Here is a 144179-nt window from a genome sequence, read left to right on the forward strand (position 1 = left end):
TGAAACACAGAACCTAACAAAAGTATCTCAAAAGACTGAACCCAGACTTCAGTCGTCTGAACCCGATACTTCGATCATCTAGGCCTCTAACCTCGATCGTCTGACCCTGTGTCCAGGTTGATTTTTTGAAGTTCTAAGGAACTTCAATCGTCTAGGCTTTTAACCTCAGTCATCTGAATTTGCGGGAAAACTTAAAAATCTATTTATTAATAAGAGAACTTGCGAAATATTTCTTGATCCAACGGTTAGGATTGATTCTAAGAGTAAGACACCTATATATTAAACATCTAAACCCTAGTGTTGTATGACAAGAGAAACAAGAACAAAACTTTTGAAAGAGAAGTGAAGAGAGCAACGTTCTTGAAAGAGAATTGTGAAACTTGAGCACATTGCTATACGATTGCCTACACTCCAACTCATACTGATCTAGCTTGGGCAAATCAACTCAGAAAAACAAAGGGATTTCTTATACGCATCTTGATCTCTATTTGGTATTGAGGTTTGGTAAATCAATCTTCTCGTTAAGAATTATTCTCAGAGTTTTGTCATCTAAACCGATTTGCTGATTGATATTCACTTTTCAAAAGAGCTTGGTATTGCCAAATCCATTTTTGAATATTTGCTTAGAGGTTGATCTTGAGTGTGCATGTACTAAATCATCTTTGATAAGATTACCACTTGAGAAAAGCTTTTGTTATTAATTAGATATTTTTTTTTCAAGTGAGTTTTCATTTAAAGTTTTAATATTTTTTAATATTCTAACATCTACTTGCTTGAAAAGTCTAAATGTTATATACATACACTTGAGAGAAATATTATTGGGACAAAATGTGGTTTTCAAATCTTTGCAATCTTCAAAGTTTGTTTTTGTATTCAAAGATTCAACCTAAGTTCTCCTAAAGCATTGACTTATATAAATATTTTTGGGAGATTTGATAAACAGGAACATGAGTGAATCATACTCTTGCATATAACGATTATATTGTTACATACATTCTAAACTTCAAATTTCATCATATTATTGTGTATTAAGAATTTCAATTGTACTCACTAACTTTATTAAAAGCAACATTGAGTGTTTTGCAGATTATATTGTATTCACAACTCAGATTGTCAACTGAGTTTGAGGAGAGAGTTGTATCTCTTGCAAGCAGCGGTTTAGGAGGAAATTGTACCTCTTATAAGCAGCGGATGTAAGGGAAGCTCCGTCCCAATTTAAGGAGTAGGGATTATAGTGGAATCCTTGAGTGGGTTGCTTAAGGTAAAGACGTAAGCCGGATTGGCTGAACCTCCTAAAATCGCGTTTGCATTCTCTCTTCCCTTATCCTTTTATTTTCCGCATTACATTTAAATATCTTGTTTACATGTATATATGTTGAATAACCTCACACGAACTTGATAAGTAATTTGCTAAATTAAAAAAAGAGGGACTAAGAGGTAAATAAGTTTTAAAGAATTTTAAAAAACCCAATTCACCCCCCCCCCCTTTGGGATTATACCTAAATCAACACTTGGTATCAAAGCGGGTTTACATAGACTTAAATATTTTTGTAAAAATATCGCATGACACACATCGGTGTAACTCCATTCGGTGAGGGACACTCATCTACTAGACCACCAATTTTCTGTGGTGTAAATTACACCTATTGGAAACGTAGGATGAGCATATACCCGTTAAATGTAGATTGGAAGGTATGGAAAATAGTTACTAAGGGAAACCATGTTCCCATGAAAGTAATTGATAAGGTAAATGTATCTAAAACTAAAGATGAATATACTAAGGAAGATTGGAAATCAGTACAAATAAATGCTACTGCAATGAACTTACTTTTCTGTGCATTAGATGTAAATGAATTTAATAGGGTAATTGCATGTAACTCTACTAAAGAAATTTGGGAAAAATTAGAAGTTACATATGAAGGCACTAAGGAAGTCAAAGATAGTAGAATAATGTTCAGCAGTGAATATGAAACATTTAAAATGACTGCTAATGAATCTATACAATCCATGTACACTAGATTCACACACATCACAGATTCTTTAAATGTACTTGGAAAGACTTACCCTACTTATGAGTTGATCAGGAAAATACTCAGGGGATTACTTCCAGTTTGGGAAGCAAAAACTATAGCAATAGCAGAAGGGAGAAATATCAAGGAGATGTATGTTGACGAACTCATTGGATCGCTCATCACCTATGAGCTTGCAATAAATGAGAGGAAGAATGAACAAAGCAAAGCAAAGAAAGCCACAGCGCTTGAGGCATCATCTCACTACTCCAGTGAGGGAAGTGATTCAGAATCAGATGACGACATGACCTTGCTAACAAAAAAGTTCGAAAAGTTCTTAAAAAAAAAAATAAAAAGTTCAACAGGAAATTTCGAAACTCAAAATCAGAAAGAGGAGAGTCAAGCATGAAGAAAAAGAAGGAAGATCCACCAACATGCTACAACTGCAGAGAGATTGGACACATCAAGCCTGAGTATCCCAAACTACTAAAAGCCTCCAAGAAAAAGAAGAAGGGGCTAAAAGTCGGTTGGAATACGCATAGCACAAGCTATTCAGAATCTGAAACTAGTGATGATAAGATTTTCAATCTGTGTCTGATGGCACATGATGACCTTGAGGTACAATCATCATTCCCATCATATTCTTATTACTCTAGTGATTCTGAAAATAAGAATGAGATGCTTTCATATGATGAACTGAAACAAGAATACTTGTACTCTATTAAAAAGCTTGAGAAGAAAACAAAGAAAATTTCTAATTTGAAAAGTAAAGTCAAAGAACTTTCAAGTTTAGTTGAACGCCAAAATGAATCTCATGCATCTCTCATGAAAGACAAAGATTTGAAAATTGAGGAGTTAGAAAAAAATTTGGAAGACAAAGCTGAAGTTATTTGTAAATTTATTGAAGGACAAAATAATTTTGAGAAACTCCTAGGAGCTCAAAGAAATTCCCTAGAAAAGGAAGGTGTTGGTTTTAATGGGAAATAAAATCTAAAACACGGACATCTTTACATGGGATATTTTGTAAAAGAGTCAAAATCATATGTTCCAACTAAGGATTATCATAGAAATATTACATGTTTTAAATGTAAGAGGTTGGGTCACATAAAATTTGAATGTCCTTTCAAAAATAAAGATGTCAAAATTAAGAAAGTATGGAAGGTCAAAGGAAAATCTAGCACTAACCCCCATGGACCCAAGAAAAACTGGGTACCAAAGCTAGTTGTCTAATTGTGTCTTGCAGATTTGCTTAAGATCATCATCCTCAAAAGACAGATGGTATATGGATAGTGAATGTTCACGTCACATGACCGGGGATAAAGCGAAATTCACATCCATTACACCCAAGGATGAAGGATTTGTCACTTTTGGAGATAATGCTAAGGGAAGAATCACAAGTGTAGGTAAAGTTGGTAATGATTCATCACTAATTATAGATGATGTTTTACTAGTTGATGGTCTAAAGCACAATTTATTGAGTATAAGCCAACTGTGTGATAAAGGTTACAAAGTGTCTTTTGAACATGATAAGTGCATTGTAAAACACAAAACTGATAATAAGATATTGTTCACTGCTGATCGTCATGAAAACGTTTATACCACCAATTTTGATAACTTAACCTCACAAAGTGTGACATGCTTATCTGCTATGAATGAATTAGTTGGATTTGGCATAGGAGACTAGGACATGCAAACATGGACTTAATATCTAAACTAGTTAAAGGAGACTTAGTTAAGGAATTGCCTAAGACAAAATTCATCGAAGATAAAATTTGTGAGGCTTTCAATTAGGAAAACAAGCAAGAACAAGTTTTAAGAAGAAAAAAAAAAATCTCCACTACTAGGCCACTTCAAATGCTACACTTAGACTTGTTTAGTCCAAACCCAATTTAGAGTTTATGAGGAAAATTTTACACATTCGTCATAGTTGATGATTTTTCAAGATATACATAGGTACTATTCTTATGTCGCAAAGATGAAGCATGTGAACAATTCATAAACTGTGCAACAAAATCCAAAATGAAAAGGGATATACTATCACCAAAATTCAAAGTGATAGGGATAGAGAATTTAAAAATCAAGGCATGGAAGACTATTGCAATTCATTAGGAATAGCTCATAATTTTTCGGCCCCTAGAACACCACAACAGAATGGTGTAGTTGAAAGGAAAAATAGGTCTATACAAGAAATGGCCAAAACTATGCTTAACGAACATAAGTTACCTAAGTATTTATAGGTTGAGGTAGTGAATACTGCCTGCTATGTTCTAAATAGAGTTTTGAAATTTGAAAGGTTATTTATTTAGTAATTTATTTACTATGTTGTATTTGTAGATAATAAAAATTTTAAATATATATATAATTATTAAATTTAATATCTATATATAAACAACAATCACCCAAATACCATGGAGCATGTGCATTGTACGTGGCATAGTAATAGTAATAGCAATAAATAATAATAATAATAATAATAACAACAACAACAACAATAATAATAATAATAATTTTCATTGATATATTTTTCTTTTAACTTTAGACATGTTAAAATTGATCAGGTTGACAAAATCTAGTTTTTCTCTATCTCAATTTTTCTCTCCATCCCAATCTGCATGCAGGGGCCAATCTAAAAGGAGGACCGTCCCCACTACCCTTTCTCACAAATTTTCCCTTTTCCTTCATTCTTTTTTTCCAATTAAGCCAATAGAATTCCATAAACTTCCCCACTCCTTACTGGCCCCTTCCCTCCTTGGCCTACTAATTTTTTGCTTAGCTTAGAGACCCCCCTATTTTATTTTTTTTTCCCTTTACTTTTCAAATTTCAAATCAAAACATCTCTTGCAAGATTTTAACCCCTTATTATTATTATTATTATTATTATTATTATTATTATTATTATTTTCCTAGAGGGACCTTTTTTCTCGCCATTTAGTGTGCATTCTTTCTCTCTCTCTCTCTCCCTCTCTCTCTCTTTCTTACATATTAGCAAAAACAAGGTGGCTCGCCCCCGGGCATAAGCTCAGGTGGTAAGAACTTGCCCCAAAAGGCCACTTACAACGATGGATCTGGGGTTCGAATCCTGCTGCTTGTAGCGCACATCTGGATTTACCTCCTACGTGTTGGCTATGGCACGGCTGGCATAGGCGTGGGACTAGTCTTGTGCGTAAGCCCGGGAAACCCGGCGCATCCGAAAAAAAAAAAAAAAAAAAAAACACAAGGTGGCTCAACCACTGCATTTCCTAGCTACTTCCTTTTTTATTTTATTTTTTATATAATTTAATTTTTAGGGTAAAATCCAACAATATGCTTTGAATTTTTCAATAATGACACTTCAACCCCTGGATTTTTGAGAATTACCAGAAAGTCAATTGAGATTTAAATCTTTTGACAATATGAACCTTCCGCTAGTTAACTGTTTGTCAATCATTAAGTATATGTAAAAATAAATAAATGTTTACTCTTAATATGATAATATTTAAAATGATATTGACTTAAATAAATTAAATTAAAAAAGTTGGCCAATGTAATGTCTTGAAAACTAAATAAATGAATTGGAAACTTAACCTATTCTCGAATTGAATAATTTGCTCGTTCAATCGTTTTGGATCAATTAATTGTCATAAGTATGACAAAAAAATATTATTGTTATTTTATAATTTTTAAATATATATATATATATATATAAATGATAACGAATTAAATAAATTAAATTTAAAAATTGGTTAGTGTAATGTCTTGAAAACTAAATAAACGAATTAGAAATCTAATCGATTCTCGAATTGAACAATTTTCTGGCTAGTCACTTTGGATCAATCAATTAACATAAGCATGAGAAAATAATTTTATTATTATTTAAAAATTTAAAAATTACTGATAAATCATAAAAGTACCTAGTAACTATAGCATTACAAAATGCTTGTTAGATGTAATTTCATAAAAAAATTAATGACTAAACACTTCATAAAACAAATAAAACATATTTTAATATTTTTAAATTCAAGTAACCTATCAACCATAATGTTAAAAAAATATAAACTAATATTTCAAAATTCAAACTTCATAAATTAAAATTATAAAGTTGAATGTTAGTTGTTGTTTGTGTAAAATATGAGTGCTAAATAGATTAAAAAAAAACACCTAAATTTATAGTAACTGGTTAACCTTTGATCTAACCAACTCACCAATCTTTTTAAATTTTAACAAGTTGCTATCTTATTAAATATGGATTCAACTATACTCAAAAAACAAGTGACAATTAGACCAATCGGTTGATATGAGTCAATTTTTAAACTATATTTTAATTTTAAAGATATATTTTGTCATTTAATTTGTATGTAATTTGTATATAACAATTTTTGAAACAATAAAATATTTAAGTTTTTTTTTTGAATTATTAATTTTTTTTATTTTACATATATTTTTAATTTAAAAATAATAATAATTCAATTATGTTGTCATACTTATGTCAACTGGTTGATCCGAACCAATTGGATAGTTAACTTGAGAACTAGGTGTCCAATTTATTTATGAGTTCAGTTTCCAAAACATATTGTACTTAACTAAATAGTTTTTTTTTTAACTTTATTTATTGAGTTAATGTCATTTGTAAAGCTACCTAATCACAAGCAAATAAAAAATGACAAAATTATCATTTTATTCATTTTTCATATATATTTAACGATTGGCTAACGATCAATTAGCGGAAGGTTTATCTTGTCACAAAATTTAAATCTCAGGGGGGTTTTTTGATAGTTTTCAAAAACATAATGGGTGGAGTGTTATTTTCCAAAAACTCATGGAATTTTACTCTAATTTTTATTATTTGTCTTATTATGATAAAAATCTATAAATAAACTTGACAAAATATATAGAAAATATAAAAATTTCACTTTTCGTACATTTAGTTTTTTATTAGCAAGAATATTGTTATTGTTATTATCATTATAATCATTATTATCCTCATTATCATTATCATTGTTATTATTATAAACTTTTTATTAATACTGTCGATGACTATTTTGATCGAATGACCAAAAATCATAACAGAATAAACCTTGGTTTTCCCCTCCCTATTCATTTTTACCAATTTTAGGCACCTTTTACACTTTGTGGCCATTTTACCATTTTTGGGTTATTTTATAGTTATGCAAAGTGATTAAAAGTAATTTGGAGAGATTTTAGGCTTCTTCGCAAAAATCAAGAAACTCTTATTTTATAGGATTTTTTTTCCCCTTCTATTTGTAGCCTCTCTGAATTTTCTAAAATTTATGAGTATTTTTCTTAGGGCCTTAGCTGTGTTTTTATCATTATAGTAAACTAATTTAAAAAATATAAAATAAAAATAAAAAAATTGGCGCATGATTGCATGTGCTTATGTGTGAGCCTACATATATGATATTGTTGGCCTTATAAGGCTTAAGAATCTTATTTTGATGATAACAAATCAAGGGAACTTAATATATTTGGTTAAGTGGTGATGTTTTAGGATTCAAGAATAAAAGGTTCAAGATTTTAAGTGCTTGATAAAGTTCATTAAAAGCTTGGATTCAAAAATAGAAGATCTAATGAAGTTTAAAGTCTATTGAAGAATAAAGACAAGATAGACTCAAAGAATGGAAGCAAAAAGCATGAAAACTTAATGTTTTAGAAAGTTAGAATCTTAAGAAGTCTTATGTAAGTATTTCGCAAATCTCAATATAAATATTTGAAGCTCTTAGGAATCATTATGGACTTAGATACCTGTTTTTGAAAACCTCGGAAAATGTTTTAAAGATTCAGTTAAGTTTTCCAAGATTAAAAATTTAAAATCAAAGTTTTTGGAAATTTCTGAAAGTTGTAAAATCAAGCGACTGATGGTGTTTCATCAGTTGACTGACATTTTTATACTAAAAAATTTGAGCAAACAGAATAGAATCAGGCTACTAAACTCTCATGCTCAGGCGACTGACTCGGTATTGACTTTTGAAATATACTGAACTGTAAAAGCTCAGGCGACTGACACTACACTGACTTTCAAAATTTGTTATTCTATTAAAGATCAGACGATTGACCCCGATAGTCTTAGTCAACTGACCTTCATGTTTTTAAATTTTAAAACGGCGAGGAAAGTTTCCAAATTTGATTACTTAGCCCCCAAACTTTGTGAAAACTTGAGAAACACTCTAAGAAACTTGGGGAATAAGAAAATTAACTTTTTCTATTTATAAATACATGGTAAACCTAAAGATCAAACATACCTACAAGCAGCAATCAATCTAAATTCTTTCTACTCTTCAAAGCTTTCTTGCTCAAATATTTTCTGAAGTTTTACTATGTTTGTGCTGATATAACTCAAGGTTTTTGATCGTTCTCTGCTGAGATTTTCAAATCAAATCAGAACCCTGATGATAATAATCTGAGCTTCACTCTTTTATATTGATTATTGATTGAAATATATTGATTTTCAATTGTACTAATTTGCTTTTGTTGAGAGAGTTCTACTTGTACACAAAATTGTTTCTTGTTTTGTTGTTGTTTGACAATTCAGAGTTGTTGAATCGTTGACTAACGAGAAGGGGTATTCTTGTTAAAGAGAGATCTCCACCTGATACGGAGAGGTTGTAACTTGGTCTGTAAATAAATTGGAAAGGGAAATCCTCATAGCAGTTGCTTGGGGCAAGGACGTAGGCCGCTGGCTGAACCTTGTAAAAAATACGGTCTTCAGCTCTTCTCCCTACTTTCTTTAAATATCTGCAAACATACAACCTGCGTGAATGATTATTTAACACTTGCTAAATATTGAGAGTTGTTGAAGTTTCTTACTTTGATCCATATTTGAAATCAGCATACTATATTGATTCATTGATTAAAAAAAGTTCAGATTATAAAATTTTGAAGCTCACTGAATTACTGAATTTGTTTCATATTTAGAATGGAGAAACATATTGGTTATCATTATTTGGTTGTTAAGTGGTTTGACAAATTCAAAAGTAATCTTGCATATTGATTTTACTACATTGTTGAAATTAATCTTGCTCTATCAATTAAAAGAAAGTGATGTCTTGTAAAATCAAATCTTTGAAATTATTTATTCTATGATTTTATTCAAACTGATCTTTATCATCACTCATTCATTAAAGGATTGAACTTGGATTAGTTGTTGACTTAACTTAAAAAGATTGTTGGCTGTGCTTGTAAGGTTGCAAATCAATATCATTGTGATTGTGTGATTGTTGAATATTAATTCATTGGGTTACTTCTTAAATCAAGGAATTTGTAGAACAAAAGTTTTAAAGAAATTTTAATAAACCCAATTCACACCCCCCCCCCTCCCGCCTCCTCGTCTTAGGATTACACCTTACTTCTCATATACAATGACAAAGTTTCAAGAAAAGATACAAGTGTGTACAACCACTAGGAGGGTGACACCCACATACAGAAGCGTGCCCACACATGATTGTCAAAATAGTGTTGTTCCGTGTACAATTCAAAATAAATACAAAATGCTAATAGGACAAGTCAAAATGATGTCGTTTTGGCTTGTCATCTTTCCTTAATTACTTCCCTATGTGTGTTCAAGGTTAGGTTACCATTGATAAAGTTTGAAAATATTGACAGTAAAATTCTTATTACTCTTGTGAAGAATATTTCACACACCTATTACAAATGTTTGTATGGAAATATATACAAGAATATAAAATTTATTCTAGGAATGAAAGTTAAAAAATAAGTCTAATTGTTACAAAGTTTTAACTCATGATTCACCTAACTGTTACAAAGCTTTAACTCATGATTTGTGGCTATTATAACCAGATTTACAGCCTAATAATCAAGTTGTATGATCTTGTGCTTGATTTGAGGAGTCCTCCTTTATACATCCCCCACAAGATGGAGCTGCCATCGGCTAAGCCAATCTTGTTTTTTAGAGAATCTATGTGTTGTCGTGACAAGGGCTTTGTCAGTAAATCTGTGACCTGATCTTGAGTGTTGATGTGATGAATATTGAGAATGCCACGTTAAGCCATATCACGAACAAAATGTAGATCAATCTGAATATACTTCATTTGAGAATGCTGCACTGGATGAAAAATGAAGTGAGTTGCACCCAAATTATCACTTAACATTTTTGGTGAAGCTTTCATTGGTAAATCGAGTTCTTTGAATAGTGATAGAAACCACATAGTTTCTGAAGTTGCATTTGCATGGGATCTATATTCAGCTTCAATTGACGATTTTGCTACAACTCTTTGTTTTCTTGAACTCCTAGATATGGGGTTTGATCCAAGAAAGCTTATGTATGTGGAGATGGATGTATGATCATCAAGATTGCCCGCCCAATCAACATCAGAATATGTTGCAAGATCAAAACTGGAATTTTTTTTATGTGAATGTCATGAAATATTGTTTGCTTCAAGTAGCAGAGGAGTCTCTTTGCAGCTGCCCAATGAGCTACTGTGGGTTTGTGCATAAACTGTGAGAGTTTATTTACTGAAAAAAATGTCCTAACGGGTGAGAGGCAAATATTGGAGACCTCCAATAACACTTCAAAACTCAGTACTATCAAAAGATGTTATCCCATCAACCAACTTTAGAGTTGTGCTTGTGGACAGCAAAGTAGAAACTTCTTTAGCACCTGTCATGTTGGTTTTAGATAGGAGGTCCCAAATATATTTGTATTGTGAGAGGAAAAGATCGGATTTAGTAGAAATGACTTCCATTCCCAAGAAAAAATGAAGCTGGCCCATGTCCTTTAAAGAGAATCAAACTCCAAGTTGTTCAATGATATAAGACGCAAAATTCATGTCACCACCAATGACAACTAGATCATCAACATATACCAAGAAATTGCACAAAACAAAATTATGGTTATATATGAGCAAAGAGGAGTCTACTTTCGAATTTTGAAACCCAAGATTCACGATTGCCATTTTTAGTGCTGAGTACTAGGCTCGAGGAGCCTTTTTGAGGCCATAGATGGCCTTATTTAACTTGCAAACATGATTAGATTTCGAGGCATCTTTGAATCCCGGGGATTGGACCATATATATTGTTTCTGTAGCACCCCGACCCTCTAGGTGGGCTCGGAGTGCTACTAAACATGCATAACATACATATCTCTGATACTATGTATATACAACCCGCCCAAACAAGGGAAAAACAGGTGTTCTATACTAATCTGGATAAACATACACAATGGAAATACATACATCATCTAATGCTTACCAGAGTTTCTAATTGTTTCCCATATACATCCATACATAACTAAAAACATAATCTGCTATATATTACAATCCCCAAAAGAGACAAACACTGTCTAATATCTCACTAACTCTGACAAGGACTGCCTACTACCCAAACTCAGCCCGGCAGGACGCTAGGTTCAATCCCTCGGAGGACTTGAAACAACATTTATATGCTAGGGTGAGACACTTCTCAGTAAGATGAATAATATTATCATCAGTGTGTGGCTAGCATGGGATTTCATGTGTACATATATTGCTACAATTAAATACATATAATTGGTATTTTAAAATCTGTATTGCTCTATAATTTTGAAAATACATACTGCTCGCTCAATATAGCTTTTTCTATAGTAAATGTGCCCATATATGCCTAGAAGATACATCCTGGTCTGTAGGACTAGCGTCGTCATGCCATCACATACACGTGCGATATGCTTCCCCCCATGACGGGTTGTGCGACCTAGAGGCTGGACCTAGCAAATAGTTGGCCGATTAATGCTAATTCAAACATAAAGTAGTACGATGGAGTCTACTCAATCTGTACCCGAAGGCCTCCCAAAGTCTGAGTCATCTAGAATTACTCCATTGGATGGGGCCCCTAAATTTTTGCATCAGGGAGTACTTTACCCAGGCCACCAGTCGCCTTTCCCATCCACACTTTATCTAAGATGTGTGGTTGCATCCCCTACATACATATAGCTATGATACCGTGCTCTTACCATGAGATCATCATAATAGGGCTCTACTATCATATATGGAAATTTACATCATAATAAAACTGTAATCATAATTTATTACATAAACCGTATAGAACATAAGTTATACATAATTTTGTGAAAATATCTGTTGGATACTATCTCGGTCAAAAATCAGCATTTCATAAACTCAGCATTTAGCCGTCATATCTCATTTCTTGGCGTATAGCCATCACATCTCATATCTCGGCATATAGCTGCTACATTTCAATATTACACAAAACCTACTCACTTAATGCCAATTAAAAACTATACTCATGCCACACAAATTTTCATCTGGTAATTCATAATTAACTCATCTACTTGAGAACTTAAATACTTTTGCTAAAACTGGGGTATGAATATCTCCATGTTGTTATTTTACTAAATATAAATATATAGCTAAATACGAGAAAAATGGAGATAATCAACCCTACCGTCTTTGGTTGGTTTTGAAATAAGCTTATGGTTTGAAATAACAATTTCCCAACCAGTGAAAACGTCCAGAAAATCTAATACTATACTTTGAAAATATCATACTTAAATTTAAACAGTTAGTTTCGAAAATAAAGTCAGTTAACTGAACCCTAGGCCTAGAAACCCTAGAAAAGCTGTAATTATTTATCTAAAAACCGTTTTAACATTTCATTCCGTTAGAACTCATAAACATAGCTGACAAAATATAATCCCCTTACCTATTTCCTGAAAAATGACCCGAGATGCTCAAAAATCAAACCCTAACTTTTCCCCGAGATCAAGAATCCACTATGCTAGACTTGTAGATAGTCACTCCCTAATTTTCATGGTAACTTCTGATCGTCGAAATGACCAACGATCGGCGAAAGATCGAAAAGAGAGATAGATAGATAAATAGAGAGAGAGAGAGAGAGAGAGAGAGAGATATTTCCATTTCTTAATGAAGAAGCAATTGAAAATCTATATATAGACCCTTGACCCGGTCAGCTTCATCGATGAAATGACACCTTCGTCGATGAACCACAGAAGGCCGTTCGTCGATGAAAGAAGAGCTTCGTCGATGAACCCAAAGCCTGATATTTTCGGTCATTCTGGATCTCTTTGTCAACGATGTTTTGAATTTCGGCGACAAACCACATAAGGGCCTTTGTCGACGAGAACATGGACTTCGTTGACGAAGCCTACTGAAATCCCTTTTTTCCTTTTCTTATTTAATTTCATTATTTTCCTGGTTCGAGTCTCTACAATCTCCTTTCCTTATAAAAATTTCATCCTCGAAATTTGCTAACTGTTTTCTATCACATCATCTAAATCATCACTACTCTGACTCTAGGAAGAGCCGATGGCCACCCACATAGTCCCAAATGTATTACCTGCCCTCACTTATGATGAAGGAATACCGTAGTTACACATAATGTCTCTAGAGATTACAATATCCAAACACAACTCTCCCGAAGACCAAATATACTCTGAACCATAAACAAACTTACTCTAATTATAATACATACATACCACTCACTTACCATTCTGTCTACCTGTCTAGCTCTGAGCATCTCTGAATAACTTTGGGTACTTCTGACATATCTCTAACTCTAACTCCCACAAAGCCTCCTCTACCGCGTGATTACGCCAAAGTACCTTGACTAACAGAATCCTCTTCGTACGTAACTCCTGCTCTCTATGATCTAGGATCTGAACTGGTATCTCCTCATATGCTAATGTGTCCCTGAGCTCCAACTACTCGTAACCGATCACATGCAAAGGGACTGGAACATACCTCCTAAGCATGGACATGTGGAACACATCGTGAATCCTAGACAATGTAGGAGGTAATGTTATCCTGTATGCCACCGAAGTGACTCTCTCCAGAATTTTGAACGGCCCGACGTACCTAGGGCTCAACTTGCCCTTCCTACCAAACCTCATCACTTCTTTCATCGGAGCAATCCTAAAAAATACAACATCACCCACCTCAAACTCCAACTCCCATTGGCGTGTATCTGTGTAGCTCTTCTGCCTACTCTGAGCTACTTTAATCAATTTCCTAATGAGCTTGACTTTCTTAGAGGTCTGCTGGACCAGATCTGGCTCCAAAATCTGCCACTTACCAACCTTATCCCAATACAATGGAGATTGACACCTCCAACTATATAGTGCCTCATACGGTGCTATCCCGATGCTAGCCTGGTAACTGTTGTTGTAGGCAAACTCAACTAATGACAGATATTTGATCCAACTCCCACTGAAATTTAGTACACGCGCCCACAACATATCCTTTAGATTTGGATGGTCCTCTTTAACTGACCATCGGTCTGTGGGTGAAACACAATACTGAACGTAAGTTGAGATCCTAATGCTTCTTGAAGACTCTTCCAGAGCTGAGAAGTAAATCATGGATCTTTATCTAAAACAATAGACACCAGCACCTCGTGCAATCTAACAATCTCCTGAATATATAACTCTGTTAGCTTATCCATGGAATGGCTGATTTTAACCGAGATGAAATGGGCAGTCTTGATTAATTTATCAACCACTACCCAAATCACATTTTGTTCTTGAAGTGCTAATGGTAATCCCGTGACAAAATCCATGGAAATATGATTCCACTTCCATTTAGGAATAAGAAGTGATTGCAACGGTCCCGCTAGCCTCTGGCGCTCGGCCTTCACCTACTGACAAGTCAGGAACTGCTCTACGAAATGGGCGATCTCTCTTTTCATGTTGGACTACCAGAAAGATTCCTAAAAATCCTTGTACATCTTCGTACTCCCTGGATATACTATGTAGAGTGAACGATGTGCCTCCTCTAGAATGACTCGCTTGATCTTAACGTCATTCGGTATGCAGATCCTGGTATGAAATCTTAACACCCCATCATCGAAGATATTGAAATCCGACTTTAAACCATCCTGAATCCCTTTCATAACCTCTACCAGTTCTACATCTTCCTTCTGAACTGTTCTGATCCTCTTTTGTAAGGTCGGTTGCATAACCAGACTAGAAATGAACGTCTGATGATTTCCTTCCACAAACTCTACGCCTAACCTTTCTAGGTCCATGTTAATCTAATGTTGAACACCCACTGTTGAGATTGACACATCTACTGACTTCCAACTCAGAGCATCAGGTTACTACATTAGCTTTTCTTAGATGGTAACTAATGATATAGTCATAGTCCTTTATCAGCTCCAACCATCTCCTCTGCCTCATGTTCAGCTCCTTCTGGGTGAAAAATACTTAAGACTTTTATGATTGGTTCACCATACAAGTAGTGCCTCAAGATCTTCAATGCATACACTACCACTGCTAATTCCATATCATGAGTTAGGTAGTTCTTCTCGTACTCCTTGAGTTGACTAGAAGTATAAGAAATTACCTTTCCCTGTTGCATTAGAACACACCCCAGACCCTTCTTAGAGGTGTCACTGTAGACAACAAATCCACCATCCCCTGGTAGAATGGTCATAACCGGAGTAGTAACCAGCCACTGCTTCAGTTCCTGAAAAACTCTGCTCGCACTCATAAGTCCATTCAAAACTTTACATTCTTCCTCGTGAGTTATGTCAATGGATCTGATAGTCTGGGGAACCCTGTTACAAACCGTCGGTAGTATCCTGCAAGACCCAAAAAGCTCCTGACCTCCTAAACATTCTTTGGTCTCGTCCAGTCCACTACCGTTTCTATCTTACTCGAGTCCACTAACACCCCTTCCTTGGACACAACATGCCCCAAAAATGCCACGAGCTCTAACCAGAACTCACATGTCTTAAATTTCGCAAATAGCTTCTTCTCCCTGAGCACCCTAAGTACCAACCTCAAATGAACCGCATGCTCCTCAGGACTCCTCGAATAAACCAAGATGTCGTCATTGAAAAGAACCACAAATTGATCTAGATACTCGTGGAACACCCTGTTCATCAAGTCCATAAATGTTGTAGGAGCATTACTCAATCCAAAAGGCATAACCAAAAATTCATAGTGGCCATACCTAGTCTGAAATGCAATCTTTGGTATGTCCTTCGATTTCACCTTCAGCCGATGATACCTAGATTGTAGATCGATCTTAAAGAAGACCTGTGTGCCCTGTAGCTGGTCAAACAGATCAGCAATTCTGGGTAACAGGTATTTATTCTTCACTGTCACCTTGTTAATCTCTTTGTAATCGATGCACATCCTCATCGGCCCATCCGCTCCTTGGGAGGCCCAAAAACTGCCTCTCTCCTGTGGCAAACGATACTAGCATAACTGGCTGCTAGTCAGTCCGTCCCTAGAATGATATCGAAGTCATGCATATCAAACACAATTAAACTGACTAGTAATACTCTCTCCTGAATCTCTATTGGAAAATCCTGAATCACCCTACTACGTACAACTATTGACCCTGATAGTGTAGCCACTGCTAACTCACCATCTAATAGCTATGCCTCTGCCCATATAGTTTAACAAATCCTCGGGAAATAAAGGAATGCATTGCTCCTAAATCAAATAGTACCACAACTTTATTTGAAAGCATATAAATATTACCTGTCACCACTATCTCTTGCATTCTTTGCGTCACTAGGAGTTAGGGAATACACCCTCACATGGGTTGTACCCCTTTGATATCCGCCACGTGATGCCTCATAGCCTCCCTGATAGCCTCCCTGATATGGCTGCTATGGGGGTGCATTGCTCCCCGATGTGCCACACTCTCCCATAAGATGCCCTAGCTTACCACATCGGTAGCAAACACCTAAACCCATCATGCACTTCCCTGCATGCCGTTTGCCACAAGTAGGATAAGTAGAGGAAGATATGGTACCCTGAGATGTACCACCACTAGTCTCTTACCGTTGGCCTCCGCCACCACCATATTTCTTCCAAGTGCCTTGCCTTGCACCTGAATAAGAACTGGAAGGTGTCAACTTCTTCTTCAGATTCTGGACCTCTATGTCTTCCTGCAGGCTCTCCTATACCACAGTGGTTTTATCCACCAGAGTAGCAAAGTCCTGTATATATAATATCAATGTATGCTTTTGGATCTCCTTCTTTAGACCCCTCTCAAACTTCCAAACTTTCCTCGCTTCATCCGGTACCATAAACGGAGCAAAGTGTGATAACTCCATGAATCTGGTGGCGTATTGCTGCACCGTCAGCTGCCCCTGAGTCAGGATCATAAACTCCTCCATCTTCACATTCCTGATAGTGGTTGGAAAGTACCGCTCAAAGAACACCTCTCTGAAACGGCCCTATGTCATCGCCACCTATACTAGCCTCTGTTCCTCCAACATCCTCACTGATTCCCACCATCTCTCGCCTTCTCCAGTCAACTTAAATGTCTCATAGAGCACCTTATTCTCATCTGTGCAACGTAGAACAACAAAGATCTTCTCGATCTCCTGAATCCAATTCTCTGCTTGGATCGGGTCTGTATTCCCCGCAAAAGTAGGAGGCTTCAGTTGGGTGAACTGATCAATAGAACCTCCCAATTCTATCGTGGGACGATCCTACCCCTTAGAATTTCACATGACTTCCGCCATAAACTGCTGGGCGAAGTCACAAAGTACCACTGTAGTATCACTGTCAACCTCATGGCCAGCACCCTCACTGCTACTATCACCAGCATTCGCAGTATTATCCATGGACTCCATCTTGAAGAGACAAATAAGAAAATTATTTAGAATCTTGGTACCTTACATATCGGCTACTACTACAATACTATAAGAGTCATCTTTATAAACCAAAGTCCCTAATGACCACGTACTCTACCAACCTAATACACTCATTCTATCTCAAGTTCTGCCCCTCCACTCGAAAACAAAACCGTCAATGGATTGCCATGATTTTCTGAACCCGTTGACTGATCCAAAAAAACACAAAAGTCCGCCGATGGAATTTTTGCCTCCAAGTTTACGAAACAAAACCCAAAAGTCCTATCATACCCATTCTTATCCTTGTCTTGCTCTGACACCTAAACTTTGGTAAGACTCTATGACTTAGTCTACAAAACCTAGAAACCTAAGCTCTGACACCACCTGTAGAGCCCTGACCCTCTAGGTGGGCCCGGAGTGCTACTAAATATACATAACATATATCTCTCCGATACCATACATATACAACCCGCCCAAACAAGGAAAAAATGGGTGTTCTATACTAATCTGAATAAACACACACAGCAGAAATACATACATCATCTAATACTTACCAGAGTTTCTAACTGTTTCCCATATACATCCATACATAACTAAAAACATAATATGCTATATATTACAATCCCCAAAAGAGACAGACATTGTCTAATATCTCACCAACTCTGACAAGGACTGTCTACTATCCAAACTCAGCCCAGCAGGACGCTAGGCTCGATCCCTCGGAGGACTTGAAACAACATTTTTATGCTAGGGTGAGACACCTCTCAGTAAGACGTATTATACTATCATCAGTGTGTGGCTAGCATGAGATTTCATGTGTACATATACTGCTATAATTAAATACATTTAATTGGCATTTTAAAATTTGTATTGCTCTGTAATTCTGAAAAAACATACTACTGGCTCAATATAGCCCTTTCTACAGTAAATGTGCCTATATATGCCTAAAAGATACAGCCGAATTTGTAGGACTAGAGTTGTCACTTCATCACATACACGTGTGACATGCTTCCCCCCATGAACGGTTATGCGGCTTGGAGGCTAGACCTAGAAAATAGTCGGTCGACTAATGCTAAGTCAAACATAAAGTAGTACGATGGTGCCTACTCAATCTGTACCCGAAGGCCGCCTGAAGGTTGAGTCATCTGGAATTACTCCATCAGATGGGCCCCGGAATTTCTGCATCGGGGAGTACTTTACCCAGGCCACTAGTCGTCTTTCCCATCCACACTCTATTTGAGACGTGTGGTTGCACCCTTACATACGTATAGCTATGGTACTGTGCTTTTATCATGAGATCATCATAACATGGCTCTACTATCATATATGACAATTTACATCATAATAAAACTATAATTATAATTCATTTCATAAACTGTATATAACATAAGCTATACATAATTCTGTGAAAATATCTGTTGGATACTGCCTCGGTCAAAAATCAGCATTTCATAAACTCGGCATTTAGCTGTCATATCTCATCTCTTGGCGTATTGCCATCACATCTCATATCTCGACATAAGCTGCTACATTTCAATATTATACAAAACCTGGTCATTTAATGCCAATTAAAAACTATAATCATGCCACACAAATTTTCATTTGGTAATTCATAATTAACTCATCTACTTGAGAACGTAAATACTGCTTCTAAAACTGGGGTATGAATATCTCAAGGTTGTTATTTTACTAAATATAAATATATAGCTAAATACAGGGAAAATGGAGATAATCAACCCTACCGTCTTTAGTTAGTTTTAAAATAAGCTTATAGTTTGAAATAACAATTTCCCAACTGGTGAAAACATTCATAAAGTCCAATAGTATACTTTAAAAATATCATACTTAAATTTAAACGATTAGTTTTGAAAATAAAGTCGGTTAACCAAACCCTAAGTCCGAAAATCTTAGAAAAGCTGTAACTATTTATCTAAAAACCGTTTTAACATTTCATTCCATTCGAACTCATAAACATAGCTGACATAATATAATCCCCTTACCTATTTCCTGAAAAATTGTTAGCTTTACCGTGATCCCAAGAGGGGGGATGAATTGGTATTTTTAAAATTTAACCCCTAGGTAATCCACCTAACAGTAGTATGTTCATAACCCTATGGTCAATCTAGTATAAGTAATGTAAATATACCAGAAATCAAATAAAGCAATTTAATTAAACATACATGCACCAGAAAGCAGTATAGTAAGGGTAGGTAATCCACCTAACAGTAGTATGCTCACAATCCTATGGTCAATCTAGTGCAAGTAATGTAAATATACCAGAAATCAAATAAATCAATTTAATTAAATATACATGCACTAGAAAGCAGTATAGTAAGGGTGACACACAGAAATGTTATCAAGGTTCGGCCAATTGCCTACGTCCCCGCCTTGGCTAACAAGCACAATGATTACCACTATAACTTGCTCACTTAAACGGGTGGAGCGGCACCCATACAAACTAAGTCAGTTAGCACAGGGCTGACCTCAACCTTTACAACCAATCCTTAAAGGGCTAGATTACCACCCCCTCAGGTCACGCCTAGAAACACTTAGATTTATAATCAAATGGTACAATCAAAGTGCTTTCATGTAAAGCAGATAAGTACCCAGATGAGCTCAATCACATACACCATAATGTGATTTAATATGTAAGCTTAGTGTGGTCTTATATTTCAACTCTCTAATATATTTACTATTGGTGTAATGAGTGCGTGAGAGTGTCAACAAACAATATTTGTATCTCAAGATATTCAAGCAATCGTGTTCACACAAAGATGTCAAGCAAGCCTTAAAAATATCAATCAACAGGATATCTCAATCGCGTGAATATGTATATGCTTGGTTTACAAAAGATATGTAATCTTTGTATTGAGCAAATAAAATGTAAGTGAATAAATATTGCAACAAAGATCACTATCACAAATACAAATATCTTTTCAAAAAATATGTAGATCTAAATCACACAAGATATTTGAGAATGTTTTTGAAAACGTTCTTGTAACCCAAAAACAAATACAAACTTCATAAGTTATTACAACGAAAATGCAATCCTTAGAAGTTTAATGTAAGTCTTCTTAGGTGAGACTTATTAGCAAAGCCTCCTAAGAACACTTAGGTTTGGCTCTCGATAAAATCAAATCAATCAAACACGAATGAGAGAGCAAACCTATTCAAAACAAACACTCAATTAACTTACAGAAGATTCAAGGTATCGTAGAGAGCAAGTATGAGCGAATGAATATTGAAAATCGCGAGGTAGAAAGTTTTTGCTCGAGAGAAATTTACTTAATCGGATTTTCTAAATCAGTGCGTAATTTCCCTAAATGAAAAAGGTACATATATAGGCATTCCATAAATTATGCTCGCTAGGGACATGGTTGACATTTTTAGAAAAGATTAATGACATTTTTAGCAATTTTAAAATAGTTAACCACGGAAAAAAGGCAAGGCAACCCGAGAACACCGGTCGACTAGAAACATTTTCGATCGATCCAAGTTCATATGGTTCGATCGACCAGGCCAAAAATGAACTTCAGAGTCGGTCGACTGGGCTGGTATGTTTTGAGGCGATTTTTCAAAATCAGCGCGGTTCGGTCGACTAGGGCTAAAATGAACTATTGTCCAGATGCGATTTTCAATTTTCGCGAGGTTCGATCGACCAGGACTAGAATGAACTAGACTGGTCAGTCGACCAGATCGTTGGATCCCACATATGGGAATTTGGTCGACCAAGCTTGTGCAGTACAAAAGTGTCTTAGTCGACCAGGAAGTCGAACTGTTACTTCCAAGTGATTCGGTCGACCAGGGTCAAATGAGCTTTATGAGCTCGGTCAATTGGATTGTGGTCAACTTGTTGACCCAGATTGGATTCGGTCGACCAGGGGAAAAATGACTTGTATAGGTCGGTCGACCGAAAGTGCATAACTTGTGCATTTCGATCCTTTTTCAAGCATACAATCACCCAAATCAAATGATCAATCATATGTATGCATGAGTGAGTGTCTTAGGGTCATTTCTAGGTCCAATTTAAGTTATGTTTAAGTTCTGAGCTTACCTATTAAACCATGTATGTGGGGTGTGTGATTGTTACAAGTAAAAGTCCTAATTACTATTACAGACCAATTACATGACTGAATTATATATTACAACACAAAGTAATTGAGTCTTCAATCTTCACTTGTTCTATGTGCATCAAGATCTGATAGCTTAAGTTCCTGCACATAATCTCAAACACCCATTAGATATAGTGAGTATTTGTCATAATCAAAATCGGGTGTGACCTATAAGGTCAACAAAAACGACCTGAGACGCTCGAAAATCGAACCCTAGCTTTTCCCCGAGATAAAAAATCCACTCCGCTAAACTTGTATTCACTCCTTGATCCTCATGGTAACTTCCGATTGTATGAACGACTAACAATCGGTGAAAGATTGAAGATAGAGAGAGTATGGGTGCTGGTTAGAGAGAGAGAGAGAGAGAGAGAGAGAGATTTCCATTTTTAATGAAGAAGCAATTGAAAATCTATTTATAGACCCTTGACCCGGTTAGCTTCGTCAACGAAATGGTGCCTTCGTCGACGAGTTATAGAAAGTCGTTCATCGACGAAAGAAGGGCTTCATCGATGAACCCTAAGCCTGATATTTTCGGTCGTTCTGGATCTCTTCGTCGACGATGCTCTGAATTTTGGCGACAAACCATATAAGGGCCTTTGTCAATGAGAAAATGGACTTCGTCGATGAAGCCTATTGAAATCCCCTTTTCCTTTTCTTATTTAATTTCATTATTTTCCTAGTTCGAGTCTCTACAGTTTCAGTCAACTGTCCATGCAAAAATGCATTGTTGACATCAAGTTGTCTCAAAGGCCATCCCTACGTCACATAAACTGTCAAAACAGTTCTAATAGTAGCAAGTTTCACAATAGGGCTAAAGGTTTCCTTATAGTCCAACCGAGGACATTGATTATAACCTTTAGTGACAAGCCTAGCTTTAAAACGATCAATAGACCCTTCAACTTTGCGTTTTACATGGACTACCCATTTGCAATCCACTGGTTTACAATTATTTAGTGGGGGAACCAGTTCCCATGTACCATGGCGCATGAGTGCAGTGAGTTCTTCTGACATTGCTGTTCTCCAGTGTGTTTCACGGAATGCTTGGGCCACACAACTTGGTTCAATTGTATTTGGAATGGGATGTTTGGTTGTTGAATTCAGTTGCTTGGGTTTATGGATATTGTTCATCAACCAAGTGGTCCTTACAACATTCTCCCTCATGCTATTTGCAGTCCCTACCACTTTCTTTTGCGTTCGAAGCTCCCCTTTTTCCATGTAACTCTTCTGTCTAAGAATCTCATCCACCTTGCCATCTGTGAACTTCGACATCCTCCTAACATGGCTACCCAACCAAATCTCTCTCCTATTAACATTCATGAGAAAATCGTTGTTTTTTATTATTTTTTGAAGCTTGACTTATTAAACTTAGAAATAGAGGGGTTCTCAAAAGGGGGCTTGAACCATACTCTTGGCCATCTTTTGGCTACTCTCTCATCCAGTTGCTTTCATCTTTCTTGCACACCTTTTTCTTTGACTTTTAGAAATCCTAAAACCCAAAATCGACCCCTTTGTAAGTGGTTGTGTGTGTGTGTGTGCGTGCGCGCGGGGGCATGTGTCAATGCATATTTTTGACTCCTAATTTTTTCTAGAGATTATTTTTTAGGAAAATTTGGTAGTTTCTTATCAAATTGATAAAATTATTAGGCGAAGAAGGGTTTGAGAGAAACCAATTAAGAATCCCTTATCTCTCCAGACCCTCAATGAGGAATTCTTAGCTTAGATTTCATCCTTAGAATCTCTTCCTTAGTACTTTAGATAGTCAAGTGAAACTCCTACTCCATTTTAACTAAAATAGCAACCTCCGTATCCATATTATTGAGATAAGATTAACTAAGTAGATTTTGTGCCAACCTTTGCAATTTGAAGTTTATTATGAATATTGATAAAGTTCTTTATGGAAAGTCTTTAAAGTCTTCTAGCAAAAAATGAACATTGGGCTTCCAATAGGAATAGGAGGTCCAATTTTTATTTTTATGTAGTCTTGAAAAGAAAATAAATAAAATGTCTAGAAAATTAGGAATTTGAAGAAAATTTTAGTGTTTCAATGGGAATAATCGCAAAATTAGAAACTAGAGGGTAATGGTCTAAAACACAGAGAAAAAAAATCCATTATAAGATTTGGAAAGGTTCGATTGCAAGCTTGGGGAATTAAAAATCTATCTTATCTCCTTGAAATGAGTTGCACATTTATGTAACTTGATAAAAATAGGATCATTATAAGAGAAGTTTTCAAAACTTTAAAGGAAGTTCTTAAAATCGTTCATTCCTCTTAGGCTTGACACTAAAATGTCACAAATGCTTTTAGAAAAAAAAAAAATCCTTTACTATATTAAAATCCCTTATCACCAAAAAAAGGGAAATCCCTAATAATTTTTAAAATTTTGATTCACTCAAAAAGATTACTTTCTTGGATATAGTTAAAGTCACATATGAAGGAGACAAGTAGCATTAATTAAGTCACAAAACACCTTTAGACTATTCAATTGAGGATGGAGACAAAATATTATGTTAATTGTGAAAGTGTCAGTGATATGTTTTTGAGGTTGCTTCTTTAGTTGCTACTTGCTTTTCATTCATCAATTGTTTTTTCTTAACTAAGTGAAGCCAAGAAGCTAATCCACCACGTCAATCTTAATGCAAATTCAAGCACAAAAGTGACGTTTTTATTTTTAAATATCAGACTCCAAATAGAAAGGACTTTAACCAAGCTAGCCATATAGTTGAGATTGACTATGGTATAGTAAATTGAGGGAGTATTGAAGAATTTGGCCTAACTGTAGCCTTTGATGTCAAATTTGTCCTTTTCAGCTAACGGGTTATAATTTTCTACGCAAATTGAATCATTGCCTTTAAACCAAGGTCCATTCTCCAGTACCTAATCCTTATATGTAAGGTTTTCAAACTTGAAACATAAATGATCTATTTTTGAGAGAGAAAAACTTTCTATTGTCTTTTCTCCAAATCTTATCCACTAAGGTCACGTTTGTTTTGTAGAATACCTATTCTTAGGAATATATTAATTATAATAAATTAGTTATAAAAAAAATATCATTACCATAAAGTAAATTACAAAGTGAAACTTTTTAAGAGTGCATAACAAGAAGTAACTATTCTCAAATTTCATCATATTCCATTTTTATTACATGTTGGATGAAATAATAAATAATATAAGAAATAACTAGAACTTTTATTATATTTTATTCTACTTCAAAGAATATGTATTTGGTAAACCAAATGTAACTTAAATTCTTAATTTACATGTAGATTGGAGGTTTACTAAGGAAACATCTTATCCTTGCATCTTTTTACTTGTTCGATCCTATCATAAAAATATCATAAGATGGATTCACAATAATTCTTCTATTTGTTTTTATAGGTTGAAAAAAATTTGTAATGAAGAGTTAATATTCTAAGCATTTGAAGCAATCAATGTTGGGTCCTCGTCTTTTGAAGGAGTTTCAATTGATTCACCTTGGAACTTGCAAGTAAGACGCCTTGATATTGGATTTATTTTTGAACTAATGTCAAGGTGATTACAACTAATTTTAGCACAATTAATTTTCTTGGTAGGAGTTCCTTTGAGAATGTAGAAATAACTCATGAAAGGGAAAAAATGTTATGCAAAAAGTGAGGATAGATGAATATTGATAAATGATGTAAAAATAATCTTTGTCAATATAAATATTAGCACTAATTGTAGCAAAATTGGTAACTTGAGATAACTTTTTTTTTTTTTTATGAGCTTTTTTTTTTTTTTTTGAATATCGCCGGGTGTCCACGCCCGTCAACGTCCGTTTTACAGTCCGCACCGGTCGTGACTAATCCCACGCCCCGTGGAGATGGCCCCACATCACCATGAGGGGGGTATTTATGAGCTTTTAATGTTATGCTTGGTTGGTCAAATTTATATTGTTAGAAATAGAGTAATCATCATATAAAAATATGATAGTTTAATAAAAATATATTATTATCATAAATAAATTATTAGGTGGTCTTGGGTCTTCTCAACCCCAAAAGTTAGCTCACGAGGTGAGACTTTATCTTACACTTAATAACTGACCATCAAGCTCATTCCACAACCAATGTGGGATAATCCCAACAATCTCCACCTCACACATCGGGCTCCAAACCCCTCATTAATTGGACTCCAAATCGGCAGTACCACATGCCCGACATTTAAGAGAGAAACCATGGACTCTGATATCAGTGTTAGGTGGTCTTGGGCCTTCTCAATTCTAAAAGTTAGCTCATGGAGTGAGGTTTTCCTTCACATTTAATAACTGACCACCAAGCCCCTCTACAACCGATGTGGGATAATCCTAACATAAATGACAATGTGAAATTTTAGAACAGATGAACACTAATTGTTGTGAAAATTTTAACTTGAGATAATCTTTATTGTGAACTTTTAATGTTCCGTTAGGTTAGCCAAATTTATATTTTTAGGAATATTAATAATCACAACATAATGATGTGTAATTTAATAAGTAAAAAATTAGAATAGATAAGAAATAAGGATTTCCAAATTTTTATCGTGGGAATGACTATTCCGTTCTTATTGCATAATTAATGGAATAAAACAAATTTGTGCATGAGTGACTTCTTTACAAATTATACAATTTTCCTTGCGTGTTATTGTATTTCATCCTAGTCTAAGAATGACTATTTCGCAAATCAAATGTAACTTAAAGTAGTATTTGTGACTATGAGTTTCTAGACTTAAATTTGGATTTATGTTAATTTATAAAAAAATTAATATAATTTTGTACTATTTTTATATAAATTTATACAAATCCAAATCTAAAATCCTAACTTCATGCTCTTAAAGGTAAGGCTAAATACTAATAAATACAATGATCCTCTTTGTAAAATTGTGAAAATTACATTGATATGTTAAAATTTGATATCTAATTAAAAAAAAGTTTAAAATAAAAATTGATAAATTTGAATTTTTAGGTATATGAATTTAATACCCACTTTTAACTCTTGCCCTTGATTACAGTTTTTGTTCGTTCCTGCTCTATTTTAATTCCATTTTGCAAGCATTTTTTTAATTAAAAATGTCATCAAATTTAAAATTTAAAAATCCAAATTCTCTTTCTTTTATGTTTATAATGTACGATTTATAAAATTATTTATTTTAGGTACTTAAAGTTTGTTTAGAATTTTTTAAAATTAGAGAAAGAAAGGACAAATATCAATGAATTTGATTTTTTATTTTTGATTATCATAGGAAAAATAAAATAATAAATAAAAAAGTAATATACATCAATAATATTTAATTGTTAAAATTTTAATATTACATTATAATAAAATTTTATTTTTTAATAATATTTGATATAGAAAAAAAAATGGAACGGAGACGCAAGTTTGAGTTACTTACACAGGTTAGTTAAAATTATTACTTTCCAACTCTGTTGCTTCAAATGGAATATGTCCTAATTTCTCCTGACCTGCGTCTCCGAACTTTCCACAAACCACACTCATTGGTCGCTCTCTCCTCCGCCGCAGTCGCCGTCACCGCCATAGCCGCCGCTGCTCAACGAGATCGCCATGAGGCAGCGACTGGCATTGCTGTTGGCAGAGAGGGCGAAGACCGGAGGCTTAGGCATAGCTGCCGTGGCCTACGTGAGCGTGGACTACCTGAGACACTTGTCTCCGTCGTGGCATGCGAAGCTGCAGCCGGCGCTGTGGTCGGTGTTGGCCTTGCTGGCTGTGGCCCGGGTTCCCTTCTACAAGCACTGGCCTGCCGAGCTCCGATCCGCTATACCCTTCGTCGCCTCCGTTCTCTTCATGCTTGCAGCCCTCCTCTTTGAAGCTCTCTGCGTTCGCTTCGTCACCGCCGTCCTCGGCCTCGACTGGCACCGGTGAGTTTTGAATCGTGTCTCTTCTACTATCTTAGTTTGTGTGGGCTTTACCCTTATTGATTCTTGGGTGGCTGCTTTATTGTAACTTAGATGGTATTGAACTTGGAGTAGATTTTACGGTGCAATTTGTAGGGTAGTTGGGTGTGCTCTCATTTTTGTTAGTTGAGTGCATCTGGATTTGATAATATTGGTTGGCTATGCTGGGAATGCCCGATTTTGGTTGGTGTCCTAATGTTGAGTATGGAGCGTCCGAGGATAAGGCACCTGTTAATGATTGCTCAAACTAAACTGACACTCCACCAAAAGCTGGAGTGCTGTGTTTTAAGTTTTAGATGTGTTTTTTCTCCCTTTTTTCTTGTCCTACCCCCAAGGCTTCACATTTGGTTGCAGAACGGACACCAATTGAAAAGATCACTGGCAGCTTGAGTTTAGTATGGAGATGCTTTAATTTTCATAAAAATGTAAAAACTTGTGGAAAATGTATTTTTCCTTGGGCCAAGTGAAGAAGAGAAAGAGGTAGGTTGGTTATCTCTATGGTTATCGATAGAAGCTCAATTGCCTCTTTGGGGTTGCTCATTTGTTGTCATGATGGTCAGCAGTGGTCCTCATTGCACAGCTGCTTTACATTCTTCCATAAACAACCCATCCAACACAATCTCAGAGAAGGTCCCCATATTAATTTAATGGTTATTATGGAATCCATCTCCACCTAATCTCCACCTAATTTAAGTATTTTCCTTTGCTGCACACAGTGCAGTTAGTCTGAGGCACCAAATCTATGCTTCTAGGCCCGAACAAGTTCCCAACCTTGTTAAGTTTGGTTTCCTTTGACAAACACCTTAGTGTCATTCTTGAAGCTTCTATTTGGAGAAGATTCATCCTAATTGTTAAAGCTGCATATGCATTGTTGGTCCACAACCTAACAACTAAAGCTTTTAGGTAAAGTGGTAATCTAACATGATATCAGAGCACTAGTTACCAAGAGGTCCTGGGTTCTAGTCTTGTCTCCCGCCTTTATTTTGTGGTGTTATTTATCATTTGTTTATCTCTCCACGTGCTGTCAGGTTGTACGTGCAGGAGAGTGTTAAAACTTGATATTCATTGTTGATCTACAACCTAACAACTTAAGCTTTTAGGTAAAGTGGTAATCTAACACTAATATCATATTAACCTTCCTATATCTGTTGTATTACCTATTCCAAGAGCTAAATGCATCTTCCTAGCATGCATCATAATCCTCCCCAGCATGACTTCTTTATTTACTAGAAGTGGAAACTTCACTAGCCTCCCTTTTTGTGTCTTTTTGGATGTGCCAAAAGATAAATCAGACCTAGATCAAAGGAGGGCTAGTAAGCTAAGTGCTCCATGTTTGTTGGATCTTTGTATATTCTGACGTTTCTACTCATTGTGCAATTTATTTTGTATTCCACAAAGAAGGGAGTGGAATTCATTTTGTAATTTATAGTATTGGAATTGTTTGTTTTAGAAGAACATACAACAACAACAACAGACCTTAAGTCCCACTGGGTGGGGTCGACTACATGAATCATTTTCCTCCAATCACCCGATTTAGAGCATTTTCCTTTATTATATTAAGGGTTATTAATCTTTCCTTACTACCTCTTTCCAAGTTATTTTAGGCCTATCCCTACCACTTTCATGCCATAAACCATAACTCACTCCTCCTCATAGGTGCTCTACGAAGCTTGTGTTTCAAACGCACAAACCATCCAAGTCACCCCTCCCTTATCTTGATTTTAACTGGTGTTATGCCTAAATTATTGCGTATATGTTCATTTCTTACTTTATCTTTTAATGTTAAACCATTCATCCACCTTAACATACACATCTCAGTAACTTTCATTTTATGTTCATGTTGTTTCTTAGTTGCCCAACATTCTGAACCATAAAGCATAGCTGGCCTTATAGTCATTTTATAAAACTCTAATTTTAATTTTAAGGGTATTCTACGATCACGCAACACACCTGATGCACTCCTCCATTTTACCCAACTTGTCTTAATTCAATGTACTATGTCTTCTTCAATTTCCCCTTCACCTTGCATAATATATCTAAGATATCTAAATCTATTAGTGCTATTAATATCTTAATTATCTAGTTTAATCTTCTCTCTGTTGCTACTCGTTGCATTATTGAAATTACATTTCATATGTTTTTTCTTATTCCTACTTATCCTAAAACCTTTAGACTCGAATGTGATTTTCCAAAGTTTTAGCTTAGATTCCACTCCTTTCCTCCTATCATCAATCAACATGATATCATCCGCAAACAACATACACCAAGTGATCTCATTTTGGATATTCCTAGTAATTTCATCGATTACTAAAGTAAAACGATAAGGACTCAAAGAAGAACCTTGATGAACACCTATTGTGATAGGAAACTCTCTAGAATCTCCTCCTACAGTTCCAACGCCAGTTACTACTCTATCATATTCATACATATCTGTAATGACTTCCATATATCTACTACAAACTACCTTCCTTTCTAATACCCACCAAAGCACTTCCCTAGGTACACTTGTAAAGTTTTCTTTAGGTCAATAAAAACCATATGCAAGTCCTTTTTCTTTTCCCTGAACTTTTCCATTAAACTTTTTAAAAGATAAATAACTTCTATCGTTGATGCATAAAACCAAATCGATTTTCTAAAATCTTCGTTTCTAATATTATTCTTTACCCTATTCCATAATTTCATTGTATCACTCATAATCTTAATTCCACAATAGTTATTGCAGTTTTGAATATCCCCTTTGTTTTTATACAAATGTACTAATGTACTTTTCCTCCATTCTTTTGGAATTTTTTTAGTTTTTATAATATTATTGAATAGATTAGTTAGCCATATAATTCCTTTATTCCCTAAACATTTCCAAACTTCAATTAGTATTTTATCTGGTCCTATAGATTTCTGATTTCTCATCCTTTTTAATGCCATCTTAACTTCAAAGACTCTAATTTTGCGAATAGATGCCCTATTTTTAATCTTTTTCTTCATTTGTCTCTTCCAAGTTCAATTTTCATTTTGGTTTTCATTAAACTACTTATCAAAGTATCTCCACCCCCTCTCTTTTATGTCTTCTTCTTGACATTATCATTCCCATCCTTTATACATTTTATATCACCCAAATTTTTGCATGTTCTTTCTCTAGCTCTAGCTAGTCTATAAATGTCTTTTTCTCCTTTTATATCTAGTTTATTTTATAAAGTATTATAAGCTCTATGTTTAGCTTCATTGATAGTCTTTTTTGGATTTTTTCTCGCTTCTTTATATTTTTCAAGATTTTCTATATATCTACAGTTTTGCCTTATTTTACATTTTTTTGGACTTCTTGATCCCACCACCTTTATTTACTACCCAAGTATTTTCTTTTGGACTCATCTAAAACCTCTTTTGCTATCCTTATGATAGAATTTGCCATTTTATTTCAAACAGTATTTGCAACAACTTTATCCCCTACTATCCAATCATACTTTTTGTTCATTTTATCTTTGAATTTTACTATATTATCGTCCTTCTAGTTCCACCATCTAGTCCTTTTGTTTTGATTTATGCTTCTTCTTCTCTTCTGCTTTTTATTATGTATATCTAATACTAACACTCTATGTTGTGTAGCCAAACTTTCACTTGGAATAAATTTACAATCCTTACAAGATAAACAATCCTTGTTCTTAGTTAAGAAGAAATCTATTTGGCTTTTGCTCTACACACTCTTGAAAGTTATTAAGTGTTCTTCTCTTTTTATAAAGCAAGTATTCGATATAACAAAAATCGTAAGACATGGCAAAATCTAAGATTATATCACCGACCTCATTTTTATTTCCATATTCATGACCTCAATGTATCCTCTCATATCCTATATTATCCTTGCCAGTGTGACCATTCAAATTGACTCCTATGATGTCTTTTTAGACATTGGTATCCCTTGTAAAATATTGTCCATATCTTCCCAAAATTGTCTTTTCAGATTTTCTGCTAAGCCTATTTGGGGAGCATACGCACTAATGACGTTCACTATCTCCAAGCCTAAAACTATCATGATTTTAATGATTTTATCCCCTATTCTTTTAACATCTGCTACATTATCTTTTAGGTCTCTATTTACAATAATACCCACCCCGTTTTATGTGTCTCTTTGTCAGTGTACTAAAGTTTAAATCCTGATTTTTCAATTTCTCTAGCTTTCTCACCTACCCATTTCGTCTCTTGAAGGCAAATTAAGTTAACTTCCCTTCTAAACATTATTTCCACTATTTCCATACTTTTTTCTATAAGAGCTCCTTTATTCCAGGTTGCTTATCTTATTTTAATTTCTTGTGCTAATTTATTAACCTTCTCCCTTTTATACTAAACGAATCTATTCCCTTGATCTAGGTGAATTCGATAAGAATTCACGATAATAAGATCTGATAAAATTTTACATTGGCTGTTAGCTACCTAACACAACCCTACTCCTTTATCCGAGCTTGGAATTGGTTGTGTACAAAGAATTTGTGTTACATTGGTAAAGTACACGTTTGCATTTTTTTTTTTAGCAAACTTAATTCATATAGACAATTTTATTTTGATATAGACAATTTTTTAAGTCACAACCTACAACTAGTAGAACCACACACAATACAATAACAACAAAACCAAACCTTAGTCCCACTAAGTGGGGTCGGCTATATGAATCCTTTTTCGCCAATTTATGCGATCATGGACCATTTCTTTTGATAGATTCAAAGAGATTAAATCCTTACTCACTATCTCCTCCCAAGTTATTTTAGGTCTACCCCTACCCTTTCTATGCCACCCATAGTAACTAAGTCACTTTTCCTCATAGGTGCACTATAAGGCCTACATTGCAAGTGTCTATACCATCTGGTTGTCCCTCGCTTATCTTATCTTCTATAGGAGCTACACCTAACTTACCACGAATATGTTCATTCCTTAATTTATCTTTCAATGTTATACCACTCATCCATCTAAGCATTCTCATCTTGACAACTTTTACTTTTTGGATATTATGTTTTTTCGTCACCCAACATTCCGATCCATATAGCATAGCTGGTGTTATAGCTGTCTTATAAAACTTCCCTTTCAATTTTAAGGGTATTCTCGATCACATAGCACACTTGAAGCACTTCTCCATTTTACCCAACCTGCTTTAACTCTATGCATTACATCATCTTCAATTTCTCCTTCAGCTTGCATAATAGATCCAAGGTATCGAAATCTACAAGTGCTATTTATTTCTTTATCATCAAGTTTAACTGTGTCTCCAATATTCTTCCTATCATTACTAAAATTGCATTTCATATATTCTGTTTTATTTGTACTTATCCTAAAGCCTCTAGATTCCAAAGTTTCTCTCCATAATTCTAATTCAGCCTCTACTCCGTTCCTAGTTTCGTCAATTAATACAAAATCATTTGCAAACAACATACACCATGGAACCTCCTTTTGAATACTCTTAGTCAATTGGTCCATCACTAAAGCAAAAAGATAAGTACTCAAAGCAGATCCTTGATGTACACCTATGGTAATTGGAAATTCTCTAGTTTCTCCATCTATAGTCCTTACACTAGTCATTATTCCATCAAACATATCCTTAATGATATTGGTATACCTACAACATACACCATTTTTTTCTAAAACCCACCATAGAACTTCTCTAGGTATCCTATCACATGCTTTCTCAAGGTCAATAAATATCATATGCAAGTCCTTCTTCTTTTCCCTAAACTTTTCCATTAATCTTCTTAAAAGATAAATAACTTCTGTGGTAGATCTCCCAAGCATAAAACCAAATTGATTTTCTGAGTTCTTTGTTTCTAACCTTAATCTTTGTTCAACTACTCTTTCCCAGAGTTTCATCGTATGACTCATAAGTTTAATTCCACGATAGTTATTACAATTTTGAATATCTCCTTTATTTTTGTATATAGGTATTAAAGTGCTTTTCCTCCATTGATCTGGCATTTTCTTAGTTTTTACAATTGTATTAAATAAATTAGTTAACCATATAATTCTGTTATCACCCAAGCATTTCGAAACTTCAATTGAGATGTTATTTGGTCCCATAGCTTTCCCATTTTTCATCTTTTTCATCTTTTTTAGTGCAAACTTAACTTCATTAACTCTACTTTTGCGAATAAATCTTATATTTTTTCCTCATTTGACAATTCTAAGTTTAAACCTTCTATTTGGTTTTCATTAAACAACTTACTAAAGTAACTTCGCCATCTTTCTTTAATATCTTCGTCCTTAACCAAGGCAATATCATCCTCACTTTTTATACATTTTACATTTCCTAAGTCCTTGCTCTTCCTTTCTCTAGCTTTAGTAAGTTTAAATATATCTCTTTCCCCTTCTTTTGTACCTAATCTATCATACAAGCTATTAAATGATCTATATTTAGCTTCACTAACGACCCTTTTTGCATCTTTTCTTGCCTCCTTATATTTTTCAAAGTTATCTCTGTTTCTACATTTAAAGCATACAATTTTGGGTGTGAATCCAAGTTAGTCTAAAATCCATGCAGTAGTACGTTTTTTTTTTTTTTTTTTTAAATGTTATATTCCAAGACTTGCAAATGAAAACACAAAACACAAAACACAAAATACATATATTAAGCCTACAATTCCTAAACACAAAATCACTACAACTAACCACTATTGAGAAAAAAAACCTTATTAATAATAGTAATAAGAGAAGAAATAACAAGAGAGGAGAAGATCTCACCAGTGGTTGAAACTAAAAAAGATAAAAGACAAGTGCCTGAAAGACACCTTTTGTCGCAGGAAGATTGATGTTGCTAACGAGAATCAATTGAAGAATATTTAAGCAGGAGGGATTGCAAGAATTCTTCAATCAACCTCTATTGTTCGTGAATCTCTACTTTGGGAGGGAAGGGAGTAAAGATGAAGAAGACCAAGGAGTTTTCTAGGAAGAAGTAGAAAACGCAACTCCAAAGATTCAATCTTCAACGTCCTTTTGAATTCCTAGTTATCGATTTATTTGAGAAATTAGCTCTACACTATTAATCGGTGTCGGCTCTTATCGGATGGGAACCCAAATAACGAGGGCACAGAAGAAAGCAAAAAGGCATGTAATAAGAATTCCAGAGCAAGAAATGCGGCAAGAAATTAACAAGAAACAGAGAACTAGGAATTTGTTTTAGAAGAACATAAGAAAAGTGTATTAGCTAAAATGGGATACAGGGCAAAGAAACAGGATACAAAGCAAAGAAACACTGAACAATAAGACAGAAAAACTAACCAAATAAGCTAAATTTACTACCAGAGATATAGCTTTTAATATCCCCTTATAAGTCTAGACAAAATCTCCGCAATGCTGGCAGAACGATTCTTAAAAGTAATACAATTTCTGGCTCTCCAAAAATTCTAAGTGCAAGCAGTAAGCATAAGTTTAGATAAAACGGATTGAGGGTGTTAAAATCCCTAGTATTATTGTAAATAATTAATAAATTAAGAAAGTGGGTAAATGTGGGGGATTTGATATTATTTGGTTAGGAGATTATTTCCTTGTTTAGAATAGGGAATTGTATTATATAAAGATTGGGATGTGCATATGAAGAATCAATTCAATAGAATTCAAAAAACTTCCGCTTACATGGTATCAGAGCTAGGGTTTATCAACCTTAGCTAACTATGGCCAACGGCACCGTCAACAGCAGAGGGTCGACCTCATCTGCAAATATCGACGACGACTGAAAGGCCACTTCTGTTGGGGGTTCGAATGGACTTGACAACATATCCTTTCCACTCTTAGTGGAGAAATTAAACGGAAAAAATTTTCGTGAGTGGGCTCAATCCATAAAATTGGCGATTGAAGGAAAAGGGAGGCTAGGCTATCTTACTGGCGAACGGAGGAAACCCGACTCTACCAACGTGGTTGCCTTGCAAAAATGGAGGTCCGAAAACTCCATGGTCACCGCCTGGCTCATCAACTCGATGCAGCCGTCACTTGGGAAAATCTACCTATTCTTGCCGACGGCGAAGGATGTTTGGGACGCTGTTCGTGAGACGTATTCCGACGTCGAGAGTTACTCACAAATCTTCGAAATCAAGATCCGATTGTGGCAGATGAGGCAAGGGGAGAGAGGCGTTACTGAGTACTTCATGGATATGACCCATCTCTGGTTGGAACTCGACTTAAGCACCGACGAGGAGTGGGAGTGCTCCGGCGATAGCACACGATACCGAAGGAGGCTTGAGAACGAAAGGGTCTTCGAGTTTCTTGCTGGCCTGAATCGGGATCTGGATGACGTGAGGGGACGCATCCTTGGCCGACGACCTCTTCCCTTAACCCGAGAGGTATTCGCAGAAGTGAGGAGGGAGGAAAGCAGAAGGCGCGTAATGCTGAGGCCCCAAAATGACCTTGTCGGGTTGGACCTACCCGTATCTACCCCAAATCTAAATGGGCACACTAATGGGCCTGATGTCTCGGCCCTTGTATCAAAAGGCCCAAGGGGATCCAGCCAACGACCACAAAAAGGTAAATTATGGTGCAAACATTGCTGAAAAACATGTCATTCAAAAGATACTTGCTGGAAAATTCATGGAAGCCGAGACAATACCAAAAAAATCGTGGGTACCAGACTAGCATTGACAAGTCAATTGAAAAATTACAAGGAGAAAAAATCAATACCTCTTCAAGCAGTGCATTCAGTCCTGAATAGTTAGACCAGCTGTACAAAATGATTTCGTCAATTCAAACATCGGGTCAGTCTTTTGGTTCCCTGGCTCACCGTGGTAATTGTCTGACAGCTTTCAATATTACATCCTGTTACAAATCTCCATGGATAATTGACTCGGGCGCATCTGATCATATGACTGGTTCTTATCAATGTTTTTCATCCTACTCACCATATGTTGGGAATTTGAGAGTAAAAATTGTAGATGACTCTCTCTCACTAGTTGCTGGTAAAGGAAGTATTCGCATATCTGACTCGATTATTTTACAATCAGTCCTACATGTTTCCAAATTGTCTTGCAATCTGTTATCCATCAGTCAATTAACAAAAGACTTGAATTGTTTTGCTAAATTTGTTTCATCTCATTGTGTTTTTCAGGACCTATCATCGGGGAAGACGATTGGCACTGTTAAGGCGTATGAGGGACTCTACTACTTTGAGGAGGCAAGCTTGAGCGAACTATGTAATACTGCAATTTGTGATTTTGTATCTATTTCTAGAGATAGTGAACTTTTGTTATGGCATGCAAGAATGGGTCATCCCAATTTTCAATATTTAAAACGTTTGTTTCCGTCTATTTGTTCAAATAAAAAGTCTCCTGAGTTTCAATGTGAAGTGTGTAAGCTTGCCAAACACCGTCGTACTTCCTTCCCATCATCCATATACAAACCATCTCGCTCATTTACTATGATTCATAGTGATTTGTGGGGTCCCTCACATTCACTCAATCGCACCAATACAAAATGGTTCGTTATGTTTATTGATGACCATACTTGCCTTTGTTGGGTTTACTTGTTGAGAGACAAAACTGAAGTCCGCTCCATTTTCATCAATTTTTATTCCATGATTCATTCACAGTTCCAGACTACTATCCAAATTTTACGTACTGATAATGGTACGGAATACTTTAATACTATTCTGGGAATCTATCTTCAAGAAAATGGGATTGTTCATCAAAGTTCTTGTGTGGATACCCCTCAACAAAATGGGGTAGTTGAACGGAAAAATAGACATATACTTGAAGTAGCCCGGGCGTTAATGTTCACTACCAACATGAAAAACTATTTTTGGGGCGATGCCATCTTAACAGCCACACATCTCATTAATCGAATGCCGAGTCGAGTACTTTCCTTTGTCTTTCATCTTTAGAAATTCCAAGAACACTTTCCTACCTCTCGTCTTCCATCCAGTCTTCCGCTGAAAATCTTTGGTTGTACTATGTTTGTTCATGTTCATGCACACAACCGGGACAAATTGGATCCATGTGCCGTTAAATGTGTCTTCCTTGGTTATTCCCCTACTTAGAAAGGCTACAAATGCTATGATCCGGTCTCCAAAAGGCTGTTTGTTAGTCTTGACGTTACTTTCTTTGAAACCACTTCTTATTTCCCAAAGCCCTCTCTTCAGGGGGAGACATGAAGTGAAGATCGGTTCTTTGACTTCTTTACTATTCATTCTGCGTCATCTGAACCCGTACCACCTATTGAGCCTTCTGTTGCTTCATTCCCTGACCCATCTATCGAGCCTTCCATTGCATCAATTCCTGACCTGCCAAACACAATAGAACACTTAACCTCAGGGGGAGATACAGGAAAGCAAAACAACGCAGACATACTTGTTTACTCAAGAAAGTCGAACACAAAGAATAGGGAGAATCTCATACCTGAGGCACCAAGAACGTCGGAACCGGTGATGGCTCCAAATAACCATGAGTCAATGCCCAATCGTGATCTGGTAATTGAGCTTTCTTCTAATAATCCTGTACCTGATGATATCAATTTACCTATTGCAATGAGAAAACAAACCTAGTCGTGTACTCAATACGCCTGGTCTAAATGCATGTCTTATAAAAGCTTGTCTACAGGATATCGTGCTTTTGCCTCTAACCTTAACATGGTGAGAGTACCAAAGAACATTCAGGAAGCTCTAGAAATACCTAAATGGAGAGAGAGGCAGTCATGGAAGAAATGCGAGCTCTAGAAAAAAATGGAACTTGGTAGTTGATAAATTTGCCGAGAGGGAAGAAGCCAGTGGGCTGTAAATGGGTCTTCACAGTGAAATATAAATCTGATGGGACAGTTGAAAGATATAAAACCAGACTTGTTGCAAAAGGATTCACACAGACTTACGGCATTGACTATACAGAGACATTTGCACCAGTGGCAAACTTAAATATAGTACGGGTTCTCTTATCTTTGGCAGCCAATTTAGATTGGCCACTACAACAACTTGATATTAAAAATGCTTTTTTAAATGGCGAGTTAGAAGAAGAAGTATACATGACCATACCACTTGGATTCAGTGGGAAAGGAGAAGAAAACAGAGTTTGTAAACTCAAGAAGTCCTTGTATGGGCTCAAACAATCTCCCAGAGCATGGTTGACAGATTTGCAAAAGTAATAAAGAATCAAGGTTATCAATAGGGGCAATCAGATCATACCCTATTCTTCCAGTAGTCTAAAAGAGGTACGAAAACAATTCTAATAGTGTATGTTGATGACATAATCCTTACTAGTGATGATACAGTAGAGATGGAGAGATTGAAGAAAGTTCTGGCTACTGAATTTGAAGTTAAAGATTTGGGACAAATGCGGTATTTTTTGGGCATGGAAGTGGCAAGAACGAGAAAGGGAATTAATGTCTCTTAGCGAAAGTATGTTATTTATCTCCTAATTGAAACTGGCATGCTTGGATGCAAACCTAGCGAAACCCCGATTGAAGTGGTAAAGAGGGTTGAAGACTGGTGAATACCAGTTGAAAAGGAAAGGTATCAGAGGTTGGTTGGCAAGCTAATCTACCTATTACATACTAGACCAGATATTGCATTTGCAGTCAGTGTTGTAAGCCAACACATGCATTCACCAAAAGAGGCCCACTTAGATGCCATGTACAAGATCTTTCGATATCTCAAGGGATCCTTGGGAAGAGGACTCTTCTTTAAGAAATGTGAAAGTAAGGAAATAAAGATCTTTACAGATGCAGATTGGGCAGGATCAGTGGAAGATAGAAGATCCACCACAGGTTATTGCACATATGTCTGGGGAAATCTGGTAACTTGGAAAAGCAAAAAACAGAATGTGGTGGCTCGTAGTAGTCCTGAAGTTGAATTTAGGGCAGTTGCTCAAGGGATATGTGAAGGACTGTGGTTACGGAAACTCTTGGAAGAATTACAGGTCCCGATGAAATTTCCCGATGAAATTTCCTATCAAACTCTATTGTGACAATAAGGCAGCTATCAGCATCTCTCTCAATCCAGTTCAACATAACAGGACTAAACATGTGGAAGTGGACAGACACTTTATCAAAGAGAAAATCGAAGAAGGAATCATCTGTATGATTTATGCACCTACCAAGGAACAAACTGCAGATATTTTCACTAAAGGGTTGGGACGATAGAGCTTTGATGATCTCATTAGCAAGTTGGAGATGATTAATATTTATGATCCAACTTGAGGGGGAGTGTTAAAATCCCAAGTATTATTGTAAATAATTAATAAATTAGGAAATTGGGTAAATGTGGGGGATTTGATATTATTCGGTAAGGAGATTATTTCCTTGTTTAGAATAGGGAATTGTATTATATAAAGATTGGGATGTATACATGAAGAATCAATTCAATAGAATTCAAAAAACTTCCGCTTACAGAGGGCCAGGCTGTACAAACATTATATTATTGGAATTTGTTGTGTGGAAACATTTTAATTCATCCATACTACAGACTTTAAAAGTGCATGCACGGTTCATGATGTCTGAGAATATATATAATTTTTATGTTCATAAGCACAAATGCTTTTGAGGCTCTGGGGGGAAATTAAATATTGACACTATAACTGACATTTAATAATATTGAAGACTAGTAAAGGATGTTGATTAGTGGAGAAGTTACTTTCTTCTTCCTCCTTTAGTTGAATTTTAAAACATGGTTGGTACTTCAAACTGTCCATGGTTAAACCAACATCTGATGAATTTTTTACAGTTTTTTATTTTCATTTCTTTCATTTCATAGTAATGGGTATGTGAAGGAAACCTGTAAGCATGGTATGCTTGCTGAATAACTGCAAAAATGGTTGCTCAACAAAAACAGAAGAAAAGAAAGGAAAAAACAAACAAACAAACAAACAAACAAACAAACAAGACAAAACCTGCAAAATGGCAACATATTCAGATTTTAATTCTAAACAAACTCCAAAATATGTTGTTGGTGTCACAAGTTTATTAATGTTATTTTGTGGCTCAAACATATTGGTCTACTTATCTGCTTGTGCAGGTCGACCAATCCAAGACTGTTGACTGATAATAGTCTAGTTGGTTGACCGATCCGTGCCCTTGAAGAAAACTTTGCTTTTCAGTTTATTTTGGAACCATTTTATATGAGTTTTAATCTATAAAGTTATAAGTTTGTAATGAACATTGTAAAGGTTTGAATTTGACATAATTTATTGGCCATTGCTCCAAAATCTTAAAATACTTTTTTATTGTTATTTTAGTAGATTTTAAAGTTATTTTTCTAGTTTCTGGAGTGTTAGATCCTCTGATCCGATCTTACAGTTTAATCTGGATAACCTTCCAATGATTCAGTGGAGGATTTCAACTTTTTCCAACATCATCATATTTCATGATGGATCTATACCTATTGTGATGCGTGTATGTAGGCTTTGCAACCTCATAAATTCTATGTGGAGTTGGTTTTTATATATTCTGCTTCTCGATTTTGTACTTTCTGCTACTGTACTTTGTTAGATTCTTGCAGTTACTTGGTTATTTGTGTTGACCCTTTTGGTTCTCGATTGTTAGTTATGTAGTTGATCTTATTCAGATTGAGTGATGTGTCCAATGAAGAAATGAATGAATGGAAGGTCCAAGGCAATTTTTTCTAATATTTGTTCATGTCCATTTCAACTTCCAATTGAATCTCAATGACTTGATGTTTGCTGGTTGAATTAATTCGGATGATTTATGTGCACTTTGAACCAAACAGCAGCAATGTTAGTATGTAGAGAGCTTATGATAGCAATGCACAATAGCTATTTACTGTATAATTGTATATTCTTCTATGTAAGACTATATTTGGTTGGCTAAGTTGGGTTTGCTCCCAATCCTAATATTTGACAACCAGAGCATGCTTGAGAGGATAATAGTGGGAATAATAAAATATATTTGAGAGTGTTTGAGGTAATCTATTGCTAACTCTAATAAGTTGTAATGTAGGGAGTGATTGTGTAAGGTTATGTGTAAGAGAAGGCCAGGTAATCAAATAGAAGCTTCAAACACTCTGCAAAATGTTGTTGTGATGACAACAATTCATCACGGAAGAAGCCGAGATCACTAGCTAATACTAATGTAGACCAAAGCTCAGTGATCAGTGGCCTTAACTTCAACGATCCTGAGGTAGCGAAATCCCTTGTTTGGTAAGCTCTTCCACGCAAAATATTTTATAATGGGTAAAATCTGGTGATCATAACAGTTGCACTACGTGGTCCTGATGATGTAGATGTTTCAGTCCTCCTAAAAGGTGTTAATGCATTTCAAAAGAACACTAAATACTTAACCAAACAGGCCACTATCAAGTAGATGATTCCTACATCCTACTTACCTAAGCAATGGCACTATCAAATAGATGACTCCTACATCCACCCTCAGTTTGACAACTTCATGGGACAACCTTAGCTCCTCTAGCTAATCCACTTTTGAGTGGGAAAAATGACTCGATTGATCTCATGACTTTAGGGGACATGACAACAGTTCTGTTACAGTCCAAGGAGATCCTTATATCTTGAACCATGCTGTAATGTTTTAGCACCACCTTCTTGATGGAAATGGTCCCTACCATGCTTTCCCAACATGCTCATTTGAACCTCCCTCCCATTCCTTCAATTCCTATCCCCTACATTGTTGCTTGGACAATATTTTGAGAAGGATGCAGGAGAAGCTGGGTTGAGTTTCAATGTTCCTTATGCAACTTGGGTTGCTTCCAAGCCTTACCCCAAGGATTATGCTAGTGCCCATATTTAAGCTCTTTAATGGCAAAGCTGGAAATGCCAAGGAGCGATGAAATTTTGTAGTTGGATGCTGATCCTAAATTGAAGGAATCCTTAGAGTCCTTTATTGAGAATGTATACACTTGGTATGTCAACCTTGAGCTTAGGTTTGTGGAAACTTGGGGTTAGATTTGCGATCTTTTTTACAGGACGTTCTTCTCCACACAAGTGAAGGTGATTGTTAGATTTTAGTAGGAGCATTAGAAGTTTAGGGAGGATTCAATTGACAATGTTCAATGCTTCCATGAATGAGTGTTGGCATCCAAGACAAAATTGACAAGTGGGGGGTTATGAAGGCCTACATCCATGGGATGTTCATTGAATACTCTTCTTAAAAACATTGGTGGAGGTGATGATGTTTGGAGGAACCCCTTCCCTGTGATGATAATCGAGGGGCTAATGCTAATGCTTTGGTTGGAATTCCCATTGAAACTCCCAATAACAAGTTGGCCGTTGAAAATTATTAACTACCCTTTATACATAGAATATATAATGTGTGATTATCCTATTTAGTGCACCTTTATTGATAATGGTTTGTCTATAAATATCATGCATTTTTCCACCTTAAGGCAACATTTGTTCAAAAACATCATTTGACCAAGCAGCCACATAACAATCCAAGGGTTCAACAACTCCTCTTTTAAGATTGTGGTATGTATAAATGCTAAGGCTTGATATACAAAGTTAACCCACAAACTAATTGCTTAAGCTTTTAGGTTAAGTGGTTTTTGAATATGGTATGTAAGCCAAGTTGCTTGGAGGTCCTAAGTTCTAGTCTTGTTTCTCGCATTTATTGTTTGGTTGTTGAAAATTATCTTATTCCTTACAATTTGTGTTATTTATTGTTTGTTTACCTCTCCATGTCCTATTGGGCTGCACGTGTGGGGAGTGCTAAGGCTTGATATACATTGTTGACCCACAACTTTACAGCTTAAGCTTTTAGGTGAAGTGACATTCTAATAGTAAATGTTGTTTTTTGAATGGAGCTTATCAGATGCTCCTCTAGGTCTTATATAATTGAAGCTCCTAATGTCAACCATTTGCATATGGTAAGAAATGCTTGGAGTATTATACTTGGTTCCTTTTACTCTCCACGAGTAGGAAGGTGGAGTGGAAGGATGTGTTTATTCTTGCAGCAAAGGCTCCTTTCGAGCATTAGGAGCCTTACTTGGTCAGGTTGGTGTTCTTTATACATTTGAAAATGGGAGCTGCACTTCAAGTGACTAGATAATAGACATTTGGATGTCTTGCAAGCAATCACTCCATTAGGTTCATTGTGCTATGACACCTCTAACTTGTCTCTGTGGGAGACATGTGGTGAGTTGACCTCTACATGGGTGTCCCTCTCTTGATGAATTAAAAAAAAAAACTGTAGACAATAATCATGAAGCCACTCCACAAAATGATTTCTTTGGGCACATTGGGGTCATACTTGAACTAGTGTGGCAATCAAACTGGGGGTATAATTGACAAGACCTCTCATCATAGTACCTGCCGACATTATATGTTTCTATCATGGCAAGTAGGCATTGTGGCTGTGGGTAACTATAGGTGAAGATGTTTAAGTCTCAATCCTCCTAAATTTCTCAACTGTATGATATCAAAAATTTAAGGTTGAGTGGTTGACATAATCTCATACCTAGTGTTGATATCCTATTTTGTCTTGGGTTTGCCAAAATTAAAGTGACTTTTGATTAATAATGCAGATAATCTGCAAAGAAAATCCGAAGTGATTAATTAAAGATGCTTGGTTTGTTTGTCTAGGTTAGAGCAAAAGTGCACAAATATCAAGCCTAGGGCTCAATGCCTTGGTTCAAATGCTCTCAAATTGGATCATACACAACATGCACAAACTTGGAAACCCAAGCATAAGGGATTGCTAGTGCATACTTTGCCTATTTTAATTTTGGAAAGGGGTGCTAGGGTAGAATCCAAGCTTAAGGTCTATATAAAGGGAGGTTGAGGGGTTTTATGGCAGAAGGTTTTAGAATGAGAGATTGGGAGGAAAAGAGGCATACTTGGAAAGGAGGCACATGGTTTCCTTGCTGGTTTTAGGTGAGTCCAAAGGAAGATACTCGGGTAGTAAAGAAAGTTGGTGGTGGGATCAAGAAGTCTAAAAAACCGTTTAAGACAAAAAGAAATTGGTATAAAATATCGCAAAATTTTAGAAATATAGAAAATCTTGAAAAATATAAAGAAGTGAGAAAAAATGCAAAAAAGACTCTTAGTGAAGTTAAACATAAAGCTTATGATTCTTTATATGCTAAACTAGATACATAAGAAGGACATTTATAGACTTGCTAGAGCTAGAAAAAGAAAATGCAAAGATTTAGGTGATGTAAAATGTATAAAGGACGAGAATGATAATATCTTAATTAGAGAAGAAGACATAAAAAGAGAGGTGGCGAAGATACTTTAATAAGTTTTTTAATGAAAACCAAAATGAAAGATTGAACTTGGAATTGACAAACAAGGAGAAGGCTAAAAGTAGGAGATTTATTAGCGGGTGCTTTGTGCATTGGACTGCCTCCCCCCCCCCCCCCCCTATTTTTATTCAAAAAATTAGATTCCTTGAAGTTAAGATGGCATTAAAAAAGATGAAAAGTGGCGAAGAGAGGTGGCGAAGATACTTTAATAAGTTTTTTAATGAAAACCAAAATGAAAGATTGAACTTGGAATTGACAAACAAGGAGAAGGCTAAAAGTAGGAGATTTATTAGCGGGAGCTTTGTGCATTGGGCTGCCCCCCCCCCCCCCCTCTTATTTTTATTCAAAAAATTAGATTCCTTGAAGTTAAGATGACATTAAAAAAGATGAAAAGTGGGAAATTTGTAGGACCAGATAAAATACCAATTGAAGTTAGGAAATGTTTAGGGGATAAAGGAAATTTTTGGTTAACTAATTTGTTCAACACTATTATAAAAACCAAGAAACTGCCAAAAGAATGGAGGAAAAGTACGTTAGTAACTTTATATAGAAACAAAGGTGATATTCAAAATTGTAATAACTATCGTGAAATTAAGATTATGAATCATATGATGAAATTATGGGACAAGGTAATTGAACGTAGAATAAAACTAGAAATGAAGATTTTAGAAAATAAATTTGGTTTTTTGACTAGGAGATCAGTTTGATTCCGTCGTTTTGGTCTTAATCACTGGGTGCAATTCTCATTGTTGTTCTTGAAAGAAAAAAAACTCTCTCGGTTTCAGCAAGTTCTTTCTTGCTTTTCGTGGGCGTTGGCCTTCTCTGTGGTGTCCACTTTGGTGGTTTTGAGTTTTGTTGGGGGCTGTCAGAAATTTTTTTAGTTGCGCACTCTGTCCTTGGTTGTGAGCTACTCATCTCAGTGTTTTTCTTGTGTGGCTGGGCATCTTTGTGGCCGTCGATAGTTTCTGTGGTGGTCAGCAGCTTCGACTCCTCATGGTGTGATCGACAAAGGTACTGTGTTTCTTCCTCTGTTGTGTCGTTTTTCACATAGGGTAGGTATTTTGAGTTAGGCTTCCGTGTTTGATTTGGGTCTTCCATGTTTGATCTAGGCTTTTTATTTCTGCTGGGTTTTTGAAATTTGGTTGTGTCTGTGGACCTCATATTATTTGGATTTGGACCTAATTAGAGTTAGGCTTGCTGTTTATTTGGTTGACTGCTTGGGCTTATTTTTTCGTGCCTTTCATCATGTCTATTGAAAAGACTATTGTTCGATTTACTGAAAAGAATTTCCCTACGCGGGAATTCCAATTTAAAATGTTCTTGAAAGGGAACGAATTATCAAATAATATTGATAGTTCTGCTTAAGTTACCATTGATAAAAAGAAATTTGCACAATGGGAGGTCAAGGATGCTAAGATGATCTCTTGGCTGTTGGGTACGATTGAGCTTCACCTTGTGACCAATCTTTGCTGTTCTACAATGGCTCAGGCTATGTGGGATTATCTCCACCTTATTTACCACCAAGATCACAGTGCTCGGAAGTTCCAGTTGGAGTTGGAAATTAGTAATTACAATCAAGGTAATTTACCTATTGAACAATTTTATTTTGGTTTTATTAATATTTGGAGCGAATATTTTGCTATTGTTCATGCTAAGGTTCCCGCTACGTACGACACTCGCGGCTCTTCAAGCGGTTCATGCTGAGAGTTAGCGCGATCAGTTTTTTATGAAACTTCGACCTGAATTTGAGCCTATTTGAGCCAATTTATTGAACCGTAATCCTGTTCCTTTGGATATTTGTGTGGGAGATTTATTGCGTGAAGAACAACAGTTATCCACTCAGATGGGTATGACTTCTAAGAAGGTATTTTCTGAGGCTGTGAATGTAGCATGTGTAGCACAAGGGAGAGGGAGGAACAAGTTGTAGTGTTTTAGTTGCAAGGAGTTTGGTCATATTGCTCGCAACTGTCCTATGAAAGTTTGTAACTATTGCAAAAAAGAAGACAATATCATCAAAGACTGTCGAGTGCGGCCTCAAAATCGCCAATCACAAGGTTTTTAGACTGTTGTTCAGTCCTCTACTTCTTCTTTTGCACCGTCCACTATAAGCTCTGATTTGTCTGTTCTCACAGTAGCAATGGTCCAATAGATGATTGTGTCTGCTTTTACGGCCTTAGGCCTGCAAGGTACGACTACTAACTCAACTTCTTGGATTGTTGATTTGGGCGCTTCTAATCATATGGCTGGTTATATGACGGGTCTCCATGGTGTTTGTAAGTATAGAGGCACACAAAATATTCAGATTGCTGATGGTTGTACTCTTTCAATTACTGCTGTTGGTAATTTGGGCTCTTCATTTTGCGGTATTTTTATTTCTCTTGGATTGTCTACCAATTTGATTTCTGTTGGACAATTGGTAGATAATAACTGTGATGTTCATTTTTCTCGTGGTGGTTGTCTTGTGCAGGATCAGATGTCGGGGACGGTGATTGCGAAGGGGCCTAAAGTGGGACATTTATTTCCTTTATAGTTTTCTATTCCCAATGTTGTTTCTCTTGCTTGTATGGCTACTGCCAATAATAATGAAGTCTGGCATAAGAAATTGGGTCATCCTAATTTTGTTGTCCTGGCTCATCTTATGAAACATGGTTTTTTGGGCAATATAGATTCCTTTTCTTCTTCTCTTGTATCTTTTGATTGCGCTACTTGTCGTCTTGATAAAAGTAAAGTTTTACCTTTTCCTGGGCATGGTAGTCGTGCTTCTAATTGCTTTGAGATTGTGCATACTGATGTTTAGGGTGCGAGTCCTATTATTTCTTATGGTCAGTATCGTTATTTTGTGACGTTTATTGATGATTATAGTCGATTCACTTGGATATATTTTCTCTGCGCTAAAGCTGACGTGTTTTTTGTATTTGAAAAATTTGTTGCATTTGTTGAGACACAGTTCAATATTTGTATCAAAACTTTACGCTCCGGCTCAGGGGGGGAAGTACATGTCTCATTATTTTTAGACTTTTCTTCAGCAAACGGGGATAATTTTCCAGTGTTCGTGTCCAAATACCCCTCAACAAAATGGAGTTGTGGAGCGTAAGAATCGCCATCTTTTAGATGTTCGTACTTTGTTGATTGATTCTTCTATACCTCTAAGTTCTAGGTAGAAGCTTTATCTACTGCTGTCTATTTGATTAATTGTTTGCTTGCTACCACTCTAAATTATGATTTTCCCTATTTTCGATTATTTGGCATGTCTCTTGAGTATCAATCCTTTAATACTTTTGGGTGTGTTTGTTTTGTTCATCTACCACCTGTTGAGCGTCACAAGCTTGCTGCCCAGCCTGTCACGTGTGCCTTAATGGGATATAGTCCTACTCAGAAAGGATTTGTTTGTTATGATGCTCTTGCAAACAAATTTTGGATCTTCTGCAATGTGATTTTCTTCGAAAATCAATATTTTTTTTCAGTCTCAGGTTAATTCTGATACTCCTATTACTCTTCTTCTTGCTTTTGATGATGTGTCTTCTTCTATTGAGCGATTTAAACCACGTGTGGTGTGTCATCGACATCCTCCTCCTTTCAACGCCCCTTCTAGACACTGATCCGTCATCTGATTCTACGGTTCCTCGACGTTCCACCCGGGTTACACACCCACCGAATAGGTATTGTTTTCCTCATACCTCGCTTACTACCACTTTCGACACTGTTTTTGTTCCTGACTCATATACTCAGGCAGCCACCCAAGCATGTTGGGAGCAGGCCATGCAAGAAGAAATCCAAGCTCTTCAAGATAATCACACTTGGGATCTTGTGACTTGCCCCTCTAGTGTCAAACCTATTGGTTGTAAATGGGTGTACTCAGTCAAGTTTCGGTCTGATGGGTCATTGGACAAATATAAGACCCGTCTCGTGGCTCTTAGGAACCGGTAGGAATATGGTATTGATTATGAAGAGACCTTTGCACCTGTTGCCAAAATGACTATTGTGCGGACTATCTTGACACTTGTTGCGTCACTGGGGTGGTCTCTTCGGAAGATGGACGTGAAGAATGTTTTTCTACATGGGGATTTGAAGGAAGAAATCTATATGTCTCCACCTCCTAGCATATTTGCTACACCTTCCTTAGAGGTTTGTCGGCTATGCCGATCCTTGTATGGACTGAAATAGGCTCCGCGTGCATGGTTTGATAAATTTCGCTCTACCCTGCTCGCTTTTCATTTTACTCAGAGTCAATTTGATTCCTCTCTTTTTCTTCGCAAGACTTCTAGAGGAATTGTATTGCTTCTGGTATATGTTGATAACATTGTGATTATTGGCTTTGATACTGAGTTAATTAAGCAATTATAGTAGCATATAAAGGCCTTTTTTCACATGAAAGGTCTTGGTCCCCTGTAGTACTTTCTTGGCCTTTAGGTGCAGCTTGCTCCGACTGGTATGTTGTTACACCAGCACACATACATGCAGGAAGTGATTTCATTGGCTGGTCTCCAATTGGGTAACTCTATTCTTACTCCCTTGGAGGTAAATCTTAAGCTTCGTCAGGAGGAAGGTGAGCTTCTGTCAGATCCATCCTTGTATCGGCAGCTTGTTGGGAGTTTGAACTACTTAACAATTACTCTTCCTGATATTTCTTTTGCTGTGCAGCAAGTTAGTCAATTTATGCAAGCTCCCCGACATCTTCATTTAGCCGTTGTCTGTCGCATTATCTGATATCTAAAGGGCACTTGTACACGTGGGTTGTTCTTTCCTAAGGAATCTTCCTTACAGTTGGTGGGGTATAGTGATGCTGATTGGGCCGGATGTGCGGATAATTGTCGCTCTGTTACTGGCTAGTGCATGTTTTTAGGCATCACACTCATTTCTTGGAATAGTAAGAATCAAGACAGAGTTTCCAAGTCATCCACTGAGTCTGAGTATCGTGCTATGTCTTCTGCATGCTCTGAGATCACATGGCTTCGTGGGTTATTGGGTGAACTTGGTTTTTCTTAGCTTCATTCCACTCCTCTTCATGCTGATAATACCAGTGCTATTCAAATCGCCGCTAATCCTATCTTCCATGAGCGTGCGAAACATATCGAAGTCGATTGCTATTCCATACGTGAATCCTTTGACCAACAAGTGATTACTCTTCCTCACATTTCCATTGAACGTCAAATTGCAGATGTGTTCACTAAAGCTCTTACTCAGCACCGGCATCAATTCTTGGTTGAAAAATTGATGCTTTTGGTATATGCTGATGACATTGTGATTACTGGCTTTGATACTGAGTTAATTAATCAATTACAATAGCATCTCAAGGCCTCTTTTCACATGAAAGATCTTGGTCCCCTGCAGTACTTTTTGGCCTTGAGGTGCAGCTTACTCCAACTGGTATGTTGTTACAGCAACACAAATACATGCAGGAAGTGAATTCATTGGCTGGCCTCCAATCGGGTAACTCTGTTCTTACTCCCTTGTTGGTAAATCTTAAGCTTCGTTAGGAGGAAGGCGAGCTTCTATCAGATCCCTCCTTGTATCGGCAACTTGTTGGGAGTTTGTTGTCCTGATATTTCTTTTGCTGTGTAGCAAGTTAGTCAATTTATGCAGGCTCCCCAACATATTCATTTAGCCGCTGTCCGCCGCATTATCCGATATCTGAAGGGCACCTCTACACACAGGTTCTTCCTTACGTGGGGTATAGTGATGCTGATTGGGCCGGATGTGCAGATACTTGTCGCTTTGTTATTGGCTGGTGCATGTTCTTAGGCAATGCACTCATTTCTTGGAAGAGTAAGAAGCAAGACAAAGTTTTCAAGTCCTCCACTGAGTTTGAGTATCATGCTATGTCTTTCGCATGCTCTGAAATCACATGGCTTTGTGGGTTATTGGGTGAACTTGTTTTGTCTCTGCTTCATTCCACTCCTCTTCATGCTGATAATACCAGTGCTATTCAGATAACCGTTAATCCTATCTTCCATGAGCATACGAAACATAATGAAGTCGATTGCCATTCCATACGTGAATCCTTTGACAAACAAGTGATTACTCTTCCTCACATTTCCACTGAACGTCAAGCTGTAGACATATTCACAAAAGCTCTTTCTTAGCACTGGTATCAATTCTTGGTTGACAAATTGATGCTTCTTGATCTACCAGCATCAATTTAAGGGGGGATGTTGCGGAGATAATTTAGGATAATGTAAATACTTTAGTTGAAATATTTTAGTTTATATTTAGATTGTATATAGCAAAAAATTATGTTGTAAATAATGCTGAAAATCTGGTAGCATTTAGGTGCTGAAAATGTGCTGATAATCGGGCAACAACTATGTAAATATCGTCTATATATAATGAAAGCAAACCTGATGGAAAGGGCATTCAGACCAAAATTAATAGGTTTGTAGTAGATATATGAGGTTATTAAGGATATGTATGATAGAGTAGTAAATAACATTAGGACTGTAGAAGGGGAATCTAGAGATTTTTACATCACAATAGGTGTACAACAAGGTTCTACTTTGAGTCCTTGTTTTTTCACTTTAGTAATTGATGAATGTACTAGTAACATCCGAGATGAGATCCCTTGGTGTATGTTGTTTGCCGATGATATCGTGTTGATTGATGATAGTCGGAACAGAGTCGGATCTAAGGTAGAATTTTGGAGAGCCACATTAAAGTTTAAAAGGTTTAGCATAAAAAAAGAATAAGATAGAATATATGAAATGTAATTTAAGTAATGTATGGATTAACGATGGAGAGAAGAATAGACTTGATAACAACAACAACAACAACAACAAAACCAAGCCTTATTCCCACTAAGTGGGGTTGGCTATATGAATCCTTTTCTGCCAATTTATGCGATCATGGACCATTTCTTTTGATAGATTCAAGGATATTAAATCCTTACTCACTATCTCCTCCAAAGTTATTTTTGGTCTACCCCTACCCCTTCTACTGCCCCCCACAGTAACTAAGTCACTCTTCCTCACAGGTGCACTATAAGGCCTACGTTGCAAGTGTCCATACCATCTGAGTCGTCCCTCCTTTATCTTATCTTCTATAGGAGCTACACCTAACTTACCACAAATATGTTCATTCCTTAATTTATCTTTCAATGTTATACCACTCATCCATCTAAGCATCCCCATCTCGGCAATTTTTACTTTTTGAATATTATGTTTCTTCGTCGCCCAACATTCCGATCCATATAGCATAGCTGGTCTTATAGCTGTCTTATAAAACTTCCTTTTCAATTTTAAGGGTATTCTACGATCACATAGCACACTTGAAGCACTTCTCCATTTTACCCAACCTGCTTTAACTTTATGCATTACATCATCCTTAATTTCTCCTTCAGCTTGCATAATAAATCCAAAGTATCGAAATTTGCAAGTGCTATTTATTTCTTCATCATCAAGTTTAACTTTGTCTCCAATATTCCTCCTATCATTACTAAAATTACATTTCATATATTCTGTTTTATTTCTACTTATCTTAAAGCCTCTAGATTCCAAAGCTTCTCTCCATAATTCTAACTCAGCCTCTACTTCATCCCTAATTTCGTCAATTAATACAATATCATCTGCAAATAACATACACCATGGAACCTCCTTCTGAATACTCTTAGTCAATTGGTCCATCACTAAAGCAAAAAGATAAGGACTCAAAACAGATCCTTGATGTACATCTATGGTAATTGGAAATTCTCTAGTTTCTCCATCTATAGTCCTTACACTAGTCATTACTCCATCGTACTTATCCTTAATGACATCGGTATACCTACAACATACACCCTTTTTTTCTAAAACCCACCATAGAACTTCCCTAGGTATCCTATTATATGCTTTCTCAAGGTCAATAAATATCATATGCAAGTCCCTCTTCTTTTCCCTAAACTTTTCCATTAATCTTCTTAAAAGATAAATAGCTTCTGTGGTAGATCTCCCAGGCATAAAACCAAATTGATTTTCCGAGATCTTCGTTTCTAACCTTAATCTTTGTTCAACTACTCTTTCCCATAGTTTCATCGTATGACTCATAAGTTTAATTCCATGATAGTTATTACAATTTTGAATATCTCCTTTATTTTTGTATATAGGTATTAAAGTGCTTTTCCTCCATTCATCTGGCATTTTCTTAGTTTTTACAATTGTATTAAATAAATTAGTTAACCATATAATTCTGTTTTCACCCAAGCATTTCCAAACTTCAATTAAAATGTTATCTGGTCCCATAGCTTTCCCGTTTTTCATCTTTTTTAGTGCAAACTTAACTTCGTTAACTCTAATTTTGCGAATAAGTCTTATATTATTAGTCTTTTCCTCATTTGACAATTCTAAGTTTAAGCCTTCTATTTGGTTTTCGTTAAACAACTTACTAAAGTAACTTCGCCATCTTTCTTTAGTATCTTCGTCCTTAACCAAGACAATATCATCCTCACTTTTTATACATTTTACATTTCCTAAGACCTTGCTCTCCTTTCTCTAGCTTTAGCAAGTTTAAATATATCTCTTTCCCCTTCTTTTGTACCTAATCTATCATACAAACTATTAAATGATCTATATTTAGCTTCACTAACGGCCCTTTTTGCATCTTTTCTTGCCTCCTTATATTTTTCAAAGTTATCTCTGTTTCTACATTTTTGCCACGTTTTATACCAAATTCTTTTTGTCTTTATGATTTTTTGTACATCTTTATCCCACCACCAACTTTCTTTGCTAATCGAGAATCTTCCCCTTGATTCACCTAAAATCTCTTTTGCTATTTTTTAATAGAGCTAGCTAATCTATTCCAAAGAGTATTAGTATCTATCCCATCCTCTGAGGTCCAATCCCCATCTTTGATCATTTTATCTTTAAATTTTATTATATTTTCTCCTTTTAGGTTCCACCATCTAGTTCTCCTACACTGGTTTATTTTATCCTTTTTCTTCCATTTTTTAATGCATATATCTAACACTAAGACTCTATGTTGTGTGGTTAGGCTTTCACCTGGAATAACTTTACAATCCTTGCATGATAAACGATCTACCCTCCTAGTTAAAAAAAAATCTATTTGACTTCTATTTTGTCCACTTTTAAAGGTTATTAAGTGTTCTTCTCTTTTCTTAAAACAAGTATTCATTATACTAAAATCATATGACATAGCAAAGTCTAAGATCATCTCCCCAGACTCATTTTTGTCTCCATATCCATATCCTCTATGTATCCTCTCATAATTTTTATTATCTCTTCCAACGTGTCCATTCAGATCTCCTCCTATAAATATTTTCTCAGTCCCCAGTATGCCTTGTATAATACTATCCATATCTTCCTAAAATTGTCTCTTAAGATTTTCTGCTAAGCCAACTTGAGGAGCATAAGCACTAATGATATTTATTATCTCTTGTCCTAATACCATCTTAAATTTTATAATTCTATCCCTTACTCTAGTTATAACCACAACGCTATCTTTTAAGTTTTTGTCTATAATAATGCCTACTCCATTCTTATGTTTTTCTTTTCCAGTGGACCAAAGTTTAAATCTTGATTTATCGATTTCTCTAGCTCTCTCCCCCACCCACTTAGTTTCTTGAAGGCAAATTTTATTAATTCTTCGTCTAATCATTGTATTCACAATTTCCATGCTTTTACCCGTAAGTGTCCCTATATTCCAAGTTGCTAATCTAATCCTAGTTTCCTGAACTAATGTCTTTACCTGCCCACGTCTAGAATGATGCAGGAACCCTCGCATATTTGACACCGTACCCGGGCGCCGACACGGCGCGTCGCTTCGGGGCGACGACCTAGCCCACCCTCACCCACTTTTCGCTACACCCGGGTGGTTCAAGTGCAACGCGTCGCTCATAGGGAACGCCCCAGCAAATATTTGGTAAGAATTCATATCATAGTAATTTGACAAATTTTACGCTGGCTGTTAGCTACTTGACGCAACCCTCCTCCTTTACCCGGGCTTGGGACCGGCTGTGTGTAAAAAAATTAGGACATTAAGTGCATCACAGGCGGAGTTAGAAGATTAGACTTGATAATCAAGAGATTAGTAACACTAATAGATTTAGATATCTTGGATCTATTATGCAAGCTGAAGGAGAAATTGAAGAAGATGTAGTACATAGAATTAAAATAGGTTGGGTAAAATGGTGAAGTGCATCAGGTATGTTGTGTGGTCTTAGAATATCCTTAAAATGAAAAGTAAAGTTTTATAAGACGACTATAAGGCCAGCCATGCTTTATGGTTCAAAATGTTGGGTAATTGAAAAACATGTACAAAAAGTTAAAGTTGATGAAATGCATTGCGAATGTTAAGCTAGATAGGGGTTTAACATTAAAAGATAAAGTAAGAAACGAGCATATACCCAATAATTTAGGCATAGAACTGGTTGAAAATAAGACAAAGAGGGGCGGTTTAGATGGTTTGGACATTTGAAACGTAAGCCTAGTCGAGCACCTATGAGGAGTAGTGAGTTAGTTATTATTTTGCCTAAAATAACTTGGAATGAGATAGTGAGGAAAGATTAAATAGCCCTTAATCTAATAGAAGAAAATACTCTCGATCGGGTGAATTGGTGGAAAATGATTCATATGGCCGACCCCACCTAGTGGGAGAGAGAGAGAGAGAGAGTAGAAGCAGCTTGTGATTGGCACTGAAACACTGTCTGCAGCTTGATGCCAATAAATCCATTAAGCATTGTGGCGTGGGGAAAACATGCAGGGAGATGATGAGAAAATGCACATGCAGCAGGAAGTTGAGGTAGCTAAACGCCCAAATCTTTTGATGGGAAATAACCCAAATTGCTCTCAAATTATTATCCATGAACAGAGGAAAGGGGGTGTTTTGCAGGCCTCTTAGAAGCTGGGAGAGGAGCCAGTTATGGGAGGAGGACAATCCAGTGGCTGCAAGAACAGAGGCTGTGGCTGCAGTAATCTTCAGTTGCAGCCATGCGCACAGAGAGAGAGAAAATCCACTTACCATGGGACTTTCCAGTTGATTTTTTTTAGCTTATTTTTTTTTATTTAGGTATTTTCTTGTTTTGTTTTCTTAGTTTTTTCTATTCAATTCATCTTGGTTTAAAGACAAAAGTTCCTTTTAAAGTATTGTTATTATGACTATTGTTTTAATTATTGTTGTTGTAGTTACTATACTTATATCTATTCTCCAAAAAAAAAAATCCAAAAAAGTTAGAGAAAATACAGAAAACAAAAAAGGCTATTTGTTCATCTCTTTTGAGTCTTTTTTTAGTAGATTATTATTATTATTATCTATTGCTGTTATTTTTATTATTATTATTATTATTATTATTATTATTCTCAAAAATCCGAAAACATGAACAAATATTCAAATAAAATGGTTTTTTTAGTTAATTTTTCTTATTACTATTAGATGGTTATTATTATTATTATTATTATTATTATTATTATTATTATTATTATTATTATTCATGGTTTTAAATTGTGGCTGTGGGTAGCATAACGTAACGGTAATGGGTGTAATTGGAAGCGGGATTAGCGGATGTTACATAACGGGAAGCGGGTGTAACGGCTGTGAATTTTTTTCAAGTATGCGCAACCTTATGCATATTAGCATACTTGCATGTTTTAAGCTTTTAACCCTTCTTAGAAAGAGTTTTAGTATATTTTGAATCCTTTAGTTCGACTAAGTTATTTGGTAAGGGCAACAAGTTTACATTTGTTTTAAACCACCATTGATAGAAAAATTATGTGTGCGCGCGTATTTATACTTCTCATTGTTCTTATCTATGATAAATTCTTATGTGTGCTAAATGAATTAATAAAATAAAATACATTACACAGTTCATTGATCTATTAGACACATAAGACATACAAATAATACAAATCTAAAATAACTAAAAAAGAAGAAGGTTGAAGTTGAAAAATATAGAACATAAATATCAAATCACTGATATCATCAAAATAAATTTTTTTCCAAACAAGTTGGTATTTTCAAATTGTTAATTAATGCATCTCTTGTGAGTATTTTAAGAAATAGTAAATTTTGTATCTTTGTCATCCTCATTATAATCCTTTCCCCCTTTCGCCACATGGTATATTGGGAATGATTCATGAAAGAGAGGGAAAAAGTGAGAAGAAAAAGTAAAAAATAAAATAAATTTTTTGGCATAACAGTCCTGTAACAGTTATGTAACGGCCGTAGTCGCCTTTTCTTCCCACCAATTTTGCGGTGTGTAATGGTATTGGCTCACGTATTCATTTTTGGGAAGAAATATAGATGTTAATGCTGCTTTATTGTATTCTTTTCCTTGTCTTTGTTGTTTGAGTTTTGGTCATATGATGTTATTTCCCTCTTTTTGATATTTGAAGGTCTTTTTTTTTGGAACTTCCATTTCCGTAGAACTCTTAATTATTGAGAGGTGGAGGAATTGTCTTCCTTGTTGATGTTGTTGGGGACTTGCTTTCTGTCCTTTGGGGTGGATAGATGTTCTTGGTCTTTAGACTCTTGGGGGGCTTATTCTTGCAAAACTTTTTGTCACCACTTGTTAATGCTAATATTTCCTTCCCACTCCAGTGAATATTTTGAGAAACCACCACACATTAACGTGGGTGTAAATACAATATTTATAATTACAAAGAATAATTACAATTAAATGATACCATATATATAATGGAAACTAATATCCTAGAATGAATGAAATATCTACAATCATGGGGGTCAATGCAGCTATATTTGGGAAGCCTTGGTGGACCATGTGATCCTCAACACTCCCCCTCAAGTTGGAGTAGATAGTGATCAAACTCAACTTGCTCAGTAAATGGTTGAATTGTGTGGGTCCGAGTGCTTTTGTGAATAAATCTACAGGCTGCTGACTTGTGGGTATGTGAATAGTTTGAATAACTTGGTTTTGGATTTTCTCTCGTACAAGATGGCAATCAATCTCTATATGCTTTGTTCGCTCATGGAAAACCGGATTAGATGCGATTTGAATAGCTGTTTTATTATCACAATACAACTTGGTTGGTTGTGGGTGAGCTATCTAGAGATCTGTCAAAAGTTGCTTTTAAGCAAGTATTCTGCTTTAGCTGAGGACCATGAATTGTTGTTTGCTTCTTGGTTTTCCTAGAGATTGGTGATTTTCCTAGTTAAATACAATACCCAGTAACAGATCGCCGAGTATCTCTGCACCAAGCCCAATCTGCATCACAAAATGCATGTAATTGAATACCACTGGAAGCTGACAAAAGAATTCCTTGCCTAGATGACTGTTTGAGATAACGCAAAACCCGATGTGTTGCATCCAAGTGGGAAGTTCGAGGCTTATCCATGAATTGGCTCAATGTGTGCAATGCATATGCCAAATCTAGTCTAGTGATAGTCAAATATATCAGTTTCCCAGCCAGTCTTTGATATGAAGATGGATCTGAGATAAGTTCTCCATCCGTCTCACCAAGTGCCAAGTTTGGTTCCATTGGTAGATTACATGGTTTAGCCCCAAGGAAACTAGTCTCCTCAAGTATCTCCAATGCATATTTCCTTTGTGACAGCAAAATTCCAGTTTTGGAGCGAGCCACCTCTATTCCTAGAAAGTATTTCAAGGGACCAAAATCCTTTAGTTTGAAGCATTCTTCCAAGTATTTCTTAAGCCCATTGATCTGTTCCAAGTTGTTTCCTGCCAAAATAATATCGTCTACATAGACCAAGACGATGGTGAAACTTGTTTCGTGGGATCGGACGAACATAGTGTAATCTACTTTAGAATGCTTATAACCAACATTGATAAGTGTGAAAGATAATTTAGCATACCATTGCCTAGATCCTTGTTTGAGACCGCATAGAGACTTGTTAAGCTTGCAAATTCTGATCTTCCTCTTTCGTCCGAAACTAGGAGGAAGATGCATGTAGACGTCTTCATCGAGATCACCATGTAGAAAGACATTATTAACATCAAGCTGAAAGAGGTGCCAATTGTGGGCAGCAGCAAGAGCGAGGACAGTGCGAACAGTGACCATCTTGGCTACAAGGGCAAAAGTTTCAGTGTAATCAATAAATTCCTTTTGGTTGTACCCTTTGGCAAAGGCGAGCCTTGTAACATTCTACAGATCCATTAGGATTGTGTTTGATTTTGTACACCCATTTGCAGCCAATGGGTCGTTTGTGGGGTGGAAGAGGAGTCAAAGTCCAAGTGTGATTGGCTTCCAAGGCATCAATCTCAGCACGCATGGCAGCACGCCACCTAGGATCCTGCATGGCTTGCAAAAAAAACTGGGGTTCTTGTGCAATGGAGATAGCAGTGGTGAAAGCACGGTGTGTAGAAGAAAGGGAATCATAAGAAAGAAAATCATAAAGAGGATAAGGAGTACTTGAAGAACGGACCGCCGCCGAGTCAGATGATGGGATAGGACGAGAAGGGAGTGCTTGTTCAACATGGTAATCCCGTAGGTAGGCAGGTGGCTGAACTGTACATGTGGATCGCCGGTCAGGGACCATTGGAGCAAGAGAAGGGGAATGAATAGGAGGTGAGCCAGGAGGTGTCTGGGTAGGGTTTGCGGAGAGGAGATTTGGAGAGTCAAGAGGTTGCGGTAAGACATGAGAGGATGTTTCAAAAGGGTTGTGACTAAACGGAAATTGATCCTTATGAAAGATCACATCACGAGAGACAAAGGTTTTTGTGAGTGGCAAGATCATATAATGCATAACCCTTTTGTTCGTAGGGATATCCAATGAAGGCAGAACGAATGGCACGAGGGTCAAATTTTGAAGGGTAGTGGAAGTGAGTGGAGGCATAACAGAGGCACCCAAATACTCGAAGGTGGTGATATTTAGGCGGGGTGTTGTAGAGTTTTTCATAGGTAGATTTCCTGCCCAAAAGAGGAGTAGGGGTTCTGTTGATCAAATAAGTGGCAGTAAGAAGAGCATGACCCCAAAATTCTTTGGGCATGTCGGCCTGAAATAGAAGAGCTTGGGCAACATTTAAAAGATGACGATGTTTACGTTCCGCAACCCCATTTTGTTGAGGAGTGGAAACGCAACTAGTTTGATGCACAATGCCCTTTTTAGAGTAAAATGATGGAATGTTGAATTCAGAACCATTATCACTGCGCACAATTTTGATTGTATGGGTAAATTGATTTTCTATGAGTCGAATAAATGTTTGGAGAAGAGAATGAGTCTCTGACTTATGACGCATTAGATAGACCCAAGTACATCGAGTGTAATCATCAACAATGGTCAAGAAAAATTGTGCCCCGGTGAGTGATGGAACACTGTAACCCCCCCAAATGTCAACATGTATTAATTGAAAAGGTATAGTAGAAGAAATAGAACTTGATGGAAATTCAAGACGTGTTTGTTTAGCCAATGGGCAAATGGAACATGAATCTAAATTAGAACAAATGCCAAAAATATGTTGTGAAAGTAAAGACAAGACTTTATTGGATAAATGACCTAGTTGGCGATGCCATAGTAGGAATTTGATGTAGCCACCTGACAACGTGCAGGAGCTGGCTTGTGGAAGTAGTACAACCCATCCTTCTTAGTGCCCTATCCAATCATCCTCATCGAGCGTAGGTCCTGAATAAAACAAAGGTGTGCAGAGAAAACAATTAAGCAATTGAGATTTTGACATAACAGGCGAATAGAAATGAGGTTAAAATGAAAAGAAGGAACACAAAGAACATTTTCAAAATAAGGGAAGGAGAGAAAACGATGGATCCAATATGTGTTACCACAGCATGAGAACCATCAAGGAGTCGTACTATGTGACCAGAAATAGGAATAGAATAGGTTAAGTTAGTGGGAGAGTGCACCATGTGATCGGTGGCTCCACTGTCAAGAATCCAAAGACTTTCAGAAGAAGGATGGGAGAATATACTTGATAAAGACTCAGTAATACCTATATGGTTTGCCATAGGTGATGATTGGGAGTGGAGCAAGGCTAAAAGCTGTTGGCATTGATCCGGAGTAAAAGGAAGACTGCTATTGGACGGATTGTTGTTAGCAAAAGAGACCTAGTGTGCACGTGTCTTAGAACCCGAGCTAGTTTTACGGGATCCAGATGGGAACCCATGGATGAATTAGCAGCGATCCACAGTATGACCTTCTTTGTGATAGTGAGTACACTTTGGTTTGGGCTTGTGGAACGTCTTACCATCTTTTGGTGTGGGGAGAATACCTTTTGCTACTAATGCAACCACATCAATAGGTGAAGTAGTTTGGATGTTACGTTGACAATCTTCTTGAAGAATTAAACTGTAGATGCGGTTGATCGTGGGCAAAGGATCCATCAAGAGAATCTTGCTACGAATCGCACCATAGGAGTCATTAAGTCCCATAAGAAACTTCATGGTGCGCTGGTACTATTGGTATGAAGCAACATCTCCCTTAAAAGAGATTAAACTGAAGAGACGACAGCTCATCCCATAGCAATTTCAGCCTTGTAAAATAGGTGGCCACAAATGTATTTCCTTGAACAAGATTATGGATTTCTTGTTCAAGATGATACATCCTAGGACCATTAACTTGAGAAAAATGCTCCTTCAAATCTATCCAGATATCTTGAGCAAGATCACAAAAGAGAACACTAGCAGAAATTTTTTTTGAAAGGGAGTTGAGAAGCCATGCTTTTACCATGTTATTGCAACGATTCCATTGTTGATACTCAGCAGAAGATGTCTTGGAGGGCTTGGATATGGTACACCATCAATGAAGCCGACTTTGTTCTTGGTGTTGAGTGCAATGACCATGGATTGGCTCTATGTATTGTAATTGGTTTCAGTCAAGAGATTGGAAACCAGGACAATGCCAGGATTGTCAGAATTACTAAGATAAAAAACATGACTTGGATCATCAAAATTGTCGGTGCTTGCAGTATTGGTAGCCATGGAGACAAATAAAAAAGGTTTGATTTTATTTATTTATTTATTTATTTTTTGATTTTTTTTTTTTGTTTTATTATTATTATTATTATTATTTTTTGTTTTTTTGGTCTTGATCTCAATTTGGGAGGTGCTTCAATGCTATGTGAAAATTGGTGCACCCATGAGTGACCTTAGCATTTGTACAAGTAAAATATAAGGAGATTTGAGAACTGTAAAACTGGTGTAAATCTGAGAGAGCTGAGAGACGGGTGATGGCCGGAGAAGACAAGAGATGCCGGAGAGCTGAACTGAGATGAGGGCATCGAAGAATTGAGACAAGAACCGCGAACGCCAGAGAAGACGAACTAAGAGAATGGAGACGCAGACGAGCGCCGGAGAGTTTTGTTGTTGCTCTCGGGTCCCTCTGCAGAGAAGATCTGCTCTCGGATTGCGCGTGGGACGTGGGTCGGCGACGAATTATGGCACGAAGGTAGTGACGATGATCAAGGAGCCGACAAAGACGGCGATTCAGAAGAACAGGGTTGGTAACGGCGGGTGGTGACCGTCGGCAAGCAGGTAGGTGATGGCGACCATTGGGAATGAACGTGTAGAGTCGAACGTCGGAAGTTGATGATGAGAATTAGGGGCGACGGAGATGCAAGGGTGGTGTCCGTCGGGCTTGGTGTGAACAGAGCACAACGGGGAAATTTTTCTTGCGCTGGAGAAGGATAAATTTCGCTCTGATACCATGTGAATATTTTGAGAAACCACCACACATTAACGTGGGTGTAAATACTATATTTATAATTACAATTAAATGATACTGTATATATAATGGAAACTAATATCCTAGAATGAATGAAATATCTATAATCATGGGGGTCAATGCAAATATATTTGGAAACCTTGGTGGAATGAGCTGTGTGATCCTCAATGACTCCATGGAATTATTTGGAAGGCCGAAGTGCCCTCAAGGATCAAGGCTTTTATTTGGTCGGTTGAGTTGACACCAACAATCTGTTGAAGGAATAGGAGACCTTTAAAGGCACTTTCTCCCGGTACATGTTTTCTTCGTCTTGATAGTTTTGAAACAGTGTCTCATTGTTGTTTTGGCATTGTTCATTTGCTTGGAATATATGGAATAAGATTATTGATCTTTCATGTGAAAATTGGGCTTGTCCAAAGTTGGCGGAGGATTTGTAGGCCTCTTCTTTTGCTGGTTTTGGTATAAGGAAGGATGCTGATGCTTTGTGGATGTGTGCAATTTTCGTTCCGTGGGGTTTATGGATTGAACGAAATGCTTATATATCTATGGAAAAAAATCTAAAAGAATCTTTGTTATAGGAGAAGATTCATTATTTGGTCTTGATTTGGTGTGCTTATGCCATTTGTTTTAAAGGAGTTAGGGTTTTAGATATCCAATGGGAATAGTTAGCATCATTAGTCTGATTGTTAGAGTTTTGTTTTATTTTTATTTTCACTATTTTCTTTCTTTTGTTGTGGAGGATTTCTTTCTTCTGGCACATTCTTCTTTTTCTAAAAGAATCATCTTTTTTTGCTTTTTTAAAGAAAATTTTATGGTTGATTTCTAAGGTTCCAGGTTTTTTTTTTTTTTTGTTTCCACATATTAGGGTTTCAAATTGGCCAAAAATCACAAAAATAGAAAATTAAAAATCATCACTAGAACGCTTTCTTTTTTATATAAAAATGTTCTCTTTTTATTTGGAAAATTTTATTTTTTATTTTTTCGTTATTATTTAAGGAAATTGGATATTTTGAAAAAGTTTGATTGGGTTGTGTGTCTATTGCTTAATCTCCTTTGGCCTAGGCAATATTTGCACTCTGATCTTAGTTTCCTTATTCTAATATGCTATTGCACTTGCCTTTTTCCAAGTATGATCTCCTTTTGAATTCATGAGTTAAAGTTGACATTCCTATTTTGCAAGATGGATTTTTTTTCTTATTTTGGCATTTTGGGTTGCTCTTGTCAAATTGATAGGTCTTAATAATTTTAAATTTATCCTCTTATGATTATCTTATGTTTAATCTTGAAAACTACTCAAAAAAAAGTGAGCAATAGTGCCCTTTCGAGGTTCTTGAGGTGAGTGAATTCCCATGTACTGGACTAAGATACTAGATGGTCATTAGGTGGATCAATATTTAGGTGAAAGTTCATCTAAAAGTTTAAATGAAGGGATAAAAAAAGTCCAAACTTAATTCATGTTCAAAATATTCCGAAGTTATTAGGGTATTATTCATGGAACGGATGTGTTGGGGATGCTGATTCCTTCTCCTCGCATAATTATTCTTCTAAACTTAACTTTGGCTTGCAACCAATTAGAGGATTTTATAGATTAGACCTAGGTTTATCTTACATTGTCTTCAAAATGGTAATAATTAGGTCATGTAACCACACTGAGGGCAAACTAAGATTAATAACGAGTTCATAGAACCTTAAAAGATAAATCAAACTAGTGTTTTGGATTGCCATCCCTATTGATGCATCAAATCTCTAGTCCAATGACTACTTGGGCACCTAAATAAGGCACAAGAGAAGATCTAATGAGTCAAGAGAGCTATACGATAAAGTTCCTCCCCACATCTCGTACTAGAAAACTACTTTCTTGTCTTGCTATCAAGGTGATTGTAGAAGAGATAGATCCAATGGATGAAGGTTGCAAAACAACATAGACATTATATTGAGTGAACTTGATCTCACCCCATGCTATCATCAATGCATGTGTGCAAATACACCAATAGATTAGGATATTTTGCCATATGTTTGCATTGTTATGTGGCTCCATTTAGCAATTAGGAGTATCACATTCAACACCGTTGCTCATGGCAATGTTTTGTGATGTATTGCACCCAATCACCCCAATTGGTATATGTAGTAGTCCTCCGCACTCTGAAATTGATGATACTGACTATAACTTCACCCTTCTCTATTGCAAAGCAAAGTGCTGATTGTAGGTCAATTGATGCAGGGGGAGCATCAAGGTTCTGCAACCATGAAGAAATTAGGACAGAAGAAGAGAGGGAGGAGAAGGGAGGAGAGAGGAGATACGAGGGGGGAACTCACGTTCAATCAACAATTCAAATTCATCAATAACTGCTTACAACATAGCTTTCACACACTATTTATAAGAAAGCCTCTTTACATGAAATTACACAAACCCCTAAAGCTACATTACATTACAAATATACTCCTACTTTAGACAAATATTACGAACAACCCCCAAATAACTCAACTCTTCTTAATTATTTTCTAGCAAGGATCTTCCCAAGGTCTTACTTCTTGTCCTACATGAACTCTTCCCCAGTTAGAAAAAAATTGGCCTCGAATTTTGAAATGTTGGAGAATCAAAAAACAGAAGCAAACTTGGATTCTTTGAAAGCCAGCGCTTGAGTGATATACAAGAAACCACGATCCTTTGGCAGTATCATAGACTTGAATTGAGAGTTGGCATAAAAAAGCACACTGGGAATGACAAACTCAACAATTGGAATGTCTGAAGGACTTTGGATGTCTTCAAACTCATTCATTTCCTTCCTTGTGTTGTCTTCAAGCTGAGTAATTATGACTGGTTATTTCTCTTAGTTCATTGGTAGAGTGGACTTCAAAACAATTTTCTTCCCATTATAGTGAAAGACGTGTTCTCATGTCCTTGAGTCACACCTAAATCATCCAACCAAGAAGAACCAAGGAGTACATTGCCAATCTTCATTAGTAGGATATCACACCAAACATTAGCCAAATATTCACCCATTTGGATTGGAACCAAGTGTCTTTCATAAACATGTACAATAGAGTTATCAATCCAAGATATCACATAAGGCTATGGGTGAGGTTCTAGATGAAGCTGCATTTGAGTGATTTCATTTATGGAAACCACATTAATTGGGCATTTTCCATCAATGATGATTTTGCAAACCTTTTTTGCACACTTGAGAAAGGTGTGGAAAAGCTTGAAATTGTGCCCAAAGTATGATATATGATATTCCTTTCTCCAATAATTTGCCACCATATTGCTGGACCATATACACTGCAACTATGTATTACCAAAAGTTCTTAACACACTTTGTTAGCTTTACCGTGATCCCAAGAGGCGGGGAGGGGGGGGGGGGTGAATTGGTACTTTTAAAATTTATACCCTAGGTGAGTATCCTAGCAGCAGTATATTCACAACCCTATGGTCAGTCTAGTGCAAGTAAAGTAAATCAATTATAATATCTACTGGAAATTAAATTATGCAATTTAATTAACTACGCATGCACCAGAAAGCAGTAAGGAAAGTGACACGCAGAAATGTTATCGAGGTTCGGTCAATTGCCTACGTCCCCGCCTTGGCTAACAAGCACAAGGATTACCACTATAATTGCTCACTTAGACGGGTGGAGCGGCACCTAAACAAACCAGGTCAATTAGCACAGGGCTAACCTCAACTTTTATAACTAATCCTTACCGGACTGGATTACTGCCCCCTTAGGCCACGCTTGGAAACACTCAGTAATTTCACAACAATGAAATTGGCACAGTGATTATGCTTTCATGTAAAGCAGATATGTACCAAATACGCACAGTTACATACGCATCAATGATATGGATATAGTGTAAGTTCAGTGATGCAAATAGTTGTGCTATCAACTCTCAATATGGTATAATCAATAAGATGCTCAAGAGTGTTCAATACAAGCAATATCTTGGAATCTAAGTAAAGTACTTCAATAGCAAATCAATATTCCAAAGATATGAATCAGATAATCAAACTAGTTCAAAAGAATTTTCCTCAATGAAATAAGCACAATACTAGTTTGAAAATGTTTTGCTTGTTTAAAAGAAATCTTTGTACAACCAAAATCCAAGCTATTGGACACTTGCAATAATGATGCAAATATCCTAAGCTCACTTAGTTTATCCTAGCACAAGATTTATAATCAAAATTTGTGAAATAAACTGAAGCTAAAACTTCCCAAGAAAAATATTACAATCAACCAATCAAATGGAAGTTTCTAGCAATCCTAGCAATCACAAGCACTCTAAAACTGTTCTCACAATCTCAGAATATATCAAGGAAGTGAAGATTTGAGAGTATTTGGCCAAAAAATGTATTTTGAAAAGAGAAAATTTTGGCTAATGAAAATTGCTAATTATTGTCTAATCTTTGCAAATTAGCCTATATTTATAGGCAGGGGTAAAATTATAACCGTTTGTGACTTGTTGGGAATTATTAAAAAAGTTTCAATTAGTTAAAACACCATTAACCCAACTTAACCCAGTTTTACCGCGGTTAAAATAATTTTAACCTGCCGAGGTTCAGGTGGCTGAACTGGGGTTCAGTCGCCCTACCAGACTCAGCAATAAAAGTCATTTAAATCAATTCGGTCGCCCGGATTCAAATTTGGTGACCTGAATCAAAGTTAGTAGCATTGCTTCGTAACTTTGAGTGCCCAGTCATATATTCTGTGGCCCGAACTCGTGTGTTCGGTCGCCCGGGGTTTAATTTGAACTAAATAGTTCGGTCGCCCGAGTTGGTGGAATGTCCCTTTCGAAGGGTTCGGGCGCCCGTGAACAGTACGCGCAAAATGATTCGGTTGCCCGAGAGCACAAGTCAACTGTTGACTCTTCAACAGTTTGGACGCCCGAGGAGTTTTGAACTCCAGGGTTAGGTCACTCGTGCTCTCTCAATTTACCTAATAATGTTCAATTTAAGCACATATTTAACACTCCTATATATTATATGATATATGTGTGAGTGTTGGGACCTAGAGTCATGCTATGGTCTTATTGAGCTTACCATATATCTTTTATGCATGATGTGCAGGTAAGAAAATACAAACCATACCCTAGGTTACTATTACAGACCCATATTACAATCATTGAATTGACAATACAAATTAAAGTCTTCAAGGACTTCTAGTTGCTTCAAGTGTCATTCCTTCGTATGTTCATTTAAGTCTGCACAAATTGATAATCATCAAATACCTGAGTATTTGTCATTATCAAAACCGGGTGCGACCTATAAGGTCAACACACTTGCCCACAATTCTCAACCTAATCATGCAAATCCATAAACTTGACCCCTAATTTTCAAGAAATATCTTCAATTCACCTTAGATCTCGAGTGTCTTGCTGAAATGAAACAAATTCACTTACAAAAATCTCAAATTGCAGCAATAAAACCTGATTTCTGATGCAGGAGCAACTATATCTTGCTTCTCATAGCAAATTATTGCGCTACTTGCACAATTTCAAGTTAGTAACCAAAATATCTTTATGCAAATCAAAATGTCGGGAGAAAACAACAATTTCTCGTACCTGGAACCAATTTGTCCTGATTCTGGCAGCAGGGGAGGAGTCTGGCAGGAGCTCACTCGCAGTGGCTGGCGCGTGGGGCGCGAATTTCTGGCGGTGACTTTCTGGCAGTGATTTTTAGGGTGAAGGGAGATAAAGGAATGGGAAGTACAATGGTGTTGGTGGTGTGATGAGAAAAGCACAGGAGGATAGGGCTTTTGAAGAGCTGATGGCTGGATCTGTTTTGGCCAGTGCATGGGGTGTCTTCTGGAGGTTGGACGGCGATGAAAAATGAAGGGGAAGGGTTTCAGGGGTGGTGTTGCAGATGGTTGCTGGAAAGCAGTGTTTGAGATTTGGGGACAACTGGAGTTTCTGAGAAGTTCAGAAACTGCCTTTCTGTGGTTTTTTTTTATTTTTATTTTATTTTTTTAATACTGAAATTTCAGGACTGAAATTATGTGATGAGAGAGTAACAGAGAAAGAGAGATTAATGAAGAAGAAGAAGAAGAAGAAGAAGAAGAGGAGTGAGGGAGAATGGATGGACTGAAAGCTAGAGAACAAGAATAGAAGAAAGATAGGGAGTGAGAAGTTACAAAATGGAGAAGAAGAGAAGGAGAAGAAGCAGCAGTAGAAGGAGATAAAAGTTGCAGCAGATAGGGAGTGAGAAGTTACACAGAACAGAGGAGGAGAAGGAAAGAAGAAGAAGAGAAGGAGAAGCAGCAGCAGCAGAAGGAGATAGAAGTTGCAGAACAGTGGGGGGAGGAAGAAGAGAAGAAGAGGGAAAAGAAGAAGATTGAAAGGAAAATATGGAGGAATTGAGATGGAAGAAAGAGATCGTGGTTGGGCTCTAATACTAAATGATCCAGGGTGAGCGTCAATGTTCTGCAGCCATGAAGAAATTAGGAGAGAGGGAGGGGAAGGGAGGAGAGAGGAGATATGAGGGGGGAACTCACGTTCAATCAAAAATTCAAATTCATCAATAACTGCCTACAACCTGGCTTTCACACACTATTTATAAGAAAGCCTATTTATATGAAATTATACGTAAACCCCTAAAACTACTTTACATCACAAATATACTCCTACTTTAGACAAATATTACAAACAACCCCCAAATACACTTAATCATATACTTAATAATACTACACACACATAATAAACTACTAACTTAATCCCAAAATTCCTTAACCCAACTATTCTTAATTATTTTCCAGCAAGGATCTTCGCAAGGTCTTACTTCTTGTCCTACATCATCAACCTTGCACTTAAGTTGAATTTTGTGCAATTTTGACCCTGGCATTATCGTCCTATGCCCCCCCCCCCCCTCCCTCTTCTTCTTCATCTCTGTCTATAAGGAATCACTTTTAAATGTACAATCTCACCTTTTATCCTTATTTGGAGTGATCGAATAGACATGTTGTCAATCATTGCCTCATGTTTTCTCTCCTGAATAAGGAATCTCCTTGCATGGCAAGCCTCCTCTTGATGAAGAGGCAATCTCTTTTGGTTGGAATATTCATGGTCTCTCTCATATGAGGAATTAATCTCTTCCAGAGGTCTAACCTTCCACATTGTAGTATTCACATGTGTCGTGTGTGTATGGATGCCTCAAATCCTACAATAAAACCTACAAGAAATTATGGATTTAATCTCGATAGCTGCAACCAAAAAAAAAATTGATGTTGTTATAAGTATACAGTTTACCTAATTCATTCCCTAATTTTATTCTAACCATTCATATGTTTTTATAGGCTTTCGTTTGGTAAAAAAAACTTCCCTTGTTCTTTAAGTGAAATTTCCTTGTTCTTTTTCGAAGATTACTTCTCAATCTCTCTCTCTTCCCCCTTCTGTGTGTGTGTGTAAATATATATATATATATATATATATATCTTTATTTTTGGTTGTATTAGAGAAAAGACCCATTTCCTCCTATGCACAAAAAAAAATCCTCTTTTTTTTTTTCTTTTTCCTTTTGGAAAAACACTTCCAATGCTACCTATAGTCATTTGAAATGAATTTTAGTGGCTTACCTAGTAGAATGTTGAAGTTGAATAGACTTTTCATTCTTTGTTTTATTTTTTTGTTTTTGGTTTTTAACTCCCCCTCGCTCTGCCCTCCTTGGAGCGTCTTTGGGGTGTGAATGTGGGGAGACTTTTTTTTTTAAAAAGAGAATTTTTATCTCCTTTCTCACCCATTTTAATGTTGCTTTTGGTATGCAATCTTTGTCAAATTTTGGCATAACATTTTTAAATAAAATTTTTTCTTTAAAATTTTTGGTTGCATTCTCTTAAACCCCCTCTTACCCTTTACTGCAGTTGGTGAATTTGGTGCAAAAGAAGACTTTTATGTTTCCCCTAAAAGACTTTTGTGGCTAATTGTAAATGCTTGAAATTATTGTTTTCCCCACTATAAATGGAATTGTTTGTGGAAATGCATGGTAGGGTTACCAATCCTGGTCCTAGGATGTCTAGGAAAGTTTCGGATTGGTTGGCGCAAACCAGGGTTCATTAAGTGAATCTTGACTCCATTAGCCTTTTCCTAGTTGGCTTAAGCATCCATCTTGTGTTGTTTGCAATACGCCCTTTTTGGTCCCTCACCCAAGTCATGTGTTGCCACCTTCTCTTTCACATTGGTCGAACCTTGACATGGCACTCTCATTAGGAGATGACATATCACCCACACTTTTTTCCTGTAACTTACCACCAACCATGTTTAGTTGGGGTCTTTTTGGTGCTTAAGCACTTGAACTCTCTCAGGAATTTCTCCCAACCTTGAAGAAAGTTTCTAACCTACCTTCTCCATGCTTGACTTTCCTAGGGATTATTTAGTTGTTATCTTTGAGCCCTCTTTAGAACATCCGTTATTTGTGTACAATGTAGGCTCTCCTCACCTATAAAGAAACCCCTTCAAAAATTTTTTATTTCTTAAGATGAATTATTACTCCATTGAAAAAATTAGTAGAAGCTTAATGGAGACTTCTTTGCTTTAAAAAATGTGGAAAGGTCCAAAGTATATGGGCAATGGTAAGGAGTAAGATATGGAAACCATGCATTGTTAAGGGGATTTTGTTTGTCTATTGTGAATTTGGGATCAACAAATGTAGGATGTATGTCAAGCTCAATTAGATTGATATATATGGTTCAGACACTCTTACAATTAAACCATGTTCATATTATAAGGAAAGACTCCTCAAATCAAGCTCCTTTATAGGCTGAAAATATGTTTGTAATAAAAATAAAAAATTCTGTAATAGCTGGAACAATCACGTATAAATGTGCTGTAACTGTTAGGCTTAATTTTAGTTCTCTTTCCTAGAATAGAGTCTGTGTACTTGTATATATTTTGATACAATCAATTGAAAAAGTGAGTGGAAGATTTTTCATTGACAGCAATAAAAATCTGTGTTCATATCTCTCAAAATTCATCATGGTATCATGAGAGCCATCCGCCACCGAGCATTCGATCCCTTTCTCTGAAAATAACCATAACCTGATCACAGCTCCACCATCTCCAACAAACATTCCCCTTATTGATCTCAATATCACTGCTTAGATCAACAAAAAACTCACTCCTTCCACCTTCCCTCAATGGCGTGCCCAGTCCGAAGCACTCCTCATTGAATAACTATGTTACTAGAGATAAGCCTTGCCCTAACCCCAATGATCCCTCTACTTCCACTCACCAAAGAACACACTGGATAAGACAAGATAAACTTATCTTCAGTGTCATTTTGGTATCCACGACCACCACCATATACACACCTGCTCCCTATGACTCACCTGCACAACAGCCTACACGAACCCACTCCATGACCACTCAGTCAATGAATAACATCCATAAACCCAAACAGCTAAATTCCACAACCAAACATCCCATTCCCAGCACCATTGAACCAACTTGTGTGGGACAAGCTCTTCATGAACCACACTGAAGAACAACCATGTCAGAAGAACTCACTGCCCTTATGCGACATGGCACATGGGAAATGGTCCTTCCCCCAACTAATTGTCAACCTGTGGGTTGCAAATGGGTATTTCGGGTCAAGTGAAAATCTGATGGGTCTATAGATCGTTTTAAAGTGCAGCTAGTCGCAAAAGGTTACAATCAACATCCTGGGTTGGATTACCAAGAAACCTTTAGCCCCATTGTGAAGACTGCTACAATTCAAACTGTTCTAACAGTTGTTGTGATGCAGGGATGGCCCTTGAGACAACTTGATGTCAACAATGCTTTTTTGCATGGTCAGTTGATTGAAACTGTTTATATGGCCCAACCTCGGGGATTCAAAGATGCCTTGACACCTAATTATGTTTGTAGGTTAAATAAGGCAATTTATGGCCTAAAACAGGCTCCAAGAGCCTGGTACTTGGCACTGAAAATGGCAATCTTGAGTCTCGGGTTTCAGAATTTAAAGGCAAACTCATTCTTGTTTATATACCAACAAAACTTTGTTATGTGCTATTTATTGGTATATGTGGATGATTTGGTCATCACTGGCAGCGATCCGAAATTTTTTATCTCATATCATTAAACAACTTGGAATTCAATTCTCCTTAAAAGACATGGGTCAACTTCACTTTTTCTTGGGCATGGAAGTCATCCCAACAACATCAAGTCTCTTCCTGTCCCAACACAAATACATTTGGGACCTTCTTTCAAAAACAAATATGTTGGGTGCAAAGGAAGTATCTACCCCGCTGTCTACAAGCATGACTCTGAAGCTGGTTGGTGGAACCACTTCATTTGATAGCACAGAGTTTCAAAGTGTTATTGGAGGCCTTCAGTATTTATCTCTCACACGCCCAGACATTTGTTTCTCAGTCAATAAATTGTCACAATTTATGCATAAACCCACAGTAACTCACTGGGCAGCAGCAAAGTGACTTCTCTGGTACTTGAAACAAACCATTTTCCATGGCATCCACATTAAAAAACATTCCAGCTTTGATCTTATCACATACTTCGATGCTGATCGGGCTGACAATTTTGATGATCGTACATCCACATCAGCATACATAAGTTTCCTTGGATCTAATCCCATTTCATGGAGTTCAAAAAAGCAGAGAGCTGTAGCAAGATCATCAACCGAGGCTGAATATAGATCTCTTGTCAATGCTGCCTTCGAAAACAGTGTGGCTGCTATTATTATTCAAAGAACTTGGGCTACCAATAAAAGATACACCAACATTGTCATGTGATAATTTGGGTGCAACACATCTTAGTTTCAATCCTATTCAGCACTCTCAGATGAAGCACATTCAGATTGATCTACATTTTGTTAGTGATATGGTTAAAAAAAAAATTCTCAATGTTCAACATGTCAACACTCAAGATCAGCTAGCGGACTTATTGACCAAGCCATTATCACGACAATGCATGGACTCTCTCAAAATCAAGATTGGCTTAGCCGATGGCTACTCCATCTTGCGGGGGCGTATAAGGAAAGACTCCTCAAATCAAGCTCAAAATGTCCTGATTTATAGGCTGAAAATATGTTTGTAATAAAAATAAAAAATTCTGTAATAGCTGTAACAATCATGTATAAATGTGCTGTAACTGTTACGCTTAATTTTAGTTCTCTTTCCTAGAATAGAGTCTGCGTACTTGTATATATTTTGATACGATCAATTGAAAAAGTGCGTGGAAGATTTTTCATTGACAGCAATAAAAATCTGTCTTCATATCTCTCAAAATTTCATCACATATTGTGTCATGGCATGGAAACTCCTACAAAGAAATCATGTTGGGCAAAAGACACTCATCTCCCTTGAGGTTTGCCAAAAAGACAAGCACCTCCCTTGAAAATTTTAAAATCCGACAAACCTCCCCTCAAATTTGAATCTATGGACACTCATATCCCCTCGTATCAACTTTCTGTTAGTATTCAAACAGAAGTTAAAAAAAAAAAAGAATAAATTTTTTTTTCTAATTATGCCCTCAACCCTTAGGAGCTGCTAGCTTTCTACACGTGATTTTTTTTTTTCAATTATGCCCTCAACCATTAATCCACAGGTTGCTGTATTACTTTACATATTTTGTTCTAATCATAGGTAAAATTGTAGGAAATTTGATGGGAGCTGTAAATGTTGAAGCAATGAGAACCAAAAATTTATTATTTTTGTTCCAATTTTATTTTTTATTATCACAAATTCTTTGCTCTTGATTGGGTGAATTGGTGGAAAAGGATTCATGTAGCCAACCCCACCTCAACTAGTGGGACTAAAGTTTTTTTGTTGTTGTTGATATGGATGTAAAAAGAAGGCTGATTTTCATTTGATAGAGATGTCTCTTTTGTTTTGAATGTACACAACTTAAAATGGGGCTTAATAAGGGTAAAGAAAGGGGAAGAATTTTTTTTCAATGGCAAATGAACCATGCTGCAAAATGTTATCAAGGACAAAAAGGGAAAAATATTTTTAATGGCAAATTGTACCATGATGGTAGCATATAATTAAGGGAAAAGTAGGGGAAAATTATTTTTTAAGACATTATATAAATAAGAGCAAAAAAACAAAAAAACAATTTGAGACACATCATGTGTAGGAAGCTAACAGCTCCCAAGGGTTGAGGGCATAGATTCAAACTTGAGGGGAGTTCTGTAGGATTTTAAAAACCTCGGGGGAGTTCCTTGTCTTTTTGACAAACCTTAGGGGAGGTGTCTTTTGCCCAATTATGTTGTGTCTATGTTGGACCCCAAGAATCTTTGGACGCTTATTGTCAGTCTTCTTATGCGCTTTGGATGCAATGAAATATTTTGATATAACACTTTTCTCGTTTTATTTGTGGAAGACCATAGTTTTCGTGAAAATAATTGCTAAGAGAAGTTCTGTTTGAAATTTGTCATAACTGGGCTACAAGTGCAGCTAAGAAATGAGAATTTTATGATAGGACACGACAGAGGATGAAGCACATGACTTATATATAAACTTTTGGATATGTAGTGCTACATAAACGTTAAACACCAAATGTTTGTTTGACATTATATACTAAACTTTGGGAAGGCATATGTTTATTGGTTGCTGTTTTCCTGCTATCATGTATCCGGCATTTAGGATTTTTTTTGCCTTTTCAAGTCCCTGCTTTGGGTAGCTGTGTCTTTGTACATATCAAATATGGCATTGGAATTCTTTGACCTGATTGGAACAACTTAATTTTACACGCTCAATTTACTAAAAGCAGAAGTCAATTTGCAATTTCTAAATAACATTTTTCAGACTCTGTAGATAACAAATACCTCATTTGTATGAATTGTTATTGGGCATGAGACCATCTTTCATGCGAGTATGGGAGCCAGCCATGCAATTGTGGTTGCATATATCATTGTCATCACACAACCATTCATGCGAGAGGGATAGGGTATTGGGCACAAGGGCATCTATCATGTGTTGAGTATGCATTATAGAAGCCGGCTGAGCAACCATGATTGCATAAATCATTATCATCGTCACACAACCATGTGCACACACGAGAGAGATGACTTAACTGATTTTTTTAGGAGTATTATTCTCAAAGAAATGGCGAACTTCCATCATAATTCATACATAGACATTATAGGATGATAAATCCTCTATATTCTTGATTGTCTGCTTTAGTATCTTTTCTACAATTACCAGTTCACTTCTCTTAAAAATTTTCTACTGAAAATACCATAATCTTTGATTCTATTTTCAGCTTTGTATTGCAAATACATATTTGGTGATGAGATAAACAATTGGATGTTTAATATTTTGCAGTAATACACCTCCTCTCCCTGACACTGGCCAATGGTTGCTCCTGGCACTGAATGAGAAACTTCCTCCAGCAGTGGTTGAGATTTTGAGGGCCCGTATTATTGGACTACACCATTTTTTAATGTTGTTTATAATGTTGGCTTTCTCCGTCTTATTCAACTCTGTAAAAGCTCCTGGCCTTGGGCTGGGTGCTAGATACATGTTCACCATGGCAATTGGGCGGCTTCTTAGGGCCATTACCTTTGTATCTACAATCCTGCCATCAGCTCGGCCTTGGTGTGCTTCAGCTCGTTACGGAATACCTGGATATCCTCATCGTTGGGCTCAAAAGTATTATGTCCCATATGCTTCAGATGCTAATGCCATACGCCAGATAATACATCAAGATATTGCTTATGGTATGTATTTGCTGAATTACCTACTTGTCTCCTGGGGTCTTTATCTTGTTTTGCCCGACTGCATTTAAGCCCCTGAAGTTTCCTTATTTTCCTTTCTAATCCATTTCCTCCATTGTTAAGGCTATCCTAAAACTATTATCAGTTACCCATTGGCTGCTCTGACATTACTCTTCTATCTTACCCAGCTGATGTTGAGAAATATATTGGCGACTATCGTCCAGATTGGGGTCCAATGAGCTTCCTTGTTGATTTCTTGCGGCCTACTGCTTCTGAAGGATCTTCATGGTACAGTTTACTGAAGAGAGCTGGAGGTGGCTGCAATGACCTTTTATACAGTGGGCACATGCTTGTTGCTGTTCTCACTGCTATGGCTTGGACGGTACATCTCCTAAAAAATATTTGGAACTGCACTTTCGTATCATTAGCTGGCTATTGCATTGAGATTTAGACAGCAAGTTGCTGAGTATTATTGGCTTCTGCGTTTGAAAATGATCAATTGCAGGAAGCATATGGAGGTTTTAGCTCAGCTCTTATATGGCTCTTTGTAATGCACAGTGCCCAGAGGGAAATACGGGAACGCCATCATTACAGTGTTGACTGTGTTGTGGCCATTTACGTTGGCATTCTTCTTTGGAAGATGACAGGTAATTGCATCTGGCCGGCCCGGGATGCATCCAGAAGCATACGGCTCACTAAGCTTGAGAAGATTCAAAGTAAATTAGTCCAAGCTGCAAAAGACTCGGACATTGATGAAGTGAGGGATCTTTTGAAAGAGATTGAGTTTGGTCGTCAGGGGAGCCGTGATCCGAGCAGGGCAATGTGGGTGTTTGCTTGCCTGACCATTTTCAGTTCACTAACAATTGTTCTTCTCGCATTCACATGGACAAGTGATGGGTGATTTTCAGCCATGACAACTTGCCATGGTTTTTGAAAATGCAACTCTTTTAACTTTCAGTCCTTTGTTAGGAGAACCATTTGAGGCTTTGAGCTCATGGATCTGTTGTTACAATAGTGAACTAGTTGGAATGACCATATCCTTGTTCTTAATGTCATATCCTTGTTACTAAAAAGAGAATGGGTTATAGGCCAAGTCTCTTGTGTGAGACAAATATTTTGCTCTAAATATATGAGTCTTTAACACATTTGAAATTAAACGAAGAAATGGGTGAACCTGAATCGATCTCATTAAAGCAGGCAAATTTACCTTGCTACCAAATCCACTGTCTAATTCTTTGTAGGATAAGATGTGCAACTCGGTCATTTTGATCACCAATGTCAAGTCTTTGGGCAAAAAATCCTTCCCTCTACTGATAAGGGATGAGGAAGTGAAGCATTGCAGAAATAAAGCAAGTGTCTAGTAAGTTTACACATTTAAGATCAAGTAGTTACAAGAAGGGGTTTTTCTAGTTGTAATCTGCTTCTATTACCATCATATTTTATTTTATTTTTTAAAATTCGTTGGAGGGATAGTATGGACTGTACAAAAAGATACAGTCCATTTCTCATCCTTTTATCATTTCTTATGCTCTTTTAGATTTGAATTGAGGTTTTAAACGTCCTCAAGGACAATTATGATATGATTATCGTAAACAATTATTACGTGTCTTCTTCTTCTTCTTGTGTTTTTGTTTTTGCTTTTTCCTTCTTGTGTATTGGGAATCTAACTCTAACTCCCTACAACAAGACCATCTTAATAATTATTCCAATTTCCGATTAATTTATTACTTTTCTATTTGTTTGGGCTTTAAACATGGCTCAAATTACTAAGTATTTCGTAATAAATTCCAAAATTTAAAATGTTTGCTATTAGAATTATGACTTTGAATATTTAGAAATTATAAGAGAAATTTGTCTGTGTCGAGTACACATACTGAGCATATTACTGAATATTTAGAAATTATAAGAGAAATTTGTTTGTGTCGAGTAGGGGTGTGCATAATTCGGGAAACCCGAATTAACCGATTTAACCGATCGAAATTGGTCGGTTTGGTTCGGGTAAAAAAATGGGTTCGGTTGGTTCGGTTAAACTTCACCAAAATTCAGTGAATTGGTTTTCGGTTCGGTGAACAGGAAATATAAATTCGGTTAACCGATTAACCGATTTTTTTTTAACAACAATTTTTTAATATTTCAAATGATTCCAAAAGTCTAATTACAGCCATGATCAAAGAAAATAAAATCAAGACCAACACACTCAAATAGAAGCTGAAGCCTGGCCATAAATTAGCACACTCCTTACCAATTGGACCAATTATGGCAAAACCTTTCATTTCACCTTTAGGATTCACGATAACACCCGCATTATCTTCAAAGTACATGTAGACGCCATCCTTCCGGCGCCATGGCTTGCGCTGGAGAACAATAACTGCGGGCATGACCTTTTTGCAGAGATCAGGCTTCCCTTTCTTCACAGTAGTCATCACCATGTCCCCAACACACGCCAAAGGCAACCGATTCAATCGGCCATTGATCCCCTTCACCAAAATAATGTAGAGATTTTTAGCGCCAGTGTTGTCCGCACAGTTTACAGTCGCTACGACTGGCAGACCTAGCGACATTCTGAACTTGTTTCCAGCCGACCTTCCATTACCTCGCTTTGACATTGTGGCCTGCAGGCAAAACACAGACAACAAATTTGGGTTTTTGGGAATTTAAAATATAAATTAATATATGTTAAATAATTAAGTTTTTTCAAAATTTTGTTTTTAATAATTAGTTTTAAATAATTTCGGTTAAATTCGGTTAACTGAATTACCTGAACAGGTAATTCGGTTAGGCGAGGTTCGGTTAATACCCCTTATTCGGTCGGTTCGGTTAATGGAAATAATTAACCGAAATTTTTGGTTAATTCAGTTAATTAACCAAATTTCACCAAACCGACCGTTTGCTCACCCCTAGTGTCGAGTACACATACTGGGCATATTACTAGTATTGATTTGAAGGACTCCATCCACAAAAGTACATAAAAGCCATCAAACAAGTAAGGTGGTGATATGTGTGACATACATTGTAGTAACCTAAACAAATATACATATATATATATATATATAATAAAATAAATATAATAATAAATATCTTGGAGGAGACATTTTTAGATATTTTTTAGATATTTATATATAAATATTTTGAAAGAGATATTTTAGTTACTTAAGAATTAAGTTTTATATATATATATATATATATATATATATATATATATATATGTAACGACCTAAAGAATAATAATATTTAAATAATAAAGAAGGATGAAAATGGAAACAGTAACAGAAGGAGGCAGCCGACTTCGTCGACAAATGCAACATTGCATTTTGGAGGTGATAATTTCAAGAAATTTCCCAAGCCTCGTTGACGAACACAGGGGTTTCGTCGACGAGGGTTTTTCAGGATCTCGTCGACGAGGTCCCATCTCGTCGATGAGAAGATACCGAGAAAGGATTTTTGGAAGTCTGAAATTCGTTGACGAGGGTGCAGGTTCGTCGACGAACTTTCTGCACGACTCGTCGACGAGGTGACGTGGCTCGTTGACGAATCTCGTAGTATAATTAGTGCTTAAACTCAGTTTTTACGCAGGAATTTCAACGAAGACTCTCTCTCTCTCTCCTCTCTCTACGGTTTCTCTCCCATTTTTCTTTGATTTTAGCTCCGTTAGTTGTCGGATCGACAATTTGAAGCCACCACGACGCTCTTGGCGGAGTTCTCTTCAAGTCTGTTGAGGTGGATCGTCGGTGGGATCGAGTCGAATTTCTTTCCAGAATCAAGGTAAGGCCTTTTAGTCAATTTCCGGCCTTTAGGCAGTTGTAGGAAATGATGTAGGTAGAAAAATATTGATATTTTGTTATGACGAATGTTGTTTTTAGGGTGTCGAGTAGGAAGCCTCACGGGGGTAGGACTGGTATAAGATAAGGGCTTTAGATAGTCAGGTAAGGGAAATATGCTATGCTAGGCAAAATTAGTATGGTTTTCAGTATAGTATATATATTTTTACCAGATTATTATTCACAGCAGGAATTAATACAGTTTATCCATTTTGTATAATATGTTTTAAATTATTGCGTGGTTTGAGAATATAGATATAGTACAAAGACATGCTTTACAGTATTTATCAGAGCTATGTTTTACAGATTATATAAACAGTGAATATATTTTATAGTAATTACAGAATACCATGATTATACAGTTGATACAGATATAGTTTACAATACCATGACATACAGTTTTATAATTCATTTCAAAAATACAGTTGATATAGATACAATTTATCACATCGCCATGGCTTATACAGTTATTACAAAATCATGGTAAAACAGATAGTTGTATATAGAGATGTATTATATAGTATCAGACCCTGATGGATATTACAGATACAGTTTACAGAGCACGGTACTATAGCTATATACAGTATAGAGTGCAACTACCTATTCAGATAATACATGGTATAAAGGTCCATCGTATAGAGCCCACAAGTGGACAGGTTCCCCATCAGATATGGGTTGAGGAGGGCTGATCAGACCGATGGAGTATAGTAGTTTATCCTGGTCGGCTAGTCAGGATAGATCCTGCCTACGGGCCGCACAACCCTATCATGAGGGGTTAAATCATGACACACAATTATCCACAGGGAAGTTTTCAGTTATTATTATTATTATTATTATTATTATTATTATTATTATTATTATTATTATTATTATTATTATTATTATTATTATTATTATGTATATATAGATTTATAGAGACAGAGAATATACTTATGTACATTAGAATTATTTGAGTAGAAACCTAAAATACAGATATGTTAAACAACATGGAAAAGGTGATGGTTTGTATTACTTGTATTGTATTTACTAATACAGTTACACATGATTATATAGAAATAGATTTTTATAGTATTGTAACTCATTTGCCACACACTAGTAATAGCATATTTCGTTTTACTGAGCATTGGCTCATCCCATTACTTTAACATTTTCAGGTGATCCAGGTAGGCGAGCATATCAGGCTCGCAGATAGAGGGACCTCAGTATTGCCCTAACAGTAGAGTGAGTATTTTGGGAGTATTTTTGTATAGCTCTAGCCAGTTGAGGGTATTTCGGGAAACAGTCATATATGTATATTTTGGGAAACATTTTAGCACTCTGATATTGTATATAATCATATATGGTTATGTTTATTTGATTTCTGCTTCTCGCTGTTTATGTTGATGGTTGGGTTTAATCCAGTTTGGTATCAAAGCATTGTAAACTTTACAGTAATAAAAAAAGACCCCCAGTTAAATAGTAGGTCATTACACACACACACACACACACACACACACACACACACATATATATATATATATAGGCGAAGGATCGAAGAGAGAGAGAGAATGGGAGAGTTATATATATATATATATATATATATATTCGATCCTTCGCCATTTGTCGCTCGTTTCGACGATCGAAAGATACCACGAGGATCAGAGAACAAATATCTACAATCCTAGTAGATCAGATTTTTGATATGGAGAAAAAGTCAAGATTCGATTTTTCGAGCATTTTGATCTATTTTCAGGAAATAGGTAAGGAGATAAAGTTAAGTCAGTCTTTTTATGGAATTGAACCGTTTGAAATGTGTATGAAGTAAGTATATTCAGGTTTTTAGTTGAATTTTCTAAAACCAATCGTTCAAATGATCTGTTTTCAAATTTAGGATATATGTTATGGTATTTTCAATATAGACGAATGGTGGAAAGTTTAGTTTTGTGTTTAAAATTGTGTATGTTATGTTTCATGGTTGCCTACGGGCTATGTTCTGAAATACTGGAAACTATGTGGCAGGTGAACGATATGTATATACTATTTTATAACTGAAATGATGAATGTTTGTGAAATACTAGAATTGCTTGTGAAAATATAGGATGATGTTTACAGCGTGAGGGCCAGGTCCATGTTTATCGGCTGTGAGTCGGGTATGAAATGACGGCCGAGGGCCGGAAGTTAAATGTTGGGTTTTATACGAATTGACAACCGAGGATCAAAAGTTAAATGTCAGGTTTTATATGAATGAATATGAAATATTGTTTTATTACTTAAATTACACGATATGCTTTAGGAACCCTGATGGACCATTATGTCAGGAGCATAGTACCAGTTGCTAGGATTTATATATGTGACCATATGCGCCACCCTGTACTACAAGAGTGGTGTGGTGGTCTATGCTGATTAGCTTCGGTAGAGGGCGTACCATACCTGGAAGACCGGACTTCCAAGACACGGTAGGGTAATTGGGGCGCGCAAGTATGTTGCGGACGCCTATGTAGTCGGAGCTATGATGCGAATGAATATTGATTTTGTCTGGGTTGATCACCCCAAGCTTAGTCCAGCCTTTGGGCAGCACAACCCTGACCACGGGGGTTATACATGGCGTTAGTCCCAAGATGTGTCTTTTATGCATATCTGTATATTTATATAAATGATGTTATGAAATGAATGAAATATTTATGCTAGGAAAATGAAACGAGTATTTCCAACTGTATAAGTACGTATGATGTAAAGACAACGATTTTCGGTTATATGAAGGATGATGTTTCTTGTAAACACTAATGCATGCTGCCACACACTGATATTAACTTGGTCACCCTTACTGAGAAGTGTCTCACCCCAATATACAAATGATATTTTTAGGAAACTACAGGTATCGTGCATAGCAGGATCAGGGGGTGAAAGTTAGATTAATTACTTTTTTAGAGTGTCTGTAAGAACTTTGATGTATGTACGTTATGTTGTCAGGCTCAGGACTTGTATTGTGGTCATAGGGACCGAACTAGTTGTTCCTTTTTGGGTTGGTTTGTATTATGGATGTTTTGGGAACTTATATGTATAAAAGGACTTAGAACTCTGGTAATGTATGTTGGGGAATGTTTCAATACTTTCACTGCATTTATGTTTAATGATGATGGTATGAGGTACACAGACGTCACTAAAGTAGCACCTCGGGCCCACGAGGGGTTCAGGGCTTTATAGGTGGTATCAGAGCCTAGGTTTGCCAGGTTCTGTAGACTTTGTCAATGATAATTACCAGGGTATAGGTTTAGATAAGTTAAATATAAGAATGGATAAGTTAGGTCGGGTTTTAGTCTGGAAGCTTAAGGACAATAATCTTTCGACGGTCTTTCTATGCTTTTCCTAGAGTGACGATTTTAGGAAAATCATGGTAAATCCATTGATGGTTTTGGCTCTAAATGGAAGGACTGGGGCTCGGAAATTTTGGTTGGGAATGATAGGATGGAAAAGTATGTACGTTGTATCATTGTTATAATTAGGGACTGATACCTTGGTAGTTTTGCAGTAGAAATGTATAAGTGATTCCTTCAACTACAAACTTATATGTTTTAACTATTAGTCTCCATATTTGCATTAACCATGATAAATGTGAAATTTCTAAGTCGGTTTCTATCCTATCTTCAGGATGGATTCCAGGGGAAAGGGAGTTATGACTGAAGGGGACAATCATGTGGATACCTCTAGTGAGGATGATCTCGAGGCCTTGGCCATGCTGCGTAGTAAAGCACGGCAGGCTAAGAAAGAATCTTGGAGGAATTCTCGGGAATGGAGCCAGCTGGCGGCTGATAGAGGCTGCACGTTCTAGCAATTTTCTCATACACATCCATCAACATACTCGAGAGGGCCAAACCCAATTGCGGTGGAGGACTAGATTCAGGAGATGAAGGAATTGTTAGAGGTGCTAGAATGCACAAAGGAGCAGAAGGTCCATTTTGCCACCTTCAAACTGGTGGGGGAGGCAAAGAGGTGGTGGACATTGACTAGGCTGATAGAGGAGCAGCGTCCAGGGTACGTATCTGTTACCTAGAGTTGTTTCAAGGAGATCTTCTTTAGTAGATATTTCCCTATTGCCACTCGGAATATAAAGGTTGAGGAGTTCTTACGCCTAAATCAAGGATCCATGACTGTTTAGCAGTATGCGGCCCGATTTGTGGAGCTATCTCAATTCGCTCCACATATGGTCCCAGATGAGCCGAAGAAGGCTCGGATGTTTGAGAGAGGACTGAGATAGGCAATACACATGCAGGTGGTGGCGTTATTGGTCCAAAACTTTACTGAGATGGTGAATAGGGATATGGCTGTAAAGGCCAGTATTCAGGAAGGGGAGAGAGAGGCGAATCAGAAGAAGAGGCCCTTGTCTCATGGGTCTTATTCTAACTCTAGCCAGAGTACGTGGAAGTGGCCCAATATGCAATGCCCCGACCCCCTAAGTGGGCTCGGAGTGTTATTAATCCATTCATTTACCTGATAATCTATATTCTAATATCATTTATGCAGTGGAAAACATAACTATAATCTTCCAACAAATATAATATCAGAGTTTTCTAAAATCTATTTACACACCGTAATAAACCATGCTTCCTCCTGTATTTAACATATATACATATCCCCAAAAACATCCAGTATTTTTACAATCATTCATCTCTCTCTATAGACTTAAAACATAAAGACATAAAACATAAAGTGTTTACATCCCCAAAATATTATCAAAATGTACCCTTTCTCTTTACAAACCTCAAAAGGCTAAAACCCTCGAGCTCTCTAAGCCCAACCTTGAGGATGTCCTGAAAAAGAAATAATCATATTCGGGTGAGACACATCTCAATAAGGAAAGAAACAATATATTAAAACAGTGTGTGACCAACATGAGTTTATATATAACATATTATTTAACATTTGAAAATCGTTAACATAATTTCTGAAATCATTCTCTGATCCTAACCAAACACATGCAAAAGATTTAACCCACGAGATTAATCGAGGATAGGGGTGATTAACTACCCATACAAGTAGCACCCCTTTGCTCTGATACTTAGACAACCCAAAGATCACAAGTGAGGCATACCAGGGCACTTACCTTACTCAGTAAGCCCTCAAGTGTTAAATTGATCTCGTACTCACACCATTTAACAATAGCTTACTGGCAAAGGCCCTAAGGATAGGGAAATCTACCCGCCCATACAAGTAGGTTCCATATGCCCTAGTACGTTATGTAGCTACTGCCACATCTGAAGCTACTAGTGCACTCGCCTTCCTCAGCAAACCCTCAGGCGAAGAGCACACCCTGCCCAATCACATCATGTTTTACGTACATAGGTACTTCTAATATCATAATACTTTATTCTTTCCGTCATTATTCAATCATTCACATTTGCTCCTGTTCATAGTTTAAACATTGCATTGCATTTCACTTTATGTAATATTCAACATTTCATCGTTCACATTTGTCATTTCATTCCATTGTCATTTCGTTGCATAACATTTTCATTTCATTCTTTCGTACTACAACTGGTCTTTAGCCATCATCAGTTAGTCTACAGCTCCTTTTAGGTGTCATTACTACAATTCCTTTTAACTGTCATCAGTTAGTCTACGTAGAAACGTGCTAGATCTGCTAACATGACTATCTTTCAGTTGTCTTACATTTACATAGTTGCATTTAACATACACAGACAACATAGTCCATATCATGTTTTATTCACAATACTTTACTTACTTAACTTGCATCTCATACATTTAATAGATATTTGCACAGAATCTCATGCCACACAGTTTAGCGATAAAATTCATACATTGCCTGTAAAATAAGCCAACCAACATTTAACGTTTATATACCAAAAATACCTTTCATTTCTTACATAATTATCTGAAAATATTTTCCAATTTCATCAGTTCATTTTCGCATATACATATCTAATAAACAGCCCTAAACTCATAAAAACATAATTTAAATGGTTGGCATTTTAAACTTATACTGAAACATATGCACGTATATATAACACAATTCATTTTTCATTAAATTCATAAAAATTCTGGTTTAATATATATTTTTCCCCTTACCTAGTTTCTTGAACTACGCCAACAGGGACCTCGAAAAATACCTACGGCGTTCACGTGGACCCTGAAATTAAAAATTCTAGTTCTATTACATTAACCCTAAATAAAATAATATTTTAATATTTCCTAGGGTCATAAATTCAAAATAAATGGTTATACCCTCAAATATAACCAATTTGTCAAATTTCTCAAATCTCACTTTCGCTTTGGAGTGGGGACTAGAAAACCCCAATTGAAATACCCACGTCAAAATGATGACAATCGCGACTAGGACTACGTGGTGGTGTCCAATCGTCGATTTAACTGAAGATCTAAGAAGAAATTAGATTTAGAGGAAATATACATTTCCCCATGAGTGGTGCCTATGCTGCTCCCACGATAAATCTGCTCTAGTAGAAATGTCGGTGGCGAAGTTAGGAATCCAACGACACCTTCCGTTTTTCAATCTGCCGCAAATCCATCAAGAAAATGTGTGTGTGTGTGAGAGAGAGAGAGAGAGAGAGAGAGATGGAGACGGAGGCGAGCGTGGGGGACGACGGCGTAGCTCTCTGTTGAAATTGAGAATTCAGTGATGTGGTTCTCTCTATGGGAAGACCTTATTTTAGATGATGAACTACAAGCTTTGTTTCTATTAAGTTCTTTGCCAGATAGTTGGGAGACTCTTGTAGTATCTCGTAGCAACTCAGCCCCAAACAGTGTATTGACCGTGCTGTTTGTCAAAGATAGTTTGATTAATAAAGAGACCAGAAGGAAAGAAATGGGTACAGATAATACCTAGGTACTTGTTACAGAAGATAGGGGGAGAAGCCGATACAAAAATGAAAGGGGTAGAAGTAAAAGTAGAAGTAAGTTAAGGTCAAGATTTAAAAATCTTAAGTGTCATTATTGTGGTAAAAATGGTCATATTAAGAAGTATTGTTACAAGTGGAAGAAAGAAAATAAAAGTAATAGTGACAAGCAAGAAAAGAAGGATCCAGATAATAATGATCGTGTTGCCACTACTGTTGGAGATGATTTGGTTCTTACTTATGATGATAATGTAATTAGTGTTGCCTGTAATTAAATTAGTTGGGTGGTTGACAGTGGTGCCTCTTTTCACATGACATCAAGGAAGGATTTCTTCAGTTTATATACTTCTGGTGACTTTGGAGTTTTGAAGATGGGAAACGATGTTGTGGTACCTATAGTAGGCACTGGAACTATTTGCTTAAAGACCAACAATGGAATAGAATTGGTACTCAATGATGTCAGGCATTCTCCTAGTGTTCGTTTACATTTGATCTCTGCTGGAAGACTAGGTGATGATGGGTATTGTAACTTCTTTGGTAATGGACAATGGAGACTAACCAGAGCAAATTTAATTGTGGCCCAAGGTAAAATATTTTCTAATTTATATTTTATGAATGCTTCTATTTGCTTGAATTCTATGAATGTTGTTGATAACGATATCACATCAGAGTTATGGTACAAGTGACTCAGTCACATAAATGAGAAAGGACTCGATTGCTTGGCCAAGAAGAATTTGATGTCAGTCTTAAATGGTGCAAAACTAAAAATATTTGTTCACTGTTTGGCCAGGAAGTAGAAAAGAGTTTCATTTAAGAGTCATCCTCCTTCCAGAAAAATAGAGTTACTTGAGTTGATTCATTTAGATGTTTGTGGCCCAATGAAGGTAAGGACACTTCGTGGTGTACTTTACTTTGTTACTTTTATTGATGATCATTTAAGAAAGCTCTGGGTTTATGTTTTGAAATCCAAAGATCAGGTGCTTGATATGTTTAAAGATTTTCAGGCTTTAGTTGAGAGAGAAACAGGAAAGAAGATAAAATGTATCCGCACTGATAATGGTGGTGAGTATTGTGGTCCATTTGATGTGTACTATAGACAACAGGGCATCTGACATCAAAAGACACCTCCTAAGACTCCTCAGTTGAATGGTTTGGCAGAAAGGATGAACAGAACACTGGAAGAAAGAGTCAGATGTTTGCTTTTAGAAGCAAAACTACCAAGATCATTTTGGGGTAAGGAATTATATACTGTTGTTCATGTAATTAACTTGTCTCCTACTATTACATTGCAGACTGATGTCCCTGACATAATCTGGTATCGAATGGATGTTTCCTATGACCATCTACGTGTGTTTGGCTGCAAAGCCTTTGTTCATATGCCTAAAGATGAAAGGTCCAAGTTAGATGTCAAGGCAAGGCAGTGCATTTTTATTGGGTATGGTCAGGATGAGTTTGGCTATAGGTTTTATGATCCAGTGGGAAAAAAACTTGTGAGAAGTCGCGATGTAGTCTTCATGGAGGATCAAACCATTAAAGAGATTGACAAGACATAAAATTCTCAGTTTCGGGATAGTGATGACTTGGTTGACTTGGATCCGATTCCTTTTGAAAATTTTCCTAATACAATTGAGATTGGCAATCAGTATGATACAGAGGCAGATGTTTAGAATGATCATGTGTGGAAGATCACGAAATTGTTAATGAGGAAGGTACTTCGACTATTGAACTACTTACAACTTCACTCAGAAAGTCTACCAAAGACCGACAGCCCTCCATGAGATATCCTATAGATGATTATGTTCTTCTAACTGATGAGGGAGAACCAGAAGGTTATGAAGAAGCCATTGAAAGTGAGCAGAAGCAATAATGATTGAGTACAATGGAAGATGAAATGAAATATCTGCATGACAACCACACTTTTGAGCTGGTAAAATTACCTAAAGGTAAGAGAGCTTTGAAAAATCGGTGGGTCTATAGATTAAAACAGGAAGAGAATTCTTCACTCCCATGGTGCAAAGTTAGATTAGTTGTCAATGGCTTCAGTCATAAAAGGGGGATTGATTTTGGGGAGATTTTCTCACCAGTAGTGAAAATGTCATCCATCCTTGTTGTTTTGGGCTTGGCTGCTAGTCTTGATTTGGAGGTTGAGCAGATGGATGTGAAAACTGCTTTCCTTCATGGCGATCTCGAGGAAGAAATTTATATGAACCAGCTTGAGGGTTTTGTGGTGAAAGGTAAGGAGAATTATGTTTGTAGATTGAAGAAGAGCTTGTATGGCCTAAAACAAGCTCCTAGACAGTGGTATAAGAAGTTTGAGTCTTTCATGGTTCAACAAGGCTACAGGAAGACGACTTCAGACCATTGTGTATTTGTTCAAAAATTCTCTAATGATGATTTCATTATTTTGTTGCTTTATGTTGATGACATGCACATTATTGGTCACAATGCTTCTAGAATTGACAGGTTAAAGCACGTGTTGAGTAAGTCTTTTGCCATGAAAGACTTGAGACCAACGAAACAGATTCTTGGCATGAGAATCTCATGTGATAGAAGTTCTAAGAAGTTATAGCTATCTTAGGAAAAGTATATTGATAAGGTACTTCAACGGTTTCACATGGTAAGTACTCCTCTTGCTACACATTTCAAGTTAAGTAGTAAACAGTCTCCTTCTAATGATGAAGAAAAAAGAGACATAGAAAGTGTTCCATATGCATCTACAGTTGGTAGCTTAATGTATGTCATGGTTTGCACAATGCCGATTTAGTTCATGCAGTTGGTGTAGTTAGTAGATTTCTCTCTAATCGAGGTACAGAGCATTGGAATGTTGTGAAATGGATTATGAGGTATCTTTGTGGTACAGCTGATTTGAAACTCTGTTTTGGCTATGAAAAACATGTTCTAGTTAGCTATATAGATTCAAACATGGCTAGAGATTCAAACTCAAGGAAATCCACTTCAAGTTATTTGATTACCTTTGCAGAGGGAGCTGTGTCTTGGCAATCCAGGTTGTAGAAATGTGTTGCTTTGTCTACTATAGAAGTTGAGTTCATTGCAACTACTGAGGCATGTAAAGAGTTATTGTGGATAAAGAAATTGGTCTGTGAACTTGGATTCACTCAGAAGAGGTATGTGTGATTTTGTAATAACCGAAGTGCCATTCATATCAATAAGAATTCAACCTTTCATGGTAAATCAAAGCACATTGATGTGAGATATCATTGGGTTTGAGATGTTTTGGATTCTAAGTTGCTTGAACTTGAGAAGATCCACACTGAAAAGAATGTTGCTGATATGACGACAAAGGTGGTGCCTCATCCGAAGCTTGAGTTGTGTGCTGAGGCAGTCGGTATCCAAATTATTTGATCATCTTAATGAATGTCTCCTTCCTTTTATAGGCTAGAGGGGGAGATTTGTTGGGTCTAGTGATCGGTGCAAAACTACAAGTTCACTGTATCGTAGATTTATAATATAGTGATGTGAAGAGTATCGTCCTCAAGGATTGATGTCTTAATTTTACCAAGTACCGAATTGTACTAATCTTGATTTTATTTAGAAAAAAGAATGATTTAGAATGAGAAATTGAAATAAGGCTACTTTAAATAAACTATTCAAGAGAAAATAAAATTGTTTGCCATGTACCAAATTAATGAGGGTGAAAACTTCTAGGAAACTAATTTCACCTAGTTTCTCACTATGCTTTACTCATCTAACTAATTCGACTTCGTTTTCTCGATTTGTTAGCAAATCTCTAATTTTTTCAAAAGTCTCTTTCGATAGTCAATTAGAACCTATTCTGGTTTATTATTTAACATAAGAATATACAAATTAATAATGCAAGAATACAATAAGACCCTTGATTTTTTTTAACGCTACGTAAGTTCATATAATTCTTTCGATCTCTATATTCACCTACACTGAATTATCCTAGATCTATCCTATAATTCCCCTTTTGGTAGCAAATAACAAGACCAACATCATCTAATTAATTGTCAGTTAATTAAAAGCATTAAGCGCAAAATAACTCAGAAAAACATTAAAGAAAACTAGTTCATATTAGAATCAAAAAGCAAGCATAATTTAAATCTGGGTTACATCGTTTTCCTAGAATACAAAAATTAGTTCATGCCGAAAATTAAATCAAACATGAACTTTTTACCCATGCGTTCTTTTGTTTGGAGAGTAGAAGACAAAACAACACCCATAACACTGTCGTAGCGCCACAAACACTATGAGCACCGCTGTTGTTTGCTGCTTTCCGATTCCCGAAAAGATCTTAATTTTTCAGCGTACCACTAACCACCCTTGTTGTTTGTGTATTGTGTCTCTTCTACGGTTGCTACTTGTATCTTATTTTCAATCTTGCGCAACCCACCAAAAGAAACCTGCAAGAAATATTTCCCTAATGAAGCCAAAAGAAAGTTGCCCAAAATAAATTTTCCAGCCCCCCTCTCAGCCTCCTCTGTATGTCTCCCAAAAAAAATTATTATTCCAACCTCTCCCTTGTGTGGTGCAGCCTCCCCCTTGTGTGGTGCAGCCTTCCCTTTCAGCGCAGCTTCATGGCCTCTTGTGTGTCTTACCAAAACCCTCCATTTTCCTCCTATCCGTGCGCCCCTAAAAGAAAAAAAATTCCAAACCCTATTTTCTCCCTTCCTTTTGTGCCCACCTATGTTGACTTTTCAACCCCACAACCAAACGTACAATTGAAGCCCACCAAAGACCCAGCAAATTGCAAATTGAAAATTGAATATCAGCCCCTCTTACGTCCACTTGCATGGCCGAGTCACATCAAGACCCAGCCTAGTTCATTTTTTTTTATTTCTTTTCTTATTTTTTCTTTTTTTGTTTCCTAACACACAAGCCCGATTTTGACCTTCCTACAACCGGCAACTGTCATGCCCCGAACCCGTAAATGGGCCCCAGGGTATGATTTAGTAACCTAACATGTCCTTGTATTATACAACCATCCATGATACTACACAATATAAGGGTCCAACCCCATAGGGTTCACGTATACCCTATCCACAATCACATACACCATATACACAACGGAATAATTCAAACTATTACATCATAATATCATACCATCATACCATCATACCATACTAGAGTTTATACAAACCATAGTCTAATTCCCAAAATACATAACATACCATGGGTGTCTATATAACCCAAAATGACAACCCGGCCAAAGATCAGTACTTACACAAGTACTTCTACAAAGCTAACCAACAACCACGCTCCTGAAACGCTAGGATGCTATTGTCGGCTACTCGAAGGACCTAAAATATTTGTATGATAGGGGTGAGACACCTCTCAGTAAGGGAGAAATGGGTTATATCAGTGTGTGGATACATGAGTGTTATTTCAACAATAAAACATAAACATTTCACAATTCCACCATTTTCATAGTACAGTTCCAGTATACATCTCACAAAACACCTCGGTCTAATGTCGTCACACCCTTCAACCTAAGTCGACCGCACGACATGGCACCCCCTGTAACCTGGCATAATGTAAGCCCCCACAACATTGAACCCATGCAAACATGGCGCAAACTCACACCCTTCGGTGACCAACCGGAATCATAGGTGGTATTTCACACCCTCAGCCTCAAGCCAGATATCTGAGCCTACGGTAGTTAACCGACTCGGCCGCCTATGGTATTATTTCGGCACGCCTCATATCTCAGTCTTTAGGAGTTAACCAACACGCTTCGATTGTCCTAGGCCTTCGATTTTATTCCAACTCGGCATTTTCACAAAACCTGGAAAATTTTGGAACTCCTATTCCTATATCTCATTTCAATTATTCACAACCTACAGTAGTTAACCGGCAAGCTTTTCACAAAACACATCATTCAACATATCAGCTCATTCCACACTTATTTGGGTATACAAATAATCTTATAAGATTATTCAAAACTTCATCCGACTCTAGGAAAAGCCGGTGGCCACCCACATAGCAGCTCCATCCCAAATATATAACATACCCTCACTTACAGTAGAGGAATACCGTGGTTACATACACAGTGTCCCGACAACTTACAATATCACAAAACTCTCCTAGAGACTAACCACACTTCACTCTAAATAATAGATACATCACATACTTACCCAAACTGTTCCTGTAAACATCACTCCTCAGAATAGTTCTAGATATTTTTGACGTATTTCCGTTTCTAATTCCCAAGAAACTTCCTCAACCACGTAATTCTACCACAGCACTTTCACTAACGGTATCTCCTTGGTACGCAGCTTCTGAACTTTCTGGTCCAGAATCTAAACGAGTATCTCCTCATACACCAACACATCCCCAATCTCTAAAGATTTGTAACTAATCACATGTGACGGATCCGGCATGTACCTCCTCAACATAGATACGTGGAACACATCGTAGATCCTAGAGAGCACTGGAGGTAGTGCAATCCTGTAGGCTACTGGACCCACTCTCTTAAGTACCTCGAATGGTCCGATATACCTTAGGCTCAACTTGACCTTCTTTCCAAATCTCGTCACTCCTTTTATCAGAGTGATTCTCAGGAATATCTTATCCCCCACCTCGAATTCCAACTCACGATAGCGAACATCCATGTAACTCTTTTGCTGACTCTGAGCTAATTTAATTCAATCCCTGATCAACTTAACCTTCTCAAAAGCCTGCTGTACGAGTTTGGGACCCAATATCTACTATTCACTGACCTCATCCCAATACAGAGAAGACTAACACCTCCGACCATACAATGCCTCGAACGGTGCCATCCCAATACTAGCTTGGAAGCTATTGTTATAAGAAAACTCCACTAATGGTAGAAACTGAATCCAACTACCGCCAAAATCTAACACACAAGCTTGTAACATATCCTCCATGATCTGTATCGTTCTCTCTGATTTTCCATCAATCTGGGGGTGGAACGCTATACTGACAGTAATCTTCAACCCCAGTGCCTCTTGTAAGCTCTTCTAGAATCGAGAAGTGAATCTTGGGTCTCGATCTGAAATAATGGACACTGGTACCCCGTGCATTCTGACTATATCATGCACGTATAGGTCCACTAGCCTACTCAAAGAGTAGCTAACCTTCATCGGTACAAAGTGAGCAGATTTAGTTAACTTGTCAATGATTACCCAAATTGCATTCTGCTCGTGAACTACTAGTGGTAACTCGATGACAAAGTCCATGGATATATGCTCCCATTTCCACTCTAGGATGTTCAATGGTTGTAATGGCCCTGCCGACCTCTACTGTTCAGCCTTTACCTGCTAACACGTCAGACATTACTCCACAAACTGAGCAATCTCCCTTTTCATGCCACTCCACCAGAATGATTCGTATAAATCCTGATACATCTTCATGCTACCCGTATGTACCGTATACAAGGAACGATGTGCCTCTTCCAAGATTGTCCTCCTTATCACCTCATCATTTGGAACACACAGTCTAGTTCCAAACCTAAATACACCTCCCTCAGAGATGTTAAAATCCACAGCCAACCCCTGCTGCACCTTCTCTACAACCTCAACTAACTCTTTATCATTAGCCTGTGCAGCTTTATTCCTCTCTAATAATGTTGGCTTAATCACCAAGCTAGCAATGAGAGCTTGATAATTACCATCCACCAATTACACGCCAAGGATTTCTAAATCCCATTTGACATGTTCCACTTGTGCTTTTTCTATCTATTTTACATCCAGCAAAGTCTGCGTCTGAATAACTAATCATTTCAAATCCAGATTCCTTTGGATACCATAAACCTAGTTCAAATGTACCTAGGATATACCTAAGAATTCTTTTTACTGCTGTTTGATGTGATTCTTTTGGGGTTGACTGAAATCTTGCACACATACATACACTGAACATAATATCTAGTCTACTTGCTGTTAAATAGAGTAGGCTTCCTATCATTCCTCGATCATGCTTTGTATCAACTTGTTTCCCTTTTTCATCTCTGTCAAGACTAATTGAAGTACTCATAGAAGTTCCTATGAGTTTACTTTCTTCCATATTAAACTTTTTTAACATGTCTTTAATGTATTTAGTTTGATTTATAAAGATTCCATTTCTTGCTTGTTTGATTTGTAATCCAAGAAAGTAATTTAATTCTCCTATCATACTCATCTCAAACTCTTTTTGCATACATGTGGCAAATTCTTTACATAGATCTTTATTTGTAGCTCCAAATATAATATCATCCACGTATATTTGAACTAATAACAAATCTTTGTTTTTAGTTTTAATGAATAAAGTACTGTCTACTTTTCCTCTTGTAAATTCGTTTTTAAGTAAGAATTTACTTAATCTCTCATACCAAGCTCTTGGAGCTTGTTTCAAACCATAAAGAGCTTTTATCAATTTGAATACATGGTTTGGATGTTTAGAATTTTCAAACCCTAGGGATTGTTTGACATATACTTCTTCGTTTATATATCCATTAAGAAATGCACTCTTCACATCCATTTGATATAACTTAAAGTCCTTATAGGCTGCATAGGCTAAGAGCATTCTAATGGCTTCCATCCTTGCCACAGGTGCAAAAGTTTCATCATAGTCAATTCCTTCTTCTTAATTATATCCTTGTGCCACTAACCTAACTTTATTTCTTACAACAACTCCACTTTCATCTTTCTTATTTCTAAACACCCGTTTGGTTCCTACAATTGATTTATTTTTGGGTTTTGGTATTAGTTCCCATACTTGACTTCTTTCGAATTGATTTAATTCTTCTTGCATAGCTATGATCCAAGAGTCATCACTTAAGGCATATTCAATATTTTTGGGTTCTTGTTGAGATAAGAAAGCATAATGATTGCAAATATTTTTTAGTGTGGCTCTAGTAGTTATTCCTTTTGATGTTTCACCAAAAATTTGTTCTTTTGGGTGATTTTTGTCATATTTCCACTCTTTAGGAAGCTTCAGTTTTTCTGAAGGATTTTCATTTAATGCATCATTGTTCTTTTCTTCTTTTATTTCAAGAACATCTTTCTTTTGTGAAGTGACTTCTTTCTCATCATTCATATCTTTAATTGTATAATGATTTGATTCATCAAAAGTTATATGAATTGATTCCATAATTGTAGAAGTTCTTTTATTATAAATCCTATAAGCTTTACTATTTGTAGAATAACCTAAGAAAATACCTTCATCTGACTTTGCATCAAATTTTCCTAGGTCATCTTTAGTATTTAATATAAAACATTTGCAACCAAATACATGAAAGTAGGATATATTTGGTTTTCTATTTTTCCAAAGTTCATATGGTGTTTTATCTATTTTTGATCTTATTGAAACCCTGTTTACAACATAACATGCTGTATTTACAGCTTCTACCAAAAAATATTTAGGTAAACTATTTTCATTGAGCATTGTTCTTGCCATTTCTTGTAAAGTTCTATTTTTCCTCTCAACAACTCCATTTTGCTGTGGAGTTCTAGATGCTGAAAAATTGTGAGTTATTCCATGCTCATTACAAAATTTTTAAACTTCTTTATTTTTAAACTCTCTACCTTGGTCACTTCTAAAGCTTGTTACATTATAACCTTTCTCATTTTGTAGTTTCTTGCATAAGGTTATCAATTTATTACAAGCTTCATCTTTGTTTGCTAAAAATATTACCCAAGTAAATCTTGAAAAATCATTTACTATTACAAAAGCATATTATTTTCCACCTAAGCTTAAGGTTCTAGTTGGACAAAATAAGTCTAAGTGTAGAAGTTCTAGGGGTCTTTTGGTGGATATGAATTTTTCTTTTTAAAACTTGTTTTTACTTGTTTTCCCTTCTGACAAGCATCACATATTTTGTCTTTTACATACTTAATATTTGGTAATCCTTTTACAAGATTCTTCTTAGATAATTTAGATAGTAGGTCCATGCTAGCATGTCCTAGTTTCCTATGCCATAACCAACTTGCTTCATTCATGGCTGTAAAACAAGTTATGTTTTGATTTGTTATTTTCTCAAGATTTATACAGTAAACATTATTTATTTTATAAGCCATAAACAAGATTTCTTTATTTTTGGGATTCTGGATGACACATTTTTCTTTCATGAATATTACTTCGAACACTTTATCAATTAATTGACTGATACTTAATAGATTATGTTTTAGTCCTTCTACTAATAACACATTACCTATAGTAAGTAAAGGTTCCTTATCAATTTTACCTATACCAACAATTTTCCCTTTGGCATTGTCGCCGAAGGTGACGTATCCCCCATCCTTTTGTTTTAAAGTAGTGAACTTGGTCTTGTCACCGGTCATATGCCTTAAGCATCCGCTATCCAAGTACCATTTGTCTGTTGTCGTTGTTGTCCTAAGGCAAACCTATTAAGGGACACTAAGTGTTAGTTTTTGGAACCCAGATTCTTTTAACTTTTATTGTTTTACTGTTAGTTCCATTATTTGTCTTCCATTCTCCTTGAACTTTAACATATTTTCTCTTTAATGGACAATTAAACATTATATGACCTTTAGTCTTACACATATAGCAAGTAGTGTGTTCATGTTTGTTATTTGATGAAGTGCTAGCATAGAACATTGCTTCCTTATTAAAGTATCCCATGTATAGCTTTTTATTCTTTTTATTTGTTTTACCATTGTAGCCTATTCCTTCTTTGTTTCCATGAAGCCTTTGCTGTCCGATCATATTTTCAAAGTTCTCTTTACCTCTAGTAAAGTTATAGATAAACTTTTCCTTGTCCTCAACTATCTTTTTGAGTTTATTTATTTCTAAATCTTTCTTATTCAACCCATCTATATGAGTTTTATCTAATTCTTGTTTTATTTTGTCTTCCAGCTTCTTAATATAAATATTTCTTTTTTCTTCAATAACTTTGAATGATTCTAGTTGTTTTACCAGTTCTTGATTCCGATCCTTCAAAGTTTTATTTCTTTTAGACACTTTTATAAACCTTTTATGTAGTAAAAATAATTCAGTTTGTAATTCCTTATAAGGAGGCAAACTGTCACATGATTCATCACAAGACACATTTTGAGATTCCGTTGAAGAGTAATAAGAATTTACCTCTTCATTGTTTGCCATGAAGCATATATTTGCCATCTCTTGCTCACTTGATTCAGTTTCAATTTCGCTGGAGCTTGAATCATCCCAAGTAGCTTTCATTGCTTCCTTCTTTTTCTTCTTGTCTTTCTTGAGTAGTGGACACTCTGGTTTAATATGCCCTAACTTTTTGCAATGATAACAGATTGGTTCATTCTTACATTTATTTTCTTTCCTACTTGTATCTCCTTTTTCAATTTTCTTTTTATAAAATTTTCTAGGAAACCTTTTATTTCTTCTATAGAATTTTCCTAATCTTTTAGTAATGAATGCCAATTCATCTTGATCTAGGTCACTTGTCTCACTTTCTTCTTCACTGGAACTATGACTAGATGCTTTTAGAGCTATGGATTTTTTATGTTTTGATTCAGGATTCCTTTCTTTCAGTGCCATTTCATATGTAAGAAGTGAGCCTATAAGTTCATCCAAAGAAGTAGTCTTTAGATTTCTGCCTTCCGTGATGACTGTGGCTTTTGGTTCCCAAATAGGAGGTAGACCTCTTAGAATTTTCCTGATCATTTCGTATGTAGTATAGGTTTTTCCTAAGGCACTTAGAGAGTTTATTATGTGGGTAAATCTGGTATACATGCTTGATATTGTTTCTTCAGAATTCATTTTGAAAGTTTTGTATTCACTTGTTAGCATGTCTATCCTATTGTCTCTAACATTAACCGTTCCTTCATAAGTTACCTCTAGTTTATCCCAAATTTCCTTAGCAATTTTGCAGGCCATGACTCGATTAAACTCATTTGCATCAAGTGCACAATATAATGCGTTTATAGCACTTGCATTAATTTGAAGCATTTTATAATCTGAGTCAGTCATGTCTTTCTTTTCTTTTGGAATATGTTTTCCATCAACTAACTTAGAGGGAATAAGGATTCCATCCATGACAACCTCCCAAGCTTTCCAATCCATGTGTTGGAGATATATTTCCATTCTCTTTTTCCAAAAAGTGTAATTGTGTCCACAAAAGATTGGTGGACGAGTAGAGGATTGTCCTTCACCAAAAGGTGCTACTCCAATATTTGTCATTTGATCTTTTATAGATTCTTGTTAGGAATTTCTATAACTGGGCTCTGATACCAATTGAATGAGGAATAGCTTCCCAAGAGGGGGGTGAATTGGATTCTTTTTAATATTTTAATGATTTATTGACTTTTAATTTTAACAACCTAGAAAACAATATATATATATATATATATTGTTTTCTTATATATATATATATATATATATATATATGTATATAAATAATAACCACACTCAAGAATATAGAAATTTAAATTTACAAATCAATCAACGAAATCATGATAATTCAATCACTCAATTAAGATGTAAAAACTTTTGTTGATTTCCCTGTAAACTCTTAGCAAACACTTTACTTGATCAAGATTTCCGCAGATTAATCAACGTACTCCCTTCTTAGGTTTCCACAAATGATTAATCAAAACGTACTTTCTAAATATCAAGTACTTTTTGTTTCTTTCTTAATTTAGAAACTGCAACCTGCACATACAAATTATATAACAACAGCGAGTAAGAAATGTAAAGTAAATCAGAGAGAAAGAGACAAGAGTTTTTACGAGATTCGGCTTCAACACAGCCTACGTCCTCGCCTTTGGCAAAAACACCATAGGATTCCACTATATTAGTTCCGTTACCTGGTGGAACAATACCAACTTACATTACACTCCTTCAATTAGGCTAGAGCCCACCTCTCCAAATAATAACCCCTTATTTGGTTCAACGATTCAACAACTCAGAATCGTTTAAGAAAGATAACAAAGGAATATGTGTACAAAAGAGAACTCTCACAGTAGAGTGAATTAATACACCAATCAGCTCAGTTTATACCTCAAAGTAATTCAAATATGAGAAATTTCAAGCTCAATTACTTGGTATGGATTATCAAATAATTTTCCAAAGAAGATAAAAGATTTTGATCGTTGGAAAACTTTGCTTCAGATTGTAAATCAATTTCAGATCAGAGATTTTATCTCAAAAGAATTTTAGATCCTTTGAAAACAAAATTTTGAATACTTGAAGATTAGTTGATCTAAAACCTTTGAAAAACTTACTTTGATCTAAAATGTTTTGAATATCTCTAGATCAGAAAAGTTGTTGAAAAGCACTAGATCTGGAAACTTTAGAGGATTTCTCAATTTCAAAATTCTTTTAAATATTTCATCAAAGTTCTCTCTCTTGTCTGATTTCTCTTTGAGTTTAAGACAATTTATAGAGGCTTTAGAAATCATCCATTACTCCCAAAGATTTCTAAAATTCATTTTCAAATATTTTGAAATAAATGTATTCAAAAACGTGGTTCAAAAAATCTTTTTGTTAAGAAATTTATTGCAAACGTTCGAGTGGCAGTCGCCTGTCACAAAGCAATTTTCAAAACAGAATGCATGCAGTCGACTGTCAGAACCAAGGCAATCGCCTGTCTAGCTACTGACTTTTAAAAAGATTTCTATTTTAATTTGACAGTCGCCTGCCTCAATGTGGCAGTCGCCTGGCCTTCCAGTATTTAAAAAAATTCTTTTCTTAAACCCTTTCTTTTTATTGATTTGAAAAATTATTCTTTAGAGTATATGTTTAAAACATATTTTTAACTTTCTATGAGCTTCAAATTTCTTTATACTTGAGATTTACTTTGAAGTACTTACATTTGAGAATATCCTTAAAAGTATAATTTAGTTTTCGAACTTGTTCTTCCATCATCTTTGTAGTTGCATTCCTTCCTTTGAGTTTTTCTCAATATGACTTCATTCTTCATGCTCTTTGTAATCCATGAACTTTCTTATGCACTTGAACTCTGTTATTTTCCTGAAAACTTTTACTTAAAACATATTAAATATATCATTTGATTTGTTATCATCAAAATAAGAATTGTAAGCCTTATTAGGCCAACAGTGGTCTGTGAAGATCTCACACTGTTCATCGTACAAGTAGTGTCTCCAGATCTTCAGTGCATACACCACTTCCGCCAACTCCAGATCATGCATGGGGTAATTCTTCTCGTACTCCTTGAGTTGCCAAGAAGCATAAGCAATCACTTTCCCCTATTGCATCAACACACATCCCAAACCTTTCAGAGATGCGTTGCTGTAACTCACAAAACCACCGTCCCCAGATGCGATGGTTAAAATCGGAGCAGTGACCAGTTGGTGTTTCAACTCCCAAAAACTCTGCTCGCACTCTTCGATCCAACCAAATCTCACATATTTCCTTGTCAACCATGTCAGAGTTCCAGATAACTTAGAGAATCCCTCCACGATCCGCCGGTAGTACTTAGCTAGTTCAAGGAAACTCTGAACATCCTGCACGCTCTTTGGTTTCACCCAGTCAACCACTACTTCAATCTTACCTGGATCAACTGAGATTCCACCTCCCGACATGACATGGCCTAGAAATGCGATCTGTTTCAACTAGAATTCACATTTCTTTAGCTTAGCATACAACTTCCTTTCTCGCAGTACCTAAAGCACCAACCTCAGATGGTTCCCATGCTTTTCCGAACTCCTAGAATATACCAGAATATTGTCGATGAATACCACTAGGAACCAGTCCAGGTATTCATGGAAAACTATGTTCATTAGGTCCATAAATACTGTCGGGGCGTTAGTCAAAACAAATGGCATAACCAAAAACTTGTAGTGACCATATCTGGTTCAAAAAGCTGTCTTCGCAACATCCTCAGTCCTAATTTTCACCTACTGATACCCTGACCATAGATCGATCTTCAAAAAGACCTGTGTACAGCTGGTCAAACAGATCATCTATAGGTGGCAACAGGTATTGGTTCTTCACTGTGACCTTGTTGATCTCACAATAATCAATACACATTCTCATTGACCTATCCTTATTCTTCATGAACAATACTAGAGCTCCCTAGGGCAAAACACTAGGTCCGATAAAGCTTTTATCCAATAGTTCCTGTAGCTACTCCTTCAACTCTTTAAGTTCAACTGGAGCCATTCGGTATGGAGCTTTAGAAATCGGTGGCTTGCCTGACAATAATTCAATAGCGAACTCCACCTCACGATTATGAGGTAAACCGAGTAAGTCTTCCGGGAAAACATCCGAAAATTCGTTAACCACTCGAATATCTTCGAGCTTTAGATCATCCCGAGGTGGTTCCTTCACACAAGTTAGGTACCCCTGACAACCGTCCAAGAGTAACCTTCTTGCCTGCATTGCCAACAGAATCTGTTGCGTCAAATGCACACACGATCCTATGAACTCATACTCTGTTTCCCTAGGAGGTCTGAACACCACTACTTTCCTACGATAGTCAATCACAGCAAAACTGGAAGATAACCAATCCATCCCCAGTATAACATCAAAACCGAACATATCATACACTACCAGGTTCATCGGTAGCGGCCTTCCCTGAATTATCACTGAACAGTTCCCTAACATCTTCCTGTAAATCACTACACTCCTAGACGGTGTAGCCACAAACAACCCCTCATCCATCACTCGGGTTTCAACTCCACACAGTTTCACAAAATTTGAAAATATAAAGGAGTGGGTTGCTCCTAAATCGAATAAGAAAACAACTTTATTTGAAAGCAGTAACATGGTACCTGTCACCACGTTGCCAACATGCTCTACATCGACTGGAGTAAACGAGTACACTCTCACCTGAGCTGTGTTTCTCTAAAATTTTCCCTGAGGCACCTAATTATTTCCTTGGTTCTAACTCGGCGCAAGCATACCAATCATCTGCGTACGACAGTCTCAGGCTTTTTGACCCGATTTTCCACAGTTGTAGTAGTTACCCACAAATGGCTAGCATTCACCATCATGTCACTTATGGCACCTAGTACAACGCTCGTGAGATTGGTTCTCCTATGGACCCCACAGTGCCATACCCTGACGATTACCCAAATCGTAGTTCCTCTTCTTCCACTGTCCCTGTCGAGAACCAGTCTGTGAACCAGAAGGTACTGCCCTCCTCTTCTGTTCTTGTACCCCCCCTCATCCTCCAGGAGACCAGCCTCAACCACAGCGGCTTTATCCACTAGAACAAGAAACTCCAAAATCTACAGCATTCCCACCAGCCTACAGATGTCCTTCCTTGGGCCCTTCTCGAACCTCCGAGTCTTTTCATACTCGTTCAAGATCATACACAGTGCAAAGTGAGACAACTTGATGTATCTAGCTGCGTAACTCTGCACTGTCGGGGTCCCCTAAGTCAGACTCAAGAATTCGTCTGCCTTTGTGTCATGGATGGAAGCCGGGAAGTATCTCTCAAAGAATACCTCCTTAAAATGGCCCCACGTCATCCCTGATGAATACGTTCTCTGCTCCTTAAACATACTCATAGCCATCCACCGCCTCTCAGCTTCTCTAGCCAACTGAAATGTAGCATAGAGAACTTTCTGCTCATCGGTGCAATGCAGAACATTCAGTATCTTTTTTGTCTTCTGCACCTAGTTCTCTGCTACAATCCGGTTGGACCTTCCAGTAAACGTCAAAGGATGCATGCAGGTGAACTTCTAGATGGTGCAACCCACAGTCGTAGGTGGGCGCTCCTATCCCGAAACACTTGGCCCGATCTCCCGCATAATTTGCTTGGTCAATCCCCAAGGCACGGAAAGGGACCCTTCACTTGTAGTCCCTTCTGAGCTACTATCCCAGTTGCTATCCTTAGGCTCCATTTTGAAAATAGTATAGGAATAGATTAGCATTCCTATGTCATAGCACAATTAACACAATCATTGCAAGATAATCATGTTAGCTTCTAAACTCTCAGGTCCAGGTCTGCCCTACCGCACAAATATGAAACCATCAATGGTTTGCCGTGATTTTACTGAAATCGTCATTCCAGGAAAAACACAGAACACTGTTAATGAGTCCCTATCTAGCTACAAGACAACCCTCGGCCTACTTTACTCATTCTCCACATCCTATACTCTCGTATGTTCAAAAAATCACGCCTAACAAAGTCTACAAGACCTAACAACTTGGTGAGCTCTAATACCAAGTTGTCACTCCCCGAACCCGTGAATGGGCCCCAAGGTATGATTTAGTAACCTAACATATCCCTATATCATACAACCATCCATGATACTACACAATATAAGGGTTCAACCCCGTAAGGTTCACATATACCCTATCCACAATCACATACACCTACGCAGTGGAATAATTCAACCTATTACATCCTAATATCGTACCATCATACCATACCAGAGTCTATATAAACCATAGTCTAATTCCAAAAATACATAACATACCTCGGGTGTCTATATAACCAATATGACAACCCGGCCAAAGATCAGTACTTACACAAGTACTTCTACAAAGCTAACCAACAACCATGCTCCTGAAACGCTAGGGCGCTAGTGTTGACTACTCGAAGAACTTGAAAAAAATTTGTATGATAGGGGTGAGACACCTCTCAGTAAGGGAGAAACATGTTATATCAGTGTGTGGATACATGAGTGTAATTTCAACAGTAAAACATAAACATTTCACAATTCCAATATTTTCACAATACAGTTCCAGTATACATCTCACAAAACACCTCAATCTAGTGTCGTCGCACTCTTCGACCTAAGTCAGCCGCACGACACGGCGCCCCTGGTAACCTGGCATAGCATAAGCCCCCATAGCGTTGAACCCATGCAAACATGGTGCAAACACACATCCTTCAGTGACCAACCGGAATCATAGGTGGCATTTCATACCCTCGGCCTCAAGCCAAATATCTAAGCTTACAGTAGTTAACTAACTCGGCTACGTACGGTATTATTCTGGCACACCTCGTATCTCAACCTTCGGTAGTTAACCGGCACGCTTCAATTGTCCTAGGTTTTCACAAAACCTAGAACATTTTGGAACTTTCGTTCCTATATCTCATTTCAATTACTCACAGCCTATGGTAGTTAACCAGCACACTTTTCACAAAACACATCATTCAACATATTAGCTCACTCCATGCTTATTTGGGTATACAAATAATATTATAATAGATAATTCGAAAATACAGTTTAACATAATCAAAGGTACGGTCATATATATATATATATATATATATATATATATTATCATTTAACCAAATATACAATTTTCCAACATAAACAGAGACGATACCCCAAACCCCCAATTTTCCCAAAAACTGTAACCCAAAAATCCCATTATTTCACCCTATAGATTTTCCCAAATAAGTAGCCACAACATTCGTATAATCGTAAACCACAGTTTTACCAATTCAGATTACAAAATAACTGATATAAACAAAAACCCCTTACCTTATCCTGAAAACTGAAATACAAACTTAATCGGTCCAAAACAATGACACGGGATCCCCAAAACCTAAAAATCGAAGAACTACTTCAATATAATCCCAACCACTACAGATCTATAAAATCGAAAATGAAATCAAACTCTTACCTCGATTTTGGAACAAAACCCAAAAATCCTTGAAACGAAGATCCGATCTGCTATAAACATAGAGATTCTCCTCCTAATTCACGTGATAACATCGAATCATTGATTCGGGTAACAGACGACCTGAAACCTTAGAGAGAGAGAGAGAGAGAGAGAGAGAGAGAGCCTCCTTTGAATTCTAGAGAGAGAGAGAGAGAGAGACAGAGAGAGAATCTTTGATTTCTTAGCAACTAAGCAATGAATATGATATTTATACCTTGGTTGACCCAGCCAACCTTGTCAACGAATTGGAGCACTTGTCGACGAGCAAAAGAAGGGCGTTCGTCGATGACGGTGTGGCCTCGTCGATGAGCTTGAGATTTCATAATTCCCAAAATCTCTTGGTATTCAATCATCGATGAACCTATGAATTTCATCGCTAAGCTATAGAAGGGACTTCGTCGATAAGAGAAGGAGCCTCATCGACGAGCCCAGCTGTTTGCACCTTTTTAAATTCCTTCTATTTTCTTATTTATTTAATCCACATTTCTCGGGTCGGTTTCTTACAGTAACTGTTAGCTTTACCGTGATCCCAATAGGGGGGTGAATTGGTATTTTTAAAATTTAAGCCCTAGGTCAATCTCCTAACACCAGTATATTCACAACCCTATGGTCAATCTAGTGCAAGTAATGTAAATGTTTACCAGAAAGTAAATAAAGCAGTTTAATCAAACACACATACACCAGAAAGTAGTAAGGTAAGAGTGACACACAGAAATGTTATCGAGATTCGGCCAATTGCTTACGTCCCCGCCTTGGCTAACAAGCACAAGGATTACCACCATAACTTGCTCATTTAAATGGGTGGAGTGCCACCTAAACAAACCAGGTCAATTAGCACAGGGCTGACCTTAACCTTTACATACAATCCTTACTGGGCGGTAATCTTGGAATCACTCAGATTTTACAATCAAATGGTACAGAAATAGTGCTTTCAAGTAAAGCAGAAATATACCCAAATAAGCACAATCACACACACATCAATAGCATGAATATAGTGTAAGCTTAATGATGCAAGTTTTGTTCAATCAATACTCAACACAGTATAATCAGTATGATGCTCAACAGTATTCAATACAAGCAGTAACTTGGAATAAAAACAAGTATTTTAATTAGCACATCAATATTCCAAGTATTCAAATCAGATAATCAAACTAGTTCAAAAAGAGTTTTCCTCAATGAAAGATACTCAACACTAGTTTGAAAATAAGTGCTTGTTTGAGAAATCTTTGCACACCAAAAACCAAGCTATTGGATACTTGCAACAAATATGCAAATATCCTAAGCTTACTGGTTTATCCCCACACAAAATTTATAATGAGCAAGTCTATGGGATAAACTTAAACTAAAACTCCCCAAAAAAATATGGCAATCAATCACTCAAATGGGAGTTTCTTGCAAGCTATAGCAATCTAGAAATGTTCACACAATCTCAGAAAATATCAAATGAATGGAGATTTAAGAGTACTTGGCCAAAAAATGTATTTTCAATAGAGAGGATATTTTGGCTAATCTATTTGCTAATCTTACCCTGATCATGCAAATGGACTCATATTTATAGCCAGGGGTAAAAGTATAACCATTTGGGATATAATGGGAATAATTAAAAAAGTCCCAAAAGATTAAAATCCAATTAGCCCCACTTAACCTAGTTTTACCGCGGTTAAAATAATTATAACTAACTGGGGTTCGGGGGGTTGAACCTTAGTTCGGTCGCCCAACAAGACACATACTAAAAAGGTAGTCAATGAATTTCAGTCACCCGGATAGAGCTTTGGCAGCCTGAATCGAAGTCGGTAGCAAGGCTTCGTGACTTTGGGTGCTCGGTCTAACATTCGGTGGCCCAAACGCAAGTGTTCGGTCGCTCGGGGTTCATTTTGGACTAAAAGAATTGGTCACCCAAGTTGGTGAACAGTCCCTTTCAAGGGGTTCGGGCGCCCGGAGACGGTATGTGCATTTAAGGGTCGGTCGCCCAAGAGCCTAGTCAACATGTTGACTTGTCACCATTCGGGCGCCCGAGGAGTTTTGTACTCCAAGGGTTTGGTCAGTCGAGCTCTCACAAAATGCTTAGATTTTTTCAATTAGAGCACGATTTCAACACACTTATATATTATATGTTATGTGTGAGAGTGTTGGAGCCTAGGGTTTTGCTATGGTCTAATTGAGCTTACGATATATCCTATATGCATGATGTGCAGGTAAGAACCATACAAACCATAGCCTAGGTTACTATTACAGACCCATATTACAGACATTAAATTTACAATTACAAATTACAAGTCTTCAGGGTCTTCTTGCTTCTTCAAGTGTCCTTCCTTGGGATATTTATTTGAGCCTGCACAAACACTTGTCAATCATCAAATATCAGTATTTGTCATTATTAAAATCGGGTGCGACCTATAAGGTCAACATTCTCCCCCTTTTTTATGATGAAAAATACACCATGCAAAAAAAATGGGTATAGCCTTAAGAGGCTCCCCTTAACAATATGCATAATGTATTTAACCCAATTTTTTGCCCCCCTATGTGTCCCCCTTTTGGCAACAGCAAAAAGGGCCATAGGAAAAATTTTGAAAAATTTCGGCAGAGTGTCGTTTGTAAATCGGACTTTCCAAAAAAAGATCTTGTATAAATAGTAACCTGTTTGAGGTTATATAGCCTAACAGTTTATCCACAACTACTCAAACAGTTCGGTGTGGTCCAACAATCAAATACAAATGTTAATATCACCATGGAGTGGACAAAAGAGTTGTGCATCACAAGTAATAAGTAATATGCATTACTTTCAATATGATCATGCTATAGATATAAGATATGTGCACACAAGCAATAATCAGCATTCACAAAGTCTAAGGCAAGTAAACAAATCCACAATGATATTGGTTGCTAAGACTTGTTAAATTTCACTTGAGAGCTCCCCCTGAATTTATGCAAATTATGAGACATCTAAGAAGCCTCTCTACTGTGCGTTAGACCTAACTCACATCTAATTTGTATGAACCTATCCTCAGGAAGTGGTTTAGTGAATATATCCGCCCACTGTTCATTAGTGCATACAAACTCAAGAGCCACATCTCCTTTTTGCACGTGATCACTAAGGAAATGATGTCTAATCTCAATGTTTTTAGTTCTTGAATATGAGATAGGATTTTTAGAGATGTTGATTGCACTAATATTATCACATTTAATCGGTATTGTGTCATAGTGCAATCCAAAATCCACAAGTTTTTGTTTCATATAAAGAGTTTGGGCGCAACAACTTGCAATCGCAATATATTCTGCTTCGGCTGTGGATAAGGCAACTGAGCTTTGCTTCTTGGAGAACCAAGAAATAAGAGATTGTCCTAAATAATGACAAGTGCCGCTAGTGCTTTTTCTATCAACCTTACTACCGGTAAAGTCAGCATCAATGTAATTAACAATATCAAAGGTAGTATGCTTAGGGTACCACAAGCCTAACTCTATAGTCCCAACTAGATACCTAAGGATTCGTTTAACAGATTTTAGGTGAGATTCCTTTGGAGCAGCCTGAAACCTAGCACACATACACACACTAAACATAATATCAAGCCTACTAGCAGTGAGATATAAGAGACTCCCAATCATACCACGATACAATTTTACGTCAACAGGGATTCCTTGCTCATCTTTATCAAGCTTAATGGAAGAGTTCATGAATGTACCAAGAATTTTGCAATCTTCCATATTAAATTTCTTTAGCAAGTCCCTAATATATTTAGATTGGCATATGAAAGTTCCATGATTAGCTTGCTTAATTTGTAACCCTAAGAAGAAACTAAGTTCACCCATCATGCTCATTTCATATTCCTTTTGCATGCATTTGGAAAAGTCATTACACAACTCATCATTAGTCGCTCTAGATATCATCCACATGATTTTGAACAAGGAAGCATATCATCATTTTTGGATTTGATGAAGAGTGTAGTGTCAATCTTGCCACGACTAAACCCATTTTCTAATAGAAAACCACTAAGCCTCCCATACCAAGCTCTAGAAGCTTATTTCAATCCATACAAGGCCTTAAACAACCGGTAAACATGATCTGGATATTTATGACTTTCAAAACCGGGTGGTTGTTCTACATATACTTCTTCATTAATAAAACCATTTAGAAAAATGCTTTTAACATCCATTTGAAACAATTTAAAATTTTTAAAAACGGAAAAAGCAAGTAGCATACGAATGGCTTCTAACCTAGAAATAGGAGCATATGTTTCATCAAAGTCAATCCCTTCCTGCTGGTTATACCCTTGAGCAACTAGTCTAGCTTTATTCCTAGTTACTACCCCATTCTCATCTTTCTTATTTCTATACACCCATTTAGTTCCAATAATTGTGTGATCATTAGGCCTAAGAACTGGAGTCCACACTTTACTTCTTTCAAATTGGTTAAGTTCTTCTTGCATGGACATCACCCAAGACTCATCCTCTATTACTTCTTTAATATTTTTAGGTTCTTCTTGGGATAAGAAAGCGGAATAATTTACTAGATTTCTCAAGGGGGATCTTGTGGCTACACCACGGGATGGGTCACCTAAGATTTGATCAATGGGATGATTTCTAATGAATTTCCAATCTCTAGGCAACTCCTGATTTTCATTATCCTCGGATGATTCTTCATTTTGTTCTGGATTTTCACTTGCATTGTTTTCAATTGATATTTTATCTAAACATTTTCTAATATCAATATCATCTTCATCATCTTTCTTAGAAAATGGATTAGCTTCATCAAACACAACATGAATAGATTCAATGACAATAAATGTTCTTTTGTTTAAAACTCTATATGCTTTGCTATATAGTGCATAACTTAGGAAAATACCTTCATCAGATTTAGAGTCAAATTTCCCTAGATGGTCATTATCTCTAAGCACAAAGCATTTACAACCAAACACATGAAAATAGGAAATATTTGGCTTATGGTTGTTCCACAATTCATAAGGGGTTTAATTAATTGACGGTCTAATCAACACCTTATTCATAACATAACATGCAATATTAATGGCCTTGGCCTAGAAATATTTAGGTAAGTTATGTTCATTCAACATAGTTCTACCCATTTCTTGTAGTGACCTATTCTTTCTTTTTACCACACCGTTTTGTTAAGGTGTCCTAGGTGCATAGAAGTTGTGTGATATGCCCTCTAAGTCATAGTATTTTTCTATGTTCTCATTTTTAAATTTTGTGCCTCTATCACTTCTAATATGAGTTATTTTGTATCCCTTTTTCATTCTGAATTCTCCTACAAAACTTGGTAAATTGTTCACATGATTCATTTTTGTGTGTAAGAAATAATACTCATGTGAATCTAGAAAAGTCATCCATAATTACCAAAACATAAGATTTACCACCAAGACTTTACACAGAATTAGGTCCAAACAAATCTAAGTGAAGCATCTCTAGTGGCCTAGTAGTAGATATGAATTTCTTTTTCTTAAAACTAGATTTTGTTTGCTTACCCATTTGACATGTATCATCGATTTTATCTTTTACAAATGACATCTTAGGCAAGCCTTTTACTAGTTCTTTTCTAACAAGACATCTTAGGCAAGCCTTTTACTAGTTCTTTTCTAACAAGTTTTGACAATAAATCCATGCTTGCATGTCCTAAGCGCCTATGCCATAACCAACTAGCTTCATTTACAACAGAAAAACATGTCACTTGTTGTGAAGCTAAGTTATCAAGAGAAGTAGTATAAACATTTTCATGACGATCGGCAGTAAAAAGCACTTTGTGATCTGATTTGTTTTCTACTATGCATTTATCATTTTCAAAAGATATTTTATATCATATGTCACACAACTGACTTATGTTAAGTAGATTATGCTTCAGCCCATCAACCAAAAAAACATTATCAATAGTAAGAGATGAATCCTTACCAACCTTACCTACCCCGATGATGCATCCTTTGGCATTGTCGCCAAATGTCACATAGCCTCCATCCTTGGGAACAATTGATGTGAATTTTACCTTGTCACTGGTCATGTGCCGTGAGCACTCGCTATCCAAGTACCATCGGTCCTTGGAGGAGGACGATCTTAGGCATACCTGCAAAATAAGCTAAGTGACTGATGCTGGTCCATAAATTTTGTTGGGTCCACGAGGGTTAGTAGCAGGATCTCCCTTAACTACGCATACTTTCCTAATTTTAGCACGCTTATTCCTACGTGGACAATCAAATTGAATGTGACCAATTTTTTTACATTTAAAGCATCTTATTCTACACTTAGTATCTTTAGGAGGAATATGAGACTTTGACTCGCGTGTAAAATGTCCTAAGTAAAGATCAAGTCGTCTAACATTTTCAATGCCATTAAAACCAAGACCTTCTTTACTTAAGGAGTTTATTTAGGCACCAAGTAGTTTTTCAAAATTGTGTTTGCCCTCGGTGAATTTAAAAATGATTTTGGAGCTATCCTCCAATTTCCTCTCAAGCTTAACAGTGGTAACATCTTTTTCTTTTAAAATGGAAACATGAGAGGTTTTTGCAATATTAAATAATTTAAACCAATTTTCACATTTCTTTTTCAAATCATTATTTTCTTTAGTCTTTTTGCCTAACAATTTAGATACATGAATATATTCACTCTCTAAATGTAGGCATGTAATCAGAATCACAATCATCAGATAAATAAAATGAAGATAATGAGCTAGAAGATGATACCTCATCGTCGTGTGCCATCAAGCACAGATTGGCGACCTCCGAGTTGCTATGGTCTGAATCTGAGTCGCTGCTGCTAAGCTTATCCCATGATATTCCAGCCTTCATGGCTTTCTTCTTTTTCTTAGCCTCCTTTTTCAGTAATGGGCAATCTGGTTTGATATGCCCGACCTTGTTGCAGTTGTAGCACTTGGGAGCATTTGATTTCTATTTTCTTTTACTTGACTCTCCCTTTTCAGTTGTAGACTCCTTGTATTTTTATATGGCTTCCTGTTCTTCTTGAAAAATCTGCTAAATTTTCTAGTTAACATGATCATATCCTCTTCAATGTCAAATTCACTGCATTCACTAGATGTGTTCATGGAGGTTTTTAATGCAGTTACTTTATTAGCCCTATTATGCTCATTAAGTCTCTTATTTATGGTCAATTCATAAGTGATCAGGGAACTAATCAATTCATCTAGGGTCATAGCCTTAAGGTCTTTACCCTCAGCAATGGTCGTAGCCTTGGCTTCCCAAACATGAGGTAAGCCTCTAAGGATCTTCCTAATCATCTCATATGTAGGATAGGTCTTTCCTAATGCATGCTGGGAGTTTATGATGTGTGTGAATCTAGTGTACATGCTTTGAATGGACTCACCCACATTCATCCTAAAGGCCTCATACTCACTGGTCAACATGTCTATCCTACTATCTTTCACATCCCTAGTACCCTCATATGTGACTTCTAACTTATCTCATATTTCTTTAGCCGTAGAACTTGCCATAATTCTGTTAAATTCATTTACATCAAGACTACAGTACAAAATATTCATGGCAGTAGCATTTAAACTAACAGCTTTCATATCATCATCATTATATTCTTCTTCAGTTTTAGAAACCCTAGTTGTACCCTCAATTTTCATAGGGATATAATTTCCCATAGAGACAATCCTCCACACCTTCTAATCAGTATTTTGAAGAAAGATGTGCATCCTCTATTTCCAAAAGGTGTAATTAACACCACTGAAAATAGGAGGTCATGTGGAAGATGGTCCCTCAGGGAAAGGGGTCACGGAGCTATGAGCCATATGTGATCTTTTGCAAATTAACAACTAGTCTATGCTACGTGGCTCTAATACCAATTGTTAGCTTTATCGTGATCCCAAAAGGGGGGGGTGAATTAGTATTTTTAAAACTTAAGCCCTAGGTCAATCTCCTAACACCAGTATATCCACAACACTATAGTCAATCTAGTGCAAGTAATGTAAATATTTACCAGAAAGTAAATAAAGCAATTTAATCAAACACACATGCACCAGAAAGCAGTAAGGTAAGAGTGACACACAAAAATGTTATCAAGGTTCAGCCAATTGCCTATGTCCCCACCTTGGCTAACAAGCACAAGAATTACCACTATAACTTGCTCACTTAAACGGGTGGAGCGGCAGCTAAACAAACCAAGTCAATTAGTACAGGGCTAATCTCAACCTTTACATACAATCCTTACTGGGCTGGATTACCGCCCCCTCAAGCCATGCCTGGAATCATTCAGATTTTACAATCAAATGGTACAGAAATAGTGTTTTCAAGTAAAGCAGAAATGTATCCAAATACGCACAATCACACACACATCAATAGCATGGATATAGTGCAAGCTTAGTGATGCAAGTTTTGTTCAATCAATACTCAACACAGTATAATCAGTATGATGCTCAAGAGTATTCAACACAAGCAATAACTTGAAATAAAAACAAGTATTTCAATTAGCACATCAATATTCCAAGTATTCAAATCAGATAATCAAACTAGTTCAAAAAGAGTTTTTCTCAATGAAAGATGCTCAACACTAGTTTGAAAATAAGTGCTTGTTTGAGAAATTTTGCACACCAAAAATCAAGCTATTGGATACTTGCAACAAATATGCAAATATCCTAAGCTTACTTGGTTTATCCCCACACAAGATTTATAATGAGCAAATCTGTGGGATAGACCTAAACTAAAACTCCCCAAAAAAAATATAGCAATCAATCACTCAAATGGGAGTTTCTAGCAAGCTATAGCAATCTCAAGCTATCTAGAAATGTTCACACAATCTCAGAAAATATCAAACGAAGGGAAATTTGAGAGTATTTGGCCAAAAGCTGTATTTTCAATAGAGAGGATATTTTGGCTAATCTATTTGCTAATAATGGACTCATATTTATAGTCAGGGGTAAAAATATAACTATTTGGGATATAATGAGAATAATTAAAAAAGTCCCAAAAGATTAAAATTCAATTAGCCCTACTTAACCCAGTTTTACGGTGGTTAAAATAATTATAACTAGCTGGGGTTCGGGTGGCTGAACCTTAGTTCGGTCGCCCGACAAGACACACACTAAAAAGGTAGTCAATGAATTTCGGTCGCCTGGATAGAACTTCGGCAGCCCGAATCAAAGTCAGTAGCAAAGCTTCGTGACTTCGGGTGCCCGGTCTAACATTCGGTGGCCCAAACGCATGTGTTCAGTCACCCGGGGTTCATTTTGAACTAAAAGAATTGGTCACCCGAGTTGGTGAACAGTCCCTTTCAAGGGGTTCGGGTGCCCGGAGATGGTATGTGCAATTTAGGGTCGGTACCTCGAGAGCCTAATCAACATGTTGACTTGTCACCATTCGGGCGCCCAAGGAGTTTTGTACTCCAAGGGTTTGGTCGCCCAAGCTCTCACAAAATGCTTAGATTTGTTCAATTAGAGCATAATTTCAACACACTTATGTATTATATGTTATGTGTGTGAGTTTTGGAGCCTAGGGTCTTACTATGGTCTAATTGAGCTTACGATATATCTTATATGCATGATGTGCAGGTAAGATCCATACAAACCAGAGCCTAGGTTACTATTACAGACCCATATTATAGACATTAAATTTACAATTACAAATTACAAGTCTTTGGGGTCTTCTTGCTTCTTCAAGTGTCCTTCCTTGGGATATTTATTTGAACCTGCACAAATACTTGACAATCATCAAATATCAGTATTTGTCATTATCAAAACCGGGTGCAACCTATAAGGTCAACAGTAACTCTCCAAACTCAAAATATAAAAGTTTTTTAGAATTTACTCGGCTTTCCACATCATTTTGAATTATCTCGATCAAAGCTCAGATGAGAAAGTTACGTCGAGATTATGAAGTAATATCAAAATAGTCCATAAAATAACGTATGGTAACTTCACATCCAATTTCGACCTTGATATAGTTAGTATTTCTCAAAACTCAAAACATAAAAGTTGTATAGGGTTCTCTTAGCTTTTTATATCATTTTGAATTATCCAAATCAAAGGTCAGATGAGAGAGTTATGCATAAATTACAAAGTAGTATCGAAAATGGCCTCTCTTTGCATGCACGGCTCGGCTTCTGAAAATTAACCTTTAAATGTTCATGAAAATCTGGGATGCTCACGGTCTTGATTTGGACTCCACCTCATGTACATGACACCTCTTCATGCTCATGACCCGCGTACTTTCTAATTTCAAATTTTATGTCCAAAAATTATCTTGCAATAATCAAACACGAGTGTCCATAAATGTTCGGCAACAAATAGGGTAATTATATTAAAATTATCGGGTGAGCTCAATGATTAAAATATTAGACAAAATTGTGCATTTAATTAAAATTATGATATTTAATGCATGAATTTAAATACATAATTACGCAACTTTGGCGCATAATCACACCCCCCCCTAAAACTAACGTTTTGCTAGTTCCTAGAAAATATCGTGAATGCAATTCAAGGCGATACCCACAATTTTCAATTTCAATGAATATTAAACGAGTGCACATGCATCACAACCATACCATTTCACATACAAGAATGTCACCAGATTACACACAAACTCATTCATACATAATTCACGCAACTCCGAAGTAAGTTATTCATGCAGGTTTCATCATTATACGGCCATTAAGAACAGTATACTCACATAAAATTAACGAGCAATCACAATTCAGAATTAATATAGCCATATAAATTCGAGTATAAAGAGGTGAAGTCTCAAGGCATGTATAATTTGTATGACTCGTTACACCTAGGATATCCATAGATCCCTACAGAACGGTCATTTTGACTCATCCTAACTGGTATACCCTAAAAAACACTCAAAAATGATGGTTTCACTCGTCGTATGTGAGGAGGAGTGTCATGATCAAACATCCCTTGTACTGCAATGAACAAACGCTAAGTGTACAAAGTGGACTAGTTTGAAAAGGATCCAGCCTATCTATGAGATGTCGGGTCCTTCACCCTAGCATCTTCTCACCTATTCGTCACATCCAACCAAGACCACCCTAGATCAACTTATTCACAAACCATGCTTGAACACATCTGAGGCATTAGGCTATTGAAGAGTCTTCATATGTGGAGAACATGTGTCATGTCCCTGCCTTTTGTTGTAGTTGTGTTGAGCAGGCATTAATCTTTCACCTCTTATGGGGTATTTCTATTTCTCCTTTTCTTTCTTCTGCTCATTTTTCAATTTCTTACTTTTCATGGTCAATTAGGACAATCATAATACTTCTTTTATTGTTTTCATACAACCCATGTGCATTAAGATCGAACAAGAGTCCATGAAATAAGTGTATTTCTAGGGGTGGCTCAGCCTTCACATCTTGAGTAAGCTACAAGACCTAGGTTTCTATCTCCCCACTAGATGTCACCTCTAGGCTAGTAAGTCAAAAACCAAGACTAGTGTACAAAGAATATCCAGAAAAAATAGGAAAAGTTGAGTTTCATGAACTCTGAGTTGACGTCAAAAATTCAAAAGAATGATAAATGGCTCAATAGAACCTCACAAGGTGTCACAGTCGCCACAGGCGCTCTCTTAGTGTTCACAAAGGACCCTAAGTGCCACAAGTCACGTGAACGTGTATTATTTTAGCTCAAGATCTACCATGTAGATACAAGAGTTTATATAGCCAGATTAACACAAATGAACTACCAATCAATCTTTAATGAGTTACAATTCTTAGTTTAGCCATATAAAGAGAAACTGCACATAAATTACCTAAGTGTGTACTCTTAGGTTATATGCAAGTATGTGAAGTGCATAAGTAGTGTCACTCATGGCCTAATCATCCATATTCACACATTATTATTTATTTTTTCCAATATTATTCAAAGATGAGAAAGATTGAAGAAAAAAAAAAAGAAACTTCCCTAGCTTATTGGTGAATCCGTCGAGGAATTAAATTTTCAGCTCTATACTCGTGTCAAATAAACCTGCATCAAAAATCTAAATTATTCAAAAGTGAATAGATAAATAAACAAAGTAATAAAGATAAAATAAATAAACAAAATAAAAACTCTTTGGGTTGCCTCCCATAAGCACTTGTTTTAACATCTCCAGCCAGACTTTTCAATCTTCATCAACCAGGATCTCCAAGAGGAATAGATGCACAGTTCCTCTCCATTTTTTCCCCATAGTAGTGCTTCAATCTCTGACCATTAACTCTGAATATATTCCCTGTCGTTTCCTTCAAGTCTATTGCTCCAAAAAGGAAAACTTTGTCAATTGTATAAGGACATGTCCATCTTGACCTCAACTTACTTAGGAAGAGTTTTAATCTTGAGTTGAAGTGTAGAACCTGTTGTCCTACAGCAAACTCATGCCTAAGAATATGTTTGTCATGCCACTTCTTCATCTGCTCTTTGTAAATTTTTATATTTTCATACGCATCACCTGAGAACGCATAACGAAGATGCTCAAGGAATTGCTTCAACTCTGGAGATATAGGTTGCTACATCTTTTCTTTACAGATTACAGAACCCATCTTTGCTACCATAGGTTCTAGCCTTTCCACACAATGTTGTGTTGTAATATGCTGCATGGATCATTCCTGGTGATCAGTTGGTACATCTTTTTGAAAGGGTTTTTCTACACCTTGTTGAATGACATCTTGGTAGATGTTGAACATGACCTCTTCCTTGTCCACTCTCAATGTTAAGTCACCCTTTTGAACATCAATTAGAGCCCTTCCAATGGCCAAGAATGGTCAGCCAAGAATTAGTGGAACTTTTTGGTCTTCCTCCATATCTAACACCAAAAAATCAGCAGGAAAAATGAATTTTTCCACCTTTACCAATAGGTCTTCTATGATTCCACGTGGATACTTGATGGATCGGTCTGCTAGTTGCCAAGAAATGGTTGTTTGTTTCATTTTTCCAAGTCCCAATTTCTTGCAAACAGAAAGTGGCATAATATTAATGCTAGCACCAAGATCACATAAAACTTTATCAAAAAAATGAATTTCCAATAGTGCAAGGCAAAGTAAAACTCCCTGGATCTTTTAATTTTAGAGGCAATTTCTTTTGAAGAATAGCACCGCACTCCTCGGTAAGCTTCACTGTTTCGAACTCCTCCAACCTTCTTATCTTTGAGATGACGTCCTTCAGGAATTTGACATAGTTTGGCATTTGTTCCAAGGCATCTGCAAAAGGAATGTTTATGTGTATTTTCTTAAAAATATCCAAAAACTTGGAAAATTGCTTATCTAATATTTGCTTTTGAAAACGTTGAGGATAAAGAAATGGAGTAAAGAGAATAGGAGGATTTTCAAGAGATAAAATTTTTGGTTGCGTGTCATTCTCTCCTAGTGTATCATCCACAATCTCCTCTTCTTCCCCTTTATTCTTACTTCGACCATTATTTGCAGTTGTAGGTGTGGACATGGTTTCCTTTGCTGGTGACTTCTCAATTTCTCTTCCACTCCTAAGTGTGATGGCCTTGCATTGTTCCTTTGGGTTCACCTCTGTGTTGCGAGGAAAAGTTCCTCTTTGTTGGGAATTTATGGTCATGGCCAATTGCCCAATTTTCATTTCAAGATTCTTCATGGTTGCTCCTATGTTGTTACAATGAGTCTCAATATTATCCAGTTGTGCATCTATCTTTTTAAATCTTGCTTTTGTCTCCTCAACAAAAGATATCATGGCATCCTCAAGTGACATCTTCTTCTCACTTTTTTGACTATCAAGTCTTGGAGGAGGTTGCAGCACATTCCTTGCATTTTCATAAGACAAATTCTCATGATTTCGAAGCCCTGGATGGTAATATTGTGGCAAAGGATCACCACAATAATTGTAGTTCCGATTGTTGATGTATTGAACTTGTTCTTGACTCGCTCCATTGCTTGGATCTGTCCTATTAGTAGCTGCCACATATTCTGCACTTTGTGGTATCCTCTGGGTCATCAAAGCTAAAATCTGATGAGATAGAGAAGCAACTTGAGCAGAAAGTGCAGCAAATGGCTCCAATTCATGAATCCTAGCAACTTTCTTAGCCATAGTTCTTTCAGTTGGCCATTGATAGTTATTTGAGGTCATTTCTTACAAAAGAGCAGTAGCACCCTCAGGTGTCTTTGACATCAATGTTCCCCCAAACGCAACATCAACTAAAGTCCGAGTTTGCCCATTTAACCCATTATAGAACATCTAAATCTGCAACCAATCTAGCAATCCATGTTGTGGGCAGTGTCGAATCAAATCTTTATACCTTTCCCATGCTTCATAGAGTGATTCAAAATCATATTGCTTGAATTGAACAATCTCACTCCTAAGTTGAGCTACTTTTATAAGTGAAAAGAATTTATCTAGAAATTTTTCTGCCATGTCCTGCCAACTAGTGATACTCCTCGATTGTAGAGACTGCAACCAACCTTTTGCTTTGTCCCTCAAAGAAAAAGGGAACAGTCTCAGTCTAATGGTGTCTTCAGTAACACCATTGATCTTTACAATGTCACAAATCTCCAAAAATATCCCCAAATGGATATTGGGATCATCAAGTGGTGATCCACTGAATTGGGCCTACTGCATCATACTGATTAATGCGGGTTTGAGCTCAAAATTGTTGGCATTAATGGGCTAGCGTTTGACACCCAAATAGTTTTCATTCATAACTAGTCATACGTAATCCTTCAAGGTGCATGGCTGCGCATTATCTTGTCTGTTCTCCATGGCTAGTACCCTCTCTTTCCTTAGTTCTTTAAGTGTTCTTTCAATCTCCGGATAAAAAGGAATAATGGCACGGGTTCTAGCACGGCGCATCCAACGTCAAAAACACACCTAAAATAAGGAAGATGATAAAATAAAATAAAATAAGAAATAAAATAATAAAAAATATAAAAATAAAATTCTAAATTAAAACCAAGATTACTTTGTATCGATATTGGCAAAAATAATAAAAACTCAATCCCTAGCAACGAATGCCAAAAACTTGATCAGTGCAAAACTGCAAGTGCACAGTATCGTAGTTTTATAATATAGTGATGTGAAGAGTATCGTCCTCAGGGATTAATGTCTTAATTTTACCAAGTACCAAAATTGTACTAATCTTGATTTTAATTAAAAAAAATTAATGATTTTAGAATGTGAAATTGAAATAAGGCTTAAATAAACTATTCAAGGGAAAATAAAATTGGTTGCCACGTACCAAATTAATGAGGGTGAAAACTTCCAGGAAATCAATTTCACCTAGTTTATCACTATGCTTTACTCATCTAATTAATTTGACTTCGTTTTTTCTGTTTGTTAGCAAATCTCTAATTTTTCCAAAAGTCTCTTTCAATAGTCAATCAGAACCTATTCTTATTTATTATTTAACATAAGAATATGCAAATTAATAACACAAGAATGCAATAAAATCCTCGATTTTTTTTTATCGCTACGTAAGTTCATATAAATCTCTCGATCTCTATATTCACCTACGCTAAATTATCCTAGATCTATCCTATAATTCCGCTTTTCGGTAGCAACTCACAAGACCAACATCTTCTAATTAATGGCCAGTTAATTAAAAACATTAAGCGCAGAATAACTCAGACAAACATTAAAGAAAACTACTTCAGATTAGCATCGAAGAGTGAGCATAATTTAAAACTAGGCTACATCGTTTTTCTAAAATACAAAAATTATTTTATACCAAAAATTAAATCAAGCATAAACATTTTCACCATGCATTCTGTGAATTACGGTGTAATCCCAAGAGGGGGTTGAATTGGGTATTTTAAAAATTAAGTCCTTTACATACTAATTTTTAAAACAATCAATTACAAAGTTCCAAACTACTAATTACTACCTCAATTAAATATTTAAATTAATCAACCCAATGAGTAATTTTATGTGTGTTTTATCAAGCATGCAATATTACCATATTATTCAATCATTCACAAATTTATCAACACATACACAATATGATTACATGGAAATTAAATAGAGGTAAGGGTAAGAGAGATGCAAACTCGATTTTACGAGGTTCGGCCTACCCCAGCCTACATCCTCACCTTGAATAACCCACTCAAGGATTCCACTAAATAATCCGCTCCTTTAACTGGGACGGAGCTTCCCTTACAAGAGGCATAGCTTCCTCCTCAATTCCGATTCACAACCCAAACCATGTATACCAAATGGAATAACAATTTCTGCAAAATAACTCAAATGCTTCTACACAAAGCTAGTGAATACACGATAAATCCTAACACATAATCATATGATAAATGCTTGAAGCTCAATGTGTATGTACCAATATGATTTTTATGTTAAGAATTAGATGCTTCACAAATCTACCCTTTAATCAATATCTCCCAAAAAAATAATTTTCACAAATAAATACTATGGAGAACTTAGGGTTTGATTTTCGAATTCTTTAAGCAAGAATATGAAACAAGATCCTTTTAAAATAAACTCGAATAATAAGTGGATCTATGTTCTTGCTATCAAATATTTTGCAAGATCAAATCTTTGAATAAAAATATGACTTTAAATATTCCAAAGACTTAAACTCTATATTTAAAGGATATTCCTCAAGAATATGTATTTAGACGCTCTGAGAATTTTCCAAACAAATAGTTTTTGCAATAACTAAATATCAAATCTTTAAATAGTAAGCATAACCTTGAATATCACAAATATTCAACCTTTTAGCAAAAATCCTTTCTCAAATAAAACTTATCAAGTAATAACCCATGGATTTTGCTTGTCAATAAAAATCATAGATATATGAGCAAGAATGATAGAGAATTTTATATATATATATATATATATTGATGCCAAAAACAATCACTAGTCTATCAAACCTCAATCACCAAGGATCTCTTGCAAGATGTGTAGATTGAAAAGTTGAGTTGATTTTTCCCAAAGAGTATGGATGCAGTTGAGTATTGGAAAAGTTTTTGGGTGGAAGCTCACTTGGTACAAGATCACCATATTAGTCTCTCTAACATGTGTCTCCTTGTGTCTCTAGGGTTTAGGACGTGTTTAAATAATTTTCTCACTCTCAAATTTAATCCTGGGCATCGGACCATGAAAAAATAAGGGTTTTACGTCCATGTCCATGCTAAAACGTAAGTCAGCGCCCCAACATTCGTCGACAAGTGGGTAAGTTTGTCAACGAGTGTATAACACTCGTTCATCTACGAGGCTATGAGTTCGTCAACGAGAGCCTTGTCTGAAATTTTAGTGCTCTCGGTATTTTCTCGTCAACAAGATAATGTGTTCATCGTCGAGTGGCCTCATATGTTCGTCAACGAAACCAAGGGTTCGTCAATAAGGCCTCTAATAATCTGCCTCAAAAATTCATATCAATTTAGAAGTATTTCAAATAAATATTTCGTGGGATGCATGAGTCCTAAGGTCAGTCTAAGATGTAATTGAGCTTCAAAATATATCATATGACATGTAAATACATCAAATATAGATACCAATTCCCATTAAAGTCTTCAACTAGAAGCTTGTTCCTTCATCCTTCTTCGCTTTTAGTTCCATGGGTTGTGCCAGGTGTATATGCTTCACTTCTCGTGGCTTCCATGACTCATTCACCTTTCATGCATGCTAAATAATATTCCTATTCACAATCTCAATGCACAGATCAAATAACAAGTGATTTGTCATTATCAAAATAGGATTAGACTCATAAAGTCAACAATCTCTCCTTTTTTTATGATGACAAATATACGAGCAAAAAATAGAATATGGGTTATGCCTAACAAGACTCCCCCTCAATTAATGCACAATATAAAGTTTAACAATATGAAGTAAGCTTACACACAATATAGAATAGGCACCAATATTTTTGCAACTATATTCGTCTCCCCCTTTTTGCAAATTTATACGTATGATAAACTATTTTTGCACACACATGTCTCCCCCTTTTCACATCAACAAAAAGGTATGCATAGAAACATTCTGACGTACTTATGTCTCAATAAAAAAAATCAATTTCTCCCCCTATGCAATGTAATTTACTTCTCCCTCTACCGATTTAATTCAATAGAGCACATACAATATTTCAATTGACACCAGCATGAAAAGTAAGTTAGTCCATTAAAGTTCAAAGTTTGATACCAAATGTGTAATGTTGTGCCAAAACAAATGAAAGTGTAGAACCACTAGCCATTTTAATGTAAGTAGCTTCCCCTTAATTATGTATTCTAATGTAATTCTAGACAACTTCAGGATTATGCATAAGTCCTAATTCACGTCTAATTTAGATAAACCTATCATCCATAAGTGGTTTCGTGAATATGTTTGCCCCTTATTCATTTGTACATATAAAGTCAAGTGTCACATCTCCTTTTTGCACATGATCACGAAGAAAGTGATGTCTAATTTCTATGTGTTTAGTTCGTGAGTGTGATATAGGATTCTTTGAGATGTTTATTGCACTTGTATTGTCACATCTTATAGGAATTGTGTCATAACTTAATCCAAAATCCATAAGTTGTTACTTCATGTATAACATTTGAGCACAACAACTTCCAACCGCTATGTATTCAGCCTCAGTTGTGGATAATGCAACTGAATTTTGCTTCTTTGAGAACCAAGAGACTAAAGAATTTCCTAAGAAATGACATGTGCCGCTTGTGCTTTTTCTATCCACTTTACTTCCGACAAAATTAGCATCCGAATAACTTACAATCTCAAAGGAGGTATACTTGGGATACCATAATCCAAGTTCAATGGTTCCTATCAGGTATCTAAGTATTCGTTTAATAGCTAGTAGATGGGACTCTTTAGGTGCAACTTGAAATCTTGCACATAAGCATACGCTAAACATTATATCAGGCCTGCTGATAGTTAGATATAGTAAGTTACCGATCATTCCACGATATAGCTTTACATCTACCGGTATACCTTGTTCGTCTTTGTCTAATTTCAACGAGGAGCTCATAGGTGTCCCTAGTATTTTTCCATCTTCCATGTTAAACCTTTTGAGTAGATCTTTAATGTACTTTGATTGATTTATGAAAATTCCATCTTTTGCTTGTTTTATCTAAAGTCTTAGAAAGAAATTTAGTTCACCCATCATGCTCATCTCAAATTCCCTCTATATAGTACTTGCAAACTCATTGCACAAGTCTTCACTTGTTGTTCCAAAACTGATATCATCTATGTATACTTGGACTAGGAGCATATTCTCATTTTTAGTTTTTATGAAGAGTGTTGTGTCAATCTTCCCTCTAGTAAATCCATTTTCTAGTAGAAAATCGCTTAACTTTTCATACCAAATTCTAGGAGCTTGCTTCAAACCATACAAGGCTTTTGTTAGTCTATAAACATAATTTGGATACTTATGGTTTTCAAAACCTGGGGGTTGTTCTACATAAACCTCTTCACTTATGTAGCCATTTAAAAATGCGCTTTTGACATCCATTTGATATAACTTGAAATCCTTAAAAGCAGCATAGGCTAAGAGCATTCGAATGGCTTCCATTCTAGCTACAGGTGCAAAGGTTTCCTCAAAATCAATTCCTTCTTCTTGATTATATCCTTGGGCTACTAGTCTTACCTTATTTCTAACCACTATCCCATGTTTATCTTTCTTGTTCTTAAATATCCATTTTGTTCCTATAATTGACTTATCCTCAGGTCTAGGAACTAATGTCCAGACTTTATTTCTCTCAAACTAGTTTAAGGTCCAGACTTTATTTCTCTCAAACTAGTTTAACTCTTCTTGCATGGACATCACCCAAGATTCATTCTCTATTGCATCACTCACATTCTTAGGTTCTTCTTGAGATAGGAATGCAAAATGACTAACCTTATTTCTAAGTGAGGATCGAGTGGTTACTCCACGCGATGGTTCGCTTATGATTTGATCTATGGAGTGATTCTTTATGTACTTCCATTCTTTATGTGGTTCATTAACCTCATTTTCAACTTGATTATCGTCAGAAGATGTTTCTTTAATTTTATTTCTCTTATCTACATTATCTTCAATGGATAATTTTTCAATTGCATTATTTATCTCAATTTCATCCTCATCAATCTTTTTGGAGAACGGATTTGACTCATCGAATACTACATGGATAGATTCTGAAACAGTTAAAATTCGCTTACTATATATCTTGTAGGCTTTACTATCTAAGGCATATCCTAAAAAAATGCCTTCATCTAATTTCACGTTAAACTTTCCTAAATGTTCATTGTCTCTAAGTACAAAACATTTGTAGCCAAAGACATGAAAATACGATATATTTGGTCTCTGGCCATTCCAAAATTCATATGGAGTTTATTTAAGGATGGTCTAATTAAAACTCTATTTAGAACATAGAAGACGGTATTAATTACCTAAGTCCAGAAGTACTTGGTACTTTATGTTCGTTAAGCATAATTCTGGTCATTTCTTGGATAGACCTATTCTTTCTTTCAACTACACCATTCTGTTGTGGTGTTCTAGGAGTCGAAAAATAATGAGCTTGTAACGCCCCAAACTCTTGAACCCGGGTCCGGCGCGTTATACCTCAAAAAAATCTCTGATAATCCATAATCCATAATATATGCAGCGGAAAACATAACCATAATCTCCATATAACATAATACCAGAGTTTACTAATTCTAACTACCAACCATAATAAATTAATCATCCACCAGTATTCAAATATATGCATGTCTCCAAACCATTATTCACTAATACCAGTAGGTTTCACAACCATCCATATCTTATAAAACTTAAAATATAAATCATAAAACATAAAATATTCATATCGAAATTAACATAAAAATATACCATTTTTTTCATATCTTCCAAAAAATGTTATAAAATCTCGAGTTCTCAAAGCTCGATTGTGATGACCCAAAAATATATATATATATATGATTAAAGTATAATAATAATAAAATAATAAAAATAGTCATTAAGTTAATATCAATACGGAAGTGTTTTTCTGTAGGATCCTTGATTCCATGTTTGATGCCTAAGAAAGACCTTGTCTTAGCGAGTGCTCAGAGACCATTGCGGCTCAGTCGCTCCCTGGAGGTCGGCCTGGTCAAAATGGAATTTCATAGGATAAACAGGATAGACACTGTTTGTACACGTAAATAAGTATATATACATAAAATAGTGTTTTGACAGACATAATTTGTAGAAATACATAATAAGATGATAATAATATAGGTATCATATGTGGGGCCCACAAGACTATGTGGGGTCCACATGAGTCCCGGAGCCACAAGACACTATTTATATACGTAAATAAGTACATAAAATAATGTTTTAACTGATATAATTTGAAGAAATATATAATAAAATAATAATAATATAGGTATCCTATGCGGGGCCCACATGAGTCCCGAAGCCGTATGGAGGTTTACACGAGTCTCAAAGTTATGTAGGATGCATAAAATCGTATAAGAGTTATTCGAATTACGTAGGATTCATTCGGGTCTCGAAGTTGTGTGGGGCCCACAAGACCATGTGGGGCCCACATGAGTTTTCAAAATTTAAATTTAATTCTTGTTCAAAAATAAATAATAAAATAAATAAATACTTAAAATAGTTTATAAGTAATAACAATGATAATAATAATGACAATAATGATTAAGAAAAATAATAAAATAATAAAATAATAAATTAACTAATTGATTAATTAATTAGGTAAGTAGTTAATTAAAAATTTATTTAATGGGAATGGTGGCAAGCACTCTCACATGGCCTCCATCCCCATCCCATACTCAACCCATACCTTGCCCATCCCTTGCCCATTCTTTAATTTTAAAAAATTATAATTTCATCCATCTCCCCACACTTTTATAAATTCTATTTCTTCCCCAAAATTTTCCTATAAATAGGGAGCTCTCAACCTTCATTTTTCACAACAATTTTCTAAGGAAGAGAAGGATTAGTGAGTGAAGGAATTTGTGGTGGAGTGAGAATTTTGAGTAAGTTCTCACTCACCCACTCTTTCCGATCTCATATCTTAAAGATAGTTATTGTGTTCGTAGCACACGGTAAAAGAAGAAGGTAAGTAAATTTTGATTATGTTAGTTTCTTTTTATTTTAAATTCATACCCGAGTTTATTTGGTACGTAAATTTTAATTATGTTACTTAGTTCCACAAAATTTCCATAAGTTTATTTTTACGCATATTTAATTATACCAGTTCTATCTTTAATATACTTGCATCTATTTTTGGGTTAAGAAATGTTCCAATCCCCTCGGGTAAATTTTTAGCATTTCTTTCTATTCAAAAATAAAATTATATATATTTTTAACACAAAAATTGTGTGGCATGAGTTTATTTTTACGTTACATTTTTTTTGTGAATATGAGTAAAGATGAGATTTTCACGATATTATTTTAAATTGCATAAATTATAATAAGATGATTTTCAAACCCCTTATGGCAACGAAAGTTCAAAGTTACAGATGCTCGGTACCGCAGCTTAAAGTTTATACGGATCAGAGTGCACCCACACTGTTTACAGAGTGGTTATTTATGTTAGTGGATTTCTCCTGAGTGCACACCTGGTTTAAGTCCAGGACTTAATAAGGAAAATCTCACTTAAAGTTTACGTACGTTGATTTAGTTTGGTCGGCCAGCCAGCTAAGTCCAGTCTTCGGACCGCACAACCCAGTCATGGGGGTAAACATGACTTACGGCAAACAGGCCTAAGGGTGGTTTTTACAATATATGTTTATACATATTTAATTACGTGTACAAAGTTACTGATGATTTGAAGGAAAAGTGTAAGTTTACGCGAAAATGATCATTTTGGTGCTTAAATGACGATCTAAGGAAAACGTACAAGGAAAAGTATATGTATTAAATATTTTTACAGTTTTAAAGTTAAAAGTTTAATTTAACAGTTATAGTATATGATTATAAAAATTTACTGTTAAAATTGATGAAAAAGTTTTATGCAGGAATTTTTAAATTTATGTTTATTCTAAAAGCAGTTTTGAAGTTATAGTATTAAATATTGTTTTACGAAATTCTTTAAAAGCTCATTTTGGCCACACACTAATAATAATCTTATTTACTTACTGAGCGTCGTCTCACCCCAATCATATTTTATTTCAGATAACTCTGAAGGACATGTCGGAAATCAGGCTTAGCAAGCATGCGGGTGGGGATTAGAAAAATAAAGATTAATTAGAAACATTAGTATGATTTCAGATATTTACGTTTGTGTAATTTTCTTCTTTTGAAATAAGTGATTGTAACATGAATAATTAGCGCTCTGGTTTAATAAAAATTGAGTTTATTTTGCTTCCGCTGTAAATCAGAAGTAAAAAGTTAATATCCCAGGCCCCTCGGGGTCGGGGTGTTACATCGATCCTGAGAAATCCTGAAAAAGATGAATTCATATTCGGGTGAGACACATCTCAGTAAGGGAAGAAACCATATATTAAAACAGTGTGTGACCAACATGAGTTTATATATGACATATTATTTAACATTTGAAAATCGTTAACATAATTTTTGAAATCATTTCCTGAACCTAATCAATCACATGCAAATGTTTAACCCACGAGATTACCCGAGGATAGGGGTGATTACCCGCCCATACAAGAAGCACCCCTCTGCTTTGATACCTAGACAACCCAAAGGTCGCAATTAAAGCGTACCAAGGCACTTACCTTACTCAGTAAGCCCTCAAGTGATAAATTAATCTCGTACTCACACATTCAACAATAGTTTACCGGCAAAGGCCCTAAGGATAGGGAATTCTACCCACCCATACAAGTAGGTTCCCTCTGCCCTAGCGCATTATGCAGCTACTACCACATCTGAAGCTACTAGTGCACTCGCCTTACTCAGCAAGCCCTCAGGTGAAAGATACGCCTCGCCCAATCGTAACATGTTCTACGTACATACATACTTCTAATATCATAATACATCATTTTTTCTATCATTATTTAATCATACACATCTGTTCATATTCATGGCTTAACATTGCATTGTATTTCACTTTAAGTGACTCTTTCCCATTTTACATTGTTCACATTTCACATTTCATTTCCATTTCATTCATTTTCATTTCATTTCATTTCATACCCAGCATCTTTGAGCTGTTTTATCCAGCATTTTTCAACTGTCATACATTTACCCAGCCACTTTCAGCTGTGACACATTTACCTAGCCACTTTTAGCTGTTTCACATTTACCTAACCACTTTTAGCTGTTTCACATTTACCCAGCCACTTTTAGCTATTTTACCCAGCATATTTCAACTGTTTACCCAGCATTTTTCAGCTGTTTACATGGTAGCATTAACACACACAGGCAACATTGTCCATGTCATATTTTATTTTTATTACTTTACTTACTTAGTCTGCATCTCGTACATTTAACATATATTTGCACAGATTCTCATGCCACACAATTTAACAGTAAAATTCATACACTGCCTATAAAATAAGTCAATCAATATTTAATGTTTATATACTAAAAATACCTTTCATTTCTTACTTAATTATCCTAAAAATATTTCTCACTTTCATCAATTCATTTTCGCATATACATATCTAATAAACAGCCCTAAGCTCGAAAAAAATATAATTTAAATAGTTGGCATTTTACCCATACTAAAACATATATACGTACATATAACACAATTTATTTTTCCATTAAATTCATAAAAATTCTGATTTAATATATATTTTTCCCCTTACCTGGTTTCTTGAATTACGCCAATAGGGACTCCGAAAAATACCTGCGGTGCTCACCCGGACCCTGAAATTATATTCCTAGTTCCAATAAATTATTCATGAATAAAATATTAATTTAATACTTCCTAGGGCCATAATTCCTAAATAAATAATAATATCCTTAAATTTAGTCAAATTGCCAAATTTCCCAACTCCCACTCTCGCTTTGGAGTAGGGCTTAGAAAACCCCAATTGAATAATTACTTACGTCAGAATGACGACGACGACGACTAGGACCCTGTGGTGATGTGCGTTCTTCCATTTAACAGCAAATTTAACCAGAAATTGAGACATTGGGGAAAAATTACCTTTCCCTAGGAGCAGTGCTTAAGTCGTTCCCATGACAAATCTGCTTTAGTAGAAATGTCGGCAACGGAACCAGGATTCTAACGGCACCTTCCGTTTCCCAATCCATCGTAAACTCGCTGAATAATTGAGAGAAGGAGAGAAACGGAGACGGAGGAGTGGCTGCACGTACTGAACGCAGGAAAGTTTGCAGGGGGGCGTGCTTGACATCTTCTTTTTCTTCTTCCTTCTTCTTTCTTCTTTCACTTTACATATATATATATATATATATATATATATATATATATATATATATATATTATTTTAACTTATACTTATCATATATATATATTATAATAACTTACTTATAGATATCATTTTAATTATTATTTTTTTTTTAAAATCCAATGTAAAATATTTAATTTAATAACTAATTATTTAATTATTTAATTTATCTTAATTTAATTTAATTTCTTTAATTTAAAATTTTCTTTTCTTTTCCCACGCCATTCCTTTTATTTATTTATTTGTTGTTTTATTTATATTTTTTTCTAAATTATTTTAATCCTTTTAAATTTTCGGGTCTTTACAGAGCTATTCCTAATGAATTGCAGTAGTCTTCCATGCCTTGATTTTTAAATTCTCTACCCCTATCACTTCGAATTTTTGTGATAGTATATCCCTTTTCATTTTGGATTTTCTTGCACAGGTTTATTAATTATTCACACACTTCCTTTTGTGACCTATGAATAATACCCATGTATATCTTGAATAATCATCAACTATAACGAATGCGTATGATTTCCTCCTAAACTTTGAATTGGGTTTGGACCAAATAGATCTAAGTGTAGCAATTGGAGTGGCCTTGAAGTGGAAATTACTTTCTTCTTCTTAAAACTAGATCTAGCTTGTTTTCCTAGTTGACAAGCATCACAGATTTTATCTTTGACGAATTTTGTCTTAGGCAATCCCTTAACTAAGTCTCTCTTAACTAGTTTAGATATTAAGTCCATGTTTACGTGTCCTAATCTCCTATGCTAAATCCAGCTAATTTCATTCATAGCAGAGAAGCATGTCACACTTTGTGTGGTTAAGTTATCAAAGCTGGTGGTGTATACGTTTTCATGACGCTCAGCAGTGAATAGTATCTTATCATCAGTTTTGTGTTCAACAATACACTTGTCATGTTCAAAAGGCACTTTGTAACCTTTATCACATAGTTGGCTTATGCTCAATAAGTTATGCTTTAAACCATCAACCAATAAAACATCATCTATAATTAGTGATGAATCATTGCCAACTTTACCTACACCTGTGATCTTTCCCTTAGCATTGTCTCCAAAAGTGAAAAATCCTCCGTCCTTGGGTGTGATGGATGTGAACTTAGCTTTATCCCCTGTCATGTGACATGAACATCTGTTGTCCATATACCATCTGTATTTTGAGGAGGATTCTTAAGCATATCTGCAAGACATAATCAGATAACTACTTTTGGTACCCAGATTTTCTTGGGTCCATGAGGGTTAGCACTTGATTCTCCTTTGACTTTCTAGACCTTTTAAATTTTGACATCATTGTTTTTAAAAGGACATTCAAACTTAATGTGACCCAACCTCTTACATTTAAAACATGTAACATTTTTATATAAGTCTTTAGTTGAAACATAAGCTATTGACTCTCTTACGAAATATCTCATGTAAATATGTCTCTGTTTTGTGTTATCCTTTCCATTATAACCAAGACCTCCCTTTTCTAGGGAGTTTCTTTAAATTCCAAGGAGTTTTTAAAAATTAGTTTGTCCTTCTGTAAACTTACCAATAATCTTAGATTTATCTTTCAAAGTCTTTTCTAACTCTTCAATTTTCAATAACTTGTCTTTTATGAGGGATGCATGAGACTCATTTTTGACTTTCTACTAACCTTGAAAGTTCTTTGACTTTACTTTTCAAATCATAAATTTACTTAGTTTTCTTCTCAAGCATTTTAATAGTGTACAAATATTCTTGTTTCAATTCATCATATGAAAGCATGTCATTCTCATTTTCAAAATCACTAGAATAATAAGAAGATGATGAGAATGATGATTGTACCTCAAGGTCATTATGTGTCCTTAGACACAGATTTGCCATCTTGTCATCACTAGATTCAGATTCTAAACAACTTGTGTTGTGTGTATCCCAATCAACTTTTAGCGCCTTCTTCTTTTTTTTGGAGGCTTTCATTAGTTTAGGACACTCAGGCTTGATGTGTCCAACCTCTCTGCAATTGTAGCAAGTTGGTGGATCTTCCTTATTTTTCTTCATGCTTGACTCTCCTCTTTCTGATTTTGAGTTCCGAAATTTTCTGTTGAACTTCTTATTCTTCTTCAAAAACTTCCCGAACTTCTTTGTTAGCAAGGTCATGTCATCTTCTATATCAGAATCACTTCCTTCACTAGAATTGTTTGACGATGCCTTAAGTGCGGTAATTTTCTTTGCCTTATTCTGCTCACTTTTCCTCTCATTTATGGCTAGCTCATAGGTGATGAGCGATCCAATTAGTTCATCCACAGACATCTCCTTTAGATTTCTTCCTTCTACTATTACAGTAGCTTTAACTTCCCACACTGGAGGTAGTCCACTAAGGATTTTCCTGATCAACTCATAAGTAGGGTAAGATTTTCCATGTGCATTTAAAGAGTTCGTGATATGTGTGAATCTAGTGTACATGGATTGAATAGATTCATCAGCAGTCATTTTAAATGCCTCATATTCGCTAGTGAGCATGTCTATCCTACTGTCTTTCACTTCCTTAGTATTTTCATATGTGACCTCTAATTTTTTCCAAATTTCTTTAGCAAAATTACAGGTCATCACCTTATTAAATTCATTTACATCTAATACACAGAAAAGCAAGTTCATTACAATAGCATTTATTTGTATAGATTTCCAGTCTTCTTCTGTATACTCATCTTCAGTTTTAGGTACATTTACCTTATCAATTACTTTCATAGGAACATGATTTCCCTTAGTAACTATTTTCCATACCTTCTCATCTACATTTAACAGATATATGCTCATCCTACGTTTCCAATAGGTGTAATTTACACCACAAAAAATTGGAGGTCTAGTGGACGAGTGTCCCTCGCCGAATGGAGTTACACCGATGTGTGTCATGTGATCATTTTATAAAACTAACGATTAAGCCTATGTAAACTCACTCTGATACCAAATGTGAATTACGGTGTAATCCCAAGAAGGGGGGTGAATTGGAAATTTTAAAAATTAAATCCTTTACGTAGTAATTTTTAAAACAATCAATTACAAAGTTCCAAACTACTAATTACTACCTCAATTAAATATTTAAATTAATCAACCCAATGAGTAATTTTATGTGTGTCTTTATCAAGCATGCAATATTACCCAATTATTCAATCATTCACAAATTTATCAACACATACACAATATGATTACATGGAAATTAAATAGAGGTAAGGGTAAGAGAGATGCAAACTCGATTTTACGAGGTTCGGCCTACCCCAACCTACGTCCTCGCCTTGAATAACCCACTCAAGGATTCCACTAAATAATCTACTCCTTTAACTGGGACAGAGCTTCCCTTGCAACCTGCTGCTTACAAGAGGCATAGCTTCCTCCTTAATTCCGATTCACAACCTGAACCATGTATACAAAATGGAATAACAATTTCTGCAAAATAACTCAAATGCTTCTACACAAAGCTAGTGAGTACACGATAAATCCTAACACATAATCATATGATAAATGCTTGAAGCTCAATGTGTATGTACCAATATGATCTTTATGTTAATAATTAGACGCTTCACAAATCTACCCTTTAATCAATATCTCCCAAAAAAATAATTTTCACAAATAAATACTTTGGAGAACTTAGGGTTTGATTTTCAAATGCTTTAAGCAAGAATATAAAACAAGATCCTTTTAAAATAAACTTGAATAATAAGTGGATCTACATTCTTGCTATCAAATTTTTGCAAGATCAAATCTTTAAATAAAAATATGACTTTAATTTTCCAAAGACTTAAACTCTATATTTAAAGGACATTCCTCAAGAATATGTATTTAGACGCTCTGAGAATTTTCCAAACAAATAGTTTTCGCAATAACCAAATATCAAATCTTTAAATAGAAGTATAACCTTAAATATCACAAATATTCAACCTTTTAGCAAAAATCCTTTCTCAAATAAAACTTATCAAGTAATAACCCACGGATTTTGCTTGTCAATAAAAATCATATATATATGAGCAAGAAAGATAGAGAATTATATATATATTGATGCCACAAACAATCACTAGTCTATCAAACCTCAATCAACAAGGATCTCTTACAAAATGTGTAGATTGAAAAGCTGAGTTGATTTGCCCAAAGAGTATGAACGCAATAGAGTATTGGCAAAGTTTTTGAGTGGAGGCTCACTTGGTACAAGATCACCAGATTAGTCTCTCTAACATGTGTCTCCTTGTGTCTCTAGGGTTTAGGATGTGTTTAAATAATGTTCTCACTCTCATATTTAATCCTGGTCGTCGAATCATGAAAAAATAAGGGTTTTACGTCCGTGTCCGCACTAAAACATAAGTCAACGCCCCGACATTCGTCGACGAGTGGGTAAGTTCGTCGGCAAGTGTATAACACTCATTTGTCGACGATGCTATGAGTTTGTCGACAAGAGCCCTGTTTGAAATTTTAATGCTCTCGTTATTTCCTCGCCAACGAGACAATGTGTTCGTCACCGAGTGGACTCATATGTTCATCGACGAAACCAAGGTCGTTGACGAGGTCTCTAATAATCTGCCTTAAAAATTCATATCAACTTAGAACTATTTCAAATAAATATTTCACAAGATGCATGAGTCCTAAGGTCAGTCTAAGATGTAATTGAGCTTCAAAATATATCATGTGACATGTAAATACATCAAATCTAGATACCAATTCCCATTAAAGTCTTCAACTAGAAGCTTGTTCCTTCATCCTTCTTCGCTTTTAGTTCCATGGGCTATGCCAGGTGTATATGCTTTACTTCTCGTGGCTTCCATGACTCATTCACCTTTCATGCATGCTAAAGAATATTCCTATTCACAATCTCAATGCACAGAACAAATATTAAGTGATTTGTCATTATTAAAATAGGATTAGACTCATAGAGTCAACACATTCTTTTATTTGGAGAGTAGAAGACAAAACAACACCCACAGCAACGCCATAGCACACCGTGAAAACCACTAGCACTACCGTTGTTCGCCACTTTTCAGTTCCCGAAAAGATCTTAATTTTTCAGCGTACCGCCAACCACCCTTGTTGTTTGTGTGTTGTGTCTCTTCTACGGCTGCTGCTCATATCTTCTTTTCAATCCTATGCAGCCCACTTCATTTTTTTTTATTTCTTTTCTTGTTTCTTCTTTTTTCCTTTTTTTTTATTTCCTAGCACACAAGCCCAATTTTGACCTTCCTACAGCCCATAACTCTCCAAACTCAAAACACGAAAGTTGTATAGAATTTCCTCAGAATTCCATAACATTTTGAATTATCTCGATTGGATCTCAGACGAGAAAGTTATGCATAGATTACGAAGTAATTTTGAAATAGTCCATAAAACAGCGTATGGTAACTTCACGTCCGATTTCAACCTTGATGCAGCTAGTATTTCTCAAAACGCAAAACATGAAAGTTGTAGAGGGTTCTCTTATCTTTTTATATCATTTTTAATCATCTAAATTAGAGGTTGGATGAGAGAGTTACGCATAAATTACAAAGTAGTGTCGAAAATGGCCTCTCTTTGCGTGCATGGCTCGACTTCCGAAAATTAACCTTTAAATGTTCATGAAAATCCCAGATGCTCATGGTCTTGATTTGGACTCCGCCTCACGTACACAACACCTCTTCATGCTCACGACCCGCGTACATTCTAATTTCAAATTTAATGTCCAAAAATTATCCTGCAATAATCAAACACAAGTGTCCATAAATGTTCGGTAACAAATAGGGCAATTATCTTAAAATTATCGGGTGAGCTCAATGATTAAAATATTAGACAAAATTGTACATTTAATTAAAATTATGATCTTTAATGCATGAATTTAAATGCATAATTACGCAACTTTGGAGCGTAATCATTTAGCCCACATAAGAAAAAAAAAATGGAAGCCCATGTGGGTTGAAGCCCATTAGGGCAAAATTAAAAATGGCAATGTGTGTGAGGCGTCGCAGCAGACACAGAAAAAAAAAAAAAATTTGAGTGTTGCAAAGTGTGTGAAATAGTATGTGTAACAGTGTGTGAGGCATTGTGCGGTCTTCATCAATTTGACAATCGGAAAGTCTTTTGTGATCCGATTTTGTTGAAATTTGGAGAGCACGTTCAGGGTTTGTCGACCTTCGATCTGGACAGTAGAGATCTATTTCAAAGTTTTGGAGGACCTGATTTTGTAGTATTGACTGTAACTGTGTTCGAGTGACTTCTTTCCACTCATTCTTATTTTATCGTGATTCTTTTTGGAATCCTTTTTTCTCTAAATTTGTGAGCATTTTTTGTGATTGTACTGCTGTATTTTTGCCTCTATTATAGTGAAAATTTTATTGGGTCTCATAGGTCCCGTGGCTTTTACCCTTCATATTGGAGGGGTTTTCCACGTTAAAAATCGTGGTGTTCGTATTGTGGAATGTGATTTATTATTATTGTTGGTTGGTTATTTTGCTCGTCACAAATTTAATTTTTGGGAAAAATTTATCCGCTGTGCTAGTTGTCTTGTTACTTTCCCAACATGTTGCACTTGGTGTGATCCCAAGAGGGGGGTGAATTGGGTTTTAAAACTTTTCGGCTAATTTTAACATTTCGCCGATTCACCACATATCATATCCCATTTTAATTATGGTCGTGTATGTAAAACTGAATAAGCAATATGCCTACATACACGTGTATCTCACACTTACAGGGCTGAGACTCCCCAGTTCAATTCCGATCTGAACCCAACCGATATATTTAAAAAAAAATTTGTACATAAAACATGCTTTTGAAAATATAAGCAAAGATGTACACATTAAGCTCAATAAGACATGCACACTCTAATATGATATGAAATTAATGCTCAGTAAAGTAAGGGTGTGTTTCTAAAAATGATATTTTCAATCTTTCAAAAGATGTATATGATAAACACTTAAATATTTAAACTCTATAAAACATTTTGTCCAAAAATATTTATCAACCAAATAAACGGGAGAAATTCAAAGATTTACTCTTAAAATGATTTTCTAAAGGTGTGAGTTTAAGTGAGAGTAAATGCACTTTGATAAAATAAAGCCCAATCAAATTTTCAAAAAAACATAACAAAGAGTGTTGGGAAAGTATAAGATTTGTCCCATAAAAAAGATTTTTGCAATAAAAATATGTTTTGGGGGAACTTTGACTAGGATAAAATTAGAGAAAAATTTTGGTTAATCAAAGTTGCTAACTTTGACAAATGAAGGGGTATTTATAATTTTTCTGAAAAATATGACCATTGGGGACCTTTTGGGAATTTTGGAAATGTTTTAATTAAGTTTTAACCTTAATTACCTCAGTTAAAAATTGGCAACTCGAAAGATTCGATCGCCCGAACAGGCACATAAAGAAAAGTGTATTTTTCACTTTCGGGTGCCCGAGGACAGGTTCGGGTGGCTGAATTAGACGATTTTCCAACATACTCAAGGTTTAGTCGCCTGACTCTAAGTTCGGTTTATCGAATTGCCAATTCGGTTGACCAAGGTGAAAATGAACATGAAGTTCGAGTGCCTAGAGAAGGTGGAAAAGTCAGCATTAAAAGTTCAGTCGACCGAGAACACTCAATTCATTTTGGTTCGGTCTCCCGAAGTCAGGTCAACTATTTGACTATCCCTACATTCGGTCAACCAAGGCATTTTCAATTCCAAGGTTCGGTCGCCTGAAGCCAGGTCAATTTAAAACCTAAGTCATATATTTAGACCATAAGATACCCCTGATTGCATATATGATAAAGGGGATAATCCTAAGTGCTTGTGTAAGGACCTAGGGTCAGTTTACGGTTTAGGCTTTTTAATTTAGACTAAAAACCTAGCGTCGGTCAACCAAAGGTCGACTAAAGTCAATTGTAAGGTCTATCTGAGTATTAAGACATACCATGCAGGATGCATACATTTATTACAGTCCAAAATATAAAAATTAAAATGCATATACAAATAAAAACGTGTCTTTCTTCTTCTTCTTCTTCTTCTTTTGCTCTTCCTTCTTCATGGAATATTTCAAATGATGTTTTCTTTGAGCTCCGTCTGACGTCCATCTCAAACCTCTTATGTGAGTGTTAAATTATAACATGTTCAATCACTAAACACACACATAAGTAACTTGCAGTTTTTCATTATCAAAACCAAGGATCGGACTCAAAAAGCCAACACAATATTTCCGCTACGGCGTGCATTACATATCATTGTTTGTCGTCCTGCTTCTATTTGTCTAGATGTGATCCAAGTGGGTTCTAGTGCCTAAAGAGCATATTTACCAAAACAAATACAATTACCCAATAAGATATTTCCTTCATTCTTCCTCTATGTTGTTTACGGAATATGGTTCTTTTGGTGTTATAGTGAATGGTTGTTTCTCACAATTCTATCTCTACTACAGAACCAGACATGAGAATTTTCAATTCCACACGAATGAAAGAATTTGCAAGTCAAAAATCAAATATTTTTGTAATATTTATACTTAATATTTATATACATGTATTTAGTGCATAATACACTGGATCGTAGAATTCTTTGAGATTTCACTCATTTAATATAATAGGAATTTGGATATGGACATATAACTAAAACTGGTAGATATATGTCATACATGTTATTATATTAATTATGTTACTATATATTTTTATATATATGTTTACGTTAGGTTTTAGGTTATCAATAAAATTCATTTTTTAATAAAAACTAAATTATAAAATTATATTTTATTTATTAACTCATGATTTAATTCATTTATTAACAACAATTGTAAAAATTATTCATTCACTCACTATTAAATATTACTTCATTATTAATAATAATTAAAATTTTAAATTAAAAAATTAAACTGCAAAAATATAATAAACTTTTAATGATTGCTAAAATTATTAATTTAGTTATTAAATAATAGTAATTATGAAAAATTTTAGTTATTATTTAAAAAAATTAAATTACATTTTAATAACAAAAAATATAATTAATGACCTCTAAAATTATTAATTCAATTATTAATAGTAATTAAGAAAATTTTTAGCTCAATTATTTTATCAATTTAAGAAACAAATTACAAAACTATAATAAAATTTTATGAGACAATTTTTTTTTTACTAGAAAAACATAGAGGGGGATCATTTCTAGTACAAGAAAAATTATTTGATTGGAATGTAGGGATATTTTGGTTTTAGTACTAAACCTTTAAATGAATTTCGTGAAAATTTTGATTTTGTAATATTCCAATCAAATTTATTGAATCCTTTAGATAAAAAGGATGATATTGAATTTTTATAGTTTATACTTAACTAGCTCTGTTTTTTAGATTTTTATTTTTCTCAAAGTTCATGTCATGTTTTTGAATTATAGATTAGAATATCATAAAATACAAGTTGAATTCAATTCTGTTCAAAATCTACTCAAAAATCTAAATCCAAAAACTTTTTTTTCAAATATAGGATAGGAATACTTATAAAATAAAATAATTTTTAGTAATTTTTTTTTAATTTTAAGAATTTTAAGTTTGTAACTCCCAAAATTTTTCATAATAATAATAATAATAATAATAATAATAATAGCTAGATTTAGGATGAAACATAACAACAGAAATCTAGGCAGAGTGATTCTCACTTTGGTAATATTTGGGACTATAAAATTTTAAGGATTTAAATTTAAACTATGTATATTTGGAAGAAATTTTTATATTATATTGTGGCCAAATTTATATAAATTTAAATTTACTGGCGCCCATCTTTTGTAAGATTAATATGTAAAGAAGCTAAAAATAAAAATCAAGAACAACTAAGACGATGAAAATCCAACTAAATTCTAATAAAATATAAAAGGAATTATTAGGATATTGTGTAGATTGAAAATTCTTTTTGGAGAAAAGAAAAATAAAAAAAAAATGAAAGAAAATTCATCTTCCATTACATTTTTTATCAAATACTATTAAAATTAAAAATTATTTTTATTTAACTGAAAATTGAAAATTTTAAATATTACAATCAAAAGAATTGTAAAAAACATTTTTATTTTTTATATTTAAAATTTTTTAAAGAAACATAAAAGTTCAACTTATTTTAAAATTTTTCAAGATTTGTATCAAAAAATTAAAAATATAGTTCATGCGAAACACTTTTTGTTTTCTATTTTTAAAATTTTCAAAATAATTACAAAAATAAACTTTTTTAATTTCCAAAAATTATTAATTTTATGTTTGAAAAAGTCAAAATTCAAATTCAAGATTGAACCCATACACTAAATCATTTAAAAAAAAAAATTAAAAACGATAAAAATATTTTCCCAACTCCCGAAAGTAAAAGGATTCAAAAAATAACGTGGCATTCTATAATCATTCAAAAAACTCAAAATAAATAATAAATCTATTTCCCTAAGCAAATAGTACCTAAACTTTGTATTATTTTTTAGTTTTTGTATATAAATATAAATTAAAAATTTAGCTGGTAAAATTGTAATTTTAAAAAAATAAAAATTAATTTCAACAACTAAACAGTCCCAAGATTTTTTTTTTTTTTTTCTACAAATACACAAATTTATCAAGCAAATGCAATTCCATCGAACTCAGCAAAACTAAACTTCAGTAAATTTGCTAGTTTGAAAATTAAAACATCAAAATTTACCAACACCACATTATTTCTGTCCCTATATTTAAATTTATATGAATTTAAACAAACAGAAAATAATTTTATATTATATTTTAAAAAAAATCTAAATCCAACACCATAATATATTTTACATACCTAATTTGAAACGCATATATAAAAAAATATTACATTACATTCTACGGGGAATAAACATTTCTTCAGTTAATATGAAGAAAGCAACTATATCAGACTGCCCGACCTCACATTTTAAAGAATTATTTAAATTCAAGTTTCGTAAAATTTCAACAATTGTTTAGTTAAAATAGATAACCACCAATTAAAAATGACCCAAATTTTAAAACCTAATAATTTGATTAAGCTTTAGAGTGTGAGAATTATATAAGCTGACCACATAAAACAATAACTCCATGTACCTAGAAACAAAATTATCACAATGCAATACTAACATTCTTTAAATACAAAAATGGAATAGCTTTTATAGATTAATCTGCACTTGTCCTCAGATACTCTAAGCAGGGTTCATAGGGAAAACAGGCACAAGCAACAACGAAGCAAACGGGTAAAAATGCATAAAGCTACAACGAAAGCGAAGCAAACAGAAAAAGCTGCCTCCCCACAACTATTCTCACAACCAACTGCAACAGTCGCAAGAAGAAAGCTAGCTTACCAAATCAAAAAACAAAAAACAAAACAAAAACAAAAAAATAACCAAATGTGAAAACTGAAAACAAAAAATTTGACAAAACAGAACCCAGAACGAGGAGCAATTCACGCATGATTGTCACTAAATGTCAACTAGAATCGCATGTGATTCAAACCACAAACAGTTAAGAGCACAAACCAACAAAACATACAAGTAATGAAATCTGCATGCTTTGCAGTTCAAATATCCCAAGAAACAAAAACTTGCACCAAAACTGTTCTGACTTCTCAAAATTCAAGCATCCAAAATCATGCGCAGTAAGCATAAACCGAAAGAACTGCTTCAAAAACATTTCATAAACTACTATTATGCCTTCAGCCGTCCATAGAACTTCTGTTTTTCCTGTGTGGTCTGGAAGCGGCCATGCCCAAACTTTGAGGACGTATCAATGAACTTGAGTTTGATGTCCTCAAGGGCCAAACGAGATGTCTGCTTGAGCAGGGATTGGCGAATAGTAACAACCCTCTTTTTGGGCCCAACACAGCATCCCTTGATTAACAAGTAATCTTCCTTTACAACACCATAGTGAGGGAAGCCACCCATAGGAGTGATATCTTTCTCAGTCCTGGTTTACCATCCATTTTTTAGTGAGAAAACAAAAACCACCATTTGCATTCACAATAAAATGCAAATCATATAAAATCAAACTGGACAGTAGATCAATAATTTTTTAAGATTCACTAGAAGATAAAGTGCATTTTGAATATGAATCTCAGTAGCAGACTCATATTAGCTATTAGGAAGTCCTGCAACCTCTGGAATAAACAGAGCACCATGACAATGCAATACTAACCTGTCAAACTCAGTGATGGCAGTGTGAGACTCCTGCCCAGCCTTGCCAAGCTTATAAACCTTCTTGTTCATTTCAGTACGATGGTGATATCCATTCTGACCAGCCCTAGCAACTGTGAACGACACTCTCGCAGGGTGCCAGGCGCCAATACATGCCACCTTCCGAAGACCCCTGTGAGTCTTACGGGGAAGCCGGGTGACACCCCAACGAGTGACAACACCTTCATACCCTTTACCCTTGGTTACACCAATGATGTCAATCATCTCATCCTTCTGGAAAATAGCATCCACAGGGATTTGCTTCTCAAAGAAACTATAGGCATAATCAACTTTCTGAGCAACTGTCCCACCATTGACCTGGATCTCCATCAGGTGTGCTTTCTTCTGCTTCAGTCCCTTCATTTTCTTAATCTATAAAAATGATAAGCAAAAATGTATCAGTAAGGAACATGTAAAGATTGAAAGATGCCAAAATTGATGACATGAATTGTTAACTGAAAGCAAAAGATCTTCTTGATTCCAATAATTGGTGTAGAGTTCAAATTAATGTAAAGGCATCCCCATGATTCATAGGAAACTTCTCCCAAAATGAACCTAGTTTAAACTATTAAAAAAATCTTTAATTCAGTTCTAGGAAAATAGTGCTATTTTTAAGACTTCATTTTAAGATCAACTTCTGCATCACTTAAAGATAAGGGCTTTATCGATTTCCGTCAATGAGCTTGCCATATGATCAGTATTTAATATTTACCAATGTTTCACTCTATTTCTCTATGGTAAGTCGAGCATGAACACACAGCTGCAAACAGTAGATCAATGATGATAATAACAGCTTGATAAGCTTCTCAAAAGAAACATAAACATAAAAATTGAGTTTGAAATATAACAATTATGCAAAATACTGATAAATATTTCCAATTTTGATAATAATGCCCTTAATTTGCATTCTTTTGCATTCCCATTGTTTTAAGCATATTATTAATTGTCATTAGATCAAAGGATAAATATGCAATCAAATTCTAAAGTTTTCTAAGTTTGCTAAATTTTAGGAAACTAGATAAATTTTCAAATTTCTAGTTGTCACAATGCTTTATCATCCAAAATCCACTTTTGTTAATTAAAACATTCTGTGCACAACATAAACATTGCGACAACCTGTTTTCTGGTTTTAGTTTCTATTTCTGGTTTGTAATTTTCATTTCTGGCCTCCAAGGATTACATCCAATAATCATAAAAAAATTATGAGAATTCTAATCTTCCATCCACCTTGTTAAAAAAAATTTAATGGTTTTAAAAATCAGTGTTGCAAGATCAAAATTCAAATTCATATACAGAACTTATTTTGGTACTTCAAAACCCATGATAAAAAGAAGCAAATAGAGCTCAGTAAGGGAATTAAACAACCAGAAGCATCATGTCAGTTTCCATTTTGCCTTAACTTTCAAAAGGAGCAGCATATTATCATACTTCCTTGTTTGAATGAAATGAAGAAAAAAATGTGGAAGCATATAAGAAGGATAAATTAATCTGTGAAGTACGAGAAATTATTTCATCAATTCAGAGTAAAAACTTGAGCACCTGAGTGTGCGCCAAAACCCGAACAACAGATGCATATTTTTTTATTTTCTCTAGCTGTGCTTGGATACTTTTCTTCCCCTCTTCAGTTTCATACTGCTTTGAATATTTAGTGAAAGCCTTCTTCTTGGACTTGCACCAGTTCTTGTAGAATCTACGTTTCACTTCTTCACTGAGATGCTGAGCCCACACGGTGTTCAAAGAGCGAAGGCCACGTGGAGT

At 35.9% G+C, this 144179-nt stretch overlaps 4 protein-coding genes and 1 non-coding gene across 6 annotated transcripts in view; 2 read left to right on the plus strand and 3 right to left on the minus strand.

Moving 5' to 3' along the window:
• The first annotated feature begins 26955 nt into the window (after positions 1-26955).
• Positions 26956-77085, plus strand: LOC131162048 (protein PHLOEM UNLOADING MODULATOR). The gene is made up of 4 exons (XM_058118158.1): positions 26956-27549; positions 75568-75962; positions 76148-76341; positions 76465-77085. Exons 1-4 carry the CDS (start codon positions 27236-27238, stop codon positions 76858-76860), a joined length of 1299 nt encoding a protein of 432 aa, XP_057974141.1. The 5' UTR covers positions 26956-27235; the 3' UTR covers positions 76861-77085.
• On the minus strand, positions 76864-78565 carry LOC131162591 (large ribosomal subunit protein uL14-like). Its single transcript, XM_058119205.1, has 3 exons — positions 78119-78565; positions 77167-77316; positions 76864-76959 (listed from the first exon to the last, which is right to left on the minus strand). Exons 1-3 carry the CDS (start codon positions 78563-78565, stop codon positions 76864-76866), a joined length of 693 nt encoding a protein of 230 aa, XP_057975188.1.
• A 15298-nt stretch (positions 78566-93863) lies between these two features.
• LOC131162592 (uncharacterized) lies at positions 93864-101078 on the minus strand. The gene is made up of 3 exons (XM_058119206.1): positions 100879-101078; positions 93993-94209; positions 93864-93881 (listed from the first exon to the last, which is right to left on the minus strand). The coding sequence occupies exons 1-3, from the start codon at positions 101076-101078 to the stop codon at positions 93864-93866; spliced, it is 435 nt and encodes a 144-aa protein (XP_057975189.1).
• Positions 101079-119270: 18192 nt separating this feature from the next.
• LOC131163280 (small nucleolar RNA R71) lies at positions 119271-119377 on the plus strand. Its single transcript, XR_009139050.1, has one exon. It is a non-coding gene; the product is annotated as a small nucleolar RNA R71 (small nucleolar RNA).
• A 22288-nt stretch (positions 119378-141665) lies between these two features.
• LOC131162349 (large ribosomal subunit protein uL3) overlaps positions 141666-144179 on the minus strand; it is a 4891-nt gene continuing 2377 nt past the window's right edge. For both annotated transcript variants that reach the window (XM_058118713.1, XM_058118714.1), the window contains exons 4-6: positions 143961-144179; positions 142384-142793; positions 141666-142155 (exon numbers count right to left, since the gene is read on the minus strand). The exon at positions 143961-144179 is cut by the window's right edge and continues 86 nt beyond it. In XM_058118713.1, coding sequence (XP_057974696.1) covers positions 141897-142155; positions 142384-142793; positions 143961-144179 — 888 coding nt within the window. In that variant the 3' untranslated portion in view covers positions 141666-141896. The remainder of the gene's footprint in view (positions 142156-142383; positions 142794-143960) is intronic.

This window comes from Malania oleifera, chromosome 8, assembly GCF_029873635.1.
Source record: "Malania oleifera isolate guangnan ecotype guangnan chromosome 8, ASM2987363v1, whole genome shotgun sequence".
In the NCBI taxonomy this organism is placed as follows: Eukaryota; Viridiplantae; Streptophyta; class Magnoliopsida; order Santalales; family Ximeniaceae; genus Malania; species Malania oleifera.

What these genes read in the sequence shown, in the direction of transcription:
- LOC131162591 (XM_058119205.1), bottom strand. Translation starts at nt 78,565, where the DNA reads ATGTCAAAGCGAGGTAATGGAAGGTCGGCTGGAAACAAGTTCAGAATG. An exon ending in TATTTTCTTTGATCATGGCT is followed by an intron (nt 77,317 to 78,118) that starts GTAATTAGACTT and finishes TAAACTTACTAG; the next exon opens with ACACTTGCTTTATTTCTGCA. An exon ending in ACAGTGGATTTGGTAGCAAG is followed by an intron (nt 76,960 to 77,166) that starts GTAAATTTGCCT and finishes TTGTAACAACAG; the next exon opens with ATCCATGAGCTCAAAGCCTC.
- LOC131162592 (XM_058119206.1), bottom strand. Translation starts at nt 101,078, where the DNA reads ATGTCGGGAGGTGGAATCTCAGTTGATCCAGGTAAGATTGAAGTAGTG. An exon ending in AGATTTGGTTGGATCGAAGA is followed by an intron (nt 94,210 to 100,878) that starts GTGCGAGCAGAG and finishes TCTCATTGCTAG; the next exon opens with CTTGGTGATTAAGCCAACAT.
- LOC131162048 (XM_058118158.1), top strand. Translation starts at nt 27,236, where the DNA reads ATGAGGCAGCGACTGGCATTGCTGTTGGCAGAGAGGGCGAAGACCGGA. An exon ending in ACATCAAGATATTGCTTATG is followed by an intron (nt 75,963 to 76,147) that starts GTATGTATTTGC and finishes TATCTTACCCAG; the next exon opens with CTGATGTTGAGAAATATATT. An exon ending in TCACTGCTATGGCTTGGACG is followed by an intron (nt 76,342 to 76,464) that starts GTACATCTCCTA and finishes GATCAATTGCAG; the next exon opens with GAAGCATATGGAGGTTTTAG.